Source organism: Mus musculus, chromosome 3, assembly GCF_000001635.26.
Source record: "Mus musculus strain C57BL/6J chromosome 3, GRCm38.p6 C57BL/6J".
NCBI classification, from domain to species: Eukaryota; Metazoa; Chordata; class Mammalia; order Rodentia; family Muridae; genus Mus; species Mus musculus.
Genome location: NC_000069.6, coordinates 126,334,052 through 126,467,914, shown reverse-complemented (window position 1 = coordinate 126,467,914; position 133,863 = coordinate 126,334,052). Strand labels below are relative to the sequence as shown.

Sequence of the window (133,863 nt, the reverse complement as noted above, 5' to 3'; positions counted from 1 at the left end):
GACCTTTCTTGGGTATCCTAAGCTGGTCCTATGCCCGTTGGTGAAGGCAGCAGTAGTTTTTTATTTGGCCATTGAGGAAACACCCAATTGAACTTGGAGATTCTACTGAGCATATGGCAGAGACGTGGGAGCTGACATTCATCCTCACTGGTCTCAGATTGATGTATTCACGGAACCTTAATATTACTCAAAATAAAGTACAGAAACAACACAAGGAATTGGACTATTTTTGACTGCTAGTTGATCCTGGTGTTGATGGAAATCTGGCAATGATAGCAGAGTAACACAGACTAATGGCTGCAGAATTGGAGCCTTTTCACTCCCCACTGGCGGCTGTTAAGGTTCAGGGCAGCTACCGACTAGCTGCCTGTCACCATCCCACTGTCTTCTTCCTACATAGAAAGTTAGCCTTACTGTTCACCTTCTCTTTGTGTTTCTTTCAGCATAGCTCTTCTTTCAGAAATCATTCAGATGAAATATCATGATATGGATGTTTTGACCAGTCTCTCTCTCTCTCTCTCTCTCTCTCTCTCTCTCTCTCTCTCTCTCTCTCTCTCTCTCTCTGTGTGTGTGTGTGTATATGTGTGTGTGTATGTATGTGTATGAAAATCATATGTGTGTGTGTGTGTGTGTGTATGTGTGAAAATCATGCAAACTTGATGTGTAGAAATGAGGAAAAGAAAATAAGCATGAGAGCTGTAGTTTGCTTGCCAAGAGCCTCTGTATGCTTATTGGAATTGGGTCAGGATTTTGACTCTGTGCTCCCTATTAACTAACAAATGTTAAAGAAAATGGATCTCACAATTCAGGGGACCATTAAGCTAAATATGACCTGATCAATAGGCACAAAACCAATGTGAAGTAACAACTCGAAGGAGCTGTATCTGAAGAAATATCTCGTCCACAACAAATACGCTAATGCTTTACTGAGGGCACTTTCTCATTTCATTGCAAAGGAGAGCCTTGCATGACTTTGTGTGTAGGAGCAGACCCTAAGTACATTGAAACAAGAGTTTGCTGATGGGCTGAATGAAGCCAAGGACTCTAAAGTTCCTAGAGAGGCTCGGAAGGGCTGCAATCCTCCCAGGAAATCCCCACCTAACTACAAAATGTTCAGTGAAATTGTTTTAATAATTGTTATTTTTAAATATATTTGGTTATTTTATTTACATCTCAAATGTTTTCCCCCTTCCCAGTTTCTCCTCTGCAAATACCCTATCCCATCCCATTTCCCCCCCCAACCCCTGTGTTTCTATGAAGGAGATCCCCCACCCACCCACCCACTCCCTGCTCACTGCCCTGGCATTCCCCTAAGCTGGGACATCGAGCCTTTACAGGACCAAGGACCTCCCCTCCCATTGATGCCAGATAAGGCCATCCTCTGCTACATATGTGGCTGGAGTCATGAGTCCCACCATGTTTACTCTTTGGGGGCGGGGTCTGGTTGGTTGATATTGTTATGGGGTCACTCACCCATCTCAAAAATATTAACCTAGAATTGTTCCTGTCTAAAAGAAATGCAAGGACAAAGAGTGGAGCAGAGAATGAGTGGAAAGCCATTCAGAGACCACCCCACCTAGGGATCCATTCCACCTGCAGACACCAAACCCAGACACTATTGCTGACACTAACTAGCTCTTGATGACAGAAGCCTGGTATGGCTGCCCCCTGAGAGGTTCTGATAGAGCCTGACCAATACAGATGTGGATGCTCTCAGCCAACCATCAGACTGAGGATGGGGACTCCAATGGAGGAGTTAGGGGAAGAACTGAAATTATTTAAGAATTGTATCACAATCACATGTTACCAGTTAAATTTCCAATCAGTGTTGACAGAGCTGGCAAGGAACCTTGGCAAACTTTTGTAGGAGATGACATTAAGAATCCCTGGAAGAAGCAGGGGCTACTGCTATCTTGTATCTTCATGTAGAGAGACCAAGGGCAGCTACGGGCAGAACAAGAATTCTTCCAAGAAAACCAAAATAATACACAGAGAGGGAAATGTAGGTGAGCCTGAACACAACACTAAAAATACGCAGAAATATCTTTTTAATAAAAGAGAACTCACCCTAGAGAAAAAAATGTTAATTTAAAAGTATGGGAAAATCAACAAAGTGGAAATAAACACATGCATGATAAGAAGCTATAGCTCTGAAAGGAAAAATGTTACAAATAAGATTATAAAGGCCTGCAGCAGTTTTCAAATGTTTGAACAATGTTAAATCATTTTTATTAAAATACAAGGATAGTATTTAAGTTAACAAAAACTATGCTAGACATTTATTTATTTATTTGATAAAATAAAAATAAACCATTGAAATGAGAGGAAATCATTAAGAATAAACCTTCTATGAGTTAGTAATAAGTTTAAGACCACTTTGAGGCGATCAAGCCTAGGAGTAGCTTTTGGAGCAGGCAGAATAGCCTGATCTCACTCTGGCCACTTAGGCAGAGGGAGTCACTTTGAAGGAAGGTTTGGGAAGAAAGTGACTTCAAGGTGTGATAAACATTTATGCAGTTATATCTTTTTTTTTCCACATAGTTTTCAGAAAAAAAAAAAAAGAAAGCCATTCTGAACATTTAGTTGGCTAAAGCATACACAGTTTTTTCAGGTATTTGATTATGTGTAATGCCAATTTACTTCCTGTAGCCGGTAGCCGTGAAGACATCTAATTTTTTTCCATCTGGTCTAACCTAGATATAGAAGGAAGTACACAAAGGCCATCGTATGAGGTTGCGTACTATATCCTTTGATACAGATAGTCAAAAGATACGTCGTCTTAAGTTGTTTATCTTCATTAACATTCAGCCAATTTTCATCCAAGGGAAGTTTATTCAAAACTCTTCCTTTTCTATCTTTTCTCTTTACTAATTTTAATATAGGCCAATCCAGAATGTTTTCGTTTTCTAATTATACAAGTTAACTGGCAAATGACCTTGGTACAGTCATTGCCTACAAAACATATGTTTTCTGATACTTTTGGCTCAGCCGGCCTTACCTAAGGTCCTTGCTTGCTATGCCTTCTCCAGACTGGTCTGATTCCCAGAGTTAGCATACATTAGTTGACATAAACAAAACAAATTAACATTAACAATAATTTTAAAATATAAAATTTTTACAGAATAGGAGTAATGATCAATTAGAGACAAAACTTGTATTTGGAAACAATAAAATTTGCTAAGATGATTTTCCTAATGTACCGTTTGTTTAATTACGTGAAAATGAAAGAAAGAAAGCTAAATCTGCTCTATTATACAAGTAGGAATAGTTGACTATATTGTAGCCAGCATTTGCTACTTTATGGGCTTTTCTTTCTTCTACCCTTCTCAATTCCTTTTGCATCCTTACAACCCCTTACACTAGATTGGAGAGAAAAAAGGATAGAGGGGAAAGGGGCGATTTTGGCACAATACAACTAGATGACTCATTCATAGCATTGCAGCCCCTCCCCACCAATCCCATCATGATGGGCTGTTCCCTCAACCAGAAGCTGAATAGCTCCTTTGTTTGTTAAGTTGCCTTTATAGGGGTATTTTATCATGTCAATGAGAAATGCAACTAAAGTATCCTTTCTTCTGATTGTGAGCAGTCAATTCTTCCAATCGTTCTCTCTTCCTGTCATATATTTATTAGAACAAATTTTAGGTAGATATTAAAATATGTTGGCTCTGGGTGGAGTAGAATTTAAAATTAATAAAAAAAGTCCTTTAGGAGTTCCTAGTTACAGGATATTGAATGCACGGTTATGAAGAGGCAAGAATCATATTGAATTATGAAATCAAATGCCCAAGTTGAAAGGGCTTGGGATTGGCCCTAAGAACCTAGAAAGATGAATCTCAAGCCTCTAGTGGCGGAAATAACTCGAGAAACCAATTTCCTTGCATTTTTTTCTGAGTCCCAATGAATATCATCTTACAACAAAATATTAAAAACACAAGTAGGCAACCAATATGGTTAGCAGACACAAAACATGCTGTGTACCTGCAAAGACTGTCGATTTTGTAACAGTTCTCAAATCTAGGAAAGAAAAGAGAATCAGAAATGTACACAAAAGTTAAGGCAGTATTAATAATAAAAACTACAAATAGTAGTTCTATAATTAAAATACAAAGGTAAGCTAAAATCTGATTAATGAAATAATATTAAATAGGTGAAGACAGAGTTTCTACCCATGACATCTTTTTAAAGAAATAATCCGGGTTGCAGCAAAGAGAGCAAAGGAAATAAAAATACTCAAGTGGGCACAGAGGGAAAAGTTTCCGGATACCTGTGATGACATCTCTGAAACAAGGAGACATTGTGCAAAGGAAACACTTGGTCATGCTTCCAGAGCCCATGGGGGCATAAACACAGAATTCAGGCTATGCATCAAGTTCCAAGGAGGAAAATAAAAACAAATCAGCAACTAAACATAGGAGAATTATGACATGAAGAAAGAGCTAGGCAAGCATCACAGAGTAAAAAAAGATCAATCACAAAGGAAGACCAACTAGAGTATCAGCTGATTTCTCAGTAGCAGCTGTGAAAGCCAGATAACTCTAGCATAGTGGATTGCAACACTGGAGAGAGAAGCTCAGTTGCCATGGAGTTACATGGAAGGAGGAGCTTGAGGAAGCGTTTCACAAGGATTAACAGTACAAGCTATGGTTGCGTAAAGTCTGATCTCCACTGGTACATAAGTCCTGGGGCTGCATTCAGACCTTTTCCTCCAGTGTCCCATGGGCTGGGACTTATGTTAATGGTGACAGAAAATTCTTTCACAGCTTGCTTTTCTTTGCAAGCATTTCAGTTTAGATTTGGGGTAGAAAGGATGAAAATCTAAAACGATATTTCCATATACAGCAAGATGGGCATAATTCTTTTGTGATCTTTTATTTTGTTAGTTAGGAAAGGCTCTTTATTGCTTACGTGCACCCTGAGGTGGAAACTCTTCCCTCCTGTGACTGGCAGTTTCTTCCTTGTGGTAGGCTTGTTTTCTAAATGTCAGATGCTTGTTGGCTCTGGAAGGAGTCTAGAGAGATTGTTTTCCTTTATGGCTCTGTAGCTTGGTTCCACCAGTTACTATCCTTCATTTATGCAGTGGAAGATGGACTTCATCCCTTATTGTGGATTGAAATAGGCATTTCCTGTTTCAGAAGCCCTCATCAAAGGTACTGGGAAGATCATATCTAGTCAGCCACCTTAGTGATTATGGGGAATGTTGTATTGCCTCACCTCTACAGTGGGCATTGTATTGATCTTCCCTTGCAGTTACATGTTCTCGTTTTCCTTCTGGTCCCACAGTTCTGACATGGCATCTGTAAGTCTAGAACACCACAAGTCAGCACAGCCCAGGAGCTTAGAGAATTTTACTCAGTTACAACGTAATGGAACACAGCTCTGGCAGCTTCAACCTTGTAGGGCAGGAGGAACTAAGACTTGATTGAGCTCTACTCCAGTTGTCCTGTGGCTCCTTGCTAAGGGTCACGACCTTCTCTCAGATCCTTTTCTTCCTTTTGGGACTTGCCAGACCCTGAAGCAATTGAGCCTTGAATCTTAGGAACTCTCCAGACAGCCCATATGCTGAGGAAGTACAGAGAACCTACCTGTACACGCTGGCGCACTGATCTCCAGCATGCTTAGGTCAGCTCTATCCTCCAAGCCAAACCAGCCCCAGTACCCGCTGCCCCAAATCCTGTTCTCTGTCCCATCTTTGTGAAATTTTCTAACCCTACACCTTCCATATCCTCCTTGATTCCCAGGACTACCTACCCTGGATTCTACAACTTTGGACCCAACCTGATAAGCATTACTGGAGCCTTTACTAACCACGGGCTTATTCTGGGTGGAATAGTCCATACTTCAGCATAGTATACAGTATCTACTCCACAAGAACAATCAACAGAAGGAACCCACATGTTCATATCTCATTGTAAAAACAATTGAAAGGTCAAAGCAGTATGTCTGTTGTTGGTCCATGTCAAACCACCCTCACCTCCCCTCTCTTTCCCACCCCTCCCCTCCCTCAAATTCACCAGTCCTAAAAATGTTCTCCAATGAGAATCACCTAGATAAAATTTAGGACAGAGAGTTTAAAAGTCCAATTATAAACTTTTTCAAAGAATCCATGGAGTTTAAAGAAGACTCAGGTTGATGAATGTAAAAAGAATGAAGTCAAAAGGAGAACAAGCTTGAGAGAGACCCAAGAAAATGCCAACATGATTGAACAAAATGCAAAAGATTGTACCAGAGGTAGAAATACTGAAGAGAACTCAAGCTGAAATGAAGATGGAATTGAAGACCTAAAGAATAAAACTGGAAAACGCTGGGGAAATTCTTGCAAGTAGAATGAATCAAATAGAAGATCAAATGTCATGACTCAGAGACACAGTAGAGGAATTAGACCACACAAGCAAAAATATGAAAGATTACACACACATGGGGGTGGGGCAGAAATTCACAGCAGGACATGTGAGACACCATGAAAACAATAAATATTCCAATTATGGGCATAAATGAAGAAGAATCCTATATAGAGGAAATAGACCAAATCTTCAACAGACTTTTGAAGAAGAAAAGTTCCTTAAATGAAGACAAAAACAGACCCATACAGATACAAGATGCACAGAAAACTCCAAATAGACAAGACCAGAAAAGAAAATCTCCACAACACATCATGGTTTACAAACACCGAAAAAACAGAACAAAGAAAGAGTTTTGAAATTGGCAAGAGAAAAAACACAAGTCCCATGCAATGGACAACCCATGAGAATAACATTGATTTCTTAATGAAAACTTTAAAAGCCAGAAGCGCCAGGGGCAATCAACTCCAAATTCTAAATAACTCCGTCTGCCCATCTAGATCACTGAACCCAGCAAAACTATCTACCATATTTGAAGGAGAAAGAAAATCTCTGTGTTACAAACAAGTGTAAGGAATTCATGTCCCCCAAACCAATCCTAAAGAGAATGCTGGAAGCAATTCCTCAGATTGCAGAAGGGAAGAAGCGATGAGGCACTCCAGAGAGAAAACAAATGAAAGAGTAATTACTCAAATATCCAGTACAGGTGAGAACACAAACAACTCCCCAAATGATAAACAATAATGTGGCTGCAATCGATGACACACACTTCTCAATAGTAACTTTGAATAGTAAGACACTAGTTCTCTGATTAAAAGACAGCATGAATGAAAGGATTGAGAAACAAAAGTCTTTCTCTCTGTTGAGTATAAGAAACTCCTCTTAGCTTAAAAGATAGGCTTAAAGTGAAAGGAGGGAAAAGGGTATTTCAAGTAAATGGGACTAGGAAGCACACAAGCAGAACTGTCCTTGTATCTGGCGGGCGGGGAGGGGGAGATTACATGCTAAAACTAATCAAAAGAAATAAAGAGGAACACTTCATTCTAATCAAGGGAGTGATTTACCAAGCCGACATAACAGTCCTAAGTAAACGAGCATTGAGCGCTCCGTTTGGCAGAGCTATTCTGGATGAGTAGCCAACAGAGCCACCAGGGCTGGGGGTTCTGGGTGTTTATTTCTTTCATAAACTTAATTTTATGCTTTTTGAGACTTGCCCAGACTGTACTGGACTCTGAAGGAAACTTCAGGTTTCTTTCCTCTTTTCTCCTTAAAAGGATTTGTGCAGTAGTAATAAAAATATTTTGGATACTACACAAACTGTTATTTCCCATATCTGCATAAGAGAGTATAAGTTCCTGCCATGTGTACTACTGAAAATAAAGTAAAAATAGGTGAACATTTGCTTGGTGTTTGTACCTCCTCATCTAACAGTTAGCTAGTGTGTTTACAACTTCTTATGGATACCATGCTGACAATCTCCACAAGTCTTTTGTCTTCCAAAACGTAAGTACTAATGCAGCAACTTTGTTTTAACTTAGTGTATGTATGTGTGTATTGGGTTTAGCGTGGTGTGGTGTGTGTATGTGTGTGTGTGTGCATGTTTGTATGTGTATAAATATGCATGTATCAATGGGGTTCGGTGGTCAATATAGGACATTTTTCATGATTGTTCTCTACCTTAACTTTAGAGACAAGGTCCCTTAGTAAATCTGGGGCTCACTAACTGTCCAGCCTGACTGCCCAGTGAGCTATGAGAACTCACCTGTTTCCCAACTACACCTTAGCTCCACACCACCATGTCAGGATTTTATGTGGATGCTAGGATCCAATCTCAGCACCTTATGGTTGCACAACAGGGAGTTTATTAACTGAACCATTTTCCCAACCCAGGTACAGCATACTTTGGATCATTCTATTTCTTCTGAAAACAAAATTTGTCAGTAGTCCTAATGTAAAATTATGACAAGTAGTCTTTTTCCTTGACAAATTTCTCAATAATGAGAAAAATGAAAAGTAGCCGAAGGTAAGAAAAGCCTCATTTTGTCGTATCTAGGCATCTGGTGTGTCTGTGGATGGAGGCAGGGAGTCTGCAGATGATGCTCTGGGGCAGCATGAGCTCTGGAAAACACTAAGGTTTATGAATGAGTTTAGGTTGATGCAACATTTTAATAAGCTCTCTGGGGTACAGTGTCACAACCCAGGATCCTATGAATGGCTGGGAGCTGGACTGGTGAGAATTGGTCTGTCTTTAAAGTTTCCACATGAAGTTAAAAAGGGACAACACTTTTTTCCATAAATACACAAAGCCATATCCGGAAAGAGAAACTGATTCTATTTTGTGAAGGAAATGTAACTTCAAGAGTTAATAAAGGACGCCATTCTGAAATAACTATTACCTTTTGTTTTCTTCTGAAGTAAACATGTATAAATATCCTCAGATTACTTTGAAGTTTCTTTCTACTGTCTTCGTTGTTGATGTGGGAGATGACACTGTGGTAATACTTAGATTTTTAATTACTAGACAGTGATTAAAAGTCCAAAGCAAAACTCCACAAAGCTTCTTGGTTCTTTTTGTGAGGTATAAGGCATAAGCTAGGAAATGTTAGATTGTTGCCCGTGAGCTTGGTCAGCTCACGTACTATTTTTGTTTCTCAGTTAATTAAAAGATTAAAATACACAAGGGAGAAAGGACAGAGCAGCAAAGCTCTTTCCCGATCCACTCTCTCATTTAAATATCTCATTATTTCTAGAAAAGATTTAAACATCTCATCATTTCTAGAAAAGATTTAAACATCTCATCATTTCTAGAAAAGAAAAGCTCATTTATTTTCCTCATGCTGCATTCTTTTTGTTGAATATATAAAAGGAGAAAACAGATTCTTTCCTGGCAAACACAGTTATTAGCTAATTTTCTGATTCCTCTAAATTCTTTTTTTTTTTTCATGTGCAAGTTACTTTTTATTTTTTTAAATATTTTTATTAGGTATTTTCCTCATTTACATTTCCAATGCTATCCCAAAAGTCCCCCATACCCTCCCCCCCCAACTCCCCTACCCACCCACTCCCACTTTTTGGCCCTGGAGTTCCCCTGTACTGAGGCATATAAAGTTTGCGTGTCCAATGGGCCTCTCTTTCCAGTGATGGCCAACTAGGCCATCTTTTGATACATATGCAGCTAGAGTCAAGAGCTCCGGGGTACTGGTTAGTTCATAATGTTGTTCCACCTATAGGGTTGCAGATCCCTTTAGCTCCTTGGGTTCTTTCTCTAGCTCCTCCATTGGGGGCCCTGTGATCCATCCATTAGCTGACTGTGAGCATCCACTTCTGTGTTTGCTAGGCCCTGGCATAGTCTCACAAGAGACAGCTACATCTGGGTCCTTTCGATAAAATCTTGCTAGTGTATGCAATGGTGTCAGTGTTTGGAGGCTGATTATGGGATGGATCCCTGGATATGGCAGTCTCTAGATGGTCCATCCTTTTGTCACAGCTCCAAACTTTGTTTCTGTAACTCCTTCCATGGGTGTTTTTTTCCCAATTCTAAGAAGGGGCAAAGTGTCCACACTTTGGTCTTTGTTCTTCCTCTAAATTCTGATAGGTACTTACATTTAGTCTGAATGCTAAGAAAATGTGTGAATTATTGTTACCCTTATAACATGTCCACCATTTTGAAGAGCTAAGGTACTGTACATTATTATATTTTCTTTATTATTTTATGCTTTAGTGGTTCCCACAGACACTTAAGTCCTCTGGTGTCACCCTTCTGACTTCAATGCCACATGGGACAGTTTCACATAAGATCTGACACTAACATCATAGATTCTCATATTCTTTAGTTCTAAATTTATGTGGGGTTCTATGAATTAAAACTGAATATATGTCACTATGACCTTTACTTATTGAAACAATGTCTCACTCTTTACCTCAGGCTGGCCTGGAATTCACTGCAAACTCATTCTAAATGTCTTGTCTCAGGCTCCTAAAGATTGGGATTGTAGGCATGAGCCTCCTAGCCTGGATGATTCAATGTCTTCATATCAGAAAAATAAGAACGGATTTGAAGCATCTTCATATTAACAAAAACTAAAGATGATTTCAGAGTTATTTGAGATGAATGAAACAGACCAGCAATGCTAGGCAGTAGAGGGCTTCCAGCAGTCTGGTGAATGAATGAAGTTTAACACCACAAGAAAAATAAAGACGATTACATTCATTTTGAAGAAGTATACGGAAGCATATATAATTCCATTTTGAAACCCCTCTACTTAAAAAGGGATCAAAAACCCCATGTAGGATTTTGATATTGATATAAAAATGCAATGCACTGAGAAATCTAAGTTATTTTTGATATACACTAAATGGTACTTACAAGCTTCTAAATATTTTTCATGCAATACACTTTTATCATATTTTTCTTTCCTCTAACTCCTCCCAGACCTTCCCCACTTCGCAATTCATCTACATTGTGCTCTCTTTCTTATTAAAAAAACTAAACAAAGAGAAAAAAAATCAAAACTTACAGTAACAAACCCATAAAATGATACCCCCTAAAACACAAAACAAAATGAAAGTTTTAGTCAATTATAGTTATTTTTTTATTGAGGAATTTGCTCATTTTTTAAAATGTAAATAACATTTTTAAAAAGAAGTGTAAAAATAGCGAAAGATACTTGCTTTTAAGGTAGAGCTATGCTTTTGAAACGGTTATTAAACATCATCCAGTCTAACAGAAAAAAGGTAAGCTAATGAGATTGTGTTTAAAAAGTTCAATATAATCACATTTTAGTAACATAAAAGCACGGTCAGATGAGAATAGAGGGGGACTATAAGCAAGTGTTACAAGTGTTTCTGGGAAGGAATTGTGCATTTATGTTTCCCTGGCAACAGCTCATCTTCTCATGCTACTGTGTTATCATTAGTTTTAAAAAATGAGACAGAATCGAATAAATAATATTTAGGTATGGTTTTATCTCCCTTGGTGATAGGGTTGGGAAAGAGTTTGGGAGGGGTATATGACAGCCACAGAATTGAAATTATGAGGGAAAAATTTTAGAGGCCTTATTCTCAGGAGCTAAGTATGATAGAAATCAGCTTTGGTTTTTTGTTTTGTTTTGTTTTTTGCTTTTTTGAATTGTTTTGTTTTTTTTTTTTTTCCCTACCCGTTTCAGGTGACTTGGGGGAAAGGAGCTGCTTATGAGCTCAGTGTAGATTCCCATTGTAGTATGCTTAGAGTCACTGCTAGCAGGAGGCTTGGCAAGGGACGGGGAGGTCCTGGCTCATTGACTGTATTGGCTGCAATTGCAAACTGCTACAGCAGCCCATGCTAAGTGGGCTCAGCACTCCTTACCACACGGAGCTCAAATGCACTCTGCACATTCAGATTTCTCTTCTACCAGCTTCCTCTCAACAACAGGAAATGTGATGTCTTTAGAGGCTGCCTCATTCCACTGAAAGCAGCATTAATTGCTGGGAAGATGTTGTTTATACGGAGCTGAAATGCATCTTCCAGTAATCTCACCTGATTAGTTTACTCTAGTGAGTCACCCACGGCAGCTTTAAAAAAACATTTTAATCTATTCATGAGCTTTAATGGCTTTGAGCTACTGCCTCATATAATGTGTTTAACAATGGCACATATAAATATACCTCTCACTAGTGGCATTTTTAAAAATCTTACTCAGTATAAATAACGGTAGCATATCATCTCCTTGCATGTAATGAAGTCCTTGTTGGTTAACAGTAGATTTCACGTGTGATGGTGGTGACATCCAATCATATACCTGGTGATGTAATCATTTGAGTTTGTGATGGTTTCATGATTCACTTTCCCCTGAATGTACTCACTGGGGTTTGAATGTGAAAAGTCTCCCCTAGGTTCACATGATCCCTGGCTGCTGGCACTGTTGTAGAAGGACGGCCATGGAACTTTCAGGAAGGAAAACCTTGCTGGAGGGAGATAATCATAGGAACAGGCCTCAGGGGCTGTTTTATTATTTAGCTCCACTTCCCATTTGCTCTCTGTGTCCTGACTGTCAGCACAGTATGGCCATCCACCTCTTGTTCCTGCCACCAGGCCTTTCCATCCTTGGTAGACTGTTTCATCTCATAGGATGGACAAAAGGAGCCCCTCCTCCCTTAAGTTGCTGCTTGTTTGGCATCTCAGTCATACTCATGCAAAGTTACTGTCAATAAGTGACAAATCAGTGGACTTATGTTACTAGCAATAATCACATGTTCTTTTTAAATTTGGAAATGTGTGTGAGTGTGTGTGTGTGTGTGTATGTGCGTGTGTGGTCCTCCCTTCTCCATGGGAGCTGTTGGCCCAGGAGAACCAAGGGATCAGAGTAGAAACAGAGGGTTTAGATGGCCTTTGAGTACAGCAGAAATGAGGGACTTCCAGGATTAGCTTCAGAGAAGCAGCTCAGCTTTATTTGGTGTGAATCAAGGGTTATATAGGTTTTGGAAACAGGGTAGGGATTTCCAGGGTGGGTATGTGTTTTTGGCTGGAGTTTAGAATATGAAGAATGTCTCACTTGCATGGAGAGGCATTCCAGGAACTCCAGGTTCCTTGACAAGTTCTTATAGGGAGAAAGGAAGCTGAACCTGTAATCTTCTCATCAAGGCTATGTGACATTCTACTGGGAGAGGATGTGGTGGAGTGTGACCTTCCGCATCAGGGTCCAATACATACCACTTTATATTGTTTGATGAGTCAGTAGGCATAAAACTACTCCTTGGCTCCAACTCTTTTCAAATTGGAGGCTAAGTATTATGGGGTTTTGAGAGAGGTTAAGCTCTGCTAACCTGTTATAGCCCTAGGATGAGGCAATAGCCAGGTAAGAGAGAGGCTGTGTCTGGATGAAAGGCTGGTAGCATCTATTTTTGGATACCATGACTTGCAAAGAATCAATTTTGTCCTTTGTTGAAATGCTTCAATTGACTCCAACATTTTCCTTCTCACAGATGAAAAGCCACCAGGCCTTTCCATCCTTGGTAGACTGTTTCATCTCAAAAGATGGACAAAAGGAGCCCCTCCTCCCTTAAGTTGCTGCTTGTTTGGCATCTCAGTCGTACTCATGCAAAGTTACACTAGCTACAAATGTCTAGTGTAAGAACACACGGCTTTCTCACAAAGTATTTGTTTTTTCTCATATTAAAAACAAAAAGAACAACAATGCTGGATCTAACCAATAAAATACCTGTACTTTCGTGTGCTCTGCAGATGTATGTGAGCACAGAATGCCTTTTGGTACATGTCTTTCCTCCTACCAATACCAATTATGTTTGTTGGACTTAGACAAAAGGAGCAAACAAAATTATCGATCTCTTATGTATCTCATGTCACTGACATTCATTATTTATTTTCCCATGCAGTCATAAAAAACATTCAAATATATTGGCTTAATTTGAGTACTTTAGGAATTCATAGACAACATCTGTTCTGAAACGAGGGGAAGGTTGGGTGAGTGACAATATCATGGCGATTTGATTGCGTTGCATTCACTTAGAAAAGCTTCAGAGAATTCAAAATTTGAAGGACAAACCAAAATTCTTCAAAGAAATATTAAAGAAAAATAGCAGCCAAATCACCAGTAAACTTTCAAAACTAAAAGGACGTTGAGCAATAGTCAAAATTCCACATGCCAAGTTGTCTCACTCTGCTTTGGTTTAGATAGTGAAATTCAGGTTTCAGAAAGCTAAAATCTGTAAGGAAACAGTATATCCCACATGTTTTGGTGTAAGATTAACGATAAGAGTGCTGGGACACTCTCCAGTGTGAGTGCGTTAGTGTTTGATGAATATGTACAATTTCCAAATCAGCAAATGAGATCTACAGGCTGCCAACTAACTGCTCACAGTGAGATAAATGTCAAAGAGATGCACGCTGTAAAGGGCAAATCAATTATGGAGCCGATTAATTTAATAACATGCTGCAAGGAACTCAGAGTTTTTTCACGTTAATAAAAAGCAAGATATACTTGTGAACTGTAAAGAGAATCGAAGAGCTTACGGTGGAGAAGTGGTCACAATGTGCTTTGAGGGAAGGGCAGGTTCGTGGTATTTTAATTAAAAGTTTACTTCTTAGTTTAAATTTGGAGAAGTTAGGTAACTCATAAAATGCCGACTCTTTCTTCAGATTAATCAGTTTACTTAAGTCAAGGATAATTCAAACCACATGGCATAAAAAGTCTTTCAGAATGTAATGCAAATTAGGCAAATGCATCAATGCCTGAAAGTTAGCAGACTTATAATTTAAATGTCTCTGTTTTTAAAAGGGTTAATACAGTGATATTGTTATGTTCACAAGCCCTTAAATTATGGATTTGTTAATTAGTATTATTATGCATTTGTGGGCATGCCTGATGTGTATGTCCCAGGAGTATATGTGTTGTGTCAGGAGTGTGTGTGTGCCAGGAGTATATGTGTGCCAGGAGTATATGTGTATGTGTCTGGAGTATATATGTGCCAGGAGTATATGGGTATGTGCCTGGAGAATATGTGTTATGCCGTGATATACAGGTGGAGGTCAGAGGGTAATTGAGGAGCTAGTGTTCATCTTTCACCTTTATGTAGGTTCTTTCTTTCTACCTTTATGTGGATCTGGGCTCCTGGTTCCGTCATCAGGCTGGGTGATGAGTGTGTTACCCACTGATCCCTCTGCTCTTCTTACTCACCACTTCTTAAAGTAAATTGTATGTCAATTTTAGTTCTAGAAAGAATTATGATTACTAATAGACAACCAATTCTTATTCAAATATAATTTCTGTCATGAATTTGGGGGGTTATGGTAGATAAGTACATTAAATTTATTTGATACTGAAAACAAATTTAATGTGAAGCTTCATAGCTTCTGTTTTTGAATGCTGCTTCTATATGAATGTAAGCTTCTTACGTTATGTAGACTTTGGGTCTACCTAATTTTGATGTGTGATTTTTTACTCTTTTGCAAGTAATTTTTATAATTAACATTATTAAATAGTAGTAGGCCAGGCAGTGGTGGCACATGCATTTAAAGCCAGCACTCAGGAGTCAGAGGCATGTGGATCTCTGTGAGTATGAGGCCAACCTGGTCTGTAGAGCTATTTCTAGGAGAGCCAAGGCTACACAATGAAACCTTGCCTTGAAAATCCAAACTAAACAAATAGAAGCAAACAGAAATTATGAATGATAAAATAGGGATGGCTTAGGGAAACAGAAAGTAATATTCATACATATGAACGACTCATAACCCAAAAAGCATAGCTTTAGTTGTCTCACTTCAGGGTAAATATGCATTCACTTTAAAATGTATAACCCTGCAGTATGTCCCCTTTGCAGTAGAAAATGTAGCAAGACATGAGGTTGGGCTATCCTAACTCACACAAGCATAACAATAATTAAACATGCAAAAATGATCATGAATCTGGTAGTAGTTAAGTAAGCCTTTTGCTATTATTGGATATCCTTAATATCTTTAGTTAAAGGTAAAGATACTAATATTTAAATATTAGTGGTTAGGGGACAGAGTTAGGCACAGTGACAAATAAGAATGCAGTATATATAAAAAATGTCATACATGATTACTCTGTATGCTAATTTAAGAATTAATCAAATAGAAAGCATGTGTATAGATTCTAATGTTTAAACAATCATTTTTCTTCAGTTTTTAAGAGCTATTAAACTGACTTTAATTGCTGTAGGAGGGTAAAAATAAAAAATTGGGCAAGAAAAAAGAGTCAGTGTAAGAAGAGAGGAATAGAGGGAGAAAAATGTGGTGGATGGAATAGTCTAAGAAATAGAAGGATTGTCACAGAAATATTTGAAAGCAATGGAATATTTAAGAGGAGTTATGCTTTCTCAGTAGAGTGCCATAGAACAGGAGAACATACATGCAGGGGCGATATATATTTTTCATTATAAATTTTATTAAAATTTCTATGGGAAATGAGTTTGGACTATGACTATAGGACATGACTCAAGTGTGAATTAAATACACATGCAGATTTTATTATACTTATGAATATGGTTAATTGTATTCACAATAGACATGTGATCTTAACTATGTTGCTCCACTTTTGTGAAGTAATTGTAAGTGAACTGATTCGAATTATTCAAACAATAATAGGGCCAGGGGAGTTGGCTCAGAGGTGAATCAGCTTTTCAAAATTCTGTGTACTGTGCTAACTGAACACTATAGTGTGCAAGACACTCTTTTAGCTGCATCGTATTTTTTCTTGTCGAAGTTATGTAGGTATCTTGAAGTGGAAATTCTATTCAATGAGATAAGCACAGAGTGGCCATGTTAATATGTTCTACGTAGGAACTGTCTAGAGGTGTATAAGAGAGAAGTGTAACACAAGTACAGGAATTCACATAATCATAGTTATATGGAGCAAAAAAACGTAAAAGCATGACAGTATTTAAAGAAATGGCTCTCAGATTAAAACACTGACAAAATTTAAAGTCTTAGTTACTTTTCTAATTGCTCTGAAGTGACACCATGACCAAGGCAAGTTACATAGGAAAGAGTATATTGAGGGTTAGATTTCAGAGAGTGAGTCCATAGCCATCACAGGGGGAAGCAGGGCAGCAGGCAGGCAGACATGGTAATGGTAGCAGAGCGCTTACATTCTATATTCAAGTAGATGATGATGGAGAGAGAGAAATTGGAAATGGCTTGGGCTTTTGAAACTCCAAAGCCTACCCCAGTGACACACCTCCTCCAACAAAGACCACACCTCCTAATCCTTCCCAGACAGTACAATACCCTGGGGACCAAGCCCAAGCATTTAAATGTATGGGGACCATTACTATTCAAACTACTACATCCCAGAAGTCCCAACTGTACCCTTTTAATAATCACCTAATACTCCTTCCTCATCAGAATAGCATTCCAGTGTATGAGTTTATCACGTTTGCGCTCCAACTCGTGCTTATTTGGAGAACTTTCCAGCACTAAGCTACTAAGAATACTGTTGTTATGAATTTCTACACTTTTATACAAATTTTAGTGAATATATAAAACACACTTTTGTAAGTATATACATAAAAGTACACATTCTGTGCTGTAATGGCACACACAGACATCTTGATGTAACCAAAAATATTCCATATGTACTCATCTTCACTGGCATGGCCAAAAGAAGTCAGATGAAGTGGTTTTATTGAATTAGACTCTTTTCAGATGCTTACCATAATCACTAATATTTTATAGTCTCATTTCATTGTAGCCTTCCCATAGTAGTGCATAGCTGGAGTACTATGATTTTTATGTATATTTTTTTTGACGCTTGATGGCTCTGAGCTCATTGTCATGGATCTGTGTTATCTTTCATGATGAACTTTGTACTTCTCTTATTGATGTGTATAAATTTCTTATGTGTTTCAGGAACTAATCTTTTGTGAAACTTATTAACTGTAAACAATTTCCCTAGTGGCAATTTTCATTTAACCCTATGTATACTGTATAGTTTGCTGTTTTTAAGTGTACAGGTTGCGAATTTTTAGAATATTACCTATGCAGTTGTACAGCCATCCCTATGGTTCAGTTATAAAATACTCACTTTATCCCCAAAGTTTACCTCACTCCTATTTGTGCCTAATCCCTGTCCTAACCTGTACCCACAGACAGTCACTGGTCAATGTTAAAGCAAATATTTTCATGTTTCAGAAAAGAGTCTTCTGAGCAAATGTTACCAGCATCTGGGTAAAGGAAAATGGTTTAGAAAGGCTAGTAAACATCATTATTTTCCTCAGAGCCAAAGGGTTGTCAGGCTGGGTTTTTCACAAACTCTTAGCTTTCTAAGAGAACTCATTTGTGTTTCAAAGGCTTGCAAATGAGAAGCCAAGGTGGTGCAGTCAGTGTGGTTCCTGCTGTGGAAACCGGAAGACCAGAGTTTGGGTCATTCATACTCAAACACACACTCACAGTGATCTCTAACCTCAGCTCCAGTGGTGGTGCAGTGCAAGGCAAACTGGATCCCCAGAATTCAATAGACAACTGGTAAATAAATGCTGGTTCAGTGAGAGACATTGTTAGAAATCCAAGATGGAGAGCGATAGAGGAAAATGATATGTCTACACACACACACACACGCACACGCACACGCACACGCACACGCACACGCACACGCACACGCACACGCACACGCACACGCACGAAGCTCCCTACCCCCACTTAAAATTAAAAGGTGGAAGGGGAAGGAGGTGTTTTTTGCTCAGATAGGAGGGGCAGGGACACAGCAGGTGTGCTTTCTTTTATTAAACTCTTGGTTCCCAAATGCATAGTTCTTATCTAATAGTGACTCTTGACCCTTGCAGGAGCTTTGAACATATGCTTTGACATTATTGCTGTGCTGGGTGGACTCTGACATGTTCTACAAGACTCTCTTCTTTGAGATAACGGATAGAAGTGAAACCTAAGCAGAAAAATCGATCCTGGCTCCCAGTGAGAATTCACTCCACATACACAGGAACAAAAGTAAGCAAAAAGCTCTTTAGTTGTAGTATGCATCTAGTTTTGGCTAATACCCAAAAAGGAGCTAGCCTCAAACAGAAAACTTGACTAACCTATTTAGACTGTACGTTTATACATTCCACCTACATGGATATACTTAAACCTTTTCCAGGTCCTGGCCCCAGGTTACAATTTGAACAATTTAAACAGAGACAGGAGACTGTAATCTGGCAGTTTAGGCAGATGAGAGACTTCACTGTAAAGATGTTGCCAGGATTATTTTGTAAACCTGTGGTGTTGGTTTTTTTTCCCAATAATTGTCACATAAGGTCATCTTGCCAAACATGGCTGAATTATGCTTTCCTTAAGAAAATAAAGAGGGCTTTATGTGGACCAGGGCTTAAGATATGCCTGATAGAAGTCTTTCATAGGCAAAAGAGCCTAATGACTCACTACAAGTCAGGATTGTCTCCTTTGTTATGGGAATGAAGCCAAATATCTGATCAATTCTGATCACCATTTACATGCTAGCAGTCCTAAATTTGGGTTTATTCCAAGCAAACCTGGTTAGTGCACTGCTTATCTTTGGGGTATTTTAGAGGCAGAGCCTCCTTAGAGGAAGTCTACTTTGTGTGACCTAATGTCTCTTAAGCAAGTTTATTGGTAAATTTTTTTATGACATCAACTCTATTACTTCAAGTTCTTTTTGCATCAAAATCTCATCTATTTTGCTGACAATCATGATAGCTTGTTTGAAATGATTCCCTTTTCTGTTCTCTTATTCTTTTCTTGCTGCCTTCCTCCTCCTCCTCCTCTTGCTCTTCCTCCTCCTCTTCCTCCTTCCTTCCTGCTCCTCCTCCTCCTCCTCCTTCTTCTTCTTCTTCTTCTTCTTCTCTCTCTCTCTCTCTCTCTCTCTCTCTCTCTCTCTCTCTCTCTCTCTAAATCGAGAAAGTCTTGCTGTATATAGTTCAGGTGGCCTTGAACCCTGGCAATCATCCTGCCTTAGCCTCCGGAGAACTGGGATTCTATGCCTGCACCACAAGGACTGGATTTTGAAACATGATTGCCTAGAAGAAACAGAAGAGAGAGCCACTTCTTTTTTTTTTTAAATATAAATGCTTTATTTAACAGTTGCAGATCATTCCATGGGCTAAGTAGTGGATATCCAGAACCCCACCAGCTGCAAGATTAACGCAACCTTCGAGCTTCTCTTTCTGACTACAATAGGGTGAGCATGTCACCCTCTCGAACGGGGCCTTTGACATTTCAGATGATAGAGCGGCTGGTGTCATCCATGAATTCCACTCGCACCTGCGTGCACTGTCCCTGCGAACCGGTCCTGCCCAGCACTTTGGTTACCCTAGCCAGCTTGATAGGCTGCACGCAACTCGTGTCCATGATGGCGGCGATCTGGCGGAGGAGAGCCACTTCTGACTGGCAGGGTTTGAGAGAAGCCAGCAAGAACAGCAGCAGACGTTTTGAAGAGGGTACAGAAAGAGCCTCCTTAGCAAAAGTCTATTTTGTGTGACCTAAATGTCTCTTAAGCAAGAGGCTTGTGCTAAGGGCAGTGAGTCAGTTGGTCTGTGGGTCAGGCAGGTCAAATGGTGTTTTTGTCTTTAGTTCTAGGGAAAGGAAAAGAAGATCTGGGAATTTCCAAATGCAGGATTTCTAAAAACGTTGGCTAGGTTCCCATGAAAGTCAAACGTGGATCATTCTTGTACTTTAGGTACTTAGAAATTGCTTTTGCTAAGAAGCACTGGCTGACAGGGTAACCACAAGGATCCGTCCTGGCATCTCTGCCTGCTTTTGCATCAGTGCTTCTTCTGCAGGTAGCCATGGCAATCATTAGAAGAGAATCTATCCAAAGGCCAGGAATGCCCAATCTTTCTTATTTCCTTTTAAAGCTGCAGGCATAATGATAAGAGTTACTGAATGGTCTTACCAGCAATGTGTTGCAGCGTCCTATTCCAGACCCCTAAAATACACGTAAAGGTCTGTATCCTTTGTCTTACATCTGAAGTCGCCTAAGATTACAGGAAGAATGAGGCCCAGGAAAATGGGATCTCAGTGCACAATGCAGTAATAAACAAGTGAATCATCTCATCTAAAATGGTCTGTTACCTCAAGCAAGGAACTTCTTTGAACCACCTATAGAACCATAATTGAGATAATCATTAAGGAGACTCTATTTGGAACCCAGTCAACTTAATCCTAAATACCTTTTGCATCCTGTTTCAGCTCATCCTTGATTTAAATCTAAAGTTTATGACAGCACCCCAAAGATGAACTTGGGATCACTCCACCCCTATTTCTGCTCCCCTTTCCCATTGTGCCACACTCATTCTGTCTCCTTTCTCTGCTTTTCCCCATTATCCATCTCTTTAGCAGGAGTAGTGGGATGGGTGGCCAACCAGAGCTGTTGAGTCTGGAGTAACAGTTGCTTGAGAGATGTGAAATGGTGCAGCTTGAGGCCAGCGAGGATGCCAGGAACTGCATAGCACAAGCCGAAGTGTAGGGAAAGGTGGATCTTCTTCACACCACCCATTGCTTAGGCCCCACTGCCCCACAGACAGCAGGGAGACAGCGGACACCGAGGCAGCTGGGAATTTCATAGCTGGAATTCTGTGGTAACTGAAGCTCTCAGGAAAGCTTGAAGGAAAGAAAGATAATTGATAGTATTATCCAGCTGATATTAAATCTAAATGCCTGGCAAAAATAATGAAAGATGGTGTGCTTGCCTTTTTCTCTGTATGGATGTTAGACAGAGTTGTTCCTATCAGGAAATGCTAAAAATAGAGAATGGGTTCCTGCATAAGAGATGGCGAGTTCCCTTGACAGACACGTCATCCTATTTCTCTTTGAAGGGAGCCTCTGGATGTTTGGTGGCAGAAAAATAAAATAAAATTAAAAAAAGAAAGTGGTTTTAAGTAATAAAAGATTTTTTTTTCCCCAACCATGTAAAGAATTCCATTGACTGTCACATTCAGGTATAGTGACCTTATAAGGTGACAATTTTAGGTGAAAGGAGTTTAGAGCCCAAGATGTAGGAAGGTTTTTCTTGATACCTCACAAGTTGTAGGAAGCATTACCGAGATACCAACTTGTTTGCTAAAGTATCCTGCCACGGAGGAACACACTTATCTGTGGTCCCTATGCCGTGTTTTCATTAATTAAACTCCTATCCTTTAAATTTTCCTTTAAAATCAAATGTATATGTATATATATATATATATATAATATGTATACAAATATGTATATAATATTATATATTATATTTACATCATTTACCACTCTTTCCTCTAATTTATATCTTCCCAAACACCCTCTCATATTTATGGTCTCTTCTTCTTTAAATATATATAACATGCTTAATTATATATACACATATGAATAAAAATGTAAATACAGCCTGTTGAATTTTAGAATAAGATTTTGCACACAACCTTTACAAACCATTGTCACACCACACTTTCTTCTCCTATTTTGATCCTGTTTATTCTGGTCTTCAAAGTGTTGTTTGTAATCCCCTGTTCTGCAGGCACAATAGACTGCGCCCTTTAAAGTGTCTCCGAGCCCACTGATTCTTCTATATATCACTAAACTTTCTCCCCAAACTGTGTGCATTCTGCTGTTTCCTTCCCCTGTAGGGTGTAGGGGAATCTGCACCATGTCTCTCTGCTGCCTATACCTTCACTTTTGTGCACATAAGTCATTTGTGTATTTCTCCTATTAAACAAGTCAGCAGTCCACTCCAGGACACGTTCAGAAGGCACATATAAAGTTCTCCTTTTGACCCCACTCTTGTTTATTGGAATTTCATGGTTGTTTAGAATTTGAATGTCAGTTGATGCCACTTTTCAGTCACCTCTCAGTGCAGAAGGGACATTAATCCTGAAAGCATTGATCCCAGGAGGTTTCATATGATGTAATCACATTGATGACTGGGTTTGAATTTTTATCTAGAAGACATATTTTACTTTTGATTTGAGAAATAGCATGTTTCCCACTTAATTATCAGTAGAAAAAATTGGCAGGTAGTGAATAGGCAGGATATTTTTAATGAGCCTTTGTGTTATTGCATTTCAACATAGAGATTTATTGTTCCCCATAGTTGTATTTTCCATTTGACAGAGACTGTGACAAGATTGTGACAAATTTGAGAGAAAGGAAATTTTAAATCAGAGAAGTGCAGTCAATATTTGGGTAGGTATAGTTTAAACTCTGTAACTTCCTAGAACATCATGATGCCAGTCAATGAATCAACATCATTCAGATGTCCAGCCGGTAATATGAATAAGAAGGGCATATCTTTTCCAAAACCAGGATTCTTACTCTTGTCAAACTGGAGAGTTTTACAAAAACAAACAAACGAACAAACAAGAAAACCAAACAAAACCAAGATGTGAACCATAAACCATTTAGCTTCCATATCCCTATGGAGACACAAAAATTTATCTGATAATTACATTTTTTTTTCCTTTCCCCAAATGGTACAAACAAATCATTCACAATTTCAGCCCCTGTTTGTTTCCTGGAGATTGCTTAAAGCTCGTGCACTTTGAAATACTCAAAGCTGTGTTAGAAAGGCAATGTTCTGTGTTATGAGGAAATAAAAATGATATAGATAAAATTTGCTCTCCATTTTATTTGATTTTTGCTAAGGTTTTGACTGAGACACTCTGTTCCAGTAAACAAGGTTTTTTATAGCGCTAGAAACTTCTCTACTTTATGTCACTTTTGTTATTATGAGGAATGCTATTAAACATAATTAATTCTAAACTAGGTATGGTGGCACACATCTGTAATCGCAGCACTTTAGAAGTAGAGGCAGGATTGTAGGGTTGGGGCAAGCGGGGGGCGGGGTGTCCCTTGTCCTCTTCGCCACAGTTTACGGCCACTTGGCAGAATTGCAGAATGCAGACTTTAACTGCACACATCCCATGACGCCACCAAGAGGGTTGCTGAGCTGTAGGGGTAGCCCAGATGCACCGCTCCGGGGTGGGAAAGCTCAGTCTGAGTTATGAAAAAGTGGGAGCTGGCTCGGGGGGTCCCTGGGCCTGGGTCAGGGTCGTGGGGTTCTTAGGCTCTTGGACAACTGTGAGCCATTTATAGTCGCAGAAGAACTGAGAACAGAGTGGGGCCCACCAGCTGGGTCTAGCCTGGTGTTGGGGGAGGTGGAAAGTAGAGCTCCCGCTGGTCCCACGGGGAGAGTCTTTGGGTTGCCAAGTGGCAGGCTTGGTGGTGATAGCGGCTGGGAAGGCAGAGAGGCCTTCCAGGAGAGACTAGGCTGAAGCTCTGTAGGCATGTCTCCCCCATACTAAGAGGCAGTTCTTGGTTCTGAAGCACTTATTGTCATGGTGGAAAGTGGGTGTTTAAATCTTCTCAGGGTGGGCCTTAATTTACATAGCTTTGGCAGGGAGGAATGTTATTGGCAACCACCTCTGGACCTCTGGGTACCTCATTAGCATGGAGACCTCTGTCTTGAGCCTTCATGATAACAGGTCACTTCTCTTTCCCTATTGTTTTGGTCTGAGATGTAAGAGATGCCTCATCTACATATGGAAAGGCTTGGGTGTTGCCCTTGACTGTTGGCCCCAAATCTATGGGGGGCTGTGGCTATGAGACAGAGGCCTGATACTGGGAGCAAGCAACCCTCCTATGGTCCCTTCATGGTGTCTGGGGCTTCAAGCTTTAGCTACACAGAGGACCAGACTTCCTCTCAGAATCCACTACCCCACACAGCATTCTGAAGTTCAAGATCATTGTGGTGGTATGGATAAGAAAGGCCCCCATAAGCTCATATATTTCAATGCTTTGTTTCTAGGTGATGGATTTTTAAGGAAGGATTAGAAGGTGTGGCCTTCTGGAAGAGGAGTGTCACTGGGAGGGGCTTTGAGGTTTAAATGCTCACCGCTGCCCAGCCCCTTTCTGCCTCCAACTTGTAGATATAATATAAGCTTCAGCTACTTCTCCAGCACCATGCCTGCCTGCCTGTTCCTGTGTTCCCTGCCATAACAGTAATGGAGTGACCCTTGAAATTGTAAATGGACCCCCAATGAAACGCTTTCTTATATGAGTTGCCTTCGTCACAGAGTCTCTTCATTGCAATAGAACTGTAACTGAACCGTCATCCTTTTATAGTTTAGTTAAGTGCATTTGGACATCCTGGGCTATATGAGACCTTGTTTAAAAGTAAAAAGGAAGGCCGGACGTGGTGGCACACACGTAATCTTTATGTCTTTTATATGAGTTTTCTGTTCAGCACCTAACTAACCTGTTCTTGTTTGATTTTGTTTTTTTATTTATTGAGTACTTATTTGGCTAGAAAGTCCTTGGCTAGAAAGTAACCTACAAAAAGGCAAACCATTGTAAACAGCTGTTAAATAAATGAATATTGTGATGTGTTTTTTAAACCCTTAAGAAACAAAATAGCTACTGGCTTATCATGTGCGGATTTGTTTGCTGGGTTAGGCAATTTCTTCCTGTCAGCTACTACACAGTCACAATTTACATACTTATGAGTATTACAAAGAAGAAGAACCAATCCTGAAGGCAAATTCCTTGGAGAATCAAAATGTAAAATATATTAACTATAATTATTCAACTTTCTGTGGCACAGCTTTCCAGTTAAGATTTTTAATGGAATCTTGATCAAGAAAATTATAATATTCATCAATATTTAGGAAAGTGAGAAATGTGAGTATATTCATAAATACAGATGAAATGAGTTTTTGCAGCAGACTAGACAGGTAAGAGCTCTGTGGTTCCAGACTGTAAAGTTCTTCATACAAAACTGTTTTGTAATTTTTGTTTGTTTGTTTGAAGACACCATTCTTAATCTCCATTCCCATCCTGTCCAAATAGCCACCTCCACAAATTATTTCCTGGCAAAGCGAGTGGGGATTTCTAGGGTCATCCTCAAGAAAGGATCAGAAGTCCTAAATGACCTAGTTTATTCTTGAGAAAGCCAAAGGCAGCAGAGAAATGCATCCGGAGCCTTAGCCAGAAGGGAACAGGCAATGGGGTACAGAGCTGGAGTAGGTTAGAAGGTGCATCCCTTCTGAGCCATCTGGGGATGCACAGTGATTTGTTGAGAGTGCTTGGGAAACAATTTTGTTCATTCTTTTAAATTTCCAAAGAGTGAGACACTGAGCCTTTTCTTCATTAGCCCACCCAGGACCATGGGCAAAGGGCAGGAGGGAGACTTATTGGGAAAAGAAGTTCTGTGGGAGTGGGTAGGGTGATCAGAATACATTGCCTACATAGACAAACCCTACAAAGAATAAATAAATGTATTTTCAAAGTAGCAACAGATAATTCTAGAGCCATTTCCTGTCAGGAAACTTTTGGCTTATATTCAGTATTAAGAATTTATGGTTATTTATGGAGAACAAATAATCCCACCACAATAGGTAACTGGGCTCCCATATGGGTTAGAATTCACAATCTTAATTTACCTCTTTGATCCTTTTTTGGTCCCTCTGCCATTAAGGAACATATAGAAAATTGCATGGTAAGATTCTATGCTTGTAGTAGCAATTTTACATTCTGCCAGAATCCTAGTCCAATATAATGAATTATAAAGAAGAATTTTTATGATAAAATAAATGGCAAAAGGCTATGTAGAAATTCTCATCTCTTGTAATTATAATGCCAAGTGGGCTTTGAAAAAGTATGCATTAGTTAATGTTTTAATGTTTTTGTTTCTTTTTGTTTTTCTCCCAGGGTCTCTATAATCCTGTCTGGCCTGAAAATTGCTATATAGACTAGGCAGGTTTTGAACTCAGGGAGATCCACTGGCCTCTACTTCCCAAGTTATGGGATTAAAGGTGTGCACCAACATGTGTGGATCAACCAAGGATTTTTAAAAAACCTATTGTTCTTCTAAATAGCTGTACTATAACAAAACCTTATATTATGGAAGTCACAACACCATTTTGCATTCTACCAAGAAAGGCCTGTATTGACACTGTTTCTATAAGACAAAACTTCAGGAAATGCTATATAGCAAAATGGAGCATTACTCTTTAGAAACAAAAATAGTAAAATTAAGCATTTTTTTACTCATCTGGCCCATTTTAGTGCAGTTTCAGCGCTAGCTCGAAGATGCATCCACGGGTTCTCAGAACCACAGAGGGCAGCCTCTGTTTTCTTATATTTGCATGGTAAATGATGCAGGCCCTGCCCAACTCCTCCATCACCCCTGTCTGATGGTGGCTCTTAACCACAGTTCCTGCTGCCTGTGGCTCTTCAAGTGTGGCTTCATGCCTTCTGCATTAAGAGAGAACATGGCCAAGAAAGCTTCATGCCAGGACACTTGCAGCTCCATGGCCCTGTGATTAGCTCCATCATCAGAGCATCATCCTTTAATCCTCTCATGTTCCACAGCAGATCTTAAACTAGGCCTCATATAATCTGTATGTTCCATTTCTATTTTTCCCCTACTCTGTACTATATAAAAGAGCAGGGTCATCATAGATATTATTTATCAATAACAGGACACTGTTCTCAGTGCAGTGACCACATGGGGAGAAATCTCTTCATTTGCAAAATCTTTATTTATGACTATGTTAGTACACTACCTCTTCTAGTGCCTATTTGCAAAGATAGTTGCCTGTTTTTAGGCAAATTATGTATATATTCATAATCATAAGTTCAAGTTTAGCCTGGGCACCTAAAAACAATAAAAAGATTTTTATTTGTCAAAATGAATAATATGATTATTTCTGGATGTCTAAAAATTAAATCAGGAAAGCCACACTAATGCCATAAAATAAATCACTTTAATAATTAACATACATAAATAGTTTATGTTGGAGACAGTAAAGTCAAATCAACTCTGTATAACAACAAATTTACAAAATTTAAAAAATATATTCATCTTCTAACATCTAAATAATGGTAAAATATGATGGCTGTAATTTTTCTGAATGAGTTTCCTCTTATATTTTATGAACAAAAATTTTACAGTAACTTATGGTATTACATAACTTAGTAACCTTAAAGAATTGAAATAAAATTCTAACGTAGAACCTAAAAATAAAATAATTAAAATCACTTGTGTAACTCTTTTGAGAAATAAATTAGGCACTTTATATTGAAATTCTTGTTCTATCAAAGTGTTTGGGACGTAGTTACATTCATTTCTGGCAATGTTCAGACACTATCTGCCGTTTCTTTAAGCAGGATAAGATGAGATACAAGCTGTCCACGAAGAGAAGCAGCTTTTTCTCAGAGAACAGGAGACTGCAATACAAAATAGAATTAGCTTAAAAGCCCAAGTTTCATGTGATACATACTATTTTTTTTTTTATTTAGAAGTACAGCTTTTAGACCTTTGAGAGGATACAACCTCTGACGGCATCAAAAGTCATCTTTTTATCATGTTACCCTGTAATTACCCTGCACTCAAGTACACGGTGGGTCACAGTTCCTCTCGTGATTCAAGGGATTCAAAGCATTCTGTTTGGTCAACTCACTCATGATTCATCACGGTTTACACAGACTAGGGATAAATAAATAACTGTGTCCTCCTCCCTGTGTGGCCTGCAGAAGCATAGCCTTTGGCACACAGGAGGGTAGTTTTGTCCATGTGGTAGCCAGGTACCAGAAGTCTCTGGCACAGAGCAATGTGAAAACAAGCCCGAGGCGGTTGGCCGAGGTATTTCTGAGCCAATTTCTTTGAATTACCTAGAAACCAGGCAGTCTAAGTTTAACCAAGGCAGAAAGTTTTGCATTTAGCCAGTGGCAACACTTGGGTGGCATTTTATTGAGGAGTGAGCTGCCAACTGCTTCCTCATCCTTGCCTTACTTTTTTTCTTTTGCATTTTCTTAGCCTTGGTTTTGTTTGACTTCTTTTTCTTGTTTTCCTCTTTATACCACGGACCCCAGACTCCTCCGTTGAGCCTAGGGTTGCTTCTGGGATCCTTCGGGGGGTACCTGACAGGCACGGCAGTCTTGTTGAATTGTGACAGTCTCCGCAGCAGCTTCTTCACGATGCCTGGATACCTGCTGGATAGGTCCACCCTCTCATACGGATCAGCCGTGATGTTGAAAAGCCAGATACTCTTGCCAGTTGACAAGGTAATCCTTTCATTGTGCCACCGGTTTGGGCCCAGATTGCTGAAAGCCTGAGGGGGGACCCAGTCACTGTAGCCAGGATTGCCTGTGAGCAGTTTCCAGTGTTGTACCCGGATGGCCGACTGGATTGCAGTGTTCCAGATCCCATAGCCTGCTGCCCAGGAGCCATTTTTCGCCTTGGTGTAAATGGGGTCAATGTTGTGCAAAATATCCACTCGGGGTGAACGAAGACCTTCGCTTATGGTCTCCCAGATATCGTATCCATCTAGCTGAATGTCTTCATCAATCTGTCCTTCAGCCAGTGAAATCAAGGTTGGGTACCAATCGGTGATGTGCACAAGTTCCTTACATACCGTTCCCTTGTTTTTTAGAAGTGGGCTATGCACAAAGCCAACTGCCCGGATGCCTCCTTCCCAATATGTTCCTTTGCTGCCTCTGAGTGGCCAGTTACTTCCTCCTGCTGTGGGCTGCCCACCATTATCTGAGGAGTAAATGATAATGCTATTGTTATAGAAACCATACCTCTTTAGGGCCAGGGTCACATTGTGGATTGCTTCATCCAAGCAGGAGAGCATGGCTGCGTACCTCCTCCTGTTTATGTTGATAATGGATCTGTAGTGTTCAAAGTACCTGCCAGGGGCTTGAAGTGGTGAGTGGACAGCTTGGTAAGCCACATATAAAAATAGAGGTTTTGTGGGATCATGGGTGGCTAAGATTTGCTGCACTCTCTGCGTGTACATCTGTGTTGAATAGATGCCATTGTCATAGTCCCAAGCTGCATTGTCGTTTTCGTACAAGTCATAGCCACACACCCCAGGACTGTCACATTTGTAGTGTGTATAATAATCACCACTTCCCAAAAGAGAGCCAAAAAAGGTATCAAATCCTCTCTTGGTGGGCATGCAGTCTTTTCTGTAAAATCCCAAGTGCCACTTCCCAACCATATGGGTTGAATAGCCGACCTCCTTTAGCTTCTGAGGTAGGGTTGCATTGTCCAGAGGTAGACAGTTGGGTTGGGTAGGTCTAATGATAGAATGCTGAAGTCCCGTGTGTATCTGATACCTTTGAGGAAAGAGTAAACATTTTGTCAAGGCAGGATAAAAGAGACATTCTTCATACAAATGATTCTTAAGTTAAATAAAGTTTCTGTCAAGATCAACTCAACCCTAAATTAAATATAATCAATTGAGTAGCTCTATTCTATTTCCAAAGTTTTAAGTGGCTTCATGTTTAACAGTTGAAGAGAATTTTCAATACTTAGGAAAGTAAGATTTACCCCTTATCTCAAAGTCTTTCAAAAATCCTTATAAAATTTAATTAAAATAAATGTAGTGTTTTAATTACATGACAGAGTGCTACTAATATAGAGAATAATTCACAGAATTAGAGCATTCACACTAGCTTCTGAATCATATCCTGAGATTATGTATCTCAAACTAACACCAGTGTTCTAGAACACAGGCAGAAATAAGCAAAAATCCCTGGGGTAGCTTGTCAACCAATATTTCACGCTTCATTCCCCAACCCATTGGATCTCTGTGAAAAAGGAAATGGTTTCTGATGCAGAAACCAAACTCAGTGTCTATAGCTAGAGCAGGAGGTTGTTCTTCTAGTTCCACAGGAAGTAAGAGCACTTCTGTTTGCCAGTGTCTCCCTTCCCCAACCCCCTTCCTCCACCCCATCCCTCAGTAAATTGCTTAGAATGTAGTCTAGGAAAGCAGAGTGACCTTTCTATACTGTATTAAAATGACAAGGAAGCTAATTTCCAGCATTTTCCCTAGACATTTTCCCAAGGGATTACCCCCAGAACCAGTTATTATCATATTAAACATATGGGGTTACTGTGAGTCCACTTGCACCTGTTAATTGATGATACTTGAAAACAGAATTGACTGCAGTTATTGGCTATGTTCAAAATAACTTTTAAAATAGAACACAAACACAAAGGCTATTAAAAAATTTAGGTCAAAAATGAAGGTATTCTTGGACTCAACTAAATTGCAAAAAAGAAAAGTAAGAGAGAAAGCCCAAGCTTGGGCTAGTTCCTTCGCAAGAATTTTATTTCAGTTCTTTAAGGTTACTAAGCACTGTAATACCATAAGTTGCTGTGACATTATGCTTGCTTATAAAACATAATAGGAAACTCACTCAGAAAAATTACGGCCATCATTTTTTTGCCATTATTTGAAAGAAGATGTAAGAAGATGATTATATTTTTAAATTTTTGTAAATTTGTTGTTGTACAGAGCTGATTTGAGTTTATTAATTTTCAAAATAAATTATATATATATATATATATTAGTTATTAAAGTTATTTATTTTATGACTCAGTAAATAAAATGAAGACCTGAGTTTAGAACCTCAGAACACACAAAGGAAAAAAAAGATAATCATGGTGGCCTATATATGTAACCTAGCACTGGTGGGGACAGGCAGATCTCTGGAGCTAGCTGGTGAGAAGTTTGGCTGAATCACGGAGCTACACAAATATGTACACACATAGACCTAGTAGAACACACACACACACACATCCCATAAAATGCTCCCCAAAGCAACAATTGTCCACAGTGATGTCATATGTACTTTGGTGTGTTTCAATGCTTAGTAGGCAGTGCGATGCAAGCGTGAGTTCCTGAGTGTTAAATGCATATGGGTGCTGATGAGGGAGTAGGGCCGGTGCTGACCTCATCTCACTCTGCCAAGCTGCATTTGCATCTGCCGGTCACTCCATTTAGCATTAGCAGTCAGCATTTCACATCAACCTCAGTTGTGGGAACTGAAAATGGAGAAACTCCTAAAGACATTTCACAATTCAGAGGGTGTTATCATTGTTCTTGATAATTTTGGTCTCGCTGAGGATCCATAACTATCCTATGTCAGATCACTAGTTTTGTACATAAAAAATTGAGAAAGGCCTACCAATGTAAACTTGAAAAGAATTGAAAGGAACAAAGCATGTATTTGTAAAATTTTACCAATAATTCACAGGACTATGTTATTAATTAAATAATTATCATACATACACCATATATTGATCTGAATGCATATTTAATTCCTTAAAAGGTTAAAGATTTCAAGCCTTTGTAATTAAATTGATTATTTCTCATCAAGGGGTAGAAACAAAGGAAATGATGCTTATAAAAATGTTTGTGGAGGGGAGAGAGGTAAAAAGAGAGGAGGAGAGAGGAGAGAAGAGAGAAGAGAGAAAACTGAAGATGGGGAAGATGTTAGCAGATAAATGACAGTCCAGAGTCAGTAGTAAACCAAGAGGCATCTGCTTCATTCAGAAGATGGGGAAGAGTTGGCAGATAAATCAGAGTCCAGAGTCACTATGGAGTTAAGAAGTTTCTGCTTCTCCAAAAATAGAAAGGTTTCTGTATTGGGAAAATTTGAACCAATAACAGAAAGCTTTGCCAATAACTCATAAGGAATGAGAGAGTTTTCAGGTCATTTTCTCCATCAGTAGTTCTGAGGCTCAGACTACAGGAAAGAGTTAGGAGCAGAATGCGGGACCCTGATTAAGTAGGCAGGTGTTGGAATCTGACGTACCTGGGTTTGGATTTCCACAGTTATCTATGAAATTGGGAGGATTCTTTAACCCTCTGATCTTCAGTTTCCTCATCAGAGAAATTAGGGTGATAGTATATGTTGGGATGTTTGGATCCCAAAAAAGAAGCACAGAGTCTAGGGTGGGGAGGACAGTTAGAAAATGGCAGTTGTCACTATGACCAACTAACAGTGTAGACTTGGTGTGTAATGACATATTTGTAGAACGTTTTATAGTTCGTAGATTGTCTTTCATATGTCTAATTACACTCAATCCTCAGTATTGTAGGGAGAAGTCACATTCAGTATCTTCATTTCATGGCCAGGAAGGCAGAGAGGCAGAGAGTTGTAGTATTTTTATTAACTGCCTCAATTGCCCACCAGACTGTGACCCTGATTTTGGAATAGCATGGCTGTGCCTGTTACTCATTCAGTTCTCAAACTATTAGTTACTACGACTACTTTCTGAAAACATCCAGGGGCAGTCAAAAGTGAAAGATTAGCAAACCAGGTAGTGAGGCTTATGTTGATCACAGAAATATTTGAGATTTTTGCAGAACATTGGGCAAAGGCAAAAAGAAAGTCTTCTCATGTTAGCCTTCACCCTTGCACATGATTCCTCTGCTTCCTAAAACTTTGTTATTTTGTAGGCATAATCAAGATACAGCTAACAGTGGAGGCGACTTAAAGGTACAAATTCTCTTGCCTTAAGATCAGGGGTGATGGAGGCAGTGCCTGCCAATCATATGGAAAGCAAGTTGCTGCTTCTTTTTGTTTCTTCTCCCACCAAGAACACTGGTAGATTGCTTTCATTCAGACAAGAGAGGGATGAAATCTGAGATGAGTTTGCCTGAATATTTGGGGTGAGCATGGCTTTTACTTGACAGCAGCAACTGTCCAGAAGACAAAACAGATAACTTCAAAATATACCACCAAATCCTGAGTGAACAAAAGGTAGTTTCTTTCTTCTTTGATCTCAACTCATTGAAGGAAGAGTCTAAAGGACCCCTTTTAATCAGGAGACCAAAGTTAATGTGATTAGTAATGAGACAAACTGGAACTGTGTGGAATGCTACTAAAGAGGAAGTTCTAGGAAGGAAAATAAAACAAAAACAACACAACCCCCCACCCCCACCCCCCACTATATTCTCTTCAGAATTCCAACCAAACATATGGAGCCTGAACTTACTACAAGATCATGTTGTGCTTGAAGAAGTGGTATTTCCAGTTTGAAAGGAATTAAGGGGAGTTGATGATCAAAGGTGTGATCCTGAGCTACAGTGAGCACAACTAGAGAGCTGAAAGAGCTAAGGTGACTCTCAGGGGTAATGAGAAGAACTATGTTGGTTCCCTAATTTGATGGATGTTTGAGTCTAATAAAGAAGAAAAAAGGCAATACGAGGGTGTGGGGGGTGGGAAGTTGGTGCATTGTAGGATAACAGTATGAGGGGTGGTGCATGCCCATGTTAGAAATTAACTCTTAAGATAATTCAAGAAAAAATGTTTCTGGGTTTCCCTGCAATTTTTCTATGAATATGAGATGGGGTCAAGTATAGTAAAATACATAAAAATAATTATAAGTAAAAATATTTCCATTGAAATTTCAACTAGTTTAATGGCTATAAATGAATTTAAGGAATTAGATCCACTCAACTGTAAATAGAGTAAACAAAAGGAGAAAACATACTAATGAGAAAGAAGAACTAAAGTGCTAATAAGAAATTATATTACATTAAGGCAGCAGGCAAATTCTGAGAAATAATAATTCTACGCTATGCAAATCAGAACATAAAGAGAAAACTGTTTACTATTGAAGCACGTGCCTCAGTTTATACAAGTGCACATTTGTGTACTATTATAAAGCAAATGCCAAATAAAAATTTAAGATGAGACAAAACTAAGAAATTAAGGAAAATACCATAAAATGGAAAGACCTCCATCTTATACTTTATTATTTTCCTAGTCATAATTAAGAAACCACTAAAAATGGAGGCAACTTGATGCTTATGCTCAAGAATCGATAGGATTAATATTGGGAAATGACTATCCCACCAAAAGCAACAGCCCCCATCAAAATTCCAACACATTTCTTCACCAAAATTTAAAAAAAAAATAGAAACAATTTAAAGTTCATGTTGCAACACAAAAACTCTGGATAGTTAAAACATCCTGAATAATAAAAAGAACTGTTGGAGATTCAGATTTCACATTGTATTGCATAGTATAATAAAATTTTCATGGTATTGACATAAGAACAAACATATCAACCCAGTGGAATTCAGTTGGAGTCCCAGACATAAATACTCACACCAATAGACACCTGCTTTCTTTCTTTTTTTTTTTTAAGAAGCCAGAAATGTTCATTGGAGAATGAAATCATCTTCAACAAATGGTGTTTGGCAAACTGAAGAATGCATGGAGAAGAATCTACATAGATCCATACTTATCACCCTGTGCAAAATTCAACTCCAAATGGGTCAAAGACCTCAAAATAAGGTCAGATATATTGAGTCTGATAGAAGGGAGAGTAAGGAATAGTCTTGATCTCACTGGAACAGCAAAAGGCTTCCTGTATTGACTATTATTAGGCACCAAGAACAAGAATTAATAAATAACGTTATATATTTACTCTCATATATGGATGTTAGCACTTCAATCTTGGATATCTATGCTGCAACCTGAATAATCACGGGGTTAGGTAGCCAGATGGGGGCAGTGAAGGTAGAGGACCTCCCAAGGAAGGGGAAATAAGATTTAGTGTTACTGAGAGATAAAGGGGAAACTATCTATCTATCTATCTATCTATCTATCTATCTATCTATCTATCTATCTATCTATCTATCTATCTATCTATCTATCTATCTATACACACACACACACACAATTCAAATGAAGTTATTGTATAATGTGGAAGACAATAGCCGAATTAGACATCTTATCCTACCAAGTAAAACCTCCATCAGGTTTCATATCTTACTAAATCATTGGTCAAAGGATCCCATGGTCTGCCCAAACTTCGCAGGCTATTGTCAAGGCTATGGGTTGCCCTCTACAACCTGATGCTAAGCCCTGTTGCTGAACATGACACTTATTTATTGAAGTCACTAACAGAAGCTTTACCCCTACTGACAAGAGTTCATAGCACTGAAGAAATTTTATGCTTTGGGAAGAGAAAGTTCATTATCGCTGTCACCAAGCTACAAACCCTGTGACCTACAATAGTGACCTACAATAGTGACCTACAATAGTGACCTACCTTCAAGATATACTGCTACATATGCAGCTAGAGACACGAGCTTTGGGGGTACTGGGTAGTTTATATTGTTGTTCCACCTATAGGGTTGCAGACCTCTTCAGCTCCTTGGGTACTTTCTCTAGCTCCTACTTGGCCATCATTGGGAAGAGAGGCCCCTTGGTCTTGCAAACTTTATATGCCCCAGTACAGGGGAACTCCAGGGCCAAGAAGTGGGTAGTGGAGCAGGGCAGGGCAGGGTACAGGGAACTTTTGGGATAGGATTTGAAATGTAAATAAAGAAAATATCTAATTAAAAAATAATTTTAAAAAAAGATACACTGGTACAATAGTGGCACAAATGCCATGAGAGTAGCCAACCACTTTTTGACTATATGTATGGTCCATTCCATGGGATAGAATACATGCCTGGCTGCTCAAGTGGCCAAGAACCTGAAACTAGATAGGTCATAAACCTAAGGGGAAACCTAATAGTATTATTATTTTGCTTAAAAAAAGAAAACATATGCAATAAAAATGACCCCTAATGACATTACTGTACCCATAGTGCCTTGTTCTGCCTTCAGCAGAGTAGCTTCTTTATTCAGTAGATGGTGTTTGTATATGTATGATGTGTGTGAAAATTAGTTCTGTGTTAGCCATCTACTGCTGAACATGGGGCCTACCCTTAATTGTGATTAACGCATGTGTCTTCTTCATAGAGTGTATTTTGAAAGATTGCATTACCTTTACTAAAAATAAAGTAATACTCCTGAACTAGTTTACTTTTTTGGGTCTGTCTACTGTGTGAAGGAAATTTCATAAGATAAGCATGAACCTGGCAGTGACAGCAACCCTGGTAACAACAATAACCATCATTCTCATTTTCCTGCCAGTTGAAAAGAAACATGCTAAGTGGCCCTTTCACCTTGGCAGGAGAACATAAGAGGAAGTTTATAATCTTTAAAAAAAGATATTAATTTGTATCACTAGGTATTAGATATTATAATTTGAAAATAATTCAATTTGTTCAAGAATGTAGGATCAAATTATGGTTTAAACTAATTACACATGCAACAAACCTTTATAAACAGAATATAAAATCAATGCTAATGGTTCTGTGAAGATTCCGAAGTCCAGAAGCATAAAAGAAGCCACGAGTTCAGTGAAAATTGATTTCAATAGGAGGGAAACAGACATAGGAGATTATAGTTTATAAATCAAGTAACAGATATTCATAATGCATAAAAATAATATTACATATTGCCAAAGGTAGTTATTTATCACTTGCTTTAGGAAGACTCTGCTGTCTTGCAGAATAATTCTATTTATAGGCCTTAATTTCATCTTTCAGTTAATTATACCCTGGAGGTTGGTGCAGCTGGGTATGGGTGTCACAAGAGAAGAACTCATTTTCTACTTAACTGTCATTTCTCTACTATCGTCCAAACACAATGCTTACTTTGGGGGCCATAAAAATTATTGAAATGGTCTCTGCTATAAAAATACTCAGTCTAGTGGATAAGACCAAAAAGCAATTAGAGAACTCTCTGATTAGCAGCAAGCAGCCCAGCATCCTTCCATTAAGTGCTGATGGGCAGGATCAAAAGACTGCTCATCTGGAGCTATGTTTAGACATTTAGTACAACCACTGGAGTATCTTGGAAATGCTGACCAAAGAAGTTGAGAGAACACGGAATAAAGCACACTATCGGGGAAACCAGACTCTAAGATAGTTCATTCAAGAGGAAGCACCATTCAGGTGGGGGCTGAAGGGGAGATAAAGAATTTTCCATGCCTCCAGGAGATCCAGCTGTAAGTAAAATTTCTCAATTAGTGATCAAGCTGGGAGGGCCCAGCTCATTTGTGGGTGGTGTCACCCCTGGGCTGGTCGTCTTGGGTTCTATAAGAAAGCAAGCTGAGCAAGCCAGGGGGAGCAATCCAGTATGCAGCACCCCTCCATGACTTCTGCATCAGCTCCTGCCTTCAAGTTCCTGACCTGTGTGAGCTCCTGTCCTGACTTCCTTTGGTGATGAACAGCAATGTGGAAGTGTAAGTAGAATAAGCCCTTTCCTCTCCAACTTGCTTCTTGGTCATGATGTTTTGTGCAGGAATACAAACCCTGACTAAGACAAACATGAAAAATCCATACATGTCTTCAGAGGACATAACGTGATGAAGCTGGAAGCTGCTAAATGACACAAGCTGTGTTATGGTATTGAGCAAACTAAACATTTCATATAGGTCATCGGTCAGCATGGGAGCGCTGTTCAAAATAATGCATAATAAAACCTTTGCATTAGCAAACTCACCCAGACAGCAGTGAGGACAGATCAGTGAAATAAGACATACTTGTGGCTATTTACTCTAGTCTAAGAGAGAAACAGTGTCAGCAAAATCTAAGATCAGCAGAGTGAAGTTGAGCTATGGGAACATTGTGTTTACAATAGACACACTATAGGGCTACTAACTGTGGATGGGGGGCAAGGAAGACAGGATGTTCAAAGTGAGCCCCCCATGTCTGGGTGTGAGGAGGTCTCTTGCACTGAGATATGCATCCCAGGACGAGACATTGAAAGGGAGGGTGGTGAGTCCTGATTTGTGTTGCTAAAATGTACAATAAAGTAGGGGAGATTCAACACTCATTAGCTTGTAGGCAGCAGTCAAATTCATTAGACCGTAGACAGATAGGGATAGAGCGGGAGAGCCAAAGTGGAAGCCTAGAAAATATCCCATTTTGGAGCAAAGCAAGAAGTACTAGCCAAAGCTGAGCTGAAGCAGCCACTGTGAACCAGAGCAGGGGAGAGTTTTTAAGAGGTGGAGGCATCACCTGCGACAAAGAAGCAGGAAAGGTGAGACCTGGAAAGCATCAACAAGATGCAACACAAATACATTTCAATAGAAGTCTGAAGACACAGAAAAGAAGGAAGACATAGATGGGGAATGGAAATGATCAGATTGTGAACATGGACACTGTAAGTGCTGATGGGGAAAGATGTTGGCAATATATCACCAAGTGAAAGAACAGTGGTTGAAGCAGAATGACTCTTCTATTATAAAATGTTTATGACAAAAGTGTTTAGGTCCCATAAGGATAGGGTCTTTGTCCACTACTACATCACCTAAAACTGTATGGGGTCCATACATAATACATAGTGTTTAGGAAGCTGTTAGATTAATGAGTGATGTAGCATATTCATAAGGAGAGAAAAACAAGTGAGACTGTATGTGAAACTATTTAAGACGATTATTTCTATGCTGATAACAATTGCAGGAGAAGATACTTTTATTTTGTTTTATAAACTGATAAATTTATATATAAGTGAAATTTAGATGATTGCATTAAAATTAGTCTTTTCTACTCAGAGTACATAGTAACTCTTGTCCAGTCTACAAATTATATATATATCATAATTATACATAATAAATTACATGTATCTACTGTCTAATCTATCTTGGGTATCAAATACTCCTGTTTGTCCTTGCAATTGCCCAGCATGCCCAACTGATTAACATCTACAAATTTATTATTCTGTTTAACTAAATGCCATTTTCCTTGTGGAAAAGACCTACTAATCACACATGAAATGGCTCCTCTTTGAAAATAGTTTCAATCAAGAGGAAGATTCATCACTAGTACAGAATTTTCTCTTTTACATTCTTCTGTTCTTTGGGGGGAGATTAATTGACGTTAATTAATTAATATGATACTTTATCTTTTCAGAATCAATCCATGGAACCTGGGCTACTTTCTCCCAAGTGTTAGGATTACTGGGTGCATCACAGTATGAAGCTCTGTAGACCTACTGTGCAATAATAAGATCTCACGTGGAATTTACAAACTACCATATATCTTTCAAAATGAATACCCCTTCCTGATTTCTTTGTTTGGCAACTTATTTTCAGGAAACATTTTGAGGAGCAGCTTTGTGGGCACATTTAAAATTCTCTAAACCGACATGTTTCTAAGACACAAATAATCACATAAGATAGTGTGCCCATACTTCAAAGTACTTATAGTTTTCTTCTAGTCTCAATATGACCACAGCTTACTATTATATAAGTGTAAAGATTTCATGTTCAGTCTCTCTACTCCAAATAGAAAATATATTTAATATTAAATGTTAAACCATGCATGCCATTAGTAACTATGCCCTAGAAACAGGCTACATTACAGAAAATATCCTTAATAAGTGTTTTGTAAGAATAATTAGGATATCACAGTAAAATATAGTTCCTGGGAAAATGTAAAATCCTTTCAATTAGTTCAAAAGTATTACCTCTCTCTTTTATATGAATCAATCTAAAGAGATTAGTTTTTCCTTCTATAGATATAGCCATATTTAAGAAGTGTAGCATTTGTAGTTATGCCTTTTTTCTTGTTTTGTGTAGTGTGCTTGTTTATATGTGTGTATGTGTACACATATGCGTTCATGTGGGGGATGCAGAGATTGAATCTGGGTGCCTTTCTTCATTGCTCTCCTCCACCCTGCGTTTTGAGACCGAGTCTCTCGTTGAACGTGGAGCTCAACCCTTCCCTTAGGCTGGTCGGCCATTGAACTTCACAGATCCTCCTGTGTCTGCCTAAACCAGCTGCTCCAGCACTGTAGTATAGCTAGAGATGGGCTACCATGCTCGGCTATTGAGGGTTTAATGTGGATCCTGACAATTCCCATTCAGGTTCTCATGCTTGAACAGCAAGTACTTCTCCAAATGAGCCTTCTCCCCAAACCCCGGAGTCATAGAACTTTGAAAAAAAAAATTAAAGTTATGAACACTTTCAAATTTATCTTCATGTAGTGATTCTGCAACTATTAATCCAACAAAAAATTCCATTCACGAACAGAATATTTCCTTTTAGCTATGGTTAGGAAGTATCTGTCAAGCAACTGAATGTCTTTGCTTCCTCCATTAGACTGATAATGTCAAAGTATCTCATTTCAAACTCATGTGGAACACATTTGCATCTCAGCCCTAAGGCATGAAAAAGGAGTTGAAACTCAAGATGGTAGTTTCCAGGAAAAAAAAATGGAAGAAAATACAAATTTAATTTAGTAGAAGCTGCACTTCTCAAGCCCTTAAACATTCTGGGTACTGTAGCTCTGGTGACGGTGTTGGTGAAGTATAATGCATCATGAAGATAGGGAATATTGTGATATACTAGCATCTGAATTAGGGGACATTTTTCTGTCTTACAGAGAGTTGAGCAAATAACACAATTGTTTATTCACCATCCCGGCTGCTTCTCTTCACGTTCGGCTGATTACCTTCAAAGGATGTTTATAATTCTAGAATGAAGCTGTTTCCACTCATAGGGGAGAGCATCATTGAGTAAAATGTACATTAATTGCTGTAACTGGAGCTGATGAATGGGATGGTTAGCACAGGCACACTAGGGTAAAACGTATCCACTCGTTAACGAGTGTTAGGTTTCCTTAACATCTGAAGTTACCGGCTTTAACGCACCTGTGCCTTTGCCCTTTGATTAGTGTGCTTTCTAAATTCTAACAATGACAATAGTTGACTCTGCTAGATAAAAACACTGAACCACTGTTTGTCTGTTTATTTTTATATTAAATTCTAAGTAGATCATTTTACTCTTTCCTTTCCTCCCTCAAACTCCTCCCACTACCTGCTACTTGATTCCTGTCAAATTATGGACACTTTAAAAAAATTCATTATTGTTTCACACAAACATAAACACACTCGCGTGCACACAACACACACACACACACACACACACACATATACACACACATTCATACTTTTCATATATATATATATATATATATATATATACACACTCATTCTGTTTACTCTTACTTGCTTGTATCTGATTTCAGGGCTCATCATCTGGTACTGGATTAACAAGGTGGGCTTTCATTCCTTATGGAAAATTGTATCTCCATTTTTTCATAGTTTGGGATTTGTTATTAACATGACAATATTATGAAGCAATTCATACCAACAAATAAAAATATAGAATTAATACATAATGAAGTATTGAACTTTAGAAGTAGCTTTAAAATTTCACTAGGAAGTTAGCATGGTAAAATGTATTTGTTACCCTAACATTTATCATAAATTATTTTCCCTATCCTATGCACTACAAAGGCATAGCTGTTACTGCTTTGATTTTGTATAGCAATTTTTCTCTTCATTTAGTTTCTCCTTTATGTAAAAAAATTACTCAAAATATTTGCTGTATTCAATTCTTAAGGTTTTCAGCATATGAGATATTTCCTAGTGATAAGAACTACTTTTAAAATCCAAAAGAAAAATGGATATACCCAGATGATCTCTCATAGATATGTCTACTATCTTAAATACCCCAGGAGTGAGAAACCCCCCACATGGCTTTATTCTTGCAGCCACCTCTTAATCCCCTTGCAGCAGGGAAAACCGTCTTCTTTTGTGGTTATTAAAAAAAATACAAAAAACATTTTCTCTGTAAGCCTATAGAGTCCTATGTTTTCCCCAGGAATGATATCCTTAATTCCTAATGGAGTGATCAGGAATCGCTGTGCAGAGGGATTGCTGCAATCAGGTGAGAGTCCAGTGCCTGTGTGGTGGGGAGATGTCAAGTAGACGGCTCCACATTTTATCACACACACTCTCTGGAGACTCTTGATTCTGGGAAACGTTTCTCTCATATTCATAGCTGGACCTCAGAGGATAACCACCCGTTTCCTGGATGACGAGTGGGAAAGTGAGTATATCTGTTAGAAACCAGGATTTGGGGTGATTGGTAGGCATCCAAACTGTGCTCCACTTTTGGATATTCTCATGACTTGGCATTATAGGCATGTTCTAGCAAATATTATGGAACATCCAGCCAATATGGTGATGCTATGAGAAGCTGAGATGGGTTGGTGGTAATTATAAGGCCGTTGTGGCTTCATAGTGAGCCTCAATGAAAAACATTAGGAAACAAAAAAGGAAGGAGGGGGAAAGGGCAGGGGAGGGGGCTGGGGAAGAAAAAATAGCCCAGAAGAGTCAAAATATACAGGCTCAAATCTTGTTCTCCGGTAAGCTGAAACTTTGGTTAAGTGAGCTACCCTGAACCTCAGTGCCATCTTTATGAAGCAGACAAGAACACCACCCAACTCCACAAGGCTTTGCTTCTTTCTCCTTTTTAGTGAGGTGTAAGTTTAAGTAAACTAGAATGTATAATGCACATTGAATAAATGTAGGCAACAGGAGTTAATAGAAGACTGTTCTGTTCCTACATCTTACTTCCTCCCATTCCATGATCCTTTCAATCTCTCTCTTTTTTTTTTCTTTTCCCTGTTCGTTGAATACAATTAGAGAAGCTCAAATCAGAGTGAAGCAGAGCTGGTGCCTAGGGCTGCTGTAAGGCCAGTAGGACGGCGAGCTGTCTGCTGCCTTCCCTTTTCCTGAGGGCTTGGAATGTGCAAGCATCCACAGAGTTGCCTCTTACCCTCCCTTTTCCTGGACTAATATGTTAGTCCCTTGAGATGTCTGTGAGGAGATGCAAAGAGACAATCCTCACTGTGAATGTGGAAACCCATGGTTCTTGCTAATGACTCAGATTTATTTTCACAAAACAAAATACATTTCAAAAGGAGAGTTTGAAAAAAAAAACACGAGGATAGGTGTTGAATCAATAGGAATATTTATGATATGTTATTATACCAATAAACAAAAAGCCTGCTCAGTAGTTAGACTTTCTAGTGTTAATTTAACATGTACATTTTGATACACCCCAAAATTTGTTCCTGAAATTTCTTTTTGGGGTGTTTAATATGTTTAGTGTATGTATCAGAGGCAAAAATGGTTGGTAGATAATTTCTGCTGGGATATTGTTTTGTTAGTCACTACAGATAGGTTCCCAAACTATTCTACAAACACGGCATGCATAGCTCCAGGAAAATAGCCATTTCTGGGCAGAGGTGTCTGTCTCAGAGGCAGCTGTGTTGGTCACTGCAGTGCATGTCCTTTTGTCTGGCTGTCTTGCCTGCTGTACCTTTCCTGAATAACTGAAAGCAATCATTCAATCACACTCCTCCTTCACCCGCTGGTCACCTCCTTTTAACATTTGTGGTGTAATTCCAGTACTGTCCATTACCACAAACTTTGGCAATTCAACGGAGTCCAATCCTGCCAGATGTATCTTGCAGCTAGGTTCTAAGAGAGAGATTTCCCCAAAGTAGCTTAATTATAATTGACATTGATGCAATTAAAAATGTTCATAAAAGAATGATAACTAAAATTGTTTTCAAATGTTCAAATGTACTTCTTATATTTTAATTATAGCACTGAAGGCTACTAGGATATCAAATGATCCGAGCTACTAACCATATATTATGCATTTCCTATTATTATTTGCCAATATATCATTGCAGTACTCAGTGTGACTGATGTATGCTTACCAGTAATTCTGAAATTCTGCTTCACATCTTTTTTTTAGGAAGAGGGCTGGTTTATTTTACTTTGAAATGGTTACCTATAAAATTATGCACCTGAGAACACAAATGAAAATTTCATTTTGTTTTTATATTTTTCTCATTTTCAGAAAATGGAATAGCTCTTTCTCACTGAGTTACAATGATTGTTAAAAGAGTCAATATATGAGAAAAACATTGGAAGTACAACATCAAGCAATTACAGGTTCAGCCGGGTTATTAGAATTTTAATAGTCTTAACATACTCTCCAGCCTGTTGCTTGTTTCCTGGTATTACCTCATATTAATACATAAGATTTAAAAGTGTGTGTGCCCATAATCAGCATCCAAACGCTGACACCATTGCATATACTAGCAAGATTTTATCGAAAGGACCCAGATGTAGCTGTCTCTTGTGAGACTATGCCGGGGCCTAGCAAACACAGAAGTGGATGCTCACAGTCAGCTAATGGATGGATCACAGGGCTCCCAATGGAGGAGCTAGAGAAAGTACCCAAGGAGCTAAAGGGATCTTCAACCCTATAGGTGGAACAACATTATGAACTAACCAGTACCCCTGAGCTCTTGACTCTAGCTGCATATGTATCAAAAGATGGCCTAGTCGGCCATCACTGGAAAGAGAGGCCCATTGGACACGCAGACTTTGTGTGCCCCGGTACAGGGGAACGCCAGGGCCAAAGGGGGGGAGTGAGTGGGTAGGGGAGTGGGGGTGGGTGGGTAAGGGGGACTTTTGGTATAGCATTGGAAATGTAAATGAGCTAAATACCTAATAAAAAATGGAAAAAAAAAAAAAAGAAGTGGGAATGGGTGGGTAGGGGAGCAGGGTGGGGGAGGGTATAGGGGACTTTTGGGATAGCATTTGAAATGTAAATGAAGAAAATATCTAATAAAAATTGAAAATAAAAAGAAAAAAAAAATCAAAAAAAAAAAAAAAAAAAATAAAAGTGTGTGTGTGTGTGTGTGTGTGCGCGCGCGCGCGCGTGCGTGCGTGCGTGCATGCGAGAGAGAGAGAGAGAGAGAGAGAGAGAGAGAGAGAGAGAGAGAGAGCGCAGGAAAACTGTGGGAAGTCCTTTTTCTTCTACTACTTTGAGGAATTCAGGGCCTGACTTCAGGTGGTTAGGTCAGTGAGCACCTGCCAAACTGTCTTGCTGGCCTGGTAAGATGTTTGATGGAGCTGTTGTTGACCAACTTTTGACCTGAGAACACAACATACATTCATTTTCTGACTACATACCTCAATAAGGCTGAATTTTCTGCATAAGCTTAAACAGAAACAATAGATAGTAAAGAAAAATCTAGATACTGCTAGTCATTGTTGGCATTAATAGTTTCAAAACAACAAATGACACTATTCTTCTCACTCCTGATCCTTGCTTTGTAGACTGGTTATATTCCATAAGAGGTCTTATTTTCTATACTCATCCTTATTCTGGTGAAAGCCAGTAGGTAGAACTCTGCAAGCATATGTGATTTGGGAATACCAGTAGTGATGTGGGTTCTGAGGCCAGAGCTGGTGCTTAAATATCTCTGAGCTACACTATGATGAAAAGGTTTTGAACAGATGTGTCAGTCAATGGCAATGGGCCATACATTCTTTATTTAAATTATAAAAATCTCCCTCTAAAACCTAAATGATAATATTAGACAACAGTATTCTTTTAGTCACTAGGAAATGGGCTTTGGAGTGACCATTCCAATACAGAATCCATTCTGGTCTCTGTGGCAGAATGAAAACAAATATTTCAAAAAGTGAAAACAGTGTATGGATTTTTTTTCATAACTCAAGTCTACATTGAAAAAAATCTATATTTCTCCCTTAAAATTCTCCAATAGTTGGCCCTAGTTTTATGAATAGCTTAAAAATAAATAAAAGGAGAACCTTTTTCTGCTATATGAGCTATACTGAAGCTGAGAGATGTCTAGTTTTAGAGCAGAACATGGGTTTCAGCTGAGATCAAGGACCCAACTGCAAACAGACCTGATGGGACTGAGAACCTCTAGCACTGAGCAGAAATCTCCTGAGCCTGCTGGACTGACAGGCATTGAAACCAACGTTAAATAGGTCAGACAGAATGGAGTTCCAGGCAGGACCTTGGGTAAACTTCTTCTCAGTGCATCCAGAGACTAAGAGTTCTTAACAATTAACTAAACATTCCATGCCTTAATGTGAGTGAAGCATCTGTGTTAACTATCATGTACTAATCCAGTGATAATTATTCACACTGTGCAATTAAACAGAGGAGTCCTGGCTTGCAGGCCGAGCATATTGCTCTGGGTTAGGCCTTGTCACATAGCTCCTTGGCTTTCCCTTTATAAACATCCTGATCATAGCTCCCTCCGCATTTCCTCCCAATATCACCCTCCTCAGAGAAGGGGAAGCCCCTCTTGGGTACCACTCATCCTGGGATATGGATACCACTCATCCTGGGATAAACCTTTATATAGGGAAAGAAAAATTAAAACTACTGTTCGGGGATCACAGTGATTACCTGGGTCCAATAACCAAGTGGCTTCCATGAATATAAAAGCTTTCATAGAAAAGTCATGTTTGCATGATCTTAACTATCATAAAATGTCCTCTGGAAAACCTTTGGTTGCTATTAGGTACAGATGAGATTGCTTAATCAGCATTAACACTCTGTGTAAGTGAAATACTATCCAGGATCGCTTTGTACCATCCCACATAGTGTCAACCCATACCATATTTGCAGAGAAACATCTGAGTGACTATTGCTGAAAAGTTAAAGGACTAACATCATCATAAAAAAATAAAATAAAAATAACAGCACATGTAAGGAGCCTGGGATAAGGGGATCCTGGGAGTCTTTTGGTTCCAATGTGCTAATGTAAGAAGCTTTTGCCAGCCATTGAACACTGAAAGATAAACTAAATTTTCCTAAAATAAGAACTCTCTTTTGGTACAAAGGGAAATCATGGGCTGGGGAGAAGAAATGGGCCAATGGATGAACTGACACACTAGTTGCTGTCAACTGTGGGGACATGAGCTTGGATCTCCAGAACCCTGTAATGTTGAGTGTTCTGGGATGCAGCTGTGATCCCAGCCTTTCTACTGTAATGTAGAAGGCTGAAACTGGAGACTTCCCATGAGTTATGGGCCTGCTAGCTTGATGGATAAAATGGCAAAGAAAAAAGCGACCTGTTTCAAGCAAGGTGGAAGGCAAGGACTAGGGCCCTCTTCTTTCCTTCACATGGGTCCCACCATCATGAAATTAAAAAGAGAAAAGAACAGTCATAAAGAATGCAGAAAACTCCAGGGATCCACCCCATAATCAGCTTCCAAACGCTGACACCATTGCATACACTAGCAAGATTTTATCGAAAGGACCCAGATGTAGCTGTCTCTTGTGAGACTATGCCGGGGCCTAGCAAACACAGAAGTGGATGCTCACAGTCAGCTATTGGATGGATCACAGGGCTCCCAATGGAGGAGCTAGAGAAAGTACCCAAGGATCTAAAGGGATCTGCAACCCTATAGGTGGAACAACATTATGAACTAACCAGTACCCTGGAGCTCTTGACTCTAGCTGCATATGTATCAAAAGATGGCCTAGTCGGCCATCACTGGAAAGAGAGGCCCATTGGACATGCGAACTGTATATGCCCCAGTACAGGGGAACGCCAGGGCCAAAAAAAAAAAAAAAATGGGAATGAGTGGGTAGGGAAGTGGGGGGAAGGGTATGGGGGACTTTTGGGATAGCATTGGAAATGTTATTGAGGAAAATATGTAATAAAAAAATAAAAAATAAAAGAAAAAAAATGCAGAAAACTGTGTGCCACTCTAAAGGTGGACTGAAGAATTGTCACACATACTTAGTACTGGAGTAGGGGTTTAAATCCATGGGACATGGCTGGTGAGTGTAGTCCTGCTATGATTGGATACTATGAGGAAGTCAGTCTGACAAGAATTTTACATATATTATCATATTGTTTAGTAAAAGTGGATATTTAAAACTTTAAATAGCAATGCATCAAATCATCAAATGTCACACTCATATTTGATGTGGAAGAAGAGCAAGCCCTAGAAAGCTCCAGGGGGTGGGGGGAGGGGTGGATTTCCAGAAATAACATTACACCAGGACACTGAGGCATGGTTTAACTACATGGGAGGCCTGGACTAGTCAGTATTGTCTGGGGCTAATTTATGTTCAAACAATAAGAGATACTGTTTAAAGTGTTCCGAAACACACACACAGGAAGAGAGAGAGAGAGAGAGAGAGAGAGAGAGAGAGAGAGAGAGAGAGAGAGAATTTTCAGTGTTCGTGATTCGGAAACCAAAATGTAGAAATAGAAATTAGACACCTCACCCAGGTGTGGTGACATACACCTGTAATCTCAGAACTTGGATGACAGAATCAGGAAGATCAGGAGCTCAGAATCAGCTTCAATTGTATAATGAGTTTAAGGGTAGCCTAAGCTACACAAGACTCCACTCCCGTTCCCCCAGAAAACAATAAGAAAGGAAAATTAATAGAAACTCCAAACTTTGGGTAATCTCAAAACCTTAACAATATTTGCAGGAAGCCATGAGAAAGAAGTGTTGGCACCGAGCTTTGCAGCCACTGTGTTGATGATCGCTGTGCTGAACATTGCTCATTTCAGCACTATTTGAGGAGTGGAAAAAAGAGGGCTTAAGACAGCAGACCATTTCAAGCAGAGAATACTAACTAGTAAGATTCTTTTAATCTGCAGCCTTTTTTTTTTTTAAATTCTCAGTTAAATGCCCATGGAATGAGGGACATTCAGAGTTACTCACCCAAAACTGCAGAACCTGCTTAAATGGATAGAGATATAAATTTTAACCAAGAGGCTCTGAGCTCCAGATACAACCAAGCTAATTACACAAGCTGTTATGAAAAGCCCTGCTCCCATAGGTCAAGGAAAAGCTGGAAGCTATAGAAACTATCTCCCAACATGTGGTAGCTTTGCTTCTTAGAAACTAGATGCATTAGCGTTGAGCTTTCTCCTTCACATATTACTGGGGCAAAGGCTGCAGCCAGCAGTTTCCAACCCAAATCATACACATTTCCTATTTCAGAGCATCCACATGCCTACAGCCTGGTGAGTGAAAAGCAATGAGAGGAGCCTTGGTTTACACAAGTGGGCCTACACCAAGGAGTGCCAATGGTAATGTGTGGTAAGAACAATTTAAACAACAGGCAGAATGCCTGGGCAGCACAGGGCACACAGCACACAGCACACAGTCCCCTCTTAGGATCCATCAACATCACTGTGAGAAAAGTACTGTATTGATGACATAAGAGACCATTTAAGAAACTCATGAAATAGTTGCCTGTTAACTATTTTCCCAAAGCAACACTCTGATTAATTAAACCCCATCCCTTTAGACATTGGAGAAGTATCAAGTTGCGGTTCTGGGTGTGAAAATGTAAACTAGCCCAAATTAACTTGAAAGAGTGTTAATTGGTGAGAGTTTGCAATCAAGGAAGAAATGTAATTCATCACTTAATTTTCATATTAAAAATGTAAATAGGAGAGTTACTATAAAATATGTTAGGTATTCTTTTGTGATTAGCTGTTGCTCTGGGTTTAATTATGGCCTATATAGCACAGTCTTTTCCTGTCTAGTCTGTTTCTGTTCTTCTCTCTCATGTCACCAAATATGTAGTCATGTTTTATAGGTACTTGATACATGTAACAGTACACTTAGCTCTCATCAATTCCTCATATAGTCTCACTAGGTTAAAGACAAACTTAATAGTCTTTCGATGTATACTCATAACTTTAAAAAAAACAAGACTTAGAATAAAGTTTTAGGATAGCATGAAATGTTGTAATATAAAATTAAGTTATAAAACTCTATCTAGAGACGGAATTCCGTTTGATCATGTAGAGCACTTTTCTTTAATCAAATTTCCTTCTAGTGTGCTCCATGGAAGAATGCAATTTGCTCTACATAGAAAATTGATTGTGGAATGAACCAAGTCAACTTGCCTAAGCCAAGGCACACAGATATTTCACTCAACAGTAGTCTAGATAGTTTCTGAGAGAAATGTGAGGTGAGACTAAGACTTAATTCAGTTGATTGTGAGCGATCAGATCGCCCCCTGGGTGGGTCTCATCAACTTAGTGCAGACACTTGACAGAAAAGGTACAGTTTTCTTGAAAATAGAGTTCTGCCGGCAGAACACTGTTTGACTGACACTGCCACATCAACCCTTCCTTCCCATGGCTCCATCCTGTCAGGTGCCAGTTACCCTATGGATGGTGGCTTTGTGCCATCCACAATTCTATAAGGTCATTCCTAAAATCACTCCCTGTTTCTCCTACCAGCTCTGTTTCTTTACAGAATATTGACTAATGTCAACTATTATTTCAATACTAGAAGTGCTTTGTAAAATGTTTTAGAAACAGAGAGTAACACTGATATTTCTTAAATTATTAGGGAATAAAGAATAATATAGAAGATTGAAAGTTAAAAATTCATCATTATACTAATGGAAACTGTTCAGAATAAAGAAAACAGAACCAAAATTAGGGAAAAGAATGAAAGTTGTGTGCAGCTTTGTTGCACAGTGAGTATTAGCATTGAGTTCTCTTTGTTGCTCGATGAAAGAATAAATGAGAAAGTGGTTGGTTTCCCTTAAGACTTTTCATAAATAAAATAGGATGTTTGTATTTGGCTAGCTGAGGAGCCCACAGTTTGTCAGGAGTATGTGTGTTTTTTTCCCCAACAAAACCAACTTAATGGAGAGAGGCTTTATTCTGTATTATGGGTAAGGTGTATAGTCTATCATGGTGGAGAAGCAAGGTATCAGGAACTTCATGCAACTGGTCCCAAGGCATTCATAGTTAGAGATTAGGTGTTGATGAACACAGGATGCTGCTCGACTTCCTTACCTCCACATTATACAGCCCAGGGTCACAGACAGAGAATGGCATTACCCATAGGGATAAGTCTTTCGGTTTCAATACAATCAAGATAATTCCTCACAAGAATGCCAACACCCCAGTCTCTAAGATAATTCTAGATTGTCAAGTTGACAATCATGACAGTACCTTTCCTACATCCCATTTGGTAAATAGAGGAGGTGAGAGAATCCAGGGCTATCAAATCAAGCACAGCTGAAATGTCAAAATAGCCCCTAATGACGAGCAGCCATTTATATTAAATGTAATGTTAATTAAAACCCAGTTTCTTTGTTACATTAACTACATTTTCTGTGTTCATTGCTGCCTGTGGGTAGTGGCTATGGAATAAGGTATAGAACACTTGGGTCACCAAGTAAAAATCTGTAGGATCCTATTCTCTAGTGCAAGATTGTAGAGTTATGAATTTTAGTTTTAGTGTTTATTTGCGGAGTTCATCAACTTAACTGTTGAGTATTTTAGTTTTCTTGTATATAGTGTGATAATTGTGGATTTTATTAGCGTGGGTTGTTTAGATAATGAAAGACAATATGAAATAGTTGATGCTTTGTAAGCATTTCATAAGTTCATTCAAATTGTAAACAATTACTTTATGTACTTAATGTGTTTTTATTTAACATATTGGGTACTATACTACTACTGGCATCTTATAATCAGTAAATTATGAAATACTGCATTCTCAGAGCAAGGAATGCATCTCAGATTTAGAGATCAATGTGATATGTAATTTTTATAACAAGGAAGTTAGACCAGAGTATGAGCAGGGACTAGTTTGCAACAAAAAAAATTTGCTTTTATTTGTTTTCATTAAGATGAAAGTTTAGACCTGGGATAAGCCAAGAATCAGTGAGGGTGACCTTGGCTGTGACTCACTACCGAGGGAATATGGAACCTGAAGAGTCTACCTCCTGTAGCCAGTTAGGAACCTCAGTGGAGCATTAGGGACACCAACTTACCAATGAAATGTTCAACCCAAAATTTATTCTTACTACAAGAAATGCAGGCACAAGAGATGGAGCAGAGACTGAGGGATAATTGGCCCAACCTGAAACCCATCCTATAGGCAAGCACCAATCCCTAACACTACTAATGATTATCTGCTATGCTTGCAGACAAGAACAAGATGTTCTCTGAGAGGCTCCATCTAGGAGGTGAATCAGACAGATATAGACACCCACAGCCAAATAGGGGATAGAGCTTGGGAACTCTTATGGAAGAATAGGAAGAAGGATTACATGCCCTGAAAGAGATAGGATCTCCAAAGGAAGACCAACAGAGTCAAGTAACCTGGAACCTTGGGGCTCTCAGGGTCTGAACCACCAACTAAAGAACATGCACAAGATAGACCTAGGCCTCTCTGCACATATGTAGCAGATGTGTAGCTTGGTCTTCATGTGGTTCTCGAACAACTGGAACAGGGACTATCCCAAAAGCTGTTGCCTGTACATGGGATATGTGGTCTTCTAGCTGGGCCTCCTTGTCTGGCTTCAGTAGGAGAGGAAGTGCCTAGCCTCACAGAGACTTGATGTGCCAGAGTTAGGGGAATACCCAGGGGTCCCTTTTCTGTTCAGAGCAGAAGGGAAGGGGGCATAGAGAAAGGATTGTGGGAGGGGTGACCAAGAAGTAGGCAGTGAGTGGGATGTCAAATGAATAATTAAAATAATTAAATTGAATTTAAAAAAAGATGAACTTTCAAATGTATGTCATGCCATTTATACTATGATGGTATACCACAAAATATAATATTTTTTCTCTTTAATGGCTGAAGCAAGGACACATCATATTTCAGTCACCTTTAGTTTTATAATTAACCCTTCCCACTCCTCCTTACTTTCCTTCCAACCTTCCTCTCTCCCTCTCTCCATTCCTCCCTCTCTTCCCAATAAAGTGTTCCTAAAACACAGATGAACAAGAGGCAGCTCTGTCTCTCCAGGAAGCTACAACCAATCAATAAAGGATGAGATAAATAGCCAGCTAGTTTAGTATGTTAAGTACTTAGACAGTGTTGATGACAGGGCTGTAAGGGAACTTAAAAATGTGTGTAGGTCAAGGAAGTTCAAAGTAATGTTATTTGAGGAAATAGTTAAGCTACCATACCTGTGTGAGATAAGAATCGAATTGTGGTAAATAAGAACCTTATAAGGGAGGCTGTGGGATATAGACAATCACTGCCCCAGTACAGGGGAATGCCAGGGCCAGGAAGTGGGAGTGGGTGGGTTGGGGAGCAGGGCCGGGGGAGGGTATAGAGGGCTTTGGGGATAGCATTTGAAATGTAAATGTAGAAAATATCTAATAAAAAAATCAAAAAAAAAAAAAAGAATTAAGGGCAGAACTGGAGACATGGAAGGACAGTCCTGTCAAAGCCTGAGTAAAACAAGCCAACCGAGTGTTGCTGACATGTTGCCAAATTACCTCTGTAGTTATGAAGATCTTTTGTGTTTTAATTCATAGGAAGGAAGGTATACATGCACTAAAAAGCTGAAGAACCAAAATATATGAAAAGACAGGATGTGAGCAAGATGGTGCCCATAGCCTTGAGTTTCTTCACAAAAGCTATGATTAGACACTTAAGTCTATTTTAGTGCCACAGCAGGGCACTGAGGTCCAATGATAAGGGACAAACAATCTGAAGCCAAAAGCCAGAACTCCGGAAGCCAGATTCCTATCCTCTTTGGCAATGTTTGCTCACTTAGAAGAACTTCTAAAATGAAGAAGTCCCTATAGACAGCACAACAGCTTGGGCTATTGTACATATGGGAATAGCAGCATCATAGACTCCAGAAGAAGCAAAAGAGTTAAACCCCAAAAGCAATCAAATAGGGGAAGCATCTGAGCGTATGTTAAAGTTGGGTCGCTGTACCTACTGTAAATTGTTGGTACCTATTGCAAGGAACTTATGGCTAAGGACCAATGCTTGCCAATAACCAATGCTTGCCAATAACCTAGGAAAGGAGCCTGCGAGACACTGATAATTTTTGTGTCTCCAGAGAACACTGTAGTCCAGTTGCCTTTGCTTTGAGATCATCATTCTGTCTAGTCTCTGGGACAGGTACTTGGTTAATAAACTAGCTGGATATACTCACATCAAGGTGGACACAAAGCAGACACCGTAATAATAAAAAACAATGTATGTGTTTATCATTCTTTTAAAATTTCTCCTTAAGATTACTATTTTATATATTACATAGTCAAGTGTATTTCATCTGTAATGTATACTTACCTAAATGTTTACATAATGCACTAAAGATTATATATTAGAAATTCTTTTATTCAAGGCTATCAAGGTATCCGTGTAAGCTCTCCATTTTCATTTCAGTAACTAAAACTCAAATACTAGCCTATGAACAATGGAAATTGAAAAGTAAAATGTCACATAATAGCATCAACAATGAAGTACTTCTTTTTATCGTTATTTTTCAGCACAGTTCACATATGTTTTTGATTCTACTAAGTGTGGGGAAATAGCCAGCAATGAAAGCAATAAAGTAAATACAGGTAGGCAGACAGTTCAGCATTTATGATTTTAAATAAGATTAACAGTGCTAGAATGAGATTCTTCTTCTTCTTTAAAACAAGTTTGCTCTCTGCTTTGACCAAAAGTGAGTAAAAGGGAAAAGAAATTAATAATGAGATAATCAAAGAAATCAAAAGCCAGAGGAGAGCAAGACCAACTGACAAAGGGGCTCTAAGAGTACAGCCTAGAGGACAGTTAAACCTCTCAAGGAAGACCAGAAATGCTCATCCTGGGCCAAGTCTCATGTATGGTATCAACAGGGTTTCCTCCAATAAATGTCCCAGAGAAACGATCTGTTACCTAGTTATAATAAAAAAACAACCTTTGGAGTTATTTTAAAGTGAGGAGAAGCAAAATATTTCTCCTTTGAGGAATCTTTACATATGCAAGCAAAGTGCCATGCTGAGGGGATGAAAATTTTCTTAAGAGAAAGCATTAATTGACAAATAAAGATAAATTAAAATAGGGCTGAAATTCGAGGAGTGGCTTCACCTGAAAGATATTAAAATACAATTTTGCTTTCTTATTTGAATCAAACTGAGATGTAAAAAAAGGGGGATTAAAATATTGGTCTTAATCAGGAAAGAATGGCGCTAACTCACAATAAACCAACAACTGAGAATGAAGCTGGAGATCCTCCAGGGAGCAGCCAATCAAAGGCTACCAGTTCTACTTCTTCTCAGTCAGAAAGGCTGTCATCAAGACAACAAACGTCACATACTTCTGAGGATGAAGGAAAAAGGGACATTTTCACTATGTGTAAAAGGGACACATTTATTTGGTGTCAGGGTGTAAATTAATCTCTCATATAGAGACAGTAGCATGGAGGTTCTTAAAAAAAACAAAACAATAAGAACAACAAAAAATAAAACGAGGTGTTTTTTTCCATCTTACATCTGGATTTATACCCCAAAGAATCAGTCAGTTTACTATAGAGACAGATGCATACTCATGTATATCATGACACTGTTAAAATAGCTAAATAATTATGGTAATAGCTTAATGCTCATGTGGATCAAAAAATATAAAATGTAAGCTCCCTACATCACACACACACACACACACACACACACACACACACACCACTAGATCTTAAAAATGAATAGAATTCAAGGTCATTGAGTTAAGGGAAATAACACAGAGTGAGAAAGGTAGGTATTGCATGTTTTTGCTGATATGTAGAGCCTATGAAAATAATAAGAAAGAGAAATGAAGGCAGGAAAGTAAAGCAGGGGCTGCCAGAGACACTTCAGGATAGCATGAGCTAAGGGTAAGCGCAATAAGATGAGCAAATGTGACCCCAGTACATTATATGCAAATGAGAAATGCTACAAGGAAATGTGCTACCCGTACAACTACTGCATGCTAATGACGTTTCTAAAGTATGGCCTGTACCTTCAGCTTTCATGGTTGCAACCAAACTGAATTGTGGCCCCTTGAATGGTTTAGAGGAATTCTATTCTATTCTGGTTTTAGTGCATATTTTTTTTTCAGCATGCTTAAAACAGAGAAACTGTAGGTGTGGTGAGTGGACCTTCACATTGGTCCTGGTGTCAGGAATGTATTACAATAATCTAAAAACCAAGATACAGTGGGTTGAATGAAATAATTTTTGATTCAGACTCTGAGGATCTGACTGGTCTTGCTGTCACCCAGGACTATATTTCTGTTGCAAAGCTCCAACAAACCATGCTGTGAATAATCTCAGGTCGCTCTGCCTGTTGACAGAGTTGTTCAGGAGCAATGGCTACAAACAGAATCCATCAGAAGAGAAAGGAGGCAGGAAAGTAGCTGGGAAACAACTCACCAGGAAGAACAATTTGATATTACTTAGACAACTGGCAATTGCCTAGTTTTCATTCTCACTGCAGTTGCTAAGCAGAATTTGAGAATAGACATATTTTTAACTAATGAGCACTCATACTTGAGCCAGAAAATTGGTTCACCCAGAGTACTGCATCCATCATAAACACACTAAAGTTAAATGCTATTAGCAAAGCTTAGACTCTGAGGAAGTGAAGGGGAATCTAGGAGTCAGGAAATTCTCTATAAGTTACAGTGTGTGAAACCACAGATCGCTCCAGAATAAGATATCAACATCTATGGAACCATGATGACAACCTAAGTAGGACACATCTCACACAAACCATCCCCTAAGCAAGTGTTTCAGAAACGGAGTCCGATTTAGCTGAATGCCCAGTCTCTTAATTGGTAAATGGCTCAAAGTTATCCCAGGAATATCAGAAGATATTGCATAGACTACTGTCGGTTACCTATTTTTCATTCTCAATGTGGTTGCTAAGAAGATTTGGAGAATAGACCTATTTTTATCTAAGTAATGAATCGGCAGTCATACTCAGGCCAGAAATGGTGAATTTAAGCTTCTGTTTTAATTTTTCGAAATTTTTATTCTAATTTTATTTGTTAAAATGTGTTCGTGTGTATATTGTGTACACATTCATGCATATGCTGGTGTAAGTGACCATGCATGCTGTGGAGGGTGGAAGGGACACTGGGTGTCCTGATCTGCCATGCTCCACCTCATTTTCTCATGGGTGGGTCTCTTGATGAGCCTGAAGCTAGCATGGCAGCTGTCAAGCCTCTGCAAACCTTCTGTCTTTGCCTCCCATAGTGCTGGGATTACAGGTGAACCTGGCAATGCCTAGGTTGTTATGAAGGTTCTGGGAATTCATGCTTGCATCATGTCACCAGGTTTGCATAATAAGTCCTCTTAACCATTGAGGCATATCTCTAGCCCATACATCTATTCATATGCATATCCTTTCAGGATCCACCAAAGAAGTCTCATCGCCTAAAAACACCTGTTTTCCTAGGCTCCGTGCAGGTGCAGTTCTTGCTGCACTCAGGTCCAACATCCCGATGTCTACATCTTTCCTCGGCTCAATGCCAGCACCACCTTGCACTTCACCATGTGCAAATCACACACAGTAGATAAAGTGGGCCCCAGTGTAATCTATGATTCCCTTTGGCTTCTGACATTTCTCTTTGTGTTTTCATCTCTGCTGTGCTGGAATATTGTACTCTCTGGAGCTTTCACTTAGCTAGGAGCAAAGTTTGCCTTGTCTTGAATTAATAAAAATATAATAGTATTTTAAAAGGCCTGTGTTTTTCTGGATGGTGGAAGCGGTTCTATCCTGTGGAGTTTAAGCCATGGTTCTGTTCCACTCTTTTCATGCACTGCATCTGGAAATAGGTTAGCTATTACCCCTGCATCTTACTGTTGCTTGTAAATAATTTTCCCTTCCCTTTTCTTACACATAACTTTAAGCATCATATGATCAGACTGTAGAATCTATCACTTTTGCTTGGACCTTGGCTTACTATCAAACATTACTCAATCCACTTCATTATCCACAATGAGTAAGTACCCTCCTCAGGCCTTGAACTTGACTTCTCCTTCTCCCAGAGTCTTCTTTTTTGGTCTCCTATGATCTGGAGGACTTCAAAATCACCACTTTTTGAAGGCATAAAAATTACAATTTGTAGTACTTCATTTCCTAATCACTGATATATTTTTTTCCTGCAAAAATCTGAACCTATTGAGACTTCTAATCTGTCTACTGTACCTACCTGTTCTACCATTGCTGTCCTTTTTGTCTCCTTGTTGAGTCTCCATGTATGAGCAGTTTTTTTTTCTTTCCCATTATCACCATGTCATACTCTTTTGGTAAACTCCAATTCTGTCTAGAGGTTGCAAAGTCATTCCCAGAGGAAAATCTAAAGTGACCCACACTCATTGCTCTGGCTTGAATGTAGCCTGGAAATTTTCCTGCAATGTAATTACCAGTGTGATAGCATTAAGCGGTGGGGTTCTCCTATAAAAGACATTAGGGAGAATTTTCTAGACTCTTTCCTTTTTTCTGCCATAAAAGGAAAAACGAAAAGACAGTATATTTTGCTGCAGAGAGCAATGTTTACCTGATGCTAACCCTGATGGTGCATATCCAGTCTCCAGAACTATAAGAAACACATTTCTATGATTTACTAATCACCTACGTTAAGACTCATCGTCTATCAGTCTAAGCAGACAGATACACTGATCTCATCTTAAAGTTATGGTCACTTCCCTGCCGTAGCCCCTTATTGCTGGCCTCCACTCCTACTGGGCTTCTCTTCATCATTGCCTTACATTCTTAAATAAATAGTTCATGTTATATTCTCCTCAGTTCCTGCCTCATCTGCTCTCCAGACTGCTAAACTTGTCTCCTATCTTGCAAATGAAACAGCAGCTCAACTTGTGATCTGATTTCTGTTACTTCATTGCTTTATGCTCATTCATTCTCTTCCTTTCATGCTCATGGCCACAGCCAACCCTTATTTCTTCACTAAATCCCATCTTCTCCAACAACTCTGTGCAGCCTCCAACCTTCCCATGTAAACATGCATGCATACCACACACATACACACACACACACACACACACACACACACACACACACACACACACACAATTCAAAACAGAGCCCTGACTTGTAAATATTCAGATATACTACACACAAGTACACATGCACAAAAGTTAAAAAGGAGCATCTTTCTAGTAATTTTGCTACTCTCCAGTATTATCAAAACTTCCCTCTTCATTGGACCCAGTGACTTATGCATGTTCTGTTGCTATCCCATTTTGCAAAGCACCTTTTTGGATGCAACTTTTTATACGCTGCCTGCATTCTCTCTCCATCTATAGCAAACCTTTGTGAAATACTTGTTAATTCTCCTGCTCATCTGTACCCCCCACCATCATTTTGTCCTGTTCTAACAGCTTCTGTAGTCATCTCTGACTCTAAATACCACCAGTGGCCTCCATGTTAGTAAATCCATCAATTTCTTACTTGATTTCTGAGCAAGTTTTTTTTTTTTTTTGACAAAGTTCCTTTTTATCTGTTTTCTCCTCTTGGGTTTTGAACATTGTCTATCTTGCGTCTTTATATCTCATTGATCTTACCTTATCCAGAACAATAGCTTTTGAATGAAGCCAACTGTATAATCCTGCTATTAAAAACATAATTACCTACAGTGTACACAAAACATTACCATTTCAGAATATAAGATCTTTGAAATAATGGCCTCAGCCTTTTACAAACCCAAGTCTTAAGTGCCCTATCACCCAACTAGTTCCAGAAAACTCAAAGCAGTATGACTCCTGACTTTCCCTGAATCCGTTCTCGAGCCATGCCCAGATATAATGGCCCATTTCATGTGTTACCTCTTGTTATAGGCTTCCCCCACCTCTTGAATATGAGGTAGAGTACAATTGCTGACTAGGTGATCTTCAATTACATCAAGCAGAGGAAATAAGGGATGTTTAGTTTTTCATTTTATTTTAGCATCAAGTAGTACTGATAGTATTTCAGAGATTTTCCTTAAAATGGAATGAGCCATAAAATATGAAAAATTAGCACATTTATTTTGAAATTACTAAATAGTATTCATAGTGTTTGTTCCAACATAGCATCGATCCTAAGTGATTTTCAGCTGTCCTAAGCTGTGGCCCTTTAATATAGTTCCTCATGCTCATAAACTTATTTATTCCAGTGTCAGAACCCTTGCATGCCCTGTAGCCAGGATGATAGTCTCTCCTGTTAGCACTCAGTCCCTGACATCTCAGTATCCAGCTGTGAGCTGGGAAGCTGTCCCCTCACCAGACCTTCATTACACCCTCACAACTAAGAGAGGAGCAGGTGACAGATGCTGTCAACCCTTTTAAGACAACAGAGCAACTTCGAGCCCCAAGGTAATGGACTTTAATTACAAAGAACTTAGCGGTCCCCAGTCTAAACCTTGTGGCGCTTTGGTCTAAGATATGTTGGTGTGTGAGACTTTTGCTAGGTAGCTATGAACAAACTACAGACAGGGCACTAACAAAAGACCAAAGAAACAATTTTACCCAACTCTAGTTTGATGAACCAGTGAGCTTACTGGAGTTAATCTCATGAGCATTAAATTCTCAAGGCAGCTGCACCGCTGTTGGGTGGGGGTGGAAGACATACCAGAGTGGATGACAACTTTTAAATCTGAAAACAAGAGTCCTCTGCACAATGTGCAGTCAGCTTGAACACTGTGGAGGGTCTTCCTGCCCTAGCGGTTATTACTGCTAGTAAAAGCTTGGGAAGGATTCTTGACAATCTTGTGGCTTTCTGAACATTCTGAGCCTTGGAAGTTTCCATGGATCCTTGAGTCTTTTCAGTTTTCCTTCTCCCTTCAGGATAGAATATTTCCATTCAGAGGAGGAAATATTTATACAACAGCTGGAAATCACCAAAGATATTCAAGAGCTCCTTTCACAAGTGAGTATCTATGACCACAGTCGAAAGATGTTGTGCACATTTGTTTGTTCCTAGTCTTTGCTTGTATGCTAAATTCAGTAAAGGAAATTGGGAAGTTTTAAGCAGAAGAAGATAAGATCTGGTTAGTTAAAAAAAAAAAAAGAACTATGATAGACTTGTGTTGAACTGATTTGATGTGGCAAGCAAAAGATAAACTACTGCATTAAGTTACTAGTTCCTTGTCAAGTAAGCAGGTGTCTAAGGGTTCATCGTTGTAGAATCAATTAGCCATCAAAAATGATCTATTCAAAAAAATTGAAACCAACAAGTCCAACAAAATTATGTTCTGTATTAAAGCAGTTGTCCATGGTCTGGAATCAGGCTAAAGTGATTACATGGTGTCCTTTCAGGGGCATGCTGGGGATGGGGCAGGTAGAGGACTTTCTGGGGACCATCATTTTTATAGAAATAGATGTAAGCCTTCTGACTGCCAAGGGTATTTTATCAATGTAAGTGGTAGCAAATTGAGAGCAGAACAAATTATTTTAACCATACCAATGTAACTAAATTTGTTCATTAAAAATAAATTTTATTTTTCTCTATAGAAAATCATTGCCCCAAATATTATATTTTAAAGCGTGTTAACCAGGATTATGTTCATCAAATTCACTTTAACTTTACAAGTATTTACAAACACCCTCCCCAATTCTCATTTGAATCAGTAGCATTTTAATTGCTCTCTCCTAAAGTTATGACTTTAAAAAAATCTTGGATATATTTTAACTCAGGAGTTGAGGATAATATTTTTAGCTCTTGAAGTTATGTGCTAGTATGGAGAACAATAGTACACAGAAAAATTAACAAGCATTTCTGGGTTCAAATAGACAAATGATGTCATAGTTCTTTTTTAGTCTCTCCTCAATATTAGTTTTGACAAGGGGACAAGCTAGGATAGAGGTACTTCAACTTTTACTACTGAAATTGATGTTACTGTTGCGGTCACTGAATTCCGTGGAACTGACTCCAAGGCATGTAAATTAGGGGGAGGTTTTTGAGGAATGAAGCGACATCATAAACAGCCATGAAAACCTGGCACAATTGCCCTCAGAAACCCTAGAAATATTAACATGCTCGATATAGGCTACCTTTATGCTTCTATAGATCTGTTTATATAAACATATGATCATTACTGCTTAGAAATGGACTGGGTACTTTCTCGTGGTCTGTTTTTAATGGACTGGGTACATTCTCGTGGTCTGCTTTTTTTTTTTTTTTTTTTATTTTTGTCTCTCCTTCTTTTTCAAGGAAGGCAAAACACTTCCCTTAAGTAATTTCTACATAGCTTCTGTAATTTTAACCAACCATTTTGGATCTTGATGGAACCCATAGGGGCTTGAAAAATATCAATTGGTTCAGAGTTGCTGGCAGAGTGATTTAGGAAAGCAATCTCTTTCTTTCTATTCTTTAAAAAAATTTCCCCCTAGAATCACTTTTCCCTCTCGGCATAAAAGTAATTTGCTTTGCAGTTATTGGAATGATTAAGTTAAAATAAAAAGAGTGTAAATCACATTTAACCCTGTTCGATGGTTGAATGAAAGACAGCGAGACCGAATCTCCCTCTTCGCCCTTTGCACAGCCTGTTTTCCAGTTTGTTATCTGTCTCCTTCCTTGAATTAGATAAAGCAGGGACTGTACTTGCTCTCCTTAATTAAAGCAAACAGCTCTTCTAATGGGGCCACCACTCTGGATTTACTTGTAGTCGGCATGCATAAATGCAACGATGTAGACAGAAAAGGGCTTATATCAAGAAGATTTACATGTCAAAAGACACTTTTGCACCAAAAATAAATGCATCAAAAAGCAAAAGATACTGACGACGATTTTAAAATATCATGTTTTCCAAAGTGAATTACCACTTCTGTAGGGATAAGATTTCTTGTGTATTGTGTGGAAGCATCACCTGTCAATAAAAATCTGATGGCCAATAAATTGAGGCAGGATTAAAAGGTGGGGCATTAAAAAGGGGGAGGTAAGGGTTAAAAAATGGTGGGGCATTTGGCAGAGAGAGAGGAACTCTAGGAAAGAGTCTGAGGTGTGGGAAGATTCTCTGCTTGGACTGGGAGGAAGTTTGACTCATAAAACAGAAGAGAGGTAGCCATGTGGCAGACAGAATAGTAGAAAAGTAGAAACAGGTTAATTTAAGTTATAAGCTAACAGGGTCAGGCCTAGCTTGGCATGGGCATTTTTAAATAAATAATAAGCCCCTGAGTCATTATTTGGGAACTAGGGCATGGTGGAAAGGACCGCATTTACACACCTCAGATTTTATACATGATCAACACTGAACATTAGAGAGTAAAAATAGTAATGAAATAAAAGGTTCTTTTTTATACCACTTCCTATATACAGCTATATGAAGAAATAATTTATGTCTTTAATATGTAAAACTCTCCCAAGTTTCTTTCTAATTTACATAACCTTAATTTCTGTTTGCCTCAATAATAATAATAATATATTTATAATGTTGTATATTTGCATAAATTATATAACTTCTCCCCATCCATAGCATTATAGTTTAGCAGGTTTCACATCAAGACACAGTAACTATATTGTTGCTGTTACATGGATGTATCTCTTCTGTTTCTTGTACAGAAGTCTCTAGCTTCTTACTTCCTCTGTCTACATGCCTTTACTTTTTAAATTACAAGAGTCAAGTCATGATAGTGTAGTAACAATTACTTCAGAATTGGGCACGATGGTGCAAGACTCATCAGGCTAAGGCAGGAAGATCATGAAATTCAAGGCTACCCTTGGCTACATACAGTCTCTTGTGTCCTTTGTCTCCAGTGCAGGGATTACAGACATGCACAGGTTTGCTCTGGCTTCTTAGGTGTCTTCTGGAGTCCAGTCTCAGGCAGGTGTGCGAAGTTGCACAACATGCACTAACTACTAAGAACTGGCCCCTCACTCCAGGCCATCTGAGGTAGTTACTAATAATGGGTTCAATTTAATGTTCACCCAGGCTCTCCTTGCTTAGAATCTCAGAAAGTACAGAACCCCCCTCCCCCAGAGTTCGTCACACATGTAAGGATTGCTCCCCTCCTCTTGAGTTGGTTACTTTGCCAGGCATCATGGTCTGTGCTTGCCAGAGCTAACCTGGCACTTTGAGTTGAATTTAGTACTCTGGATGGGTTCTCAGCATTGCAGAATTCCATAGGACTATCCCCTTCCTCCATGGGAAGTTCAGTGTCTGTTGGCTGTACATCTTACTGTGTTCTTCCAAGCACAGAAAACTAAGATTTTTTTTTATCTTGGTTGTTTTTAAGCCAGCTTCCCCACATCTTGTAGAAGAATCATCTATTTTCTTGATCTTTATCGAGAATTTTCTATTTCTTGAGCCTTTCCCTCAATCTTCCAGCTATTTGTAAGTCTTAAAAATATTTGCTTTCTCATCAAAGTATTACTGCACCCTCCTGTTAATTTTAGTAAATTTGTGTCTTCGTGTGAATTATGTTTGAGTTTGAGGTAACAGTACTTGTGTTAATGACAAATACTAAAGTACTTTGGATGGCAAAAATCAACATTTTGTTCATTACTCACTGTATTTTAAAATTTAAATCAATCACCTTTTTTATAAATTTTCCTTATTGAAACTAAGGTATAACATATGTTTAACTTTCCCTGATAGCGTTATGTTAGAACAAACTTAAACAATGTTCTTTTTGCATGCACTTTGTAAATAATACAAAGTTGCTTTTAATGATCGATAATGCCTTTTGTGACTTCCATGCAACCAATTGGCTAACAAAGGAGAATGTTTAATCATGGCGCCTGTAGTAATTAGTATAAATTTCTAATGTTTAAACTGCTTCTCTTTTTGACATGGCACATTTTACACCTTCAGTATCTTGATTTCCTTCATTTTCATGAGTCTTAAATATCTATTATTAATAATTTAATACATGGATATATGTTTAAAATGCAGCATGTAATTTAATCTACTCTGTGCAACGATTCAACTAACTGTTCTTATAGTCCTTAGAAAACCAAGGGTTTCAGTGGGAGGATAAACCCCGGGTGAGGCAGTACTGAAAGCAGTCACTAGAGGGCAATAGAGGGTAAAGAAATAAGTCCCAAGCTGAGGCCTGGTCAAAAGGACAAATAGACCAATTGTACCATTTAAGATGGGCAGTGAAGGCCAGTTCCCAGCTCTTTGTAGGAGAGGTTAATATCAGTCAGGCCTATCCTCAAATTCCACCTTAAAAGTGAATCATAAGAGGACTATCGTGTTCAAGTCAGCTAGTAAGCTCTCAACCACTCACAAAGCAATGCAATCTACCAAATCTAGGGCAGATGTCAGACAATAGCTATGAAACGAAAGTCTTGGAGTAATGGTTGAAGTGGAAGTCTGATTTCAAAGCTAAGATCAAAATGGTGTAGACTCAGCATTCATAGACTCAATGTGTTGACTACTTACCACATGTCTATGAGAGAACCCAAAAATTCTTCCATGGCTGGAACAACTTTATAAAGGAGTATCATGCCTATTTAACTAGAAGGAAACTGGGAACAGGGTGGTAGGAATTTAGACAGCATAGCCATGTTTGATATGAGCAGAAGACAGCATAACTCTATTGCACAGACTATGTTAAAAGACTGTAGGCTTGATGCTTTAGTCATTAGAATGTCTGGGAGGAAACTTGGCTGGGGGCTTGGAGTGGGGGATCTGATGGCACTCTGCTCCAAGACCTGACCCTCCCTGTTAGTATCTGTAGAGAGTCTGTCTTCTCACTAGTCACTCACAGTCTGAAGTTCACTGTATAGTGGTCGACGACACGAACAAAACTATTGACACATGTGGTTTTCTTTAAAGTCTTGAGGAAAACATATAACCTATAAGTATAATAGATAACTTAGTTTACTTGTATGCATTTAATAAATGTAAGTGCAAAGTACAGTATCGATTCTAACATCAGATAAGATATGCACCATTTCCCCCAAGTATTGGGTACATAAGTACCATCCTAGACCAATGCACTGAAAATACATGAAGCAGTTAAGGGTGGGTACGCTTCGAGGGCTAAAAACACGTTGAATTTGTCCATCTGTAAATCTAGGTGGGTGGATAAATACAGTTTAAGTTAAAATGATTGGTGAAAGCTCAATAAACGAACCTTTAAAGAACTGACTAAAATGACAAAGACCAAGTACTCAGAAAAATAAAGGTGACTCCAAAGGTTAACTCATGAAATGATAAGGTCCCTGGTGTTGTAGACGCATGGCATGAGATTGAATGAAACTGTTTGAGAAGGCCTACAACTCAAAAGAAAGTATTCCTAGTATTCTATGTATTTCTAGAACACTCTAGAATGAGCTATACGTAACTGTAGTAAGCACCATTCTTTTTATAAAGTCCAGTTTTCTAGAGTTTAACTGTTCTGCGCCTCTAGGATCTTCCTGAGCACAGGAGGATGTAACTGTTTGGAATTTTCTACAGGGACTTCTGGTTTCCAAAAGGGGCTAACATTTAAAAAATCTGAGTGAATTTGTTATATATCTAGATAGATAAAAGCTATTAACAATGACTTCCCACGGCTCTACCCCTTTTCAGTCACAAAAAAAAAGCAATATTCCTTTCAACTGATTCAGTTTTCCCCTGAAATTAACACTTAATTTGCTGAACTTATTAAGCTCCCCTAATAGCATTCTCTCATTAACGCACAAACAAACTTCATTTTCAAGAAGTATGAACTGGAAAATGCTTCGGACTTATGGACTTGTGGACAGGCCCACAATCGCATTACTTGTTTATATTTTCAATTGCATAAAATTTTATTTAAAATTCATCATAAATACTAAGAAACTAAACTAAACAATATGCCTTATTTCAAAGTTGGCTTCAAGCTGTCAAAAGGATTTTTCCCCTTTATGTCATTTGAAGCTCAAACATCAAATGTAACTTTCAACATCATCTCTCTTATCTTTCACTACACACATTATTCTGAGGATGAAGATTCCCACAGCACTGATGGGCATATTTTTGTTTTCACATGCCAGTACAATAGGTGGAAATTTATCTCACAGCAACAAGACAGCTGGTCCCGACTCATAGCAGACAGCAATGGATCAACGTGCAACTTCCTAAAGTGGGCTGCTTCTAAAATGTCCACAGACAACCCACACCTATGTTCTAGGAGCCGTGGAGCCTTCTAGAAACCATCTGGGGCTTGTTCTAGTGAGACAACCTTCTGCCTTTTGCTGTTCTCTGTGTACTTATTTGTCTCGTGTTATTTTCATCTCCTCTTCCTTCCTATAAATGGAGCCCTGCTCTTTTCTTTCCTGTCTCAATTTCTTGACTGTTTTCTTTAGCATGTGCAAGCATCTGTTTGTGAGCCCATGCCAGATGGATACAATTCATTATTGGGAAAATCTGAGGAAAAATAAAATCAAGGATCTTTTTACACAGGCAGGGGACGAGAGAAGGGTGGGGCTGGAAAAGTAGACACCGGTCAGGAGTATTCTGAAGCCACTCAGGGTTCCACTAGACGAGAGGCACTGTATAAACCCAGGATGAGGCTGGCCTTTAGCAGTGCAAGGAGATACACTTCACTTGCCATCCCGCCACCAATTGTATGTAAAATCGGTCAAAATCAGCAAGGAGCCTGGTTGTTATGGAGATATTCACTTAACACAATACATCAACGCCTATACGGTCTTAGCGAGCTTTGAGCTTCGTGATTATCTCAGTGACCATGTAATTAAATAAGAAAAAGGGCTGGGAAAAAACAATGGAAACACTGGAAGCCCAGTTGACCTGCAAGAGCTAGGTTGTTGCTCTTCTTGTAAAAGAAGCTCCCTGCTCCCATGGGTAGAGCTTCATAAACACCATGCAAATTATGATGACTGACCTGTTGTGTTTCAAGTCTTCTGTTGCTTTGCATGTCTTCTATAACTACTACAATCCCCATTTATAGCTAAAGTAACCTAGTCTTAAAATAGTACAAAGATTTAGTGGCCTAGATAGATCTTATAAAAAAACAACTTTAAAGCACACCTGTCAACTCCAAATGAGATTTTTTTTTTTGGATTCTACATCTGCTATTTTTTCCCATATAATATGCTGATTCTTCAAAAATGTCTAGCCAGTCTACACTGAAGGACGGTCCTATCATGGTTCAGATTTTAATGTATTTTTCAGGAAACATTAATATACAGTCTCTTCTATCATAAGGAGCTATTTCCCAACAGTTCCTGGAGATAGTACTTGAGAGTCACTGATATTAGTGAATGCTGAGGTTTTCTGTGAAGACCTAAGGAAACACCCGTGTTGTATCAAAACTATCCCCTCCCCACGTGCTGAGCTTTGAGGTTTGGGGAGACTAAAGCCACAGAGTCATATCATCTCCCTGACGCCCACCTTTCTTAAATACACGGGGATCTTAATGGTTATGGACTCCTGCTCAGCACAAATGAGCAACTGAACCATAGACAAATGCAGTGAAGAGCACTGGTCTGAAATGCACTTTGTGAGGAGCAATGTTCAAAGCACGCCCCCTGTAGGTACCTTTGGCCTGGGTGTTCCAGGGCTGAAGGGAACTCAGATCTTCACACCTTTAGGCAGTGCTCTCGCCATGTTGAGTGATAAGTTTTCATGCCAAGCATGCTTGAGCTAGCACTGCTCTTTAAGGCTTGCCAGTAACCCTTCTAGTCATGAAAATAACAAGAGATAGATCAAATAACAGGTCTTTCAAATTTTAAAGACACTGCATTCCTCTTCATGGGAACACAGCGTGACCAAGTTTATTTAGCTGAGATAGAAAATAGTTTGAGATGCTCTGAGTAGATTGAGTGCTGTGTTTCAGCACTGCAAACTGTCAAGCTGGTAATTTTAATAGAAACAAAGGATACAATTCTAAGATTTTCCCACTGTTCCTGGAACCGAGAACCAATTCCTTCACGTTACTTCATCTCAAAGATTTCCTTTTGGAAAAAGAGCAATTCTGGTTTCCCTTAAGTTGCCTTATTTACCACTACTTTGTTTGTTTGTTTTTTGTTTTTGTTTTTGGAGACAGGGTTTCTCTGTAGTCTTGGCTGTCCTGGAACTCACTCTGTAGACCAGGCTGGCCTTGAATTTAGAAATCCACCTGCCTCTGCCTCCCAAGTGCTGGGATTAAAGGCGTTCGACACCACGCCCGGCTTATTTACCACTACTTAATGTTCTGTCTCATGTTATCAGTATGTATGTCTGAGATAAAAACATGACATTTTACAGAGTAGAGAAGCTCACATATCAGAATTTAACTGATAATAACAGAAGATTTCCCTGTTCTCCATCTCAAGTCCACCTGTCTTAGGAAGGTGAAGTGCCCTGGAATGCTGTGCTCTGTCTATTCTGCTGCACTATATTCAGTTTACAAGTTAAGAGATTAGATCATTTAACCCATTTTTCTTTTTGTGCAACTTTAATGATTCACTGAATTTCACACTGAGCTTTTGAACACTTATAATCCAATGATGAAACAAGCTCCAAAAATTTAAAACAAACAAATAAACAAACAAACGAACCAGGGCCTAAGGAACAAATCATTCATTTACAAGGTAAAGTGAAGAAACACACAGCCTCAGCCACAAAGTTCACTGGTAGAGGGAGGGGAAGTGGACGCTGCTTCCAAAGATAAGCTGGAGGCAGCCACAGCAGCTTTACCCCCAGGCCACAGCTGCCTCACATCCCACTACTGCTGTTCTAGAAAGAGAGAGTAACTTCTCCAGTCTGTGGGTCAGAGGCCAACAGAAATCCCGTTTTGTCAGGATAAACTACTTGGAAGACAATGGCCCCGGTACCATTGAACTAACCACCACTGTTGACATCTGAGCTAGCTCAGAGCTTGACATCAGCTAGCACCCACCGGTCAGAGAGCCTCAGTTTAGCCTACCACAAGCCCCTGCTGAAAGACTCAGAGATACAGTTGTTGAGAGCAAGAGGGTCGGACACTGCTAAATGAAAGGATGCAGAAGGCAGGGGTTGGGCTCAAGCTGAGAAGTGCCTTAACAGAGAGAGTCTTGTCTTCTGCAGCTAAAACCACCTCTTATCAGCAGAACTTACTCACTGAGTTCAACAGCCCTGAACTTGAAGCCAAAGAGTCATTTACAATCGTGAGCTGCTAGCCATGCTTCACTGCTATGGACCCAAGAACTCTTAATTCCCAGTACTGTCTGACTTCACAGTGGCATCCCTCCAGAGGCACGATCGATGGCATCTTGAAGGTAGGAGGTCCTTTGATTTTACCTGTCTCTCTCTGTCTCATACTCTCAATGTGACAGGACACAAACTTTAGGTGAATGTTCCCAACCAGGTAAAGGGTATTCTCCCAGGACTCTTCAGGAGAGAGGGGAGAGCTAAGTGTGGCATACAAAGTCCCTGGCACACATACAAAAAGAAAAAAAAAAGTTACCGTGGAAACAGCTCTGGCAGACATCAGGAACTTTTCAACACAGACTCAACAACAGTACAAGCCATAGGAAAAACAGAAGCTCAGTGTTCAGCTGCTCCTGACACCCCACCCCACATACAGACATAGCAGATCTTACTTGAGAAATCAGAAAGAAGGTGATGGAACACTTCACTGACTTCACATGGGTTCTTGTTCTGGTTTGTTTTGTTTCTTAAGCGACACAACTAGCAAGTCTCTTATTTTGTTTCAAATAAAATAGGCAATTTGGCAATATGATACTTGTATAGAAAGCACATTTGTAATCAGTGCAGTGTAATAGTGTTAGAGTTTAAATTTTTTGTTTATTTGTTTGACAGGGTTTCTCTATGTAGCCCTGGCTGTCCTGGAACTCACTTTGTAGACCAGGCTGGCCTCGAACTCAGAAATCTGCCTGCTTCTGCCTCCCCAGTGCTGGGATTAAAGGCATGTGCCACCACTGCTCGGTTACAGTTTAAAATTTTAAAATATTTTTATTTACTACCTTTAACATATTCATCTAACCTTTGTTTATGCATTTTCCTCCTTTTGGGGCAATAATCTTCTTTAGTTTCTTTTTATTCTGCTTGTCTGTGTTTCCCTCTTCCTAGTCCAATATATGCTGTCTTATTCTGACTTCACTTTATGATTTTTTTCTCTTAAATTCTCATGTTGTATTATTGCTACCATCATCACATTTAACTGATTTTGTGAATACTCCCATTTGTTTGTTATTTTGTTTTGAGATGCTCTCATGTAGCCCATGTTAGCCTGGCACTTGCAAGGAAGACATATTGGACAGAGGAAGCTGAGATAACATTAACTCGCAGAAAGTCTCCTGCAGCTATAGCCACTTAATTTTTGACAAAGATACTAAACACACACACACACACACACACACACACACACTTGAAAAATACTGCTTATTTGTTTGTTTGTTTGTTTTTTTTGACACAAATGGTGTTGGGTCATCTACAACTCAACTGTGTTTTTAAGTGTAGAATGAAGCTAAAATTGTATTTGTTACCCTACACAAAAGCTACAAGTTTTTAAAAAAATCAAAGACCTGAACATAAGGACTGTTTATTGGACACTGCTTGAGGAAATCATAGGGAAAAGTTCACAGGATACAGTTAAGGATTTTCTGAACAGTCATGCTGTAGCACAGGAAAGAATCTCATGGGTTGCCCCCTGGGATGACGTGGAATTGGAGAACACCTGCACAGCAAAGAGAACAATCACCAGTAGGAAGAGATGGTCTGCAGTAACGGAGGAGATCTCTTCCAACCATCTATTACTTGGGGATTAGTATCTAGGATATATAAAGAGCTCAAAATATTTAGCAACCCCCATCATCCAATCAATAGATGGGCTGATGAGATTAAAATGAGAAATACAAAGGCAAGTAAGTTGAAAAAATATTCAATATCCACGTCATCAGGTTTAATGGCTATTCCTGGTTGTCAACTTGACTCTATCTGGAACGAACTACAATCCAGAATTGGAGGGCTCACCTGTGATCCAGATCTTGAGGCTGGAAGATACAAGTTTTTGACCTGGATCTTTGCATGGAGATCTTGAGGCATAGAGGCCTTGAAAAGCTTAGGCCCAGGCAAGGTAGCACATATCTTATTTCCCTTGAGACTGAGGCAAGGAGATCTCTGAGTTCAAGGTCAGCCTGGGACAAAACAAGTCCCAGATCCAGGTATGGTTGCACACACCTGTAATCTGGGCCACACCTTCTGCTGGAAGCCTATATAAGGACATTGAAAGAAGAAATATTCACTCATCTTCATCTACTTGCACTCAGTAGCCAGAACAAGTGTTGAAACCTACTTTTACAGAAGACCAGCTGAAACAACCAGACTTTTCAGTCTGAGCAACTACTAGATTCTTGGACTTCCTATTTATAGCTGACCATTGTTGGGTTAGTTGGACTACAGACTGTAAGTCATCACCGTAAATTCTCTCAATATAGAGACATTTCTTAAGTTCTGTGACTCTCGAGAATCCTGACTAATACATCAGGTGAATGCAAATGAAAACTTTGACATTTCATTTAACTCAGTTCTGATGATTATCATGAAGAAACACATCAATGCAAGTGCTAGAAAAAGATGTGGGAAAAGGAAACCATATTTGTACTGAGGATATAACTATGAATTGGTCCAGCCACTATGGAAATCCCATAGAGTTCCCTCAAAAAACTGAAATACAATCCATTCATACTGCTTTTGTGAGTATACCTGAAGGATTCTAAGACAATACACTGCAGGGTACTTGCACATCTGTGTCTATTCCAGCACAAGTTACAACAGCCAGTTGTGGAACTGGTCTAGATGTCCTTCAACAATGGATAAGCAAATGTGGTTTGTGTACACAGCAGGATTTTATGAAGCCACAAAGAAAAGCATAATCTTGACGTTTGGAAGGAAGTGAATGCAAGTGAAAATCACCATGTTAAGCAAAATAAACCAGGCTTATAAATATTGCCTGTTTTTCTCTGACATGAAACAAAGTTTAAAAGTGTGTGTGTGTGTGTGTGTGTGTGTGTGTGTGTGTGTGTGTGTGTAGTTATTGCTGTGTATGTAGTTCATAAGTCTAGAAAGGAGATCATGAGAGAAGTAAGAGATCTTAAGGAAGTTGGGAATTCATGAAGTTAAAGAATGTAATGTAATATGAGAGCAGATGTTAGGACTAATCCAAGAAAAGATAGGGATAATGGGTGAGAAGAGTTTCTAAAAGGAAATGAATAAGAATAAAAGTACCTGATACATGTCAATGAAGATTCCATTGTGAAACCCATTACATTTCATGTTAATCTAAACAAAGATGATAAAAAACATACTTTGATGAATTAAAATATATTTTTAGCTGCCAAGACTAGTCTGCACAGGCTCCAGACATCCGGGCACCTTCCCTGCCAGAGGAGAGGTGTCCACACCGCCCGGGAGAGTTTTGCCAGAGCATCTGCAGGAGCCATCTTCATTCCCAGATCCCGCCAAGACAGGTGAGAGTGTGGACTACAGAAGCTAACAGCTTCTGGGACAGGCAGGAGCCACAGAGCTTCTAAGGCAGGCCCCTTTTCAGGCTCCAGACATCCAGGCACCTTCTCCACCCCACCCGGAAGGGCTTTGCCAGAGCATCGTCGGGAGCCATCTTTGTTCCGGGATCCTGCCAAGATTAGTCTGCACAGATGAGAGTATGGACTACAGAAGCTAACAGCTTCTGGGACAGGCCCTGTTTCAGGCCTTCATCTTCTGCCAGGAGGCAAGTCCAAACAACAGATATCTGTGTACCTTCTCTGCAAGAGGAGAGCTTGCCTGCTGAGAGTGCTCTAACCACTGAAACTTAGGAGAGAGCTAGTCTCCCAGGTCTGCTGGTAGAGGCTAACAGAATCATGAAAGGAACAAGCTCTAACCAGAGACAACTATAACAACTGACAACAGAGATTACAAGATGGCAAAAGGCAGACGTAAGAATCTTACTAACAGAAACCAAGACCACTCACCATCATCAGAACCCAGCACTCCCACCTCAGCCAGTCCTGAGTGCCCCAACACACCCGAAAAGCTAGACCTGGATTTAAAGGCATATCTCATGATGATGGTAGAGGACATCAAGAAGGACTTTAATAACTCACTTAAAGAAATCCAGGAGAACACTGCTAAAGAGTTACAGGTCCTTAAGAAAAAGAGGAAAACACATCCAAACAGGTGATGGAAATGAACAAAACCATACTAGACCTAAAAAGGGAAGTGGACACAATAAAGAAAACCCAAAGTGAGGCAACGCTGAAGATAGAAATCCTAGGAAAGAAATCTGGAACCATAGATGCGAGCATCAGCAATAAAATACAAGAGATGGAAGTGAGAATCTCAGGTGCAGAAGATTCCATAGAGAACATCGGCACAACAATCAAAGAAAATGCAAAATGCAAAAAGATCCTAACTCAAAACATCCAGGAAATCCAGGGCACAATGAGAAGACCAAACCTACGGATAATAGGAGTAGATGAGATTGAAGATTTTCAACTTAAAGGGCCAGCAAATATCTTCAACAAAATTATAGAAGAAAACTTCCCAAACCAAAAGAATGACATGCCCATGAACATACAATAAGCATACAGAACTCCAAATAGACTGGACCAGAAAAGAAATTCCTCCCGACACATAATAATCAGAACAACAAATGCCCTAAATAAAGAGAGAATATTAAAAGCAGTAAGGGGAAAAGGTCAAGTAACATATAAAGGAAGGCCTATCAGAATTACACCAGATTTTTCACCAGAGACTATGAAAGCCTGAAGAACCTGGACAGATGTTAACAGACACTAAGAGAACACAAATTCCAGCCCAGGCTACTATACCCAGCCAAACTCTCAATTACCATAGATGGAGAAACCAAAGTATTCCACGACAAAACCAAATTCACAGATTATCTTTCCACGAATCCAGCCCTTTAAAGGATAATAACAGGAAAAAAAAACAATACAAAAACGGAAACCATGTCCTAGAAAAAGCAAGAAGGTAATCCCTCAACAAACCTAAAAGAAGACAGCCACAAGAACAGAATGCCAACTTTAACAACAAAAATAATAGGAAGCAACAATTACTTTTCCTTAAGATCTCTTAATATCAATGGACTCAACTCCCCAATATAAAGACAAAGACTAACAGACGGGCTACACAAACAGGACCCAACATTTTGCTGCTTACAGGAAACCCATCTCAGGGAAAAAGACAGACACTACCTCAGAGTGAAAGACTGGAAAACAATTTTCCAAGCAAATGGTCTGAAGAAACAAGGTGGAGTAGCCATCCTAATATCGAATAAAATCGACTTCCCACCCAAAGTCATCAAAATAGACAAGGAGGGGCACTTCATACTCATCAAAGGTAAAATCTTCCAAGATGAACTCTCAATTCTGAATATATATACTCCTAATACAAGGGCAGCCACATACATTAAAGAAACTTTAGTAAAGCTCAAAGCACACATTGCGCCTCACACAATAATAGTGGGAAGCTTCAACACACCACTTTCATCAATGGATAGATCATGGAAACAGAAACTAAACAGGGACACAGTGAAACTAACAGAAGTTATGAAACAAATGGATCTAACAGATATCTACAGAACATTTTATCCTAAAACAAAAGGATATACCTTCTTCTCAGCACCTCATGGTACCTTCTCCAAAACTGACCATATAATTGATCACAAAACAGGCCTCAACAGATACAAAAATATTGAAATTGTCCCATGCATCCTATCAGATCACCATGGACTAAGACTGATCTTATAACAACATAAATAATAGAAAGCCAACATTCACGTGGAAACTGGACAACACTCTTCTCAATGATACCTTGGTCAAGGAAGGAATAAAGAAAGAAATTAAGGACTTTTTAAAAAGAGTTTAATGAAAATGAAGCCACAACATACCCAAACTTATGGGACACAATGAAAGCATTTCCAACAGGAAAACTCATAGCTCTGAGTGCCCCCCAAAAGAAACTAGAGAGAGCACACACTAGCAGCTTGACAACACACCTGAAAGCTCTAGAACAAAAGGAAGCTAATTAACCCAAGAGGAGTAGACAGCAGGAAATAATCAAACTCAGGGGTGAAATCAACCAAGTGGAAACAAGAAGAACTATTCAAAGAATCAACCATACGAGGAGCTGGTTCTTTGAGAAAATCAACAAGATAGATAAATCCTTAGCCAGACTCACTTAAGGGCACAGGGACAGCATCCTAATTAACAAAATCAGAAATGAAAAGGGAGACATAACAACAGATTCTGAAGAAATCCAAAACACCATCAGATCCTTTTATAAAAGGCTATATTCAACAAAACCGCAGAACCTGGATGAAATGGACAAATTTCTAGACAGATACCATGTACCAAAGTTAAATCAGGATCAGGTTAATGATCTAAATAATTCTATATCCCCTAAAGAAATAGAAGCAGTCATTAATATTCTCCCAAAAAAACCCACCCAGGAACAGATGGGTTTAGTGCGGAGTTCTATCAGACCTTTAACAAATATCTAATTCCATTTCTTCACAAACGATTCCACAAAATAGAAGCAGAAGGTACTCTACCCAACTCAATCTATGAAGCCACAATTACTCTGATACCTAAACCACAGAAAGACCCAACAAAGATAGAGAACTTCAGACCTGAATATTGATGCAAAAATACTCAATAAAATTCTCACTAACCGAATCCAAGAACACATCAAGACAATCATCCATCCTGACCAAGTAGGTTTCATTCCAGGGAATCAGGATTGGTTTAGTATATGGAAGTCCATCAATGTAATCCATTATATAAACAAACTCAAAGACAAAAACCACATGATCATCTCGTTAGATGATCATTTGACAAAATCCAACACCCATTCATGATAAACGTCTTGGAAAGATCAGGAATTCAAGGCCCATACTTAAACATGATAAAAGCAATCTACAGCAAACCAGTAGCCAACATCAAACTAAATGGTGAGAAGTTGGAAACAATCCCACTAAAATCAGGGACTAGACAAGGCTGCCCACTTTCTTCCTACCTATTCAACATTGTTCTTGAAGTCCTAGCCAGAGCTATTCCACAACAAATGGAGATCAAGGGGATACAAATTGGAAAGGAAGAAGTCAAAATATCAATTTTTTACAGATGATATGATAGTATATATAAGTGACCCTAAAAATTCCACCAGAGAACTCCCACGCCTGATAAACAGGTTCAAAGAAGTATCTGTATATAAAATTAACTCAAACAAGTCAATGGCCTTTCTCTACACAAAGGATAAACAGGCTGAGAAAGAAATTAGGGAAACAAAACCCGTCTCAGTAGTCACAAATAATATAAAATACCTGGGCGTGACTCTAACTAATGAAGTAAAAGATCTGTATGATGAGAACTTCAAGTCTCTGAAGAAAGAAATTAAAGAAGATCTCAGAAGTTGGAACGATCTCCCATGTTTATGGATTGGCAGGATCAAAATAGTAAAAATGGCTATCTTTCCAAAAGCAATCTACAGATTCAATACAACCCCCATCAAAATTCCAACTCAATTCTTCAACAAATTAGAAAGGGCAATCTGCAAATTCATCTGGAATAACAAAAAACCTAGGATAGTAAAAACTCTTCTCAAGGATAAAAGAACCTCTGGTGTAATCACCATGCCTGAACTAAAGCTTTACTATAGAGCAATTGTGATAAAAACTGCATGGTACTGGTATACTGACAGACCAGTAGACCAATGGAATAGAATTGAAGACCCAGAAATGAACCCACACACCTATGGTCACTTGATCTTTGACAAGGGAGCTAAAACCATCCAGTGGAAAAAAGACAGCATTTTCAACAAATGGTGCTGGCACAACTGGAGGTTATCATGCAGAAGAATTCGAATTGATCCATTCCTATCTCCTTGTACTAAGGTCAAATCTAAGTTGATTAAGAACTCCACATAAAACCAGAGACACTGAAACTTATATAGGAGAAAGTGGGGAAAAGCCTCGAAGATATGGGCACAGGGGAAAAATTCTTGAATAGAACAGCAATAGCTTGTGCTGTAAGATGGAGAATAGACAAATGGGACCTAATAAAATTGCAAAGTTTCTGCAAGGCAAAAGACACTGTCAATAAGGCAAAGAGGCTACCAACAGATTGGGAAAGGATCTTTACCTATCCTAAATCAGATAGGGGACTAATATCCAATATATATAAAGAACTCAAGAAGGTGGACTCCAGAAAATCAAATAACCCCATTAAAAATGGGGCTCAGAGCTAAACAAAGAATTCTCACCCAAGGAATACCGAATGGCAGAGAAGCACCTGAAAAAATGTTCAGCATCCTTAATCATCAGGGAAGTGCAAATCAAAACAACTCTGAGATTCCACCTCACACCAGTCAGAATGGCTAAGATCAAAAATTCAGGTGACAGCAGATGCTGGCGAGGATGTAGAGAAAGAGGAACACTCCTCCATTGTTGGTGGGATTGCAAGCTTTTACAACCACTCTGGATATCAATCTGGTGGTTCCTCAGAAAATTGGACATAGTACTACTGGAGGATTCCACAATACCTCTCCTGGGCATATATCCAGAAGATGTTCCAACCAGTAAGAAGGACACATGCTCCACCATGTTCATAGCAGCCTTATTTATAATAGCCAGAAGCTGGAAAGAACCCAGATGCCCCTCAACAGAGGAATGGATACATTTACACAATGGAGTACTACTCAGCTATTAAAAAGAATGAATTTATAAAATTCCTAGGCAAATGGATGGACCTGGATGGCATCATCCTTCGTGGGGTACCTCAATCACAAAAGAACTCACATGATATGTACTCACTGATAAGTGGATATTAGCCCGGAAACTTAGAATACCCAAGATGTAAGATACAATTTGTGAAGCACATGAACCTCAGGAAGAACAAAGACCAAGGTTTGCTCCTACTTTGCCCCTTCTTGGAAATGGGAGCAAGGCAGCCATGGAAGGAGCTACAGAGACAGTTTGGAGCTGAGATGAAAGAATGGACCATCTAGAGACTGCCATACCTGGGGATCCATTCCATAATCAGCCTCCAAACGCTGACACTTGTGGGAAGCCACTTGTGCAGTTGCAGAGTGGCGCTGACTACTGTTGGCCACCACGCATAAGTTTGGACGAACAACCAATGTGTACATATGCAGTAAAGTTTTTTGCAAAGAGACTGCCTGGCCCGGGCATGATAATGAGGCTTTGAGAGTATAACCAATCAGATGTGAGACATACAAATGAGGTATGATAATGAGGCTCTGTGAGGTACAGAGAGAGAGTAGCCAATCTTATGAGGAATATGCAAATGAGGCTTATTGAATAACCAATCTGGGTGTGAGACATGCCTCTCCTAGGCCTATATAAGCAGCACCAGTTCTGGGCTCTGGGTCTCTTTGCCTCTGCAATCAAGCTCTCCCAATAAACATGTGCAGAAGGATCCTGTTGCAGTGTCATTCTTGCTGGTCGAGTCCGGCGCACACAAGAGACACTATTGCATACATTAGCAAGATTTTGCTGAAAGGACCCTGATATAGCTGTGTCTTGTGAGACTATGCCCGGGCCTAGCAAACCCAGAAGTGGATGCTCACATTCAACTACTGGATGGATCACAGGGCCCCCAATGGAGGAGCTGGAGGAAGTACCCAGGGAGCTGGGGGGAATCTGCAACCCTATAGGTGGAACAATAATATGAACTAACCAGTAACCCCCTCCCAGAGCTTGTGTCTCTAGCTGCATATGTATCAGAAGATGGCCTGGTCAGCCATCAGTGGAAAAAGAGGCCCATTGGTCGTGCAGACCTTATATATCTCAGTGCAGGGGATCGCCAGGACCAAGAGTTGGGAGTGGGTGGGTGGGAGAGTGGGTGTGTGAGACTTTTGGGATAGCATTGGAAATGTAAATGAAATAAATACCTAAGAATAAAAAAATATATTTTTAGTGATTTCGGCACTCACACCATGGAATTCTTTTGTTAATTCTAAGGTTAAGTAGGGGAGTTCTTGGGACAATTCCTTATATGAAAAATTAACAGCACCAGACTTTAACATATTGCCCGAGGCCTTGTGACAGCAATGGTTCTTTTATATTTTGCTTTTGAAAAACTATTGCTGCAATGTCATTCAAAAACAGTGATTAGAATTCTGAAGCACCAGCTTTCCCTTGTTTTCTTTTTAAAGTCAAGTTGAAAAGACTTTTTCTTTGATGAGTAAAGAGAATTGCCTTTATGTATACAAAGAAATATCACTGTAAAATTTAACAGATAATAAAAATAGAAAAAAGCACCCGGCATGGTCACATATTTGAGAAGACACATTGTTCATGCAAATTGTTCTGTTGTGTTGAAGACTCTTAAGTCAACCTTTGCATGGTGGTCCATCTAAGACAACAGAGGACTCTGCATGTTCTTACTCTTCAGCACAGACATGTAATCCAGTGCACAAATATGCTTTCATACAGCAGAACTGATTTCCCTTTACATACTGAACACAACAATTTGTTTTATAAAATACTTTTAAAAATGATTTTTAAAACAAGAAACAGTAAATTGCAAAAAAGATTATAAACTGCTTACGTGAGGAAAAAGCAAAAACCCATTAAAACCAAGCTAAAGTTTTTTTTCCCCCTGCAAGGCTTAAGTACCTCCATTAGTTTTATGATGAAATGGCAATCTTAAAACTTTTATGAGTAAGTAACATGCAGCGTCCCAACACGGACCTGACATCCTATCTGGATAGCATCTTCCATGTTAAGACTTAGCAATTACCATTTTATATTCCAGGGTTAGTCACCCAAGCAAAGCAACTTCATAGTGCACAACGACATATGCAAGTGCAGCGAATCCTTCCAAACCTCTTTGCTGTTTGGAGAACCATTAACAAAGAAACGGTAAGCCAGCATATGGAAAATTATAAATGCAGCCAGAGGTTGCCTGGGATCTAGTTAGAGATGCATTCCAGCAGTTGGTACTACCTGGAGCCTCTTCATCAGAGTCCCTCCTTCCAAATACTGTAGGGGGAGGGGCAAAAAGAGAGGAGGGAGGGAGTAAGAATGAGAGGAGGAGTGGGAGAAAGAGACTGAAGTAGAATAAAGGAGAAGAGACCGGTTATAAGAGATTGATTTATTTAGTGATTTTATGCAAAGCACTGCTTGTACTGCCTATTTAACAAGCCTGACTTCTCTTTTCTACCTCAAAAAGAACGATGTAGAGACATAGCTGAGTCAATAGGTCATTGCCCTTAACAACCTGCTGACTTCCAGATAGGCTTCTGTAAGATCTTGCTTACTTGCAGTTCCCCACCTTGTAGCTTTAGGATATAATATGAGGATATAAACTGGACCCATCTTTGAAGCCTTTCAGGACCTGTCCTGGCTTCGGTCCACCTTTACTGCACTCGCCTCGGTATCAGGGTACTTGTCCAGGAAAATTCCCACATCAGGACCACCACTGTATTGAATGCTTCTATGCTTAAGACACTACTTTATAAAAAACAAAACAACAAAAAAAATAGAGTCTAGTGGGCAAGAGATATATAAAAGTAACAACCAGTGTTTAAAAACTATGGTGGTTTCAATATGCTTGGCCCATGAGAAGTGGCACTATTAGCAATGTAGTCTTAATGGAATAGGTGTGGCCTTTTTGGAGCAAGTGTGTAATTGTGTTGGCAGGCTTTGAGATTCCTTAGTGCTCAAGTTCTGTCCAGTGTAGAAGAAAGCCTCCTTCTGGATGCCTTTGGATCAGGATGTAGAACTCTTATGTCCTTCTCCTGTATCATGGCTGCTTGCAGGCTGCCATGCTTTCTGCCATGATGATAATGTACTGAACCTCTGAAACTTATAAGCCAGCCCTAATTAAATGTTGTCCTTTATAAGAGTTGACTTGGTCATCGTGTCTCTTCACAACAATGAAACCCTAAGACAAAAACTAGAGTTGATTTGGTCATTGTGTCTCTTCACAACAATGAAACCCTAAGTCAAAAACTTATGTGCATTCCAGCAATACAAAGTCTCATCCGTGTTATGACTAATGATCATATATGACTTCATGTTTATCTACATGTATGGAAATTAATATATGTAGTTATAATAAATTCCCTTAAACAGTCATAAGATAATTATTTATATATATATATACACAAACACACACAAACACACACACATATATATATACACACATATATACATATATGTATATATATATATATATCTTCAGACTCCATACCTTGATACAAACTAGTTCCTACATTAAAGATTGGTTGCTTTTCTCTGTAGATATGAACTGATACAGGGAACTGGAGAAGAAGACAGACAATGGCTTACATTTTCAAGGTTAAGTAATATTTCAAACAGGCTTCACTTCTGTGGTTCAAATTCACTTTTCTGATTGATTTAACTGCTTAATTTCACTAATCTGTGGGTCCATCTTGAGAACGCCTTCCTTTTGAGCCTTTGACCTGGCTAGTTCCATAGCAGTCACTCTTTCCTGTGCTTTAGGCTAAAGCCCTCACTTGGTTACCACACTTTCTCCTTTTCTAACCCACCAGCATTTTTAAAAACCTAGAGTCAAAGCTTACAGAGTGTATGCGTGGTGCGGTGGCTGGCTGGTTTAATGATCTTCTGTTTGGCAATTTAAAACATAATAAAAATTTCATTATGATCGGAACTCTGAGCAGAACATTTCTTTTTCAGGCAAACATTGTGAAATTAAGTGTTATGCCACCAGTTGCTGTGGGGATTGTGCTGAGTGGCTCGATGGCACATAACCACATCATCCAGTCGTAGACTGCGGGAGAACTAATTTCTGTTCAGGCTCTGTTCAGCATACTCACTCGTTAGCAGTCCAGCCTCTAAACAGACAGGCCGTTTCTTTTTTAAAAAACCTTCTGTTTAATGTTTCAGATGCACAGGCTCAGATGTGGTGACTCATATTCTCAGCACTGAATCATGTAGCCAAATCTGAGTCAGAGCATAAGGGCCGTTGCAGACCTTCAGCTATCTGAACCTGAGGGAAGTATGTAAACTTGTGAATAACTTCCTGGTCTCAGTGGAGACAGAATTTTTTGTCAGAGCAAGAGAGAACCAGTATGAGACGGTTTTCCTGTTTTATCTTTTCTAAACTTAAAAAGATCTATTAGGACAATCTCAGTCCCATTATTACTTCCCTTAAAAAGATCACAGTGGCCACGTGTGGCATTTAAACAATGGCTTTCAAGCAGCTGCTGTATCTTACTTTATGCTAATTCACTGTGGATTTTTAGGCCATTTGGCAACTACAGCCCGCGCAGGATTAACTATTCCATCAGAATGTGTTTACTTGGCAGCGTATTATCACAGGAATTTTCTTTTTCTCTGAAAGATGAGATAAACACATGAAGCCAAATGGCCTTGTTTAGAGTTGTTCTCCACTTCACATTGTGGTTCTCGTGGATCGGGTTAATGTCACGACACCCCATCCCCTAAGCAGAACTTTCTCTGTGAAAGTTTTAGCTTCTCTTGCTTGTATTCCAAGGTTCTGGGGACCCACCATTAAATAGCATTCTAGCCCATTAGCGCAGCTGTTGGTTTGTTCTCAGTTTGTAACATTGTTGCTATTTTTCTTTCACTATTTTAGTTTTCTTCAACAGGTCCCTTTTCATGTTCAGCAGTGCATTCATAGGACTTAAGGAACAAGGAAGCCAGGTTGGAGGGGTGGCTCGGTGGTTAAGCCTGCCCTTTCAGAGGTCTTGAGTTCAATTCCCAACAACCACATGGTGGCTCACAGCCATCAATAATGGGATCTTATACCCTCTTCTGGTGTGTCTGAAGAGAGCAATGGTGTACTCAAATAATTTTTCTTTTTAAATAAAGGAACCAGGAAACCACGATGAGGCGATGGTAAAATAAAAGTGGCAGACAAGGCTATTTTCATACATGTGCATGGCACCTAATTCTTGCCAGACAGGAGAGAGAAGGAGTGAGCATGAGTAACGGATAGTCACAGATAATCAACAAGCCTTTTCCCTTGGAAGAGTTTGCCCATTATCGCCAATGAAGCTTTTGCCACCTCTACCTAGAAGGGAAAATTGGCCCTCGCTTAGCCTTCTCCAGCTCCTTTGCCAGCATGTGTCTCCAAGGTTCCCCTCCAGACCATGCAGTTGCAAAGGCTTTGTGTTGCTGCTACCAGAGGAAACATTAATGATTCATGTGTTTGCTGGTGTGACAAATTTGAAACTGTTCTAAAGTGTATCATTTCATGAATGAAATGAATTCAAAACGGTTTAATTACAAAATGCTATATATAATATAAATATGAAAAAAGATTGTTATTTAACTATCTTATCTTTAATATCTCTATTTAAATGATACTTTGAACAAGTAAAACAAAGACATTTCATAATAAAATACATGTTTAAGAGCCTGGTGTTCTCTGCTTCTGATACTGATGTGTTATCATTTTTACATTTTCTAACTCTTTTTGATGCCTATATCTGGATCATGATTGCAAGCTCAATGTTTCATTCATTTATTGCATTAACTTGGCAACTTCTCTCCCTAAACATTTTTTTTTAAATCCAGAAGATTTGAAACAATGACCCAGGAGTCCTGAAGCCTGGTAGAAGGTCTGCGAATCTGCCTTGGAAGGCAGTGCTCGGGGTTGGGAACCTGCCAGATTCCTTGCTTTCATGTCTGGGCTTTTCTTTCAAAGATGCCATTTGAATGAAAAGTTCCTCAATGGGAAGGAGTCTGTAAATCACAGAACACATGTCAAGTCCAACAAGAGAGTAAGCCAATGTACCTATGGCAGACATACGCAAACCTGCCGACTCCTATAGCGGGAGTGACAGCAGAAGAGTACCGTGTGTACTATGTACTGTGTACTATGTACTGTGTACTGTGTAGCTCCATCTAGGCTGAGGGAGGCCAACAGAAGAGGCCAAGGAGGGGGTGGGGGTCCGAGAAGGTTTCCAAAACTTGAGTGGTAAAATTACACAGACAAGGCAAACCTGCTTGCCCCAAGCTTTACGTTATGATTTAAAATAGTGGGTAGGGAGAAAAGAGAGTGAAGACAGTCAAAGTATATATGACAGATATTAACGAATGTTGTGGGATGCATCGCTCTGGAACTAATAAAATTGTGTGTGTGTGTGTGAGAGAGAGAGAGGGGGGGGTAGGATTTGAAATTGTAAAGTATTCCTTACACTTCACTTCATTGAGGAGACAACTTTATTTTGTATCAGAAAGAGACTACTTGTATTTATTGATTTAAGATCTGTGAAAATGGATATTTGGCCTTACATGTTAGATTAGATAGACCATATATTTTATATATTTTAATTTCAAAATTGGGTATGATAACTAAGAGGAATGTATTGTACGAAATATTTATCTCTATAGACTTACTGTTGTCTGACTAAGTCTTACTAAGACTTACTATAGTCTTACTATTGGCATAACTGATTATTCTTTGGCCCCGAAAGCAACATGTAGAAGACAGCAGTGTTAATCCCAGGCTGGCTCATAGACAGCTCAGCAAGTGCTGTGTCCTGGAGAACAAAGATGAGATCACCATGTGGAAAAGATTTTTCTTTTTTGTTAAGACCATTTTCTAAAAATAAAAGCAAAATGGCACATTTTTAGATATTTCAAAATAAGAAACAAAGGGCATGCCGCAATTCTTCAGAAACAAAACACCCTAAGCTCTCAGAAATAAATCCCTAAAAATTTTGAATATTAAAAGTTCATATATATGTGCCTCTGCACTTGCATGTGTCTGTCTGTGTTGTTAGGGGGGCATTTGACATTAATGCAGTTAATAATCTGAAATCACAGTGCTTTCTTCTTCATGATAGTTTGCTTTTCTCACTGTTGGCCTTTTTGGTAAGGTGGCAGTGGGCTGCTGGGTCCATGGTTGTGGCAGCTGCAGTAGTGTAGCATCTTCACATTTCGGTGGATCAGAAAGCAGGGAGAAGCTAGTGTGCCTTTGTGTGCATCTCTGATGTTAACTCAACCTCCACCAGACAGGCCCCACAGCCTCCCATATGGGTCCCACAGCTTCCGGTACATTTCCACAGTCTCTCATATGGTCCCACAGCCTCCCATATCATCCTGCAGCTTCCCATATGGCCCCACAATCTCCCATATGGCCCCCACAGCCTCCAATACAGCCCCACCAGTTGGAGAGAGAGCACTCAATGACATGAGCTATGAGGGACTTCTCACGTTCCAACCAAGATGCGTGGAGTTTTCTTCTTGGTTCCCTTTCCTCACGTGACTGGCTATGCTGATGTGTAGGATCTGTGACTGTGTGCAGGATTTAGAAAAGAGATGAGGACTGGCAAATTCATGCACTTAATGCTACCCTGGACAAACCCCTTGGTGGCGCCTCTTAGTGATAGTCACCAGTGTAGCTGTGTCTTCTTCTAAAACACTACCGAGTGTCAATGTAAATACTTGATGGAGACATACTGTCCCACCTCTTAATCTTAATTAAAAATAAAAATATGTGTGTGTGGCTGTTACCACTCAAACTATAAAACCTAAAGGAGCCAGGAAAGGCAAGGGAAAAACAAAGGTTATTATTTATTGGTGGCTTTAAAGACTAAAGCAGAATTTTCAGAGATTGCTTTGTGACTGGTTCTAAGTGCTGCTTCAACAACACCTGCTCAGTAAAACCCTGTTTGTTTCCCTCATAACATCTGGCTTTGAAGCTGTCTTTGTGCCTTGCCTAACTTCTGGTTTGGTGGCCATGCCTGCTGGATCTGCTCCACAGTCAATCAGAACTCATCCATTTCCCCATGCCTGTCACCACCATCTTTCACACATCGCAGAGTAAAAGTTTCCAAGGCAGGTCTTCCTATGTAAACCATACCTCTCAATGTATTGCCAGCACAGCTGCTGAAGGACTCCTATAAACCTACCTGAGAACATGGCACTCCTAAGACCCCCAGCATTCTTCTTCTTCCTCTTCTTCTTCTTCTTCTTCTTCTTCTTCTTCTTCTTCTTCTTCTTCTTCTTCTTCTTCTTCTTCTTCTTCTTCTTCTTCCTCCTCCTCCTCCTCCTCCTCCTCCTCCTCCTCCTCCTCCTCCTCCTCCTCCTCCTCCTCCTCCTCTTCTTCTTCTTCTTCTTCTTCTTCTTCTTCTTCTTCTTCTTCTTCTTCTTCTTCTTCTTCTTCTTCTTCTTCTCCTCCCCTTTTTTGTTTTTCGAGACAGGGTTTCTCTGTGTAGTCCTGGCTGTCCTGGAACTCACTTTGCATACCAGGCTGGCCACGAACTCAGAAATCCTCCTGCCCCTGCCTCCCGAGTGCTGGGTAAGGGTGTGTGCCACCACGCCCGGCTTAAGCTCATGCCTTCTTAAGATGGTTTCTGTTACTGACTCCATCTCATGTCTTTTCTTCTGTTCCCCAGCCTCTCTGGTCCATTTGCAGTGTGATCGCCACTGGGTGGTACCTGAGCACACCAGAGATGTTTCTCTCCCAAAGCCTATAGATTTTATGCCCTTCCTTCTAGGAGCAGTTGCATGCAAGGGCATCCCTTATTGTCTGATCTCTGTAACATGTCTGGTCCCAATTTTCTTCCTTCAAGCCTCCTTCCTGCCTTCTTATCTTTTGTAAAGAAGGATGTTACCTCTGCCATACTGTGTTCTTTACTTCAGTGGTTCTTCTTGCATCTGAATAGTTGTATCATCCAAAGAGGGGTCTGCAGATTTTATGGACTTGTCGAGTGTGTTGTAGTGCTCAACAGTGACTGAATGGATGATGAGTGAACAAATGAATGGCGGATGAATTTCAGGGGACTAAATACAAGATCAATTAAAGCAAGGAGCATTAATTCAGGATGTATTAAACTAACCAGCAGTAGAAAGTTGTGGAAAGCCTTATAGTTTAGTTAATACAATCTTCTCTTTTATAGAACTAAGACTGTGCATCAACCTCAGAAGCTTCCTCTACGCAGCTGAGATATTACTGGACTTGTGGTAAGTCAAAATCTACGTCACCTTACTTTGGTCTCAATTTAAAAAACAACAACAACAACAAAAAAAACCCCAAAAATCAAAACAAAACAAATCATCTTATTTCTAATTACTTGTATTTGTTCCCATCTGAGGGAGTGAGGACACTTAGAGTTCTGTTCTTCAAAACAACTCACTCAATTACTTTAGCAGTCCACTGCTCCAGCTGACCCAGTTTTCTTTGGAAGGTCAATAAATGATGGCAGCAAGCTGTCTAGCAAGTTAGGATGGTTGTGACACTTCAGGAAATGATGGCATGTGTAGACACCACGAAACTGTTGAAGGTGAGCTCAATGTCATGGCATAACTGATTCAAGTTCAGAAATAAATATCCATTTTCTTCGAATTGGCATTGTGTTACAAAAGTTCAGAAATGGCAATGTTCCAACTTTTTAACAGTCCAAATGCCTTTAGTTTTATGACTTAGTTCTCAGAAAGTCTATTGCCTTTTTCTCTTATACAAATTGCTTTGTCTAAAGAGGGGCTCTTCCTCTCATTTATTTTATGGGAGATAGAGACTGTGTATGAGATCTGCAAGCAGCTTTCATATTAGAGTATGAAGGGGGAGATGCGAGTTTTCCAGCTTGCTCCTGAGATTTTAAGTCTGTGGCACTGAGAGAGAGCGACACACATACTTCCAGAGAACCTTAGACCAGAGCTCTAGTGCAGGGCCACTCAGCCTGGTCCCCAGAGCTGCTGCTTGTCATCGCCCGCCCGGGATCCTGCTGCAGATGCAGAAGCTCACATTTCACTCACCTTCTGAGAATAAAAACTCTGGGGTGGAAACCAAGGGCTTTAGTTTGAAAGAAAAAGTCCTGCAAGTGATTCCCAGTCCCGTTTACTCCTGCAAATTGTAATTGTTAACACTTTGGTGGTGGTTAGACTCAAACTGGACTTAGAGGACCATGCTTGTAATTTTAGCACTTTGGGAAGGAGGAAGGAAGCACCAGGGTTCAAAGGCATGCTTGCTACAAAGAAACTGTTGAGATCAGCCTAGGCTACATGGCACTATGTCTCAAAGCCAAATAAAACAGAAAGAGGCTGTTAGGATTAACAATGTATTAGGAACTAGATAATTGCTACTTCTAACTAATAACAAAAGTTATAGTCCAAGTACATTTTAATTGTCTAATGAGACCTAAATATGTTCAAATTTCAAGTCATTAGAGTAATGATAAAATATTAACACATTTCATCTTTCACTATGAGAAGGTAAACTAATATTGCCATTTTAAATTTATATATGGAACAAATCAAAATGAGAACTAATTTAAACTAAACAAACTTGAATGGAGAAGCCAGTTATAAAATGTAGTTTCAAATAATTACAATTATTTCCCTACAGTTGTTTACTGGAGGAAACACATAAACATCACACAGACACACACACACACACACACACACACACACACACACACACACACACCACTCACACAACACACAGAGACACAAATAGGGGCACACACCACTACCATGACCATTATCAATAACTAGATCAGAAGCCATTACCAACATATCAATGTCCCCTTTCAAAGATAGCATCGTATCTTATTTGTTTAGCAAAGATGGCTGCTTTTACAGTTGTCTTGGGTTCAGTTCTCAGTACCCATATGGTGGCTCACAACCTTCTGTAACTCCAGTATCAGGGCTTTCAGTGCCCTCTTCTGGTCTCTGTGGGCACGAGGCATACAAATGGTGTGAAGTCATATATGCAAGTAAAATGTTCATATGCATAAAAATTTAAAACCTTTGTAAACGACAAGTTTTAAACCAGACTATCCCTGTTAAAATTTAGGTAATTTTTTAATATACATAAAAAAAAAGAAACCAAAACCAAAAAACACAATAAAGTCTCTAAGTCTCAGGGTAAGGTCAAATATCAACACAAATACTAACATTTAAAAAAAATGTCCTGTCACAGAGCTATTCGTGTGATTCAGTACAGCTAGTGAATATACATTTATTGTGAGTCTGTTTCACAACAAATATTATCTATAGAATTACTAAAACATGTTCTTTGTGGAAATGACCAAAACAAGTTTACATAGGATCATATATGACTGGTCCTGTTTGCAGGGATTCACATACACAGTCCTACTTCATTCTCTCAATAAGTCCCATAGATAGGTTATTGTATTTGTTTTCCATGGGAAATCTGATACATAAATGCATGCACCCTACACCTTACCAACTCGTTTCTCCTCTCTTTATGTCTCCATCCCCATCCTCTCATATGCAGGTGCTTGTGTTTATTTGGAGATAGTGTTTCACCATAGAGGCCAGACTGGCCTTGAAGTCATGATTCTCCTGGCTCAGTAACTAGAAAACTGGATTTATACATGCACCCCATGCGCAGACATTTTAGATGAGACTGTAAAGATGTTATAATTTAGTGGATTATTGCATATTTGGGGATTAGGAGGAAAAAGGTACGTATTGGTAACATTTTACAATAATTGAATGTAGTAGTCACTGTAGGAACAAAAATGATGTACTCAGCTCCATTTTGCCTGGTGCAGAGTGAGAAAGTAGTCAGAAACCCATGGAAAAGGAGATGAAAGCAGTGGAAGATTTGCAGCCATAGGATGGGGTTTTCCCAGAGAAGAATGTGGAATAGCCCTGCAAGGAAGAAAACCAGGGAAGGGTAAAGATCCCTGTGAGAAACAGCTAGGATCTTGTCAGTGATGATCACGAGTGGATAAGTGTGTGTGTGTGTGTGTGTGTGTGTGTGTGTGTGTGTGCTGAGTCAGATTCTGTAGGTTTTCAGTTGGAATTAGAAACTGGATTACAGCCTTCAGAGAACAGGAACTAAAAATATTAGCTGTCAGGACTTGTGCAGTGTTGTGGGAATTTCACTCCGGTTCTTTGTAGAGATGGATTTTGATGCTACAAGCACAGTCCTTTACAAGTTATTGAAATGATGGCTACCTACAAATATGAAGCCTACCTACATTTATGGGTTAATTTAAAACTAGTTTTGGTGCCCCTACTGAATGTGTCAACTCTGCAGCAAGATGGTGTTCAAAGCTGAATAGGATGCCTACATGTCTGCATATCATCTACATATCCATATATACATATATAAATATACACATATGTACATATCCATATTTTTATATACTCATATGTCTATATATGTATATATCCATATATCTATAGATATCTCTCTATATAGATCTATATATGATGTAGGATGTATATTTATATATTTTATTTAATTAAGAAAACGTTCTAAAATAAATAAAATAAATGATTAAATAAAGCTGAAGATATCAGCCTTTTCTACTACCTGTTTTCAATACTACTCACTTAGCTTCATATTTGTAATATTATTGTTCAAATATTTCCCTTATCCTAGACTTAGCAGGCTACCAGCAGGCTCTGCCCATCTTAACAACCAGCAATGGATACAATCCTCAAATGTAGAGGCTTCGGACATCCTACTCCTGTCACCTTGTGGACACCTCAGACCTAATGTTACATGGAAAGTCTGGAAAAACAAAATACACAAAAATAAAAACATACAGACTTTAACTTTAACATTGCTTATTGACACTGAAATTAGAAAAGCAAGATAATTGCATTAATGGAAAACTTTTTACAAAACACATGAAGTAAAATAGAAGCACACCATGTTATCTCTTCCTCTTCTTCCCTCTAGCCTCTTCTAGATTCCCTCTCTCCAACCCATCCCATGCCTCCACTCTCAGATTAATATCATCCCTTTTCTATGATTATTATTGGTAAACACATACATATGTGTGTATGAATATGTATTCATCATTATGTAATTACTATCTGCTCTCTAAACAGAACACCATTAGCACAGGCCCTAAGAACAACAGTTAATAAATGAGTGGTCCCTTATGAAACTGAAAAGCTCCTGTATGGCAAAGGTCACTGCTATTCAGAAAAAAGCAGCAAGGCTGCAAAATGGGAAAATATTTTTACCAAACACTCATCCATCAGAGTAGGAATATCCAAACTACATAAAGAGATAAAAAAACAAAACAAAACAAACAAACAGACAAAAAACCCCTCGGACATCAAGAAAACAACCCTCCCCCCCCCCCCCCCCCAGAGCTCGTGTCTCTAGCTGCATATGTATCAGATGATTACCTAGTCGGCCATCATTGGGAAGAGAGGCCCATTGGTCTTGCAAACTTTATATGCTTCAGTACAGGGGAACGCCAGGGCCAAGAAGTGGGAGTGGGGGGGAGGGTATGGGGGACTTTTGGGATAGCATTGGAATTGTAAATGAAGAAAATACCTAATTAAAAAAAAGAAAAAAAAACAATTAAAATGGGGGTACAGATCAAAACAGAGTATTCTCAAAAGAGGAAACACAGTCAACAGGAAATGCAAATCAAAACTACTTTGAGATTTCATCTTATACCATTTTAGAATGGCCAAGGTCAACAAATAAGAGACAACTCATGCTGGAGAGGCTATGGGGTAAGGAGACCATTAATCTATTGCTGGTGAGAGTACAAACTTGTAAACCACTATGGAAATCAGTGTTGCAGTTCCTTAGGAAATGGGGAATAGATCTACCCCAAAATTCAGCTACATCATTCTTGGGTGTATGCCTAAAGGACTCTCTACTCTACAACAGAGACACTTACTTAACCATGCACATTGCTGCTCTATTCACAGTAGCCAGAAGTTGGAAACAGACGAGATGATAGTCAATGGATGAATTGACAAAGAAAATGTGCTAAATTTACTCAGCTCTCATTGAATTGAAATTTGCTGGTAAATGAATGGAATTAAGAAAAATTATCCTAAGTAAATTAGCTTAAGTCCAAAAGAGACAAATGTGGTATATTCATTTATATGTGGATGTTAGCTGTTAAGTCTAAGATAATGAAGTCACAATCCATCTAATCACAGAGGTTAGGAATACAGTAACTCTCATAGATGGGTGTGGGTGAGGGTAGGAGTGGGAAGACCAAGTGAAGAGGAGGAGGTGAGAGGGGGTTAAGGGAAGGAATCCAGAGAGGAACATCTAATACTAAGAGCCATTTGAGGCGTCATATGGAAACCTAAGACTAGTAGCCTCCTAAAATATATACATATTTGAAAGAGTTCTAAGTGGAATCACTAAATAATAGTGAAACAGAGACCTGACTGGACATTTCTCATCACCAAATGAAGGCCCCACTCCTGGGAATGGGTTACACCCAATTGAGCTGTTGGCCAAAAGAGCCCCAATGAGAACCCTAAAACTACCCAGGTTACTGCTGAGACTAATTACCCCCCCCCCCTTTTTTTCTTTCCACAAACTGCTGGTAAGGCCTTGTTGCTGAAGATAACAACCACACAGTTCACTGAACACAGAGAAGCCAAGCTTGTTCCTACCTAGAGACTTCACATCTGTGGATTAGTGTTCATGGTACTGGACCATGATTTGCCTGCTTCCAAAGGAGAAACATTAACACCAACCCAGCCACAACCTTTTCTGTCTACAATAGTGAACCGCATGCAACATGCATTAGCGCGATGGTGGCACAATATTTGTGAAATGAAGTAACCAATTTTTGATTGGATTGAGGCCCACTGAATGAGGTAGAACCCATCCCTAATGCTGCACAGATGGCAAGAGCCTGAACACAGACATCTCAGGGATCTAGGGGAAGCCAAACACTACTGTTCTGCTAAAGAAGCACAGCAATAAAATGACTCCTAACGATATTCTTCTACATCCATAGGTCACCGTCTTGGTAGCCACCATCCATGACGTCTCCTCTTGCAGTAGATATCAACTGATATGGAGACCCAGAGTTAGACAATGTGCAGAGAGGGAGAGACCTTGGAACACTCAGTCCTTAATAGCATGTCTCCATCAATTCTTCCCCTCTCAGGGTTCAGGGAGCTCTAGGACAGAGGAGGTAAAAAGATTATAAGAGTAGGATGGAATGGAGGACCTAAGCAACTAAGGCCTTCTAAATACCACAGGACAGGCACACATATAAACTCCCGGGGAGGGTGGCAGCATGTGTACATCCTTCACTGGTCTGGGTCTGAGGGGGTGACATTCACTGAGATGAGAAGTGGACACAAACTCCCATCCCTAACACAGAAGCTCTCTTCAGTTGATAACTTCAGTTGATAAATGAAATATTACTTTTTCTCCAGTGGAGTGTTTCTGGATACATAAACCACATTTAAGGGCCCCATGCCTAACTGTACATGACCAACACAAAATGAACTCACTAGTACTTCTAGAGTTCCTTTGTTTCATAATGATTTGTCGGGTTTTTTGTTTCCTCTTTTTTTCCCCTTTCAGGTCCTGTGTGTGTGTGTGTGTGTGTGTGTGTGTGTGCACTGTGTGTATATAGTGGTTTCCAGTTTTGCATTTCTGTGTGTGAAAGTTTGCATCTCTGCATGTACATGTATTATGTGAACTTTTTCCTTTAGCTCTTTTCCTTGTCTTTGTTTTAATTTTGTATATTATTACTATTTTTCTCATTAGTTTCCTGATGAGAAGAAAGGATATGGATTTGGGTGGGCAGGAAGTTGAGGATCTGAGAGGAGCTGGGGGAGGGGGAACAGTAATCAGAATATATTTTATTAAAAATCTGTTTTCAATTAAAACACATTCTGGGTCATTTCTACCCGATCACACTGCCTAACAGAGGGAAATAAATAATTGTTTATCCAACTATTCCTTCTTTCATTCGTCACATGTTTTCCTAGCACCTATGAGTACAGAGCTCCCGGCTGGGGGCTGTGAAATTTATGGAGTTGTAAATCAGAGCCTTGTTCCTCAAGGGGCCAGCAAGAGAGGTAAAAGGCTTCCTAAGAGCTATGAAGGAGTGGAAAATCATGCCTAATACGACAGTTATAGAACAAGTTGTGAAAGGTCACTGTTAAGATAAATTATTTCTGGCTGAGGAATCATGGGAAGCTGTAGGAGGAATGTGGTGTTTTTGCTGAATCTTAACGAGTGGTTGGCATTTGGGCAAACAGTGAAAAGGTGTAAACCCTAGAAGTGAAGCAGATTGGGACCTAGATGGACAGGTCCTAGAAACTGAGCCATTCACCCCAGCCTCTGAAGTTTGCAAGGCTGAAGAAGCTGCTTGGAGACTGGAGACTGGAGTAAGCTGTGCTTCTAGTCTACGCTGGAGGCAGAAAGTACTGAAGAGAGCTATGAGGGAGACTTACAGTTCACGCTGAAATACACACTCTCCAGTTTAGAAGCTCGGCGATCACAGCTAGTTTATATAACTCCCCTGAAATTTTAATAGTCTATCCATAAAATGAGAACATTTGTTAAATATTTTATTAATATTTTCAAATATTGGGTGTGAAGATTAAAAGGCAGGATGCTTGAAAAGAAGAGAAAAAAAGCACACGAAAGCCCTCAGAGAAAATTAATTTCTTTTCTCATTTCTGGTACATTGGGGACCCAAGGGTGCTGTTTGCCAAAGGGGCTCTTGTGATGAGGCTTATGGTTTAGTAAAGCAAATGCATGGGATGAATTGGAGAGAAAGGGGGTAAAGGCTAGAGGATGAGAGGCAGGAAGGTTTCCTTCTTCTCTTAATTACAATAGAGCACATAGAGAACTCGATGCCGCAAAGAAACACCACAGCTGGGAATGTTTAATATCTAGACTATTAAAAGAACATTTCATCAAACTAATTATATCATAGTAAAATACCTACAGGGTGAGATGAAATCAAAATTATCTGTAGAATTTTGCTTTTTTTTTTTTTTTTTTTTTTTTTTAGTTGTTAGCCCTCTGCAGCTGGATACCTTTCCACCTTCTGGAATAGCACTTTATGAAACTTATTGGTATTACCTGGACAGATGTTTATTGAAGGAGCTGAAGAGGTCTGCAACCCTATAGGAGGAACAACAATATGAACTAACCAGTACCTCCAGAGCTGGTGTCTCTAGCAGCATATGTAGCAGAGGATGGCCTAGTCAGCCATCACTGGGAAGAGAGGCCCCTTGGTATTGCAAACTTTATATGCCCCAGTACAGGGGAACACCAGGGCCAAGAAGCAGGATTTGGTGGGTAGGGGAGCAGGGCGGGGGGAGGTATAGAAAATTTCAGGATAGCATTTGAAATGTATATAAAGAAAATATCTAATAAAATATTATAAAATTAAAAAATATGGATGAGCCTAATTTTAAATGATTCTTTTGAGGTTCATTTAAAATTAGGCACTTCGATCATCAAGGTGGGCCTCTAGCCTAACTAACCAGCAGTTCAACTATCAGGTAATCCAAAAGTCAAGTACGAATAAGCAGCTATCTGCTGGATGGCTTTGGCTTTGGGCTTTCCTTTATGGATTGTCTATGAGGTTCAAAAGCCACTCTCCACTTGTTATAATCACTTTCCAATGATGAAATAAGGCTTGAAGAAGATTCTCATTTCTTATTGACTGATATTCATAAACATTTATATTTTCACACATGTCTAAGCATTAGATAAATATCTGTGAAAGCAAGGAGCGAATATACTGAGCATTCTCAGGAGTATAGAATACTACTTAGAACTAGGGCTTTAATCAAGTAGGATTAATAAGCATTTTAGTAAGAGTGGGAATCAAACATGATCTTGATGTTGACTATATAAGTTGATAGGAAATGTGTGTGTGTGTGTGTGTGTGTGTGTGTGAGAGAGAGAGAGAGAGAGAGAGAGAGAGAGAGAGAGAGAGAGAGAGAGAGACAGAGAGACAGAGAGACAGAGAGACAGAGAGAGAATCTTTTGTGAACTGTGTAAAAGTATTCACCTGTCAATAAAATGCTGATTGGCCAATGAGCTGAGGCAGGATTAGAAGGTGGAACTACCAGCAGGCAGGGAGATTTCTGGGACAGAGTCAGGCAGAGATTCACCTCAGACTCTGAGGAAGAATCAGACACATGAAACTGAGAAGAAGGCAACCAGCCATGTACACGCTCAGAAGAGAATAAACTGGATTATTGAGATATGTATGAACTAGTCAGGATCAGATCCAAAGCTATCGGCCTAAGTGTTTATTCATATACAAGAAGTCTCAGGGTTGTTATTTCTGGGAACAAGTGGATGGTAGAAAAACACAAGGTTGCAGATGGCAGCAACACTCTCTCTCTCTCTCTCTCTCTCTCTCTCTCTCTCTCTCTCTCTCTCTCTCTCTCTGTGTGTGTGTGTGTGTGTGTGTAGATGAGGCCATACAATGAACTAATTAAATCTGTTTCCCTAAGCTTCCTCTTGTCATTTTATGATGAAAATGACTACAAAATTCAGTTGCCTTTCCAGGGTTTCTGATGCTAGTGCAGTTGATAAATCTCCCAAAGACACACCCTAGCTCTGGAGCCCTTGGCAAGCCTGCAGAGAAGCTCTTTGGATCCCCATCCACTGGGATGAATTGAAAGCCCTAGAGCTCTTGGCTATGCATACAGCTGTGCAGTGTGACTTCAGTGATACATGACAGACACTTGGAAGGCTCAACTTTATCCATCTGCACAGGGAGACTGTCATTAAAGCCAAACTCTTGGAGTTTCCTAAGAAAGCTACTGAGGGGAGAAAAATCTCATCATAATTTTGGTGCTTTGTGTAAATCTCTACCATAATTCAAGTCTTCCCAACATATCTGCCTTGGCTCTGATTCTAACCTCTATGTTTCTTCATGTTCGCCATTTTTATTCAATTTCCATCCTTACTCACCAGTCCTTTCTAAAATGCCTTCGATTATTGACAGTTTGCTCTGTAGAAATCCCTCTTGACATTAGCATGGCCCTGGGCCTTCCCAGTTTTCACTCTAATCATTATTGTCTATCCCTGCTTTACTCTCTGCCCTGGGCTGGTTCTTTACTCCCCTCCACTTCCCAAACTCTGAGGCTGGAGAGGTAGGCATCTTCTTAGTTCCTCGTTACACTTCTATCTGTCAAAAGCTCAGTCCCTTTAGAAAGCAGCAGTTCAGAGCAGACTCACAGTCTTTTAGCTAATTCCAGCCTCCATTAGACAGAGACCATCCCTGTCCCTGCACTAGATTACCTTCCTCTTCATTATGGTTGTTCTCGTAATTCTCAATGACCTCACGTGCGCACAAACACAGTGTCCAGCACTCCATCTTAACTGCTTCACTCCTAAAGATCTCACCCTCGGTCTCACTTCCACCCTACTTCTCTATCATCTGTAAACATCGGAGTACTTGGAATTTTGCTGCAGTATGAGATTTTCAGTGACCATACGGTCTAGGCATGGGTAGTATTTCCACTAATTCCCATCCTTTCTCTTAGACTACTCACTGGTGCCCATCCAGAAAATCAGTCCATATTCTGTCCAAACATAAACTCCCTGCACTTCTTTTTCTTTCCACATTCAAGTCTATGATCAGTCACTGTGTCCTTTTGGAAACTCCTAAATCTGCTTAATTCCAGTTCTGCAACCCAGGTGCTTCTCCATACAGCATCTGAGCATAGCTGGGTAGACACGAGTATCCTGATCCCATCATATCTGAGCCCACAAAGCTCAGGTGAGTTTCAGGAGTGACAGCTTTCTGTCTGCATGTCCCTGCTCAATTCACTTTCCCACTCCCTTAGAAAGCATTTTACATCCACTCTTTCAAACACCTAGAGTTTAATTCTCAGTGGCTGATCTCACTTTTTATGTTATTTGGTAAGTAGAAAGATTCCAAAGGGAATGCCTTCATACTCCCCAAATCAAATCTTCCAATCTATTTGTGCTTCATAATTGTCTTCATTACTATTGTAGTGAACGAAGTGGTAAAGAACAGTCCAGGATATCTTGAGAAACGATGAGGAGGATTTACATTCTAGACATAAATATTTGTCATACAACTATGTTTAAGAGGTGGCCCCATTGGAAAAGAGGAAAGTTATGAGAACAGAAGAGTCAAGAAATGGACCACATGGAGCAGCGTTGATGAAGATGATTCTGCAATGCTATGGAGAGAGTGGTCTTAGAGCACACATTCTCTCTCTGTCTCTCTCTGTGTTTTCAGGCATGTGTGTGACACAGCATGCATGCCCATGCCATGACATGCTGGTGGAGATCAGAGAACCATTCTTGGGAGCCCTTTGGGACTCAGTTCTCTCCTGCCACCTTGTGGGTTCTGCTGATTGAGCTCAGATTGTCAGGCCAAATGGGCAGATACAGGAAAATGAAAACTCTGGGACTCTGATTTAATGCTACATCAAAAATGAATTCCAGTTGATCTAACATAAAAACAGAGCAATAAAACATTTAGGAGGAAAAGCCCATTATGATGATATGGTATAGGTAAGACTATCTTAAATAAGCACAGGAAGGCAAAGAACATAATTTGAATGGCAATAAAGTTAAAACCAAGTCATTAAAAAAACACATTAGTGTAAGAGTTGAAAAGAAGTGAAGGATTTGTGCAATACAGACATCTGACAAAGGAAGAGATTATATAATTATCACACTCCATCAAAAAAAAATAGTCACCTAAATAGAAAGTAGGATGACTGTTTACATCAACACTAAGCAAAATACATTTGACATTATCAGGTTGTATGAAAATGCAAAATTGAATCAGGACAGGCATAGCATACCAATGTACAGTGACTATACCAAATGTTGGCATAGGGGGAGTTTTCCCACACAGTTGCAGCCCAAGTCCAGAAGTGTTGCTTTGGGAACTGTTGGACAGTATCTACAAAAGGTGAACACATATATGCCTGCATCTCAGCAGTTCTATTTGATGAACATACAAGAGGAATGTAAAGAGATGCTCATCAAAGCACAAACAGGTATGCTTATGGCAGCATTTGAAGAATAGTATCAAACTGGAAACCACCAACATCCTCCACAGTATAATGGATAAACAAACTGCAGCACATATTTAACACAGAACAACAGGCAGGATCCCACAATGAGATTCAACAAATTGCATCAATAGGCAACAATATGGAAAAAAAACATAATAGTAAAAGCCAGACTTACTGTGAGATAAATTAAATCCAGAATGCCAATCTTTCCTTAAGTCTTCAAAACCGCATGCCTAACACTTGCAAAGCCTATAATTCTTTAGGAAGCTATGATTATGTTCTTCTTAAAGAATATGTGCTGTTGTTTCTCTGTGCCACCACTTGGAATACCTCCTTAAGAATAGTAAAGTTACCTTGACATTGATTGAACACAGACAGCCACTTTCTCAATTAATGCTTATGTCATCAGATGAACCATGAACTTCCATTGATCACACTGCATCATTACCTCTCTTGGACTCTTACCAAATCTATATAAAACAGGAACAACAGTAGCTGCTCTATTACAGAACTGTTATGAGAATCCAACAGCGATAGCTCTACAGGTACTTGCATTTAATACAGATGCTTTTAATTAGCCATAAATAGGGATATCATCAGAAAACCCTGACATGCTCAAAAAATTACTTCTGATTTCAGGACACCTCCTCCCCATAGCTGCTGAAGCTGAATGGTGGATAGGTCAGCAAATTTATATTTTGACTGGCATTTGAAGTGATTCATTCTGCACACATGAGTTTGAGGACTACCACCTACTGACCAGATTTTCTCAATTGTTCTTCACAGTTTTCATGGAGCAGTCTGCATGCAGTGAATACTTCCGGACAGGATGACTGCTATTCAGTGTTACCAGAGTGGTATGTTGCAAATTATAAAAGGAATTTGTTACAAATCTGTGTAGCATAAAAAGAAAGTTTCACGTTTTGACTGCAGGAAAATATGAAAGGGGCTGTTGTTGTGTTAGTAGTATCAAAAGCCAATTCAGCTCCAGCCATTAGACTCTTCTCAACTCAGGCATTTGACTCCTCTCATAACCTATCCCACTGGGACTTATATTGCTTCCTTTCTCCAGCCCCCTTTAGAGAATGCAGTAGGCACAGACTTTTTCTCACAGACAGGATAAGTACCATATTCTCTGTGCCTGAAGTATTCGTGTTAAGCTCATAACTAGACAGTCATGACCACTTTCATTCTTACATCTGTATTCATTTATAAGAAAGTCCCAGGGAAAATGTCAAGTAAGACATCTCCCATTGCTTAACTCAAGTAGAAGTTTGTCTGAAATCACAGTAGCTACTTGAACTATTTTTGGTCTATGAAACAATTATGTGACTTATTTCACAGGACCAAAATTTTAGGGGCAAGCAACATCTTCCCATTGGATGTTTGATTGCACCGACAATACTGAGTCAGTCTCTTGTTAAAAAGGAAAACAAAACAAACAAACAAACAAACAAAAAAACCAAAAACAGAAACAAAACAAAAAACCAGGAGTTATTTCTGCCTCCATTTGTTCCATCTAATTACGTAAACTTAAAGGTAAAAAGATAAAGGTAGGATAGATATCCTATCTGTTTAAGGTGTTTCCAAATGTCCTCTTTCAGTACAAAGATTATTTTACGTACTTTATTATGGAAAGGAAGTTCATGAACTCAGTTTAATTTTTTTCAACTACTGTTTCAACTCTGTGAAAACCTGAATTCCTTAAATCCACTGAAGTATCTTTAAGTATCTTTAAGACATGCTCACTTCATTAGTTAAGGAAAAGGATGGTTGGGAATAGAGGTGAAGAACTTAATACTAGGCCACTAGATGGGCTTGTTTTCCAGACAATTGTAATTGTTGCTGTATAAATCTCAAACACTCTTGACTTTGTGATGCAATGATTAACCCTGAAGAAGAATCTGGACACAAAGACCTGTCCTTCTTCCTTTGTCCCCTCTTTTTCCTCCTCTTCTTTTTCTTCTCCCCTTTACATTTTTCACATTGGCTTGGTTTTTGGACTTTTGAGACGGGCCCTTACTTTGTCACTCTGGCTGACCAGGGACTCACTATGTAGACTAGGCTGACATCTGACTCACAGAGATCCTCCTGCCTCTGCTTCCTGAGTGCTGGGGTTAAAGGTGTGCACCATCATACTCTGTTCTCCACCTCTTCTTGCTAATACTGGAAGAAATTATTTTCTGGCAGTGAAGGTAAATTTTGACAGTTTGCTAAGCAGTGGAAATTATGCTGTAAGCAAGACAGAGGTTTCTACAAAACACCGTAGTCGTAATTTTTCCAGACTGGTTACTGGCGACCCTTACAAGGTCCAATTCCAAGAACAACTGCACTTGAAGCAAGGGTTCTCTGTCCTGAAGCCAAAATCACAAGGCACATAGATTAAAGCCATCAACTGTTCAGGAGTAGCTTGACCCCTTGACCCCTCTGCTTTGCTTTCCAAATGGAATTTGCACCATGAAAATAAGTTACAATCACGTATAGTCTGACAAAGTAAAAATAGAAAAATGCATGAACACCTTAAGGAGATGAGCCATTTAGCAAACTATTGACAACATTTCTTCGTCCCCTGAGCTGCATGAGTAACTCAGAACCCTTCCCCACACAGGAGGAGGAGCAGCAGCAGCAACAGCAAATCCCACGGAACCCACGGCATTTTGAGAACTGCCTTGGCAGACAAGTACAACACCATGAGAGGAAAGCACCCAACAAAGATGGAGGCAGAATTCTATCCCACACCCGTCATATTCTGTGTCACCTTTCCTGCTTTTGTGACCTCTGCTCTCTCTGTGATGACCTGGGGTTTCAAACATTCAATCCCTAAATTTTGTGACAAACTAAGAGTTGTAAGTGGCATTTTTTTTTCCTCTGTGGATTCTGTTCTGATACCTGAAATGGAATGTGAATGCGCTTGACAATCAAAACAGATTGGGAAGTAGCAACCACGGAGGTCTCTGGTTGATGGACGAGTGTAAAAATACTGACACCATTCAAAAGCTCACAGCTGGCTGTCAGGGAAAGGAAAGGGAGGAGATTAGGGCCGGGGTATTGACACTAATGCGAGGGGCTGTTCATTCATTCATTCATTCATTCATTCATTCATGCATTCTCTTGTTCATTCATTGGATTGTTTCCCACATACTTTTAGATCCTCTCTTAAATTAGAAACCAGTTTTAAATAAAGGCCTAAGAGTTTTCCAAGTAATACATAAAAGTGGTAACACTTACTTTCCGGTAATAAACTGGCTCCTGGACGGTGTGCAAATAGGCTGGACATAGTAGTTCTCTAGCTTAACTCCTTCTGCAGCGAGTTTATCAAGGGTGGGCGTCTTTATCTCAGATCCGTGGTAACCCACATCTCTAAATCCCTGATCATCAGCTAAGATAAAAATGAGATGGGGCTGGGAGGTGCCTGCTGTGCCTGCTTCAGGTCTCTCATCAACTTGAGCTTTTAGGGACCCCTCCTCTTCTAAGTCCTGGCCCCAGCACAGGTAGCCATAGGTGAGCAGGCTGAGGACCGAGAAGCCTGCCAGGGCACCCATCGCTAAGAACTTTCCAGACCAGGCCCAGGCCTGTGGAGATAGCGGAGGCAGAGGCTCCGCACTGTCCCTGGGGGCCATTCACTCTGGTCCCACAGGAGACTCCACAAGCAGAACCCTGCCCCCTTTGCTGCTGCTGGTCCACTCATACATGCGAAGGGGTAGAGACAGCTGAAGGAAGGCTGCGAGGGAATCCTGCTCCCTTCCCCAGATGCCACCACTTCCCACAACTTCAATCCTCTGGAGGTAACGGTTTAACTCATGAACATTGGAAAAACTAGAAGGGAGCAGATGTCCTCTTCACTGACTTGCAGTTCTTTACTTTTCAATTTTTCTTTTACCTCCTAACATCACCCGGCAGCTTGCAGGAAAGAAAAAAAAAGTTAGCATCTTCACCCAAAAGTTCTCACGAAGAAATAATAAAAATAATAAAGGACAAGAAAGGGACTGAGAGCCACACAGGACAGGAACGTCTGGCAGTCATATCATCCTCCACATCTTCGGGGAGCAGGACTGTGTCCATGCGCAGGCAAGCACCAGGCGTGGTGGGACTGACATCGGTCCAGCGTTCCAGGCACCCGGGAAGCCTTGCCAAGTTGCCCCAAGGAACCCCTTGCTTATGGATGAATGACAGGCTGAGCCGAGGGGACCTTCTTCCTGCTGGCCGCTACTCCTACCTTTTCAAGGCTAGTTCCCCATTTTCCGCTGAGCGTTTGTCAATCTTCTTGACCCCTCTCCGGGCCCCCGAAGTGAGAAAGGATCCTGCCCCAGCCGGCCTCCTCTTCAGCAATTCCTTCTCTACCCCGAAGCGCTTGGGGACATTCACAGAGTCCTGGGCGGCGATCGCAGAGCGCACGTGTCCCCTGTGGGTGCTGCAGCTGCTCCAGCGTGCCCTTGGGTGGCTGACTTAGTTCTAGCCATCTGTGCTTTCCTCCTCTGTTCGCCAGGCAGTCGCAGCCGGAGATCCATGCTTGCTGGTTGAGGGCGGGCCCAGGCCGGGGAGGCGCTGGCTCTCCGCCCTCCTTTCTGCGAGGAAAAGGATGGACCCGAGAAGGGCGGCTTTGCTGCGGGGCGGCTCCCTGGGGTCCCCAGTGAGACTCCTCAGTGCAGGTGAAAGACCATCTTTCTGTGGGTCTGCCCATAGACGATGCCCCTTGTCCATCCCGAAACGTTGGAAGCTACTGGAGCGAGTGAGAAGAGAGCAGGAGAATCAACAGATGGCACAGAACACTCTGTGGCTGGTTTTCCTTCATTGCTCAACTACTGCACCCCCCCCCCTTCCACCCGCCACCCATTCCCATCCCTCCCTGGCTTTGCCGTTTCTTTTCTTTTCTCTTTATTTTTACTGACAGCCACAAGTGCAACTTTTAAACTAGTACTTTTTCTGTCAACAGTTGACTTTTCCGGTCTCATCACTCTCTTCCTTAGTGAAGATGTTAAGAATGTAGGCTTTCTGCCTCTCTCCAAACTTGGTTTTTCCCGCCAAGAATGTAGAAAGAGAGGAAGGTTACACCCCGAAGAAGGAAGCCCATCTGTCGCATAGTGTCGAGTCAGCGATTCATGCGCTAACCTGGAACTTACTACATACCTGATGGTAACTCTGAGCATCTGATGCTCCTGTCTCCACTTCCCCAGACTGTAAGATTTCTCGAAGCCAGGTTCATATAGTGTTGAGTGAACACACACACACACACACACACACACACACACACACACACACACCCTCGGCGTACTGTCATATAATGTTGAGTCAACCCCATGCCATCTGCCAGCTGAGCTCTGCCTCCAGCCTTTGGATTTGTTTTGTAGTGAACATAATATCACCGTGTATTCTCTTCTCATTCCTCCCCTCTCTCTCCCTTTCTCTCTTTCCATTTATATCTCCTTTCTTTTGTTTCTCTCCTCTCCCTACAATAAAAGATTGCTTTCACTGAGAAAACATACTTTATTTTTTACCATAGTTAGAACCGTTTAAAACACTGCCCAGAGGCAGGATCTTTATAGAAGAGGCATCAATGCCAAAAGCGGTGTATATATATGTTATTCCCAATGTTTTCAACACTTTCTTACTGAACACCTAGTATAGCCTGGCATACAACATGCAAGATTCAATTAATGACTAAGTCATAATTCCAAGTTTCATTTAGCTGTTACTTTTAATTCCCTTCTGCTATTACACAGTTCCTGTCAACTTTGCAGGCAAACTTGGTGAAATGGAAACTTAAACTGGGAGACAGAATGCTGTTTCATGCAGCTAATTTTGCCAACATGAGCAGGCAGTGGCTTATTCTGGCTGCTTCCAGGAGAGACGTTGAGATTTAGAAGACATGCTTAGAATTGAGAGTAACAACTCTCTAAGTTTAAATTTCCAAACATTTAAAAAGAGTCAGTTCTACTGGGAGATTAAAAGCACAGAGAGGTAGGGATTCCGACTTCACTGGTCTAGTGGGGTGGGTGCTGGAGTGGAAAAGATGTACACACTCCAACAGACCCAGCTATTTTCAGTTGGAGAGCTAATGAGTAACATGGCAGGAGGGTCGTCTGTGTTTCCATGTGACAATAACAAGCATTTCCAATTTAGATTTTTGGCAAGAATTTTCTTTAAGCCAACATTTATGCAATACTTCCTGTGAGCTAACCATTGTACCCTAAACATGGACACACTTATGCATGCTCAAGTACCTCTTATACTTCATTATTCTAGACTAGCCCCGAGGAACATTGTTCCACTTGATAACAGTGGATGAGATGGGCCAGTAATAGCAGTGGAAGCAAGGAGTGAACTAAATTAGGATGTCTGGACTCTGGTAGACCCTCTACTATGGTGGAGAAGAAAGATCTCACTCAACCAAAACCTTCAGGCCCCAAGTGTTACTGTGAGAAGACATTCTGGAGAAGACAAAAACAAGGAAATTATAAAGCAAACACACCTGATGCAAGATGTGTGCGGTTAGGAGGTGAGGTACTTCAGAGGAGTGAGCTTTAAATGGAAAAGGATATTATTTTATTTGTTATCTTTCTTTTTTCTGCAGAAGTTTTGGATGTATAACTGACTTCAAAGCTCCTTCTCTTCAAAAGATTCACTTACAAATGGGGTTTCAAATCATTCCCAGCCAACAAGCACAGACTGGTCACAACTGGCAGCCAGGAGTCTATTGTCTGTGTACTTGGGTTATAAATACGGACTCGGCATTTCCTACCATAGAGTTGGAATTCATGCTCTCTTGTTTCAGACAATAGTCCCACCTCCCTCATGAAATGTCAAGTTGACATGTCTGTGCAGCTTAGTAGTCTTCTCACATTAGAACCAACATTCTTGATTCTAGCAATCAGTTGTTTCCATGGAATCTTGTCTTAGGTTTATTTTGGTTGGGTATACTTAATTATAAATAAACCCCATTTAGTTATAGAATGGCCATATGTCTTGGCTACTGTTCTATTGGTGTGAAGAGACACCACAAGTAAGGCAACTAAAAGAACAAAGCATTTCACTGGAAGCTTGTTTACAGCTTCAGAGTGCTAGTCAATTATTATCATGCTGGCCGGCAGGCAGGCATAGCATGGTACTGGAGAGTAGCTGAGAGCTAACATCTGATCCTTCACAAAGTGTAGGCAGAGATGATAGAGATGGAGACAGAGACAGAGACAGAGATAGAGATAGAGAGATAGAGATAGATAGATAGAGCATTATGTAGGTGCATAGGAACTGAGATTAATAAGCTCCCATGATATCATATACTTAGGGAATTTGAAGAGCCGGCCAATGACTTTTTGGACCTTAGGAGTGGATCCCTTTATGAACAGGACATGTCACTGAAGCATGGTCTCTTCTGGGCTGTATTTATAGTAATAGAAACAACAAAGACATTTCATCCCATGAGTCTGACTAATTATAACGTCCTTTCAAGATGACTGACAATTGTGACACCTTTTGATTAGAACAAGTAGTGATGAAGAATATAGGAAGAAAACTTGGAGATTTCTTTTTCAGGGGATGTTTGGAGGAGTAGATAATGGACTCCCACAGTTGCCGCAAAATTTGAAAATTTCACAGTAGTGCATCCCTTGATTAAAACACTAGGCTTTGGTTATGAGAACCGATGTTCACTGAAAGCTCAAAAAGAATTAATTGACTAAGAGGAGAATGGATACAAGTTTGGGGACCCCAGATAGAGTTTTTCTTCTGTAATATAAAAGTCAAATGAAAGGTAGGGCAAATTAGGATCTTGGTAAGTACTTGGAAGGGAAATCAAAATACGACATGGTAGCAGCAGCCCTACCCAGGGACAGGCAGGTTTAGGGTGTAACATCACTGAAGTTGACAGTATAGGGTACAGCAGTGAGTCACAGTGACCTATCTGTGAACAGCAAAGCTAAGAACATCACCAACAAGCAGCAAAATTAGTAACTGGGCAAGTACTACTCTGGAGCACTCATGTTCAATCTCTCCATAAAATGACATTGTTCAAATCCAGTTAATGCAAGGATAGAATTGCTTTAGCTTGCAAACTGCATATGCTTAGTATTTAAAAAGGCGATCAGACAGTATTCCTGCCATTGTGCTCTGTTTCTTACCCATAGATGTTTATTTTCAAGTAAACATGTACTCGGATACTTAAAAGATCTAACACATTTTAAAGGCAAGTTCAGAAATTGGAAAAAGAGTCCATTAATGACTTACAGATGACTTAAGAGCTTCACTGGGCTTATGTGTATGTTAAATACTTAAAAATGAAGAAATATCATAAACTTTAAATTAAAACACAAATAATATAAAACAGATGTCTGTCCTAATGTGGCCATCTTGACATGGGCCTCTGTGTCAGTCAGGTTTGCATTACTGTTACAAAATACCTCAGGGAAGCAATTTACTTTGGCCCAGTTCTGAGGTGTTGAGTCAATGATCCATGACCCTGTTGGTTTTCTGCTAGTGTCAGAACAATACACCATGGTGGGAATATCTGGGACATCAAAGAGAGAGCTGAAAATGTTAGAGCTCCACAGCTCACCATCAGCACATGGCCCCAGTGATCTTAAATCTCTCAGTAACTACCATCTCTTAACGTTTATACCACTTCCCAACAGTGTTATTGGTTGTAGAGTGATTCTTGAACTTGTGCATCCTCAGGAGATGCTCATCCAAACCATCACAACACTGTACCATAAACACATGGTTCTGTATGAAACTGAGAAGAAAGGGCTCCTTTAATTGAGCTTCTCTAGGTGATGTCTGCAAGCAAGACAGACATGGACCAGTGGTAGGAGACTCTCACTCACATCTTGAGGTTAAAGTAGGAATGGGATTTGACAGAGGTGGAATCCAGGCTCTAACCTAGCCGGTGAGAGTGAATGCCTGATAGTCAGGAAATAGTGAAAAAATATTCCATAAAGAAATTAGTAAAAAAAAAAAAAGAAAGAAAGAAATTTCAGGAGCAAGGAGGAAACCTCATGCAGTAGAAACTCCATAGAATCTATGAGAATAACCCTGGTAAAAACTCCTGGTAAAGAAGAATACAAGGCCTGAGCTGGCCATCTTCTGTGACCAGGCAAGGACTCAGGTGGAGGGATTGGGACACCCATCAAGCCACAACACCTTCAACCTACAGCTCATTCTACCTGCAGAGTGGGCTGGGACCAGAGCCCAGCAGAGTCATCATCAGAAGAAGGTCACAGTGGAACTCTCACTACATCTTATAAAATGAGTAGTGTGATCCAGAATAGGAATAGAATGGAGTGTGACAAAAGGGTCTCAGAGAAGATTACTAAGGATGGAGAAGATGAGAAGTAATGAGAGAAACACAACTGCAATGAAACATGAATCAAATGGTACCCACTAAACCACTCTGCTACGTATCCTCCCAACAACTGTGGCAGTGCTCTCAGAACCACTCCATACAGGTAGGCACGTGTGGGAAACGAATGCTGTTTGTACAAATGGGCGGGAGGTAAGAAAGGAACACTAAGACAGTAGGAAATCAAATAGCTAAAGACCAAAAAGGCAAGGAAACAAACAAACCAACAAAACTACAGCACCAGGAAGGGGAGAGGCTGACAGAACTGTCAGGCATGGCCATGAGGACCATAGAATATGTATCCTGGGTGTCAGGTATCACGTCCTTTACATGGCTTATGAATGCTTTTTTCCTATGCATTCACAAACATTGACAAAGGAAGAATCCCGGCATCTGAACACATTGACGTACACGAGATAGGCTTAAGGAAGACAAAGGTTTTACCTCAGTCAGTAAAAGTGAACTGACAAATGTGAAATAAAACGAATAGCCTGCTGGATGAGACATGGGATCTTGACAATAAACAGTACAGCTGCAAAATAAGTTGAAAAACTTAAATAAATGTATTCAAAGACCATCCAGAGACTGCCCCATCTGGGGATCCATCCCATCTGCAGACACCAAACCCAGACACTATTGCTGATGCCAAGAAGTGCTTGCTGACAGAAGCCTTGTATAGTTGTCCCTTGAGAGGCACTGCCAGAGCCTGACCAATACTGATGCGGATGCACACAGCCATACATGGGACTAAGTATGGGAACCCCAGGGAAGAGTTAGCAGAAGGACCGAAGGAGCTGAAGGGGATTGCAACCCCATAGGAAGAACAACAGTATCAACTAACTGGACGACACAGAGCTCCCAGGGACTAAACCACCAACCAAAGATTACACATGGAGGGAGCCATGACTACAGCCGCAGGTGTAGCAGAGGATCTTATCTGTCATCAGTGGGAGGTGAGGCCCTTGGTCCTGTAAAGGCTCAATGCCCTAGCATAGGGGGATGGTAGGGTGGTAAGGTGGGAGTGGGTGAGTGGGTGAGGGAGCACCCTCATAAAGGCGGGGCGGGGGGATGGGATGGGATAGGGGCTTGCAGAGGGAAAACCGGGAAGGAGGACAACACTTGAAATGAAAGCAATTAAAACAACCAATGAAATAAATAAATAAATAAATAAATAAATAAATAATATTTTGTTAATACATCAAGACTAAATATAATAAAGATGAAAAACATCAATCTATCTACTTGCTAAATTATGAGTTATTTGACCTGTCTTTGCCTTAGTTTTTCTTATCCATAAAATAGGAGTAAAAATAGTACCTACTCTGGAATATGCTATGTTACTTAGCTACTGGCAAACAAACAAACAAACAACAAAAATCGACAACTGTGGGGAGATTGCTAAACAAATTTCCCCAAAATTCAACAATTTCAAGCAACAATAGTTCAATTTTACAAATCTCAGCATTGGGCCAGTTTTCTTCCTGGTATTGTCTCTCTGTGATCAGTGGCATAGCAGAGTAGCAATAGCAGAGGAACATCTGCCCAAGGAAGGAAGCATACACTCGGCCTACCTCCTTACATCCCTTACATCCCATTGATTGATAAACAAAAGTCACAAGATGAATGCTAGTGTCAAAAAGTAAGAGATACATTCCTCCTAGGAATGAATCTATAAAAACAAAACAAACAAAACAAAACAAAACAAAACAAAACAAAACAAAACTGTGGATCTACCAGGGGTGAAGAAATGGGGTTGATAATTAAATCTACTTTGGTTGACTTAAGAATGATGTAATTTAATATCTGAGAAATATTTCAGGAGTTACTAGATGGGTATTAAAGACTGTGGTGGTTCGAATAAAAATGGATCCCATAGGGCCATTTGGAGTGGCACTGCTAGGAGGTACGGCCTTGTTGGAGTAGGTGTGTCTTTATTGGAGAAGGTAGGCTTTGAGGTCTCAGGAGCTCAATTCAGTTCTCTTTCTGGTGTTTACTGATCCTGATATCAAACTCTCAGCTCCTTCTCCAGCATCATGTCAGCCTGCCTGCTGCCATGCTTCCTACTAGGACAATATGGACTAAACCTCTGAAACTGTAAGCCAGTCCTAATGAAATGTTTTCCTGTGTAAGAGTTCCCATGGTCATGGTGTCGCTTCACAGCAATAGAAACCATAAGTAAGACAAAGACTATAAATACTAATTTTAGTTTCTTTCTTTCTTTTTTTAAAATTTTATTTAATCTTTTGTTTTACATTCCAGATTTTATTCCCCTCCTGGTCTACCCTCTGATTCCCATCTTAATTTGTAAAATAAAAGAGAGCTGATGGCTGGGCAGATAAAAGGGAAGGTAGAGCAGAAGGTAGGGAGAGGGAAGAAGGAGAAAATGGAAGAGGGAGAGGACACAGAGGAGGAAGACTAAGAAGAAAAGTAGAGCAGAAACACGTGGCCTGGAGCAACCTCAAGTTCAAAGGGGTCTCATAGAAGTGGAAGATGGTAGTGTAGCAGTAGATCTGCCCAATCTAGGTGCCTGCATGTATTCATATTAACTGTGTTGTGTTTTCATTGCTGGTGCATATTTGGGTTGGAGATTTACTGCAACATTTCCATATCCTGTACTTCCTCCCTACGTGTCCATATGCATGTCCCTACCCCCATCCCCCATCCCCCACCCCACCGACCTCTCCATGCCCTGGGACCTCCAGATTCTTGAGGGTTAGGTGCATCTTCTCTGACTGAAGCCAGTTCTGGTAGTCCTCTGCTGTATATGTCGTGGGAGCATCATATCTGCTGGTGTACATTACCTGGTCCAGTGTCTGAGAGGTCTCAGGGATCCAGGTTGATTGAGACTGCTAACCTATTCTAAACTAGTTTATAGGTTAGCATTATTCTAGTCAAAAATATCACATTAACGCTGACAATACAGAATGCAACATCCAACAATCTCAAATTAAGATAATATTCCCATTCTTATTACACAGTATACAATATTACATGATCATGATGTGTGTTCATAAGTAAAACACAGGAAAGGCAAAAATGTATCTGGTGTTATAGAAAAACAATATGTAAACTAAGCTAAGTATTTATGTAGTTATGTAACTATGCTAAAAATAACCCATATATTGTAGCATATGCCAAAAAAATCTATCTCATTTAGAAAAAAAAATACTTTTTAAAAGAGTATTTTAGAAATTCTAGTAGAAGTTTGAATGGCTAGGCACGTTCAGGTATTATTTTTCAGCTTTTTAGTGATATGGGATCTGCGACATATGGCTGATCATGAAACAAATACAAAAGACTATTAAGTTACAAGTTTTAAGTGAGGAACTAAAGAACAAAGCTGTGTTTTTTTCCAAAATCATGTGCCAGGACAAGATGCCAATTTTCCATACAGATTATAGAAAACCAGTTGTACAACTCTTAAAATCCTTACCTCTTCCAATGTATACAGATTGGAGAGGATTCACGAGGGTCATTTTTACAAGGGAGTTGCTATGTCCTGAATAATCTACTTCCAACACAGGGCTGTGGTGGGACTTTCTGACCTTCTGACATTCACATGATCTGGTGCTTGGTTTTCTCCCAGAAATCTATGGAGTAGCTGCTGGTGACCAGAGGGAAAGTATAGGTTACAGAAAGCTGCTGATTCTTCATTACTTCCTTAGGGCAAAGTATACTTGCATGGCCCCTAGAAATGAGATACTACCACACACAAAGCAAAGCTGTCTTAGTTGTCTTTGGCCTGTGGAGTAGGTGAAAGTGCAGTGGTGTGGTTCAGACAGGGTTTTATAGAGTATAAAGGAGTTCTACATGGAGGAGGTGACTCTTGAATATATCTTTCTCTAGAGAAGAAGCCCTCCGAGAGGGATCAGGCACCTTTACCAAACAAAAGTCATTCCATGACACATGCTGCCTTAGCATACATCATATTGGTCATTTGACCTAACTAGGAGAAATTAACCTAAGAAGGTAGGGAAGAAGGAGTAGAAACTCTAGCTAAACACTACAGTGTTCTGTATCTAGGGAGAGGAAAAGGAAAAGGTTTGCTTCAATTCAAGACTATAGTTTTTATAACTGTATATTGTTGGACTCATATTTCAGCACTGAGGTCAGATTTGTTATAGATAGTGATCAAAAGACTGTTAATTGACAGTGCTGCTCAAATCGTTGGTTGGAATTGTTCAATGCAGTAGTTTTACTATCTTAGCTAAGGTTCCTATTGCTGTGATAAAACACCATGACCAAAGCAATTTGGGGAGAAAAATGTTTATTTGATTTATGCTTCCATATCCCTGTTCATCATCAATCGAAGTCTGGACAGGAATTCAAGCAGGGCAGGAACCTGAAGGCAGGAAAGTGGCACAGTGCTGTTCAGGAGTGGCCCTATTTCCAGTAGACTGGGCCCTCCCACTTCAGTTACTAATTTAAATGCTTCACAAGCTTGCCTACAGCCCAACCTTATGGGGGAGGCATTTCCTTAACTGAGGCTCCCTCCTTCACAAGGACTCTAGCTTGTGTCAAGTTGACACAGAACTAGGCAGCACAGTTAGATATGAGCATGTCAGTGATATGAAAGCAGCAAAACTAAATTCAAAATGAAACAAAACTATTTTATTTTCACTATAAAACACGAAAAACAGTTAAGCATGTATGGAATTAAAAAGAATTCTTTCAAGTTCATAAAAAAAATACCTTCCAATAACTCTGTAAAATGTTTGGACCCAGTTAATATAAATAGGGATGAGCGACAAGGAAATAAGTCTTCTTAGTAGTGAGGACTATAAAATAAGCAGCATAAAACATGTTTATTATCTTGAAATGATCAATTATACTGCTTTATAATGTGGAATGTTGGTGAGATTAGAATGAAGCTGGTCTTTACATCTCTAAGCAAACAATTCAGGAGAATAAAGAAGGTAAATCTATGAAACTGGTTACCATGGCACTAGCTCAACAGAAAACATGATAATTATTTAGGAAAGTAGCTTACATACATTTGGGGACATCCAAATGATGCAATACTATGATCATTAGAAGTGTTTAAATATAATAAAAATTAAATTATTTTACAATGCATCAAAAACATACAGTATTTTCTATGTTAAACCTATAAGTTGCATTTAAATATTTATGTTAATTCCAGAAGATAAATATTTTTTTTAAATTAGTCAGGTTGAGTCACTGGGAGAGATAGTGTTAAACAGAAGAGAGGATCATAAGAAATGGGGAGGAAAGAACACCAGCTGGACAGAGTGGAGACCCTTCCTGGGCACAGGGAGGCCATCAACTCCTGTTCTGCAGGGTTAGGGTTAGGGTCCCATGCAATGTCTCCTCATGATATAGAGCAAGTCCCTTAATTTTTCTGAGTGTTGGTGGCTTCAAATACATAAAAAGAGATGAGTCCCAGGCCCAAAATAATATCTCCTTTCTCTTTGAGATTCCTTTTCTATCTCCTTAATAAAAGAACACAGAATTTCTAGGGCAGAAGCCAGTTGGATATCAGCACCAACTATATGTCAGAAAATGTTCAAACAGAAGCCAGCTGGAAGAGCGTGTGTCTCTGAAAGACTACTGAACTATCTCATGGTAGAATTATATATAATCTTCACTGTGAGTTATATAGTCTCTTTTAAAAATAACCTTCAAATATTTAACATACTTCAAGGAAAAGATTAAGACAGAGTTTGACTTTTTTTCCTACTGTCCATCAAGACACTACATGTATTCAATGTTTTAGTCTGTTACAGGTGTGCAGGGTGTGGTCTCTATCTACTGCTACTGTTATTTTCTGTGGATTGGGTAGGAATAATACACATGAAAGTGTTTTGTAGCATTCCTGTAAATGTCTATATTTCTCCCGTTTTCTCCATAGCTCTCACTTCAGAAAATTCCTTGAAAATGGGTCACCTGAGAATTCAAATGATTACTTTTTCATCTAAGGAGTCGGGGAAGGGCTAAAAGCTAGTGTATGGTAGCCTGATAATGCAGTTTGAGGCCAGAGAAGACTCATTCAAAATCATACCCTGGTGAGGCCATCCTCAGTATTATGGGATGGGGCCAATTTTTTAAAAGTGGAAGATCAGATATCATTAAAATATTTGTCTAATTGTAATAAACCAAGGTAACAGCCAAATATGGTTGCTTACCTTGTTCTCTAAAGAAAATAGAACCAGAGAAGGTACAGAGAGTAGCTCCTCCCTGGTGAGTCATAGAAAGAATGGCCCTTTGCCTTGGTACACAATGTTCCTAGATCTCTAATTCATTGAATTCTTTAATTGCTTACATTCAATTTAGCCACCACTGTGCTCAGTTTCATTTGAGACATTTTAATCTTGGGAAAGAAGTAATCTCAATGAGTATTTTTCCACTGGAGTATTTCAAACTTAAGTTGTCACATACTGTCCAGTACTGCCTATTTTACAAATTAGTTTACCTCATATATATTTTGGTTATAACTACTGTGCCACTTTTATGATAACTTGTTTTAAGAGAGTTAAAGTTATCACATAATTTAACCTGTAACCTTGGCACTCCTCACTTAACATCAACTGGGCATGGAAAAAGAAGGGATGGTGCCAAGAAGTCGTCCTCATGCCTACCAGGTGACTCTGACTGGGGTATCTGCTTCAATGTTGGTCCAGGAAGTCTTCAAGCTGTTACTTGAATTCCCAAATGTCAGGTAGCAAATCACTGACTATGTGACAATAAAAATATCAGCTGCTTGCTATGCTCCTTGCTATTTATTTATTTTTTTTATTAACCATGTCTCTTTAGTTTTGAAAAAGTACAGGGCTGGAAAGATGGTTCAGCAGTTTAGAGAACTGGCTGTTCTTCCAAGGGACTCAGTTTTAATTCCCAGCACCTATGTGGAAACTCATAATCATTTGTAACTCTGGGGATTCAGTTCCCTCTTATGGCCTCCCTAGGCATCACACTTTGATTACACAGACATGCATCCACACAAAATACACACACACACAGACACACACAGACACACACACATATTATTTTCCTTTGAAAAATAAAGTATCTATGTCTTTTTGTTGTTATTGTTATAAAGCCAGAAGATTTTGTTTTGTTTTGTTTGTCTTAGACACTTTTTCTGATTTATTTTTGAGATTGTAATTTAATTACATTTTTCCTTTCCAGTTCCTTACTCCAACCTCTCCCTTACTCTGTCCCTTGTTCAAATGCATTGATTTGAATGCACGAATAATTTACTAGATCAGTTGTTGATGCATGAATATATGTGTTTATATTCCTAAAATATTCCTAAGTACCGCCTGTTGGATTCATGTATTGATGTTTATATGTTTGTTCTCAGGGCTGAGTGTTTGGCACTCAACAGCGCACTCATCCCTGAGGAGGACCATTCTCTCCAGTCCCAGCTTCACTCTGTTGCTTATATTTTTTCATGGAGCATTGAGACCTCACAGATTTTTCTCTGTGCAATTTGGCATTTTCGTTGGTGTTCTCCTTGTGAAAGTATAACGTAAAAACAAAAATCTAGGCCTTTAGGCCCAGGATTGGGAATGTGACCTCTGTGACTTAATGCTCCAAGGTATGCTAATCATAAAACAGACAGCGACGTTCCTCCACCCACCCGCTTCCTGGGTTCAAAGAGTGTTCATTCAAAGAATGTGCTATTGTTAGGAGCTCTTAGAAACTGTCTTGAGAGATAACCGGAACAATTACCAGGCATTCCTTGTGACTCTTGTGACTTTGCACTTCCTTGGGACTCTTAACTGGTATCTTTGGTATTTTCCAACAACGCCCTCCTCACTTCCTTGAGTTGTGGTTTCTTCCTTTAAATACCCCCTTACCCAGCTACTGGGGTGCCAAGGTTCTCTACCCCTGCATGGTGTATGACTGTGGGCTCGAGAGCGCTCTTGAATAAAAGTCCTCTTGCAGTTTGCAGCAAGACCATTTCTTGTGAGTGATTTGTGGTGTTGCCTCTCCTGAGTTAGAATGTGGGGGAGTCCTCACGTTGTGGGTCTTTCACTTGTTCAGCTCATGTTTGGTTGGTCATGGTGAGATTTTACATGGGTAGCTTCTGATCTTGTCAGTGATAGCATGGTGATTGGGTGTGGGGAACTACAACCCCTAATTTACTAAGCCAGTATAATCCTTATCAACAGTCTATAAACAGTCACTCTTACACCCACAGACAAGTATAGTCCTCATCTGTTTGAAACAGATGGAGACTACTACAGAAAACCACAACCAATCAATACACAGTATTGCAGAACCCAGTCTCAATTGACTTCTACAAAGCAATCCTACACCTAAGGCTCAGAAACTGCCACAGACCCTCTTGGTGACTGTGTGCGAACAGGTCTCTGGTTGCAGGTGGACAAAGGAGTTGGAGAAATGAATGACAGACAGATCAACACGACAGGTTGTGTAGAAGCTGAATGTAATTTGTCAAGTCGAGCATCAAACTTTTTATACAGAAGAATAACAAGAAACCAGGCAAGATATATCCACCGAGTTACAGTGACACAATACAAAAGGAATGTATACATCAAAAGATGGCAGGGACCAGGTGCTGCTGTTTATCTCTAAGAAGGGAACCAGGTGTAATGCTAGTCTATTGTTAAACCCACCACCAGGGGTTCTAGTGAAGAAACCTGTCTCAGGGGGATTCCCTAACTCTCTCATGGTAAACTCACTTATTTGCTAGGCCATTGTGTATTCACTTGTCTGGGAAAGACTGGCTATTGTCCCAAATAAACACTCTACAGACCAGCCCTGAGCTATTCCGGCTCTGTTCTTTGTGCCTAATTAGTTTCACCTTCTCTACTAGAAATAAATTTGAATATTACTGAATAGATAACCTTCTTACTGAATTTTTACTGAATTCTAAGTTTGTTGGTTTCAAGGATTTTCTGGGACGTTGGAACACTGGCGAAGGCTTAGCTATGTCAGAATTCAATCTTTAAAGGCATTTATAATAAAACAATACTAAAAGAGAGCATGTGGATCCATACACCAGACTAATGCAGGGATAGGGTATGAGTATACGGGTTATGAGAAAGCCAAGGTTCCAGGAGATAAGTTTCTCTGAAACTCTTTGCCAAGTGATTGCTACCAGGCATCTCGGCCTGTTAAGCAGACTACACTGGAGTGTGCATAGCAAGGGACCATTGCAGAAGAGGTAGTGGAAAGATTGTTAGTACTAGAGGATCAGGAATTTTTCTGTGAGACTGTGTTTCCTAATAATGTCAGATTTTAATTTTAGAAACATTGTCAACCATCATAATGTAAGGGAATCATTTACTAGGCCAAATCTTATACTTAGTTCAGAAAACATAATTTCTAAAATATGAATTACACTGGCTATGACAGTGCCTTTGTATTATGACAGGAGTCCTAGGGAGCCTCCTGTTTCTTTCATGGTCATTGAAAGTCACCTGCATAATTGATAAAGTTCATTTCTCTCTCTCTCTCTCTCTCTCTCTCTCTCTCTCTCTCTCTCTCTCTCTCTCTCTTTCTCCTTCTAGGGGTGGTTAGATTGACTTGTGGGTCATCACACCCCATGGCTGAGACCCACACTGAATGTGCTTGGCACAATTATGTAGGCCAGAAATCTGGATGGGACAAAATCAAAGAAGAGGGAAAGATGGGATGGGAGATGATGCGATGCAGTTACAAGACTGGTACCCTGTTTGCTGCTGACAACCTACTCTAGGCTCAATGTTCTTCAGTTTTCCTTGATCCTCTTAGTCCTCAGCCTGGACTTGGTGTTCCATAGTCTCTTCCTCTTGTCCTGAGGTCCAAGCATAGAGTGAGTATCTGCTTGTTCCCCATGCTTAGCCTGTAGACAGCCACTGTAGGAATGTTCAGCCCCTGGCTGTGTAAGTCAGTTTAACCAATTTCCTCATATAGTATATGGATCCTATCAGTTCTAGGCCTCTAAGGAACCCTAATACTGCCCCACCCATCCTCTTAGGAACTATTTGGTTTTACATTGATGGGTCAGCTGGACAATAAAGCTGTTGTTGAGCAACACTAAAGCAAACTCAATTATTTTGGAATATTTCTTGTACAAAATAGGGAGCAGCCATTTTAGTCATAAGGTTTTAAAATATATATCTTAAAAGCTTTAATGTTTTAAAAAATGCTATCAGGTTTTCCTCTTAAGTTTATCATGTGAGAACTATTTTGGAAACTTTAATCATTTAAACATCATTGTAATGGGCATAATTTCTTTTTTTGTGTCAGTGATATGGCTCATAGATATCAGAGAGAATATTTCCCTCATGATTATCTTGTGACTCTTTGCAATAATAAGTAGGAAAACAGATTTTTTGCAGATGTTTTTATTACTATGTTGAGTATTCCAAGCCAGAAAATCTTACTTAAATTTAAATAATACATCTTTTAAAACCCTTGAAATTAATTTATTTAGTTTTCTTCAACTTCATGCCAGATGGAAACTTGTCTTATGACATCCAGGAATTTCTTTTCGTATGAGTTAATTTTAAGAAATCTGTTTTTCCTTTACAGTAATGTTTCAATATTTTGGAAAAAATACATATAAGTAAACATATAACCGTAAGCTATCTTTGTGGAACCAACAATGAACTCACATGTGTTTTAATTTAAGATAAAATGACTAATAATTTTATGTGAACAGCTGGTATTATGGGAGCTTTTCAAATTCACAAATGAAGTGGAAAATAATTCCAGCTAATTGCTCTTTTCTTCAAGGCTGCAATATTGTTTGAAATGAAGAATCTTTTTGCTCAAAGTCATTGCTGTGGTTTGGATACAGTTTGTGTTAATTCCTCAAGGGTCATGTGCTGACATTTCGCTGCCCTGCTCATCCTCCTCCAATTTTCATATTATCTCTGTGCTCAGTTCCACATATGAGAGGAACACATGTGGTAACCATCTTACCACGTTTGGCTTATTTTACTTAATGAAATGTTCTCCATTCCTGTAAATATGATTTTATCCTATTATATATGTTCTATTATATGTTTGTACTACATCTTCTTTATCCATTCATTGACTTCCAAGCCTCTGAACTGACTTTATGTCTTGGCTACTATGAATATTACCATGGTACACATTGGTATGTATGCAAGCATTTTTACAGCAAGCTCTTGATTCCTTTTAGTACAGGTCTAGGAAATGTGCAACTGGGTAGCAAGGTAGAGCTGTTTTCAGATTTTAAGGCAGCCTCCTTATTGAGTCCCAGTGTAGCAACATTAATTAACTCTCCTCTACAGCATTTAGGTTCCTTCTCCCAGTCACCCCTGTAAGTGCCTTGTTTTTATTTCTGTGTTCATATCCATTCTGATTGGGGTGAAATGGAATCACAACATAACTTTGATACATTTATGTGATGGTAAGGATTTTGAAGCTCTACAAGAGTGGTGACATTAATGCTTTGTTATTCAGTGGCAGCAGGCATGGCACTTTGAGGAAGGAAAAAATATATTTTAAATATGATTTTTTTAATAAAAGATTTCCATGAACTTTGACAGAAGTGAGCAAATGCACACACATACACACACACACACACACACACACACACACACACAAATGATGCCAGAGCCAATCAACACCCAATGAAGCTCAATACAACACCTACCTTCCTTAGAATTTAAACACTGGGTAATAGTAGTTGTGAAACTTCCTCTGACTTCAGCTCCTCTTATGCAGCAGTAAGATTTTCAGTATTCAGGAGCCTGTCTGTACCATTTACCTAAAGAAGAGGGATGCTGCTGATGGGTGTCCAAGGTCATGCCATTCATCCATAGTTTTGTCTCATCTTTACTATCTTACTACCTCCATCTCAGCCTTAGTGAGAGCCTAGTTAACTGTTGATAATACCCAGTTTCCTTGGGCAATGTATTTTCTTGTGTAGTCTTAGGATCAAGGCAATTATGAAAGCTAAGCCTTCCACTGGAATGTTTAGGGAAAGATAAGCCATGGATTCAGCATTGTAGATTCTATAGAAAATTTCCGAAAAACCAAAACCAAAACCAAACCAAACCAAAACCAAACCAAACCAAACCAAACCAAACCAAACCAAACCAAACCAAACAAAACCAGTTAAGCTGGTAGCCACAGCCGTTAGGCTAGATCCTGGTAGCTTCTGGGCATTGGGAGGAACATTATTCATTATCACCATTCCGTCAGTGGAGGACTCAGTGGAGGAGACCAGAAGAGGATATTAGGCCTTCTGGATTATATTATAAATGCTTGTAAACTACAATGTCGGTTTGGGTTATGAAACCTGGGTTCTCTAGAAGATCAGGAAGTGATCTTAGTGACTGACCCATCTTTCCAACCCATCTCATAGCTTTATTTCTTTAGTTTTTCTTCCGTTCTTTTGGCATTTTAGTTATAATAATTATAATATGCTGTGGGGAAGCCCCTTTCTGACAACATTTCTAGATGAATCCTGTTCCTGGAAGCCTCCCTGATTTAGGAAATGTCTTCTGGTATCCTACTTAATAGGTATTCTGTGGTTTTTATTCTGTACCTTGTCAAGTCTGGTATTCTAATGTTGTTCCAGGTGTTGTTCATGTCCTGCTCATAACTTTTTATTATTACTTAAATTAGTATATTCACCAATTTCATCTTGATACCAATTCTGTTTAGAGAATGATTCACAACAAGTGTACTTCCGGCTTTAAGTGAGAAAGTTCATTATGTATGTAGCAAATAAAAGGAAAAGGATAGGAAAGAGTGGTTAAGTGAAAGAACATAAAATTGGGCACTTACAATGCTCAGCATAAATGACCAGAGAAGCCCTGTTGAGATACCTGGTGGGATTTTTCAGTTGGGAGTCCTGAGAAGAATAGATTTCTCCTCAGGTGATGTTTCCCATGTCCCATTTCCACCAAAATGCATTTTTATACCATGAGATAAGCAATAGTGATGCCTGTTAGAAATGATTTACCTTCTGGTTGCCCTCAGGGCACACAGTTTTGAATACTTCTGGCTGTTAACTGTTCTCCATCTTCCTCACAACAATATCAGTGGGCCAGCTCCAGGATAGGCAGTCTTAGAGGCCATTTGAGATTAAACATGGTTGAGTCTCAGATAGGAGGCTCTCTGTTGCTCCTAGAGTTTGTTTACAATGAGTGTGGACAACATACAATTTATTAATATGATTTATGTTACAATGTCCTACATGTTCCTCCTCTGCTTAAGCCAGTCTATTATTGATGTTTCCACTGAGTTTTTAATTTGACATCTTGTGCTCATTACGTCTAAGATTTCCATTTGGTTTGTTTTTCCAATTCACAAGGACATATTCATGTCATATATTCTTTATTGCTGTTCTTGATTTAGTCATTTTTGTACTATCTCAGATGGTACTGATTTAAATAAAACCTTATTCTATATTAGTTCTCTGATATTTCATCCATTTCAATGTAGCTGGCCTAAACTACTACTGAAATATGAACTGGCAAGAATGAATATATATGTGTGTGTTTGTGTGTGTGTGTGTGTATACGCACACACACATATATAATGTGTATGTATATGGTCATATATATGGTCTTATATATTTGTATTTCTATGTTGTTTTTGAATATCTGCTGGGATGAGTATCTTCCAATCTTCCAATTTTATGTGAAAAAATTTCATCAAGTGTCCTTTTGTTGATGCTTTCTGGTATATCACATTAGTATGTTATTGAGAAGTGTCATGGGGACAAAATAAGTATAAACTTTAATTTTATAAGATGATCTTTAGACAGTTTAAGCTGCCAGACTTGATAAAAAAAATCAAACTCTGCTTTGGGTCTTCAACTGGAATCCCACTTCTTACCAAGCTTGCTTCCAGAGATACTCAGCCTGTGCCACAGTGAACAACTGGGTAGATGCTGGATGAGACGTGGCGATATTATTTGATCTTCATTCCATGGGATAGGAAAAGTTAGAGGCATGTGTTTCCCCATGAGGTATGCTTGGCCTTTCCTAAATATCTTCTCATTATGAGTCTATGCTTGTGTGCAGGGAAACGCAAAGCAAAATTCAAGTTCCAAAGACCAAGCAGCTCCCAGATCAGCTTACTTTTGAATGCTTCTAGTCTGCATGTATTCTCAAGACCACATTCCTGCTGTGTCTCCCTACTTCCCTTTTTATTATATCTCTGTCCTGCCACACCCAGGCTGTGGCAGGCCAAGCATTGATGTACTCTTTCTTATTGTTTGTTTTAGAGCAATCCCTATGTCTCCCCATGTCTTGGAGAGTCCAATATTGAACTGTAGTGTGTTCTTTCAGTCACCCAACTTGATGAATGGCTGTTCTCTGGTTGCTTTGCATCTGAGCTACAGAACAATTGGAAAGCTCTGCTCACTTTTAAAACTGACCAAACACCCCCAAATATGATTTATTAAATCACTTTTAGTAAGGATAACATGTCACCTATCAACTGTTAATATTTTTATATAACATATAAGGGATGTATTTCTTTGCCAATATTATTTTCTGAAGTTAACTAGGCTAAACCCATTATAGAGAGGAATTTTTGCATTTCAATTACTTTTGGCATCTACAATGATTCAGAGACAAAAAGCATCTAGTTGAGTCTGGTCCAACTGGTAACTCTTTCTTAATAGGAATGATTAGAGCAAGTTTTAACAAAGGGTATTTACCTTCTACTCAGACTCTACTCCAGTTAAAAGACACATGAAAGGAATGTACAATAGGGCATTAAAAGTACCAAGAGCACAGGAAAACATTTTTTAAACACTTCCTAGTATACATGTTTTTATATAAAGAATAGAGTTTTCTTTTCAAATGTCCTAGACAAGTGCACATAAAAAGAAGTTTCTCTAGTGTTTTTAATAACTGACTAAAAAAGCCAGTTCTCTTCCAAAGTGACATAAAAACATTTTTACTACTTTATTATTCAGAGTCACCTCAATAGATTCTCTTCATTCACCCAAGTGCTAGCTTTCAAAAAGTCTCACATCTGAAAAGACATCAGTTCTGTCCATCTATAGCATCTGTGTTTTCTTCTGTATGCCAATCTCAGTTCTTAAAGGTAATGTGGTTCCTTTATTAATTCATACCTCTTCCACATAAAAGAGAGTAGGAGTAGCCCAGCTTTCCCCACAAAATACACTTGTGTTTCAATTTGTTTTGCCCTATGCCTTCTTCTGTCTTGTGTAGACAGCTTGTTGTTATGGATAACTGTGCCATCTTGGGTTGCATTTGTGGGCCTCCATGACAGATCTGATGGATAGGGTGGAGTACGGCAGGGTTCAGAGTTTGGGCCATGTTGTCTGTAGTGAGGGAAGCCTGCCACAGTGCTGCTGTAATAGGTTGAGAGGTAGTGTTAACATCTAGCCACCTCAGCTGCTACCACAGTTGCCATTGCTGCTGCTGACAATTCTACTACCCCAGGAACTGAGTTTGCTAGTGCTGTCATCATTACAATGGCTTCTGCTACTACTGTGGTAAGCACCATTACCACTGCCAGCCCAGTATCTGATGGTCCCACAAGGCTCTGAAGAGGATTTTCCTGACAAATGGTGGGTGGTGTTAATGAGTCCTTCATTTTCTCCAGATGGCTAAGTGCAGTAGAGCCCACCCTGGCAGCCCCCAATCATGTAACAAAGTCATCCACCTAGAACAAAGAATAGGAATATGCAGGAAACACTCACCTTCTCACTTCGCCTAGATAAATGCCATTCCTCTTGTCCTCAGAAAGCTAGTTTTGAGACTTTCCTCTATCCCCTGTATTTATCACCCTCAAGCACAAGCCCCAGTACATCCTTGTTGAGATGATTTCTCACATTGAGCCAAAGAGCCCTGAACTAAAGTGATCACTCTAAGAGCTGGTAACATTGAACAATGAGAGCTGGATACTTCAAAGCTATATTTAGCTTGTCCATAACTTCAAATTGAGCAATCCTACACCACCACTGTTTGTTGGCAATGTATGTATACACGGGGCATGAAACAGATTTATTTTTATTAATCATTGTAGTCCCAGGTTTCTAACACATCTATCTGCTCCACAGCAAGTGATTAATAAATTTAAGATGAATAAAAAGATACGGGGGGCTTTATATCATGTGCATCAGTTAGGGTTCTTCCCTTTTCACGTTTAGTAAGTTCTAGGAAGTTTCATATGCATCCTTAGCTTCTAAAAGTGTCTCGTGGAGAACTCCATTTTCTCAGTTTTGGAAAGGTGAGATTAGTTGGGGAACACTTAATGCTATATTGCTAATCAACAACGTCCAGCTGAAAAAAAAATCACCATTTTCCAGAAATACTTTGAGATAGGTTAGATCTTAAATTCACTAATTTCATCTTCCCCATCCAGCCAATAAACATTTACAAAGCTCAGCACACTCCTGTCTGTAATAGAGGATACTGGAACTCTGACCATTTACCTAAGGCCTCTTTTGCCACCGACAGAAGGGTGGGATACTGGAATGGCATGTGGGCTCATAGACCGTGTTTTTTGCTTGGATATTCGCTTACTCCAGAGGACTGTGAATAATTTAATGTGCAGTTTTGTGTAGTGTAGACATTGTTGTTTACATTATAGGGTAAAGAGCTCAAATTAAAAACAAAACAAAATCAACCATCCTTTTCCTTTCTATCACCTTATAGAAACTTTGGTAGATTTGCCTCTTGGTTTGTCTTTAGGAACTTAGGAAAATGGTAGGCATTGCTTACATTACTAGCCCTCACACCCCCAACACCCTGTGTGGGCATGGGGAAAAATTTTAGAAACACACATAGTACTATATATGATATTTAAACAGGTTTTTTCCCCCTTTTGTAGTGCTGGTTAGAAAAAAAAATGGTACAAAAAAGGTCCATATAGTTTCAAAGTCATAATCTTTAAGAAAATATTTCAGATCTCTGATTGATCAAGCCATGGCTGCAGAATTTGGTATATGCTGACCTCAGGGACTGGTTGGCTATGTATTAGTGTGATGAAACAAGGAGTTTTCTCTGGTCACTTGTTCCAGCTGGTCTTCCTTCTAAGTCTTGAGGGATGCTTGTGGAACTGATGCCCATATGTAGGCTCCCCTAGGTTTTAGACTCCTAGAGGCTATTGTTGGCCATTTATATCAACATGTAACCTTAACATTTGGCTATACTTTATTTTTTTTATTCTTACTAGGAATCTCTACCTGTGTTTGTAAAACACTCATGTGGCAAGTTTCTTCTGGGAAAGATTCTAGTATTTCCTGCAGTTCAGCTTACTCAATGGCCTTAAATTTTAAGCTCATAGATGGGATTAAAATAACTAGTTTATTGAGAATTTTTTCATTGTTAGGTTGGTAGCAATACCTTTCTCTAATGTCTTTCTCTAAGTAGCTCTGGAGCCCTTGCATACATTTTCATTTGAAACTCTCTTGCTTTCTGGAGGAGGGCATTAATTAGAGTTTTCATAAGCTATACTCCCACACAGAGCTGAATCCCATCAGAAGATGCTGACTCTCACTACATGGGATTCTGCTTTTTACATTTCCTCAGAGCAAGTGCAGATGGTAGATCATGGACTGTTTGATTCAAATATATTGCCCTATGGGATGTATATAGGCAGTGTCAGATCAAAGGTCAAGGGTCATTTAATCCAGAATGATGTGACACTATTTCTTGGGAGATGTGAACAAATGTCTACTCACCTCAGATAGGGAGTCAACAACACACCAATGTATGAAGACCACCAAAGCCCAACTTGGTGAACCAATGAGTCTTATTGAGTTACGAAAATATGGTTGAGGAGTTAGTTATAGGAACAAAAATGATTGAAAGATAACTGCATCATCAAATCCTATGCCAGCATTGGAGACAAACTACAAAAGCTGGCAATCTAGAGTACACTTCCCAGTATTCAGGCAGTGCAACAGATGGTAGCATGTCCTTCCTGGGTAGGTCAGCTGGTGGGAGTCTCTTAAGGTGGCTTAGCTGGCTTGTTTCTTCTAAGTTGTTCCCCTGATGTCTACTTCTTCCAAGCAGCTGGATTTGCCAGAGTCTTCTATGTTTCTGTCTCGCCTGAGAGTTCCCTCCAAGATAGAAGGCCTTGACCTTGGAGAAAACTGCTATACAACAAAGAAGTTGCACGCATGCACTTCTTTACTTCCTTTGAAAATTGGTGAGGGAAAATATACAGGGTTTTTCAAGGACTATTTATTTTCCAAAGTTAAGTTAGTAAGAGTTGTACAATTTTGGACAAAATTGGCATGCTTCTCCTAGAGATTAGTGAATAGTTCAATGTAATATTTTATAGTTGTACACATAATCTGCTTAAGGTTGTATTACATAACCAATAACTCTAAAATTTAGTGTTTTTAAATAATGGGCACGTATTGTCTTACAATTCTTATGAGTAAGAAATCCAGGCATGCCTTGGCAGGTTGCCTCAAAGTCAAAGACTCTCAAAGACTTAGCCCTTTGACATTATAGTTTCATCTTAAGACTAGCCTGAGGTAGAGGCTGTAGAGGGGATCAGCTTCTAAGCTTATACAAGTGGGTGTTGGTAAAGTCTGGCTCCTTTCCACACCATTGAATCATGATGGGACAGCCACTTTTTACATGGGAAGAGGGATGTGAGAGAAAACAAGCAGGAAAGTGTGTGCAAGATAGGAATCTCTGATTTTCAGGAAAAAAAAAACCTAAGAATGAGAACCCACTACTCTGCCATGTTCTGCTGGTTAGACTCTAGTCAATAATAACAGCTTTCATTCATGATGTAAATGATATAACATGAGGATCATGGGTGTCCATGTCAGAGGCTGCCAACCACACTTGTATCTGTCCTACCTATACATGATAAAGAATGCAACAATGCCTAGAGCGGATGAGTTTTACATTGGAGGAACATATGCATGATTATTATATTTGAAGACACCATAAATTTACTGAATCGTTTCATATTTTTATCCATATTCCACCATTTAATAACTCTATTAAAGACATGTTACTAGTTTACTATATCTTAGTATATCCCTAAATTTATTAAGGATATGTTAATAGTTTACTATATCTTAGTATTGACTAATGTAATATTTCATCTTTTCAATGTATTAATTTTGCTTTTTCGTTTTGTCTTGTTTTGGTTTTGGTAGCAATTTGTTAGTACCATTAGGGTCTTTCCCCACTTTCCTTGGAAAAGAGGAGAGGTATAATGTTGGAAGACTAGGTCAGGGATATGGCCCAGTAGTAGAGTATTGCATAGCCTATAAAAAGACATGGGTTCAATTCTTAGCCCTGCCTAAAGTAGCAATAGCACCAACAATAACAAAAATGAAAGAATTCCAAAATGAAAAAATTTGGGACACAGTCAAGTACAATGAATAAGAAACTTAATTCTGATTCAGTTAAAAGCTAAGAATAAATGATAGCTTGAAGCCTAGCATCTCTTCCTGTAACTTTGAAGAAATACTTAGATAAAATTATGTTAAAATCTGTTTTTAAGTGATTTTTTTTCAAATTGTTTAGTAACATTAAAATAAAAACATTTAGTTTCTCTTATGCTAAAGCTATAAAGTTAACAATAAAATCAGATAGATAGGCTAAAGTAAGATCTTAGAGATGGTTTGTTCATTCTATAGTTACAAAGATTCCAAGTCTCCCATATCTCCCAAAGCTCTGGCTTCTATGTTAGCATTCAAATATGTTCACAGCTTTATTCTCTGTTTTGTGTCTTTCACTTAGAATTGCATTCTTTGAAATCTCCCAAAATTTTGGAGTGCTGAAAGCTCAATATATGTAGATATGTTCATGTACATAATTGTTCAAATATTATTTATAATTACAGCCACGTGTATAAGATATATACGAAACATGTTAATTTCATGGTTATTTTTGGATTTCATCCACAATATATCTAATGTATTATGCAAATATTATAAAATCTGATAAAGTTATGAATTTTGAAATACTTCTGACCCTCAGCAACTGGATCAGAGATACTCAGTCTATGGTCTAAACGAAACTCATGATTTTCACTTGCAAATATGCTTGCCTTTCCAGTCAGTGGCAACATGCAAGTTCCTGATGATACCCACCTACTCTGTCCACTTCCCTGTGGAGCTTTTATGTGTAATTCTTAAGGCACAGCTTGACTTGCTTTACACTTTTTTTTTCTTAGTGCCGTTCTTTGCTTTTCATGATTGTGGTACATATTCTAATGACCCCTTCTCTGCTTTTGCTCCTGTTGCATTTTAACCTAATCTCTGCATAATAGGTATTCTAATTATTTTGAAACAAAACTCTGTTGGCATTAGTTTAATTTCTCTTAATTGCTTTGAGAACAAAATAATAAACAAGTCCACTATCCCTGACATATTTAGCCTCTTCTGCCATATGTGCATCATTTCTCTTCTTCCATTGATCCAAGCCTAAATTTAAGCAATTTGGCTGTCTCAGAGCTCTCCTTTGAAATAGTCACTCTGCCTTAAGCAATTTTTAATATACCTGCCTCTTCCAGTCTCTTCACTATATCTCAGCTCAGTTATCACTGCCTCCAAGAAGCATCATTTAAGCTTTCTGATACAGTGAAATTCCATTGCATTCTAATGGCCATAACACATTTTATCACTGAATTTTTATTTTTGTATTTGAGTACCTCTTCTCTTCCATGTTAAACTCTTGGTGTCCTAGGAGTAGATTCTTGGAATTATTTTTTATTACACTCTCTCAGAGTCTGGTACTAAATTTGAGCCCTAGAAACATCATCTAGATTGTCTGAATATAGGACTCAGCAGTTTGACCTCTAATAACCTGTTAACTTATCTTTACTTATTATTAAACAGGTCCAGTCTTTAATTAATATGGAAGGAAAAACTTATAAAGATTCTGCCCTGACCCTAGGAGGAGCCATTGGCTTTTGGGGAGGCCTTAGTCATTTTCCTTCAAGAGTATAGGCACTGATAAGTTGCCCACAGTTCACTAATAACCCCACTCTCATACAAACAACTCTGGTTAAATTAAGTGGGCCATAAAAAGAACATAAATGAAGGAGGGGAACTTACTGAGAAGAACATGGTATTTGGGGAGGGAGGAAGGGAATAACAGTGGAGAGGGTGAATATGATCAGAATACATTATATGTGTATAGAATTAAAGATGTTAAAAGGGTTGATTAGTAATACTGCAAATGAAGAATGGGGCCAACTGAATTAATAGAATAATTAAGGATGTATAGGTCTTGGAACTGAAACATATAAAAGGAAGCACTACTAATAGGGGAAATGAAGGAATTCGATAAGGGCTTATATATGTTCTCAGTGAGTCCAGTGAAGACATCAAGTTAGGGGGAAGACTGAAGTCACAAAATAGGCTCCTAGATCACTATTTTGATGGCACATAAGGAAAAAAATGAGCAAAAGATAAGTGATTCCTAAGCTTTAAGACATAACTCTTAGACCTGTCATGTTGCCTTTGCTAGCCCTGGAGCTATAGAAAAGATCGTCTTATTGACACCAGTATTAGCCCCTTTTTTCATCGAAACACTAGCTTGCTATAAGGGTAAATAATGCTAGTAATCTAAACAGACACATTATCAGAGCTGGCTTTTGATCACAAAATAATTTTTCTTTGATGCACTTTAAGATTTTATCAAACATGTAAAACTCTTGTCCATTGCTTCTACACATCATGATTTCTTTTTCAAGACAATGAAGAGAACGACCCTGAAATTGATGACTGTACAGAACTCTGTTCTTCTGTCTGGAAGAAACGAATGATAATGGCTGTGAGTATGACATCATAGCATCTGGAAATGATGAGGTAAAGCCTGTTCCTTCTCAAGAGCTGAGTGAGGATGTGCTTGACAACTTCTGGGGAGGACAACTCTTTCAGGTCTAAGGAGTAAAGTCTTTGGTAAAGACTTGCCAAAACTAGGCCTGAGTGTGAAAGGTTCTATTAGGGTTAACCACTCAGCAAGTCATTGCTGTCACACAAGTTCTTAAACTAGAAATAATGTTTTAAGTGAAAAACTAGCAATTGGAAAAGGAATTTGCCTCTGCTTTTACACCACATGAAAATTGCTTAGTAAGTAGCTTGTGACATTTGTCCATCAAGTTTTGGCAACATTTGGTAAAGTGCAAGTTGAGTTAACAGTTGTGGAAAGATATTCACACATTTGTGTTTATTAATCTATAAGGTGAGGATCACTATTCGATGTCTCACAGTGTTGCTATGAAGATTTCCAGGTTACTTAATATATATACACTATACACATCCATCTGTTTGTAAGTCTATCATCTATTCATCTACCTATCATCTCAATCATCTATTGATTTATCATATCTATGTATCTATGTATCTATTTATGTATCTATGTATCTATGTATGTATGTATGTATGTATGTATGTATGTATCTATCTATCTATCTATCTATCTATCTATCTATCTATCTATCTATCTATCTGTTATTTATCCATCATATATTATCTATCTTTCTACCGTTAATCATCTATGTAATATATATATATATATATATATATATATATATATATATATATATATCTTAAATAGTTGACTGACTTTAATTAATACCACCAAGTAAAAAAAACAAAGGAAAACTAAAGAAGGATGAATTTGAACAGAGTCCAAATACCTAAAAATACATATAAATTCACTCTTCAGGTTCTTCTTCTGTTTTGATAGCATAATGACTTCTGGTTTCCAGTGGTCTATTTGATTAAAAGTATCTCCATGGACTTTTTTAATCTTTAGAAACTCTTCTCTGATGCATTATGGAACCAAGCTGTGCATCTTCTGTCTCCTCCTTCTCAACACCAACAAAAGTGGAAGGGTCTGGCCTGTAGTTGAGGAAAGACAAGAGATATAACACAGTAACTGTGATTCTTGTGATTGGAAAACATTTATGTTGTTGAGAAATAGTTACATTTAAGCAAACAAGAACTCAACACTCCCATTTAGTAAAGAAACCTTAAGCAAACCACATGAACTCAATTTCATGATGCATAAAATAGTTGAAAAACTGCCAAAGTACTTTTAGAAATATCTTGTTAACTTTTCAAGAGACAAATGCAAGATTTATAAAATTTATCTAGTAAGTTATGCAGAATTCTTTGATGAGCCATAGAGTCCAAATAAAATAAATTAGAAGCACCACAGTATTGCTTGTCTCTCCAAGACATACACTGACTATCTAATTATTCTGTCTTTTGTTTACCAGATTTGTATCTGATAGTTTCCTTTGTCCACCATTAAATTCTGGGATCTTCCTCTCAACTTATTCTTAGAATTCACAAAAGGAAAAAATATCTGAGAGTGTGTCAGAATTTAGAACATATTGTTTTGTTAAGAAAACGACAATGTAGATATTAGATATACATTATTTAATAGACATCATCCTGGTATGTTTTACATATGAAAAGAACACTAGTATAGGTAAATAAATCTGGGAAATAGGAGTTTGTCCTGGGAAAATGTCGTTTTCAATGAGCAATTTCAAATCTGGGTACATTTTTTTTTCTAGTTTCCTGTCTGTCTGGCCCTCCTGAATCAGTGAGGCGAATGTATCCTGATTCATTTCCTGCTGTTTAAAAACTCTTTCCTGGCATAAAGCTCTCACAGGCTGCCCTCCCGGGGGTAGTGAGTATTCTCTGCCTTCTCTGGACCTATTCCAGAACCAACTGTGCTCAGCCTAGCCCTTTAATTCTTCACCAACGATAACTTGAGTCCATCTCCTTTATACCTTATATGAAAATCTAGTCAGATGTAACATAATGTCTGGTTTTTTAGCTTTAAAGGTAAAATTTTAAACTATTTCATTGACTTGCAGGAAAATCGCACTTGATGACATTGAGTAAAGGTTTCTGGCAATGTGTGAGCATTATGGAAACGTTAGGTTCAGCATCATGAATAAATCTGCAGTCCTACTGTTGCGGGAAATATTAAAATTGATATGGTTAAGTTCCTGATCTTGCACCAGCTACTCTCTGCCCCAGCAGAGGTCTTGCCGCCTCTGGCTCCAGCAGCAAGTGATAGAGGTCTTCTCAGCTCAGGTTCACTTTTCTCTGGGGCTGCTAGTTCCTTCTCAAGCCAGAATCCCCCCTCCCGTGTGGACGGCGGTCCCATATTCCAGTAACCCTCCATTAGAGTGTTCTCAATTCGGTTCAGAACTCCCAAATAACCCTTGGCGGGTTATTGCCATGCCAGCCCAAAGCAAAGACCGCTCCCCCATGCGGTCAGCAGCCACAATGCCCAGCAACCCAGTAGAAACAAAACTCTAGAAACTTATAAATAATCAGGAAGATTTATATATCAATAAATTCTTAATTCACAAGATGCCCACACAATAATTTTATGGCCAACTGATAATGATAAAAGCTGCCCGCTTAGATTAGACAAGATACCCCAATTATGTCTACCTGTGGCTATTTAAAGCCACACTGAGTCTGAATGATCAGGTTCAGTGACCTCCATTTTGTTTCCTCCTCTTTCCCCCAAGTCGCTTTCTGTGTCTGCAACTCTTTGCTCCACCTCCCTTTTCTCTGTCCAATCACAGGCCTCCTGTTGCACTAATATGTAAATTAATTGGGTAGGGAAAATCCTGCTACATCCTACAGTCTGGCTTTCTCTTTCTACCTTCCAGTAAACTCTCAATCAATTCCTGGATAGCCTCATATCTCATTTATAACCGTTTTATAACTATGGGTAAGAATATGGTCACTACCATGTTTGTTAAGATATCCTCTGAGATGCTTTGCTTCTGTGTTTTGAGTCCATGTGACTGAAGATTTACTTGTTACCCTAAAATCTTCAATAGTTTTCATGATACATTTGCTATAAAACATATGAACAGCAAGATAATTTTTAATTTTATGTTTGTGAGTGTTTTGCCTCCATGCATGTGTGTGCACCATGTGCAAGCCTTCTGTCTACAGATGTTAGAAGTGGTTGTTGAGTCTCTTGGAAATGGAGTTATAGATGGTTGTGAGCCATTATGTGGGTCTAGGAACGGACTCGAGGTCATTTACAACAGCAATACGTTATATTAACCTCTTGAGCTAGCTCTCTATCCCCAAATTTT

The 133,863-nt window shown here is 39.4% G+C and overlaps 1 protein-coding gene, 2 long non-coding RNA genes and 1 pseudogene across 4 annotated transcripts; 2 read left to right on the top strand and 2 right to left on the bottom strand.

Annotated features, from left to right (window-relative positions):
- Positions 1-19,882: 19,882 nt before the first annotated feature.
- On the bottom strand, positions 19,883-20,429 carry Gm20568 (annotated as a pseudogene).
- Positions 20,430-27,540: 7,111 nt separating this feature from the next.
- Positions 27,541-104,063, bottom strand: Arsj (arylsulfatase J). Its single transcript, NM_173451.3, has 2 exons — positions 102,750-104,063; positions 27,541-29,916 (listed from the first exon to the last, which is right to left on the bottom strand). Exons 1-2 carry the CDS (start codon positions 103,139-103,141, stop codon positions 28,512-28,514), a joined length of 1,797 nt encoding a protein of 598 aa, NP_775627.1. The 5' UTR covers positions 103,142-104,063; the 3' UTR covers positions 27,541-28,511.
- Gm35351 lies at positions 60,715-80,682 on the top strand. The gene is made up of 3 exons (XR_376048.3): positions 60,715-60,786; positions 69,839-70,029; positions 80,569-80,682. It is a non-coding gene; the product is annotated as a predicted gene, 35351 (long non-coding RNA).
- Gm35408 lies at positions 87,642-102,362 on the top strand. 2 transcript variants are annotated; one of them, XR_376049.2, is made up of 3 exons: positions 87,642-87,737; positions 100,308-100,378; positions 102,130-102,362. It is a non-coding gene; the product is annotated as a predicted gene, 35408 (long non-coding RNA). The 2 variants fall into 2 exon arrangements; XR_376050.3 differs by lacking the exon at positions 87,642-87,737 and adding an exon at positions 90,104-90,202.
- Positions 104,064-133,863: the final 29,800 nt, after the last annotated feature.

Excerpts from the sequence above, each read along its gene's own strand:
- Arsj (NM_173451.3), bottom strand. The coding sequence starts at position 103,141 with ATGGCCCCCAGGGACAGTGCGGAGCCTCTGCCTCCGCTATCTCCACAG. Across the intron at positions 29,917-102,749 it reads AGCCAGTTTATTACCGGAAA|GTATCAGATACACACGGGAC; the intron begins GTAAGTGTTACC and ends CTTTCCTCAAAG.